This window comes from Strix aluco, chromosome 17, assembly GCF_031877795.1.
Source record: "Strix aluco isolate bStrAlu1 chromosome 17, bStrAlu1.hap1, whole genome shotgun sequence".
Classification (NCBI taxonomy): Eukaryota; Metazoa; Chordata; class Aves; order Strigiformes; family Strigidae; genus Strix; species Strix aluco.
In genome coordinates, this window is record NC_133947.1 from 18,998,509 (window position 1) to 19,138,383 (window position 139,875).

A 139,875-nucleotide genomic window follows, 5' to 3' on the forward strand; every position below is an offset into this window, starting at 1 on the left:
GGCACAGAGAAGGTGCTAGCAGGGAATTCTCTGCCTGCCTTTCCCCAGTGCTCTGCAAGCTCTCCAGGACAACATAAAATCTGGGGCTCTGTGCTTTCTTTCCTTCTGAACAAGTGTTACTGTTTTCTGCACAAATGCGATTCTGCGAAGCAATGTGAACACTTCTGCTTCCCAGGCACAGAGAAGGTGCTAGCAAGAAATTCTCTGCCTGCCTTTCCCCAGTGCTCTGCAAGCTCTCCAGGACAACATAGAATCTGGGGCTCTGTGCTTTCTTTCGTTCTGAACAAGTGTTACTGTTTTCTGCACAAAAGCGATTCTGCGAAACAATGTGAACAGGCACAGAGAAGGTGCTAGCAGGGAATTCTCTGCCTGCCTTTCCCCAGTGCTCTGCAAGCTCTCCAGGACAACATAGAATCTGGGGCTCTGTGCTTTCTTTCGTTCTGAACAAGTGTTACTGTTTTCTGCACAAAAGCGATTCTGCGAAACAATGTGAACAGGCACAGAGAAGGTGCTAGCAGGGAATTCTCTGCCTGCCTTTCCGCAGTGCTCTGCAAGCTCTCCAGGACAACATAGAATCTGGGGCTCTGTGCTTTCTTTCGTTCTGAACAACTGTTACTGTTTTCTGCACAAAAGCGATTCTTGCGAAGCAATGTGAACACTTCTGCTTCCCAGGCACAGAGAAGGTGCTAGCAGGGAATTCTCTGCCTGCCTTTCCCCAGTGCTCTGCAAGCTCTCCAGGACAACATAGAATCTGGGGCTCTGTGCTTTCTTTCCTTCTGAACAAGTGTTACTGTTTTCTGCACAAAAGCGATTCTGCGAAGCAATGTGAACAGGCACAGAGAAGGTGCTATCAGGGAATTCTCTGCCTGCCTTTCCCCAGTGCTCTGCAAGCTCTCCAGGACAACATAGAATCTGGGGCTCTGTGCTTTCTTTCGTTCTGAACAAGTGTTAGTGTTTTCTGCACAAAAGCGATTCTGCGAAGCAATGTGAACAGGCACAGAGAAGGTGCTAGAAGGGAATTCTCTGCCTGCCTTTCCCCAGTGCTCTGCAAGCTCTCCAGGACAACATAAAATCTGGGGCTCTGTGCTTTCTTTCGTTCTGAACAAGTATTACTGTTTTCTGCACAAAAGCGATTCTTGCGAAGCAATGTGAACACTTCTGCTTCCCAGGCACAGAGAAGGTGCTAGCAGGGAATTCTCTGCCTGCCTTTCCCCAGTGCTCTGCAAGCTCTCCAGGACAACATAGAATCTGGGGCTCTGTGCTTTCTTTCCTTCTGAACAAGTGTTACTGTTTTCTGCACAAAAGCGATTCTGCGAAGCAATGTGAACACTTCTGCTTCCCAGGCACAGAGAAGGTGCTATCAGGGAATTCTCTGCCTGCCTTTCCCCAGTGCTCTGCAAGCTCTCCAGGACAACATAAAATCTGGGGCTCTGTGCTTTCTTTCCTTCTGAACAAGTGTTACTGTTTTCTGCACAAAAGCGATTCTGCGAAGCAATGTGAACACTTCTGCTTCCCAGGCACAGAGAAGGTGCTAGCAGGGAATTCTCTGCCTGCCTTTCCCCAGTGCTCTGCAAGCTCTCCAGGACAACATAAAATCTGGGGCTCTGTGCTTTCTTTCCTTCTGAACAAGTGTTAGTGTTTTCTGCACAAAAGCGATTCTTGCGAAGCAATGTGAACACTTCTGCTTCCCAGGCACAGAGAAGGTGCTAGCAGGGAATTCTATGCCTGCCTTTCCCCAGTGCTCTGCAAGCTCTCCAGGACAACATAGAATCTGGGGCTCTGTGCTTTCTTTCGTTCTGAACAAGTGTTACTGTTTTCTGCACAAAAGCGATTCTGCGAAGCAATGTGAACAGGCACAGAGAAGGTGCTATCAGGGAATTCTCTGCCTGCCTTTCCCCAGTGCTCTGCAAGCTCTCCAGGACAACATAAAATCTGGGGCTCTGTGCTTTCTTTCCTTCTGAACAAGTGTTAGTGTTTTCTGCACAAAAGCGATTCTGCGAAGCAATGTGAACACTTCTGCTTCCCAGGCACAGAGAAGGTGCTAGCAGGGAATTCTCTGCCTGCCTTTCCCCAGTGCTCTGCAAGCTCTCCAGGACAACATAAAATCTGGGGCTCTGTGCTTTCTTTCCTTCTGAACAAGTGTTACTGTTTTCTGCACAAATGCGATTCTGCGAAGCAATGTGAACACTTCTGCTTCCCAGGCACAGAGAAGGTGCTAGCAAGGAATTCTCTGCCTGCCTTTCCCCAGTGCTCTGCAAGCTCTCCAGGACAACATAGAATCTGGGGCTCTGTGCTTTCTTTCGTTCTGAACAAGTGTTACTGTTTTCTGCACAAAAGCGATTCTGCGAAACAATGTGAACAGGCACAGAGAAGGTGCTAGCAGGGAATTCTCTGCCTGCCTTTCCCCAGTGCTCTGCAAGCTCTCCAGGACAACATAGAATCTGGGGCTCTGTGCTTTCTTTCGTTCTGAACAACTGTTACTGTTTTCTGCACAAAAGCGATTCTTGCGAAGCAATGTGAACACTTCTGCTTCCCAGGCACAGAGAAGGTGCTAGCAGGGAATTCTCTGCCTGCCTTTCCCCAGTGCTCTGCAAGCTCTCCAGGACAACATAGAATCTGGGGCTCTGTGCTTTCTTTCTTTCTGAACAAGTGTTACTGTTTTCTGCACAAAAGCGATTCTTGCGAAGCAATGTGAACACTTCTGCTTCCCAGGCACAGAGAAGGTGCTGGCAGGGAATTCTATGCCTGCCTTTCCCCAGTGCTCTGCAAGCTCTCCAGGACAACATAGAATCTGGGGCTCTGTGCTTTCTTTCGTTCTGAACAAGTGTTACTGTTTTCTGCACAAAAGCGATTCTGCGAAGCAATGTGAACAGGCACAGAGAAGGTGCTAGCAGGGAATTCTCTGCCTGCCTTTCCCCAGTGCTCTGCAAGCTCTCCAGGACAACATAGAATCTGGGGCTCTGTGCTTTCTTTCGTTCTGAACAAGTGTTAGTGTTTTCTGCACAAAAGCGATTCTGCGAAGCAATGTGAACACTTCTGCTTCCCAGGCACAGAGAAGGTGCTAGCAGGGAATTCTCTGCCTGCCTTTCCCCAGTGCTCTGCAAGCTCTCCAGGACAACATAGAATCTGGGGCTCTGTGCTTTCTTTCCTTCTGAACAAGTGTTAGTGTTTTCTGCACAAAAGCGATTCTGCGAAGCAATGTGAACAGGCACAGAGAAGGTGCTATCAGGGAATTCTCTGCCTGCCTTTCCCCAGTGCTCTGCAAGCTCTCCAGGACAACATAGAATCTGGGGCTCTGTGCTTTCTTTCCTTCTGAACAAGTGTTAGTGTTTTCTGCACAAAAGCGATTCTGCGAAGCAATGTGAACAGGCACAGAGAAGGTGCTAGCAGGGAATTCTCTGCCTGCCTTTCCCCAGTGCTCTGCAAGCTCTCCAGGACAACATAAAATCTGGGGCTCTGTGCTTTCTTTCGTTCTGAACAAGTGTTACTGTTTTCTGCACAAAAGCGATTCTGCGAAGCAATGTGAACACTTCTGCTTCCCAGGCACAGAGAAGGTGCTAGCAAGGAATTCTCTGCCTGCCTTTCCCCAGTGCTCTGCAAGCTCTCCAGGACAACATAAAGTCTGGGGCTCTGTGCTTTCTTTCGTTCTGAACAAGTGTTACTGTTTTCTGCACAAAAGCGATTCTGCGAAGCAATGTGAACAGGCACAGAGAAGGTGCTAGCAGGGAATTCTCTGCCTGCCTTTCCCCAGTGCTCTGCAAGCTCTCCAGGACAACATAGAATCTGGGGCTCTGTGCTTTCTTTCGTTCTGAACAACTGTTACTGTTTTCTGCACAAAAGCGATTCTTGCGAAGCAATGTGAACACTTCTGCTTCCCAGGCACAGAGAAGGTGCTAGCAGGGAATTCTCTGCCTGCCTTTCCCCAGTGCTCTGCAAGCTCTCCAGGACAACATAAAATCTGGGGCTCTGTGCTTTCTTTCGTTCTGAACAAGTGTTACTGTTTTCTGCACAAAAGCGATTCTGCGAAGCAATGTGAACACTTCTATTTCCCAGGCACAGAGAAGGTGCTATCAGGGAATTCTCTGCCTGCCTTTCCCCAGTGCTCTGCAAGCTCTCCAGGACAACATAAAATCTGGGGCTCTGTGCTTTCTTTCCTTCTGAACAAGTGTTACTGTTTTCTGCACAAAAGCGATTCTTGCGAAGCAATGTGAACACTTCTGCTTCCCAGGCACAGAGAAGGTGCTAGCAAGGAATTCTCTGCCTGCCTTTCCCCAGTGCTCTGCAAGCTCTCCAGGACAACATAAAATCTGGGGCTCTGTGCTTTCTTTCCTTCTGAACAAGTGTTACTGTTTTCTGCACAAAAGCGATTCTTGCGAAGCAATGTGAACAGGCACAGAGAAGGTGCTAGCAGGGAATTCTCTGCCTGCCTTTCCCCAGTGCTCTGCAAGCTCTCCAGGACAACATAAAATCTGGGGCTCTGTGCTTTCTTTCCTTCTGAACAAGTGTTACTGTTTTCTGCACAAAAGCGATTCTGCGAAGCAATGTGAACACTTCTGCTTCCCAGGCACAGAGAAGGTGCTAGCAGGGAATTCTCTGCCTGCCTTTCCCCAGTGCTCTGCAAGCTCTCCAGGACAACATAAAATCTGGGGCTCTGTGCTTTCTTTCCTTCTGAACAAGTGTTACTGTTTTCTGCACAAATGCGATTCTGCGAAGCAATGTGAACACTTCTGCTTCCCAGGCACAGAGAAGGTGCTAGCAAGGAATTCTCTGCCTGCCTTTCCCCAGTGCTCTGCAAGCTCTCCAGGACAACATAGAATCTGGGGCTCTGTGCTTTCTTTCGTTCTGAACAAGTGTTACTGTTTTCTGCACAAAAGCGATTCTGCGAAACAATGTGAACAGGCACAGAGAAGGTGCTAGCAGGGAATTCTCTGCCTGCCTTTCCCCAGTGCTCTGCAAGCTCTCCAGGACAACATAGAATCTGGGGCTCTGTGCTTTCTTTCGTTCTGAACAAGTGTTACTGTTTTCTGCACAAAAGCGATTCTGCGAAACAATGTGAACAGGCACAGAGAAGGTGCTAGCAGGGAATTCTCTGCCTGCCTTTCCGCAGTGCTCTGCAAGCTCTCCAGGACAACATAGAATCTGGGGCTCTGTGCTTTCTTTCGTTCTGAACAACTGTTACTGTTTTCTGCACAAAAGCGATTCTTGCGAAGCAATGTGAACACTTCTGCTTCCCAGGCACAGAGAAGGTGCTAGCAGGGAATTCTCTGCCTGCCTTTCCCCAGTGCTCTGCAAGCTCTCCAGGACAACATAGAATCTGGGGCTCTGTGCTTTCTTTCCTTCTGAACAAGTGTTACTGTTTTCTGCACAAAAGCGATTCTGCGAAGCAATGTGAACAGGCACAGAGAAGGTGCTATCAGGGAATTCTCTGCCTGCCTTTCCCCAGTGCTCTGCAAGCTCTCCAGGACAACATAGAATCTGGGGCTCTGTGCTTTCTTTCGTTCTGAACAAGTGTTAGTGTTTTCTGCACAAAAGCGATTCTGCGAAGCAATGTGAACAGGCACAGAGAAGGTGCTAGAAGGGAATTCTCTGCCTGCCTTTCCCCAGTGCTCTGCAAGCTCTCCAGGACAACATAAAATCTGGGGCTCTGTGCTTTCTTTCGTTCTGAACAAGCATTACTGTTTTCTGCACAAAAGCGATTCTTGCGAAGCAATGTGAACACTTCTGCTTCCCAGGCACAGAGAAGGTGCTAGCAGGGAATTCTCTGCCTGCCTTTCCCCAGTGCTCTGCAAGCTCTCCAGGACAACATAGAATCTGGGGCTCTGTGCTTTCTTTCCTTCTGAACAAGTGTTACTGTTTTCTGCACAAAAGCGATTCTGCGAAGCAATGTGAACAGGCACAGAGAAGGTGCTAGCAGGGAATTCTCTGCCTGCCTTTCCCCAGTGCTCTGCAAGCTCTCCAGGACAACATAAAATCTGGGGCTCTGTGCTTTCTTTCCTTCTGAACAAGTGTTACTGTTTTCTGCACAAATGCGATTCTGCGAAGCAATGTGAACACTTCTGCTTCCCAGGCACAGAGAAGGTGCTAGCAAGGAATTCTCTGCCTGCCTTTCCCCAGTGCTCTGCAAGCTCTCCAGGACAACATAGAATCTGGGGCTCTGTGCTTTCTTTCCTTCTGAACAAGTGTTACTGTTTTCTGCACAAAAGCGATTCTGCGAAACAATGTGAACAGGCACAGAGAAGGTGCTAGCAGGGAATTCTCTGCCTGCCTTTCCCCAGTGCTCTGCAAGCTCTCCAGGACAACATAGAATCTGGGGCTCTGTGCTTTCTTTCGTTCTGAACAAGTGTTACTGTTTTCTGCACAAAAGCGATTCTTGCGAAGCAATGTGAACACTTCTGCTTCCCAGGCACAGAGAAGGTGCTAGCAGGGAATTCTCTGCCTGCCTTTCCCCAGTGCTCTGCAAGCTCTCCAGGACAACATAGAATCTGGGGCTCTGTGCTTTCTTTCTTTCTGAACAAGTGTTACTGTTTTCTGCACAAAAGCGATTCTTGCGAAGCAATGTGAACACTTCTGCTTCCCAGGCACAGAGAAGGTGCTGGCAGGGAATTCTATGCCTGCCTTTCCCCAGTGCTCTGCAAGCTCTCCAGGACAACATAGAATCTGGGGCTCTGTGCTTTCTTTCCTTCTGAACAAGTGTTACTGTTTTCTGCACAAAAGCGATTCTGCGAAGCAATGTGAACAGGCACAGAGAAGGTGCTAGCAGGGAATTCTCTGCCTGCCTTTCCCCAGTGCTCTGCAAGCTCTCCAGGACAACATAGAATCTGGGGCTCTGTGCTTTCTTTCCTTCTGAACAAGTGTTACTGTTTTCTGCACAAAAGCGATTCTGCGAAGCAATGTGAACACTTCTGCTTCCCAGGCACAGAGAAGGTGCTAGCAGGGAATTCTCTGCCTGCCTTTCCCCAGTGCTCTGCAAGCTCTCCAGGACAACATAGAATCTGGGGCTCTGTGCTTTCTTTCCTTCTGAACAAGTGTTAGTGTTTTCTGCACAAAAGCGATTCTGCGAAGCAATGTGAACAGGCACAGAGAAGGTGCTATCAGGGAATTCTCTGCCTGCCTTTCCCCAGTGCTCTGCAAGCTCTCCAGGACAACATAGAATCTGGGGCTCTGTGCTTTCTTTCCTTCTGAACAAGTGTTAGTGTTTTCTGCACAAAAGCGATTCTGCGAAGCAATGTGAACAGGCACAGAGAAGGTGCTATCAGGGAATTCTCTGCCTGCCTTTCCCCAGTGCTCTGCAAGCTCTCCAGGACAACATAGAATCTGGGGCTCTGTGCTTTCTTTCCTTCTGAACAAGTGTTACTGTTTTCTGCACAAAAGCGATTCTGCGAAGCAATGTGAACACTTCTGCTTCCCAGGCACAGAGAAGGTGCTATCAGGGAATTCTCTGCCTGCCTTTCCCCAGTGCTCTGCAAGCTCTCCAGGACAACATAGAATCTGGGGCTCTGTGCTTTCTTTCCTTCTGAACAAGTGTTACTGTTTTCTGCACAAAAGCGATTCTGCGAAGCAATGTGAACACTTCTGCTTCCCAGGCACAGAGAAGGTGCTATCAGGGAATTCTCTGCCTGCCTTTCCCCAGTGCTCTGCAAGCTCTCCAGGACAACATAGAATCTGGGGCTCTGTGCTTTCTTTCCTTCTGAACAAGTGTTACTGTTTTCTGCACAAAAGCGATTCTGCGAAGCAATGTGAACACTTCTGCTTCCCAGGCACAGAGAAGGTGCTAGCAGGGAATTCTCTGCCTGCCTTTCCCCAGTGCTCTGCAAGCTCTCCAGGACAACATAAAATCTGGGGCTCTGTGCTTTCTTTCCTTCTGAACAAGTGTTAGTGTTTTCTGCACAAAAGCGATTCTTGCGAAGCAATGTGAACACATCTGCTTCCCAGGCACAGAGAAGGTGCTAGCAGGGAATTCTATGCCTGCCTTTCCCCAGTGCTCTGCAAGCTCTCCAGGACAACATAGAATCTGGGGCTCTGTGCTTTCTTTCGTTCTGAACAAGTGTTACTGTTTTCTGCACAAAAGCGATTCTGCGAAGCAATGTGAACAGGCACAGAGAAGGTGCTATCAGGGAATTCTCTGCCTGCCTTTCCCCAGTGCTCTGCAAGCTCTCCAGGACAACATAAAATCTGGGGCTCTGTGCTTTCTTTCCTTCTGAACAAGTGTTAGTGTTTTCTGCACAAAAGCGATTCTGCGAAGCAATGTGAACACTTCTGCTTCCCAGGCACAGAGAAGGTGCTAGCAGGGAATTCTCTGCCTGCCTTTCCCCAGTGCTCTGCAAGCTCTCCAGGACAACATAAAATCTGGGGCTCTGTGCTTTCTTTCCTTCTGAACAAGTGTTACTGTTTTCTGCACAAATGCGATTCTGCGAAGCAATGTGAACACTTCTGCTTCCCAGGCACAGAGAAGGTGCTAGCAAGGAATTCTCTGCCTGCCTTTCCCCAGTGCTCTGCAAGCTCTCCAGGACAACATAGAATCTGGGGCTCTGTGCTTTCTTTCCTTCTGAACAAGTGTTACTGTTTTCTGCACAAAAGCGATTCTGCGAAACAATGTGAACAGGCACAGAGAAGGTGCTAGCAGGGAATTCTCTGCCTGCCTTTCCCCAGTGCTCTGCAAGCTCTCCAGGACAACATAGAATCTGGGGCTCTGTGCTTTCTTTCGTTCTGAACAAGTGTTACTGTTTTCTGCACAAAAGCGATTCTGCGAAACAATGTGAACAGGCACAGAGAAGGTGCTAGCAGGGAATTCTCTGCCTGCCTTTCCCCAGTGCTCTGCAAGCTCTCCAGGACAACATAGAATCTGGGGCTCTGTGCTTTCTTTCGTTCTGAACAAGTGTTAGTGTTTTCTGCACAAAAGCGATTCTGCGAAGCAATGTGAACACTTCTGCTTCCCAGGCACAGAGAAGGTGCTAGCAAGGAATTCTCTGCCTGCCTTTCCCCAGTGCTCTGCAAGCTCTCCAGGACAACATAGAATCTGGGGCTCTGTGCTTCCTTTCCTTCTGAACAAGTGTTACCGTTTTCTGCACAAAAGCGATTCTTGCGAAGAATGTGAACACTTCTGCTTCCCAGGCACAGAGAAGGTGCTAGCAGGGAATTCTCTGCCTGCCTTTCCCCAGTGCTCTGCAAGCTCTCCAGGACAACATAGAATCTGGGGCTCTGTGCTTTCTTTCGTTCTGAACAAGTTTTACTGTTTTCTGCACAAAAGCGATTCTGCGAAGCAATGTGAACAGGCACAGAGAAGGTGCTATCAGGGAATTCTCTGCCTGCCTTTCCCCAGTGCTCTGCAAGCTCTCCAGGACAACATAGAATCTGGGGCTCTGTGCTTCCTTTCGTTCTGAACAAGTGTTACTGTTTTCTGCACAAAAGCGATTCTGCGAAAAAATGTGAACAGGCACAGAGAAGGTGCTATCAGGGAATTCTCTGCCTGCCTTTCCCCAGTGCTCTGCAAGCTCTCCAGGACAACATAGAATCTGGGGCTCTGTGCTTCCTTTCCTTCTGAACAAGTGTTACCGTTTTCTGCACAAAAGCGATTCTGCGAAGCAATGTGAACACTTCTGCTTCCCAGGCACAGAGAAGGTGCTAGCAAGGAATTCTCTGCCTGCCTTTCCCCAGTGCTCTGCAAGCTCTCCAGGACAACATAAAATCTGGGGCTCTGTGCTTTCTTTCCTTCTGAACAAGTGTTACTGTTTTCTGCACAAAAGCGATTCTGCGAAGCAATGTGAACAGGCACAGAGAAGGTGCTAGCAGGGAATTATCTGCCTGCCTTTCCCCAGTGCTCTGCAAGCTCTCCAGGACAACATAAAATCTGGGGCTCTGTGCTTTCTTTCGTTCTGAACAAGTGTTATGTTTTCTGCACAAAAGCGATTCTGCGAAGCAATGTGAACAGGCACAGAGAAGGTGCTATCAGGGAATTCTCTGCCTGCCTTTCCCCAGTGCTCTGCAAGCTCTCCAGGACAACATAGAATCTGGGGCTCTGTGCTTTCTTTCGTTCTGAACAAGTGTTACTGTTTTCTGCACAAAAGCGATTCTTGCGAAGCAATGTGAACACTTCTGCTTCCCAGGCACAGAGAAGGTGCTAGCAGGGAATTCTCTGCCTGCCTTTCCCCAGTGCTCTGCAAGCTCTCCAGGACAACATAGAATCTGGGGCTCTGTGCTTTCTTTCCTTCTGAACAAGTGTTACTGTTTTCTGCACAAAAGCGATTCTGCGAAGCAATGTGAACACTTCTGCTTCCCAGGCACAGAGAAGGTGCTAGCAGGGAATTCTCTGCCTGCCTTTCCCCAGTGCTCTGCAAGCTCTCCAGGACAACAGCAAATCTGGGGCTCTGTGCTTTCTTTCGTTCTGAACAAGTGTTAGTGTTTTCTGCACAAAAGCGATTCTTGCGAAGCAATGTGAACACTTCTGCTTCCCAGGCACAGAGAAGGTGCTATCAGGGAATTCTCTGCCTGCCTTTCCCCAGTGCTCTGCAAGCTCTCCAGGACAACATAAAATCTGGGGCTCTGTGCTTTCTTTCGTTCTGAACAAGTGTTACTGTTTTCTTCACAAAAGCGATTCTTGCGAAGCAATGTGAACACTTCTGCTTCCCAGGCACAGAGAAGGTGCTAGCAGGGAATTCTCTGCCTGCCTTTCCCCAGTGCTCTGCAAGCTCTCCAGGACAACATAGAATCTGGGGCTCTGTGCTTTCTTTCCTTCTGAACAAGTGTTGCTGTTTTCTGCACAAAAGCGATTCTGTGAGGCAATGTGAACACTTCTGCTTCCCAGGCACAGAGAAGGTGCTAGCAAGGAATTCTCTGCCTGCCTTTCCCCAGTGCTCTGCAAGCTCTCCAGGACAACATAAAATCTGGGGCTCTGTGCTTTCTTTCCTTCTGAACAAGTGTTAGTGTTTTCTGCACAAAAGCGATTCTGCGAAGCAATGTGAACACTTCTGCTTCCCAGGCACAGAGAAGGTGCTAGCAAGGAATTCTCTGCCTGCCTTTCCCCAGTGCTCTGCAAGCTCTCCAGGACAACATAAAATCTGGGGCTCTGTGCTTTCTTTCCTTCTGAACAAGTGTTAGTGTTTTCTGCACAAAAGCGATTCTGCGAAGCAATGTGAACACTTCTGCTTCCCAGGCACAGAGAAGGTGCTAGCAGGGAATTCTCTGCCTGCCTTTCCCCAGTGCTCTGCAAGCTCTCCAGGACTACATAGAATCTGGGGCTCTGTGCTTTCTTTCGTTCTGAACAAGTGTTACTGTTTTCTGCACAAAAGCGATTCTGCGAAACAATGTGAACAGGCACAGAGAAGGTGCTATCAGGGAATTCTCTGCCTGCCTTTCCCCAGTGCTCTGCAAGCTCTCCAGGACAACATAGAATCTGGGGCTCTGTGCTTTCTTTCGTTCTGAACAACTGTTGCTGTTTTATGCACAAAAGCGATTCTTGCGAAGAATGTGAACACTTCTGCTTCCCAGGCACAGAGAAGGTGCTATCAGGGAATTCTCTGCCTGCCTTTCCCCAGTGCTCTGCAAGCTCTCCAGGACAACATAGAATCTGGGGCTCTGTGCTTTCTTTCATTCTGAACAAGTGTTAGTGTTTTCTGCACAAAAGCGATTCTTGCGAAGCAATGTGAACACTTCTGCTTCCCAGGCACAGAGAAGGTGCTAGCAGGGAATTCTCTGCCTGCCTTTCCCCAGTGCTCTGCAAGCTCTCCAGGACAACAGCAAATCTGGGGCTCTGTGCTTTCTTTCGTTCTGAACAAGTGTTACTGTTTTCTGCACAAAAGCGATTCTGCGAAGCAATGTGAACAGGCACAGAGAAGGTGCTATCAGGGAATTCTCTGCCTGCCTTTCCCCAGTGCTCTGCAAGCTCTCCAGGACAACATAAAATCTGGGGCTCTGTGCTTTCTTTCGTTCTGAACAAGTGTTGCTGTTTTCTGCACAAAAGCGATTCTGTGAGGCAATGTGAACACTTCTGCTTCCCAGGCACAGAGAAGGTGCTAGCAAGGAATTCTCTGCCTGCCTTTCCCCAGTGCTCTGCAAGCTCTCCAGGACAACATAAAATCTGGAGCTCTGTGCTTTCTTTCCTTCTGAACAAGTGTTAGTGTTTTCTGCACAAAAGCGATTCTGCGAAGCAATGTGAACACTTCTGCTTCCCAGGCACAGAGAAGGTTCTAGCAGGGAATTCTCTGCCTGCCTTTCCCCAGTGCTCTGCAAGCTCTCCAGGACAACAGCAAATCTGGGGCTCTGTGCTTTCTTTCGTTCTGAACAAGTGTTACTGTTTTCTGCACAAAAGCGATTCTGCGAAGCAATGTGAACACTTCTGCTTCCCAGGCACAGAGAAGGTGCTAGCAGGGAATTCTCTGCCTGCCTTTCCCCAGTGCTCTGCAAGCTCTCCAGGACTACATAGAATCTGGGGCTCTGTGCTTTCTTTCGTTCTGAACAAGTGTTACTGTTTTCTGCACAAAAGAGATTGTTGCGAAGCAATGTGAACAGGCACAGAGAAGGTGCTATCAGGGAATTCTCTGCCTGCCTTTCCCCAGTGCTCTGCAAGCTCTCCAGGACAACATAAAATCTGGGGCTCTGTGCTTTATTTCCTTCTGAACAAGTGTTACTGTTTTCTGCACAAAAGCGATTCTTGCGAAGCAATGTGAACACTTCTGCTTCCCAGGCACAGAGAAGGTGCTAGCAGGGAATTCTCTGCCTGCCTTTCCCCAGTGCTCTGCAAGCTCTCCAGGACAACATAGAATCTGGGGCTCTGTGCTTTCTTTCATTCTGAACAAGTTTTACTGTTTTCTGAACAAAAGCGATTCTGCGAAGCAATGTGAACAGGCACAGAGAAGGTGCTAGCAGGGAATTCTCTGCCTGCCTTTCCCCAGTGCTCTGCAAGCTCTCCAGGACAACATAGAATCTGGGGCTCTGTGCTTTATTTCCTTCTGAACAAGTGTTACTGTTTTCTGCACAAAAGCGATTCTTGCGAAGCAATGTGAACACTTCTGCTTCCCAGGCACAGAGAAGGTGCTAGCAGGGAATTCTCTGCCTGCCTTTCCCCAGTGCTCTGCAAGCTCTCCAGGACAACATAGAATCTGGGGCTCTGTGCTTTCTTTCCTTCTGAACAAGTGTTACTGTTTTCTGCACAAAAGCGATTCTTGCGAAGCAATGTGAACACTTCTGCTTCCCAGGCACAGAGAAGGTGCTAGCAAGGAATTCTCTGCCTGCCTTTCCCCAGTGCTCTGCAAGCTCTCCAGGACAACATAAAATCTGGGGCTCTGTGCTTTCTTTCCTTCTGAACAAGTGTTACTGTTTTCTGCACAAAAGCGATTCTGCGAAGCAATGTGAACACTTCTGCTTCCCAGGCACAGAGAAGGTGCTATCAGGGAATTCTCTGCCTGCCTTTCCCCAGTGCTCTGCAAGCTCTCCAGGACAACATAGAATCTGGGGCTCTGTGCTTTCTTTCCTTCTGAACAAGTGTTACTGTTTTCTGCACAAAAGCGATTCTTGCGAAGAATGTGAACACTTCTGCTTCCCAGGCACAGAGAAGGTGCTAGCAGGGAATTCTCTGCCTGCCTTTCCCCAGTGCTCTGCAAGCTCTCCAGGACAACATAGAATCTGGGGCTCTGTGCTTTCTTTCCTTCTGAACAAGTGTTACTGTTTTCTGCACAAAAGCGATTCTTGCGAAGCAATGTGAACACTTCTGCTTCCCAGGCACAGAGAAGGTGCTAGCAGGGAATTCTCTGCCTGCCTTTCCCCAGTGCTCTGCAAGCTCTCCAGGACAACAGCAAATCTGGGGCTCTGTGCTTTCTTTCGTTCTGAACAAGTGTTACTGTTTTCTGCACAAAAGCGATTCTGCGAAGCAATGTGAACAGGCACAGAGAAGGTGCTATCAGGGAATTCTCTGCCTGCCTTTCCCCAGTGCTCTGCAAGCTCTCCAGGACAACATAAAATCTGGGGCTCTGTGCTTTCTTTCGTTCTGAACAAGTGTTGCTGTTTTCTGCACAAAAGCGATTCTGTGAGGCAATGTGAACACTTCTGCTTCCCAGGCACAGAGAAGGTGCTAGCAAGGAATTCTCTGCCTGCCTTTCCCCAGTGCTCTGCAAGCTCTCCAGGACAACATAAAATCTGGAGCTCTGTGCTTTCTTTCCTTCTGAACAAGTGTTAGTGTTTTCTGCACAAAAGCGATTCTGCGAAGCAATGTGAACACTTCTGCTTCCCAGGCACAGAGAAGGTTCTAGCAGGGAATTCTCTGCCTGCCTTTCCCCAGTGCTCTGCAAGCTCTCCAGGACAACAGCAAATCTGGGGCTCTGTGCTTTCTTTCGTTCTGAACAAGTGTTACTGTTTTCTGCACAAAAGCGATTCTGCGAAGCAATGTGAACACTTCTGCTTCCCAGGCACAGAGAAGGTGCTAGCAGGGAATTCTCTGCCTGCCTTTCCCCAGTGCTCTGCAAGCTCTCCAGGACTACATAGAATCTGGGGCTCTGTGCTTTCTTTCGTTCTGAACAAGTGTTACTGTTTTCTGCACAAAAGAGATTGTTGCGAAGCAATGTGAACAGGCACAGAGAAGGTGCTATCAGGGAATTCTCTGCCTGCCTTTCCCCAGTGCTCTGCAAGCTCTCCAGGACAACATAAAATCTGGGGCTCTGTGCTTTATTTCCTTCTGAACAAGTGTTACTGTTTTCTGCACAAAAGCGATTCTTGCGAAGCAATGTGAACACTTCTGCTTCCCAGGCACAGAGAAGGTGCTAGCAGGGAATTCTCTGCCTGCCTTTCCCCAGTGCTCTGCAAGCTCTCCAGGACAACATAGAATCTGGGGCTCTGTGCTTTCTTTCATTCTGAACAAGTTTTACTGTTTTCTGAACAAAAGCGATTCTGCGAAGCAATGTGAACAGGCACAGAGAAGGTGCTAGCAGGGAATTCTCTGCCTGCCTTTCCCCAGTGCTCTGCAAGCTCTCCAGGACAACATAGAATCTGGGGCTCTGTGCTTTATTTCCTTCTGAACAAGTGTTACTGTTTTCTGCACAAAAGCGATTCTTGCGAAGCAATGTGAACACTTCTGCTTCCCAGGCACAGAGAAGGTGCTAGCAGGGAATTCTCTGCCTGCCTTTCCCCAGTGCTCTGCAAGCTCTCCAGGACAACATAGAATCTGGGGCTCTGTGCTTTCTTTCCTTCTGAACAAGTGTTACTGTTTTCTGCACAAAAGCGATTCTTGCGAAGCAATGTGAACACTTCTGCTTCCCAGGCACAGAGAAGGTGCTAGCAAGGAATTCTCTGCCTGCCTTTCCCCAGTGCTCTGCAAGCTCTCCAGGACAACATAAAATCTGGGGCTCTGTGCTTTCTTTCCTTCTGAACAAGTGTTACTGTTTTCTGCACAAAAGCGATTCTGCGAAGCAATGTGAACACTTCTGCTTCCCAGGCACAGAGAAGGTGCTATCAGGGAATTCTCTGCCTGCCTTTCCCCAGTGCTCTGCAAGCTCTCCAGGACAACATAGAATCTGGGGCTCTGTGCTTTCTTTCCTTCTGAACAAGTGTTACTGTTTTCTGCACAAAAGCGATTCTTGCGAAGAATGTGAACACTTCTGCTTCCCAGGCACAGAGAAGGTGCTAGCAGGGAATTCTCTGCCTGCCTTTCCCCAGTGCTCTGCAAGCTCTCCAGGACAACATAGAATCTGGGGCTCTGTGCTTTCTTTCCTTCTGAACAAGTGTTACTGTTTTCTGCACAAAAGCGATTCTGCGAAAAAATGTGAACAGGCACAGAGAAGGTGCTAGCAGGGAATTCTCTGCCTGCCTTTCCCCAGTGCTCTGCAAGCTCTCCAGGACAACATAGAATCTGGGGCTCTGTGCTTCCTTTCCTTCTGAACAAGTGTTACCGTTTTCTGCACAAAAGCGATTCTGCGAAGCAATGTGAACACTTCTGCTTCCCAGGCACAGAGAAGGTGCTAGCAAGGAATTCTCTGCCTGCCTTTCCCTAGTGCTCTGCAAGCTCTCCAGGACAACATAGAATCTGGGGCTCTGTGCTTTCTTTCCTTCTGAACAAGTGTTACTGTTTTCTGCACAAAAGCGATTCTGCGAAGCAATGTGAACAGGCACAGAGAAGGTGCTAGCAGGGAATTCTCTGCCTGCCTTTCCCCAGTGCTCTGCAAGCTCTCCAGGACAACATAGAATCTGGGGCTCTGTGCTTTCTTTCCTTCTGAACAAGTGTTACTGTTTTCTGCACAAAAGCGATTCTGCGAAGCAATGTGAACACTACTGCTTCCCAGGCACAGAGAAGGTGCTAGCAGGGAATTCTCTGCCTGCCTTTCCCCAGTGCTCTGCAAGCTCTCCAGGACAACATAAAATCTGGGGCTCTGTGCTTTCTTTCGTTCTGAACAAGTGTTACTGTTTTCTGCACAAAAGCGATTCTGTGAGGCAATGTGAACACTTTCTGCTTCCCAGGCACAGAGAAGGTGCTAGCAAGGAATTCTCTGCCTGCCTTTCCCCAGTGCTCTGCAAGCTCTCCAGGACAACATAAAATCTGGGGCTCTGTGCTTTCTTTCCTTCTGAACAAGTGTTAGTGTTTTCTGCACAAAAGCGATTCTGCGAAGCAATGTGAACACTTCTGCTTCCCAGGCACAGAGAAGGTGCTAGCAGGGAATTCTCTGCCTGCCTTTCCCCAGTGCTCTGCAAGCTCTCCAGGACAACATAGAATCTGGGGCTCTGTGCTTTCTTTCGTTCTGAACAAGTGTTACTGTTTTCTGCACAAAAGCGATTCTGCGAAGCAATGTGAACAGGCACAGAGAAGGTGCTAGCAGGGAATTCTCTGCCTGCCTTTCCCCAGTGCTCTGCAAGCTCTCCAGGACAACATAGAATCTGGGGCTCTGTGCTTTCTTTCCTTCTGAACAAGTGTTACTGTTTTCTGCACAAAAGCGATTCTGCGAAAAAATGTGAACAGGCACAGAGAAGGTGCTAGCAGGGAATTCTCTGCCTGCCTTTCCCCAGTGCTCTGCAAGCTCTCCAGGACAACATAGAATCTGGGGCTCTGTGCTTCCTTTCCTTCTGAACAAGTGTTACCGTTTTCTGCACAAAAGCGATTCTGCGAAGCAATGTGAACACTTCTGCTTCCCAGGCACAGAGAAGGTGCTAGCAAGGAATTCTCTGCCTGCCTTTCCCCAGTGCTCTGCAAGCTCTCCAGGACAACATAAAATCTGGGGCTCTGTGCTTTCTTTCCTTCTGAACAAGTGTTACTGTTTTCTGCACAAAAGCGATTCTGCGAAGCAATGTGAACAGGCACAGAGAAGGTGCTAGCAGGGAATTCTCTGCCTGCCTTTCCCCAGTGCTCTGCAAGCTCTCCAGGACAACATAAAATCTGGGGCTCTGTGCTTTATTTCCTTCTGAACAAGTGTTACTGTTTTCTGCACAAAAGCGATTCTTGCGAAGCAATGTGAACACTTCTGCTTCCCAGGCACAGAGAAGGTGCTAGCAGGGAATTCTCTGCCTGCCTTTCCCCAGTGCTCTGCAAGCTCTCCAGGACAACATAGAATCTGGGGCTCTGTGCTTTCTTTCGTTCTGAACAAGTGTTAGTGTTTTCTGCACAAAAGCGATTCTGCGAAGCAATGTGAACACTTCTGCTTCCCAGGCACAGAGAAGGTGCTAGCAAGGAATTCTCTGCCTGCCTTTCCCCAGTGCTCTGCAAGCTCTCCAGGACAACATAGAATCTGGGGCTCTGTGCTTCCTTTCCTTCTGAACAAGTGTTACCGTTTTCTGCACAAAAGCGATTCTTGCGAAGAATGTGAACACTTCTGCTTCCCAGGCACAGAGAAGGTGCTAGCAGGGAATTCTCTGCCTGCCTTTCCCCAGTGCTCTGCAAGCTCTCCAGGACAACATAGAATCTGGGGCTCTGTGCTTTCTTTCGTTCTGAACAAGTTTTACTGTTTTCTGCACAAAAGCGATTCTGCGAAGCAATGTGAACAGGCACAGAGAAGGTGCTATCAGGGAATTCTCTGCCTGCCTTTCCCCAGTGCTCTGCAAGCTCTCCAGGACAACATAGAATCTGGGGCTCTGTGCTTCCTTTCGTTCTGAACAAGTGTTACTGTTTTCTGCACAAAAGCGATTCTGCGAAAAAATGTGAACAGGCACAGAGAAGGTGCTATCAGGGAATTCTCTGCCTGCCTTTCCCCAGTGCTCTGCAAGCTCTCCAGGACAACATAGAATCTGGGGCTCTGTGCTTCCTTTCCTTCTGAACAAGTGTTACCGTTTTCTGCACAAAAGCGATTCTGCGAAGCAATGTGAACACTTCTGCTTCCCAGGCACAGAGAAGGTGCTAGCAAGGAATTCTCTGCCTGCCTTTCCCCAGTGCTCTGCAAGCTCTCCAGGACAACATAAAATCTGGGGCTCTGTGCTTTCTTTCCTTCTGAACAAGTGTTACTGTTTTCTGCACAAAAGCGATTCTGCGAAGCAATGTGAACAGGCACAGAGAAGGTGCTAGCAGGGAATTATCTGCCTGCCTTTCCCCAGTGCTCTGCAAGCTCTCCAGGACAACATAAAATCTGGGGCTCTGTGCTTTCTTTCGTTCTGAACAAGTGTTATGTTTTCTGCACAAAAGCGATTCTGCGAAGCAATGTGAACAGGCACAGAGAAGGTGCTAGCAGGGAATTATCTGCCTGCCTTTCCCCAGTGCTCTGCAAGCTCTCCAGGACAACATAGAATCTGGGGCTCTGTGCTTTCTTTCGTTCTGAACAAGTGTTACTGTTTTCTGCACAAAAGCGATTCTTGCGAAGCAATGTGAACACTTCTGCTTCCCAGGCACAGAGAAGGTGCTAGCAGGGAATTCTCTGCCTGCCTTTCCCCAGTGCTCTGCAAGCTCTCCAGGACAACATAGAATCTGGGGCTCTGTGCTTTCTTTCCTTCTGAACAAGTGTTACTGTTTTCTGCACAAAAGCGATTCTGCGAAGCAATGTGAACACTTCTGCTTCCCAGGCACAGAGAAGGTGCTAGCAGGGAATTCTCTGCCTGCCTTTCCCCAGTGCTCTGCAAGCTCTCCAGGACAACATAGAATCTGGGGCTCTGTGCTTTCTTTCCTTCTGAACAAGTGTTACTGTTTTCTGCACAAAAGCGATTCTGCGAAGCAATGTGAACACTTCTGCTTCCCAGGCACAGAGAAGGTGCTATCAGGGAATTCTCTGCCTGCCTTTCCCCAGTGCTCTGCAAGCTCTCCAGGACAACATAGAATCTGGGGCTCTGTGCTTTCTTTCGTTCTGAACAAGTTTTACTGTTTTCTGCACAAAAGCGATTCTGCGAAGCAATGTGAACACTTCTGCTTCCCAGGCACAGAGAAGGTGCTAGCAGGGAATTCTCTGCCTGCCTTTCCCCAGTGCTCTGCAAGCTCTCCAGGACAACATAGAATCTGGGGCTCTGTGCTTTCTTTCCTTCTGAACAAGTGTTACTGTTTTCTGCACAAAAGCGATTCTGCGAAGCAATGTGAAAACTTCTGCTTCCCAGGCACAGAGAAGGTGCTAGCAGGGAATTCTCTGCCTGCCTTTCCCCAGTGCTCTGCAAGCTCTCCAGGACAACATAGAATCTGGGGCTCTGTGCTTTCTTTCCTTCTGAACAAGTGTTACTGTTTTCTGCACAAAAGCGATTCTGCGAAGCAATGTGAACAGGCACAGAGAAGGTGCTATCAGGGAATTCTCTGCCTGCCTTTCCCCAGTGCTCTGCAAGCTCTCCAGGACAACATAAAATCTGGGGCTCTGTGCTTTCTTTCGTTCTGAACAAGTGTTACTGTTTTCTTCACAAAAGCGATTCTTGCGAAGCAATGTGAACACTTCTGCTTCCCAGGCACAGAGAAGGTGCTATCAGGGAATTCTCTGCCTGCCTTTCCCCAGTGCTCTGCAAGCTCTCCAGGACAACATAGAATCTGGGGCTCTGTGCTTTCTTTCGTTCTGAACAAGTTTTACTGTTTTCTGCACAAAAGTGATTCTGCGAAGCAATGTGAACACTTCTGCTTCCCAGGCACAGAGAAGGTGCTAGCAAGGAATTCTCTGCCTGCCTTTCCCCAGTGCTCTGCAAGCTCTCCAGGACAACATAAAATCTGGGGCTCTGTGCTTTCTTTCCTTCTGAACAAGTGTTACTGTTTTCTGCACAAAAGCGATTCTGCGAAGCAATGTGAACACTACTGCTTCCCAGGCACAGAGAAGGTGCTAGCAGGGAATTCTCTGCCTGCCTTTCCCCAGTGCTCTGCAAGCTCTCCAGGACAACATAAAATCTGGGGCTCTGTGCTTTCTTTCGTTCTGAACAAGTGTTAGTGTTTTCTGCACAAAAGCGATTCTTGCGAAGCAATGTGAACACTTCTGCTTCCCAGGCACAGAGAAGGTGCTAGCAGGGAATTCTCTGCCTGCCTTTCCCCAGTGCTCTGCAAGCTCTCCAGGACAACAGCAAATCTGGGGCTCTGTGCTTTCTTTCGTTCTGAACAAGTGTTAGTGTTTTCTGCACAAAAGCGATTCTGCGAAGCAATGTGAACAGGCACAGAGAAGGTGCTATCAGGGAATTCTCTGCCTGCCTTTCCCCAGTGCTCTGCAAGCTCTCCAGGACAACATAAAATCTGGGGCTCTGTGCTTTCTTTCGTTCTGAACAAGTGTTACTGTTTTCTTCACAAAAGCGATTCTTGCGAAGCAATGTGAACACTTCTGCTTCCCAGGCACAGAGAAGGTGCTAGCAGGGAATTCTCTGCCTGCCTTTCCCCAGTGCTCTGCAAGCTCTCCAGGACAACATAGAATCTGGGGCTCTGTGCTTTCTTTCCTTCTGAACAAGTGTTGCTGTTTTCTGCACAAAAGCGATTCTGTGAGGCAATGTGAACACTTCTGCTTCCCAGGCACAGAGAAGGTGCTAGCAAGGAATTCTCTGCCTGCCTTTCCCCAGTGCTCTGCAAGCTCTCCAGGACAACATAGAATCTGGGGCTCTGTGCTTTCTTTCCTTCTGAACAAGTGTTAGTGTTTTCTGCACAAAAGCGATTCTGCGAAGCAATGTGAACACTACTGCTTCCCAGGCACAGAGAAGGTGCTAGCAGGGAATTCTCTGCCTGCCTTTCCCCAGTGCTCTGCAAGCTCTCCAGGACAACATAAAATCTGGGGCTCTGTGCTTTCTTTCGTTCTGAACAAGTGTTACTGTTTTCTGCACAAAAGCGATTCTGTGAGGCAATGTGAACACTTCTGCTTCCCAGGCACAGAGAAGGTGCTAGCAAGGAATTCTCTGCCTGCCTTTCCCCAGTGCTCTGCAAGCTCTCCAGGACAACATAAAATCTGGGGCTCTGTGCTTTCTTTCCTTCTGAACAAGTGTTAGTGTTTTCTGCACAAAAGCGATTCTGCGAAGCAATGTGAACACTTCTGCTTCCCAGGCACAGAGAAGGTGCTAGCAGGGAATTCTCTGCCTGCCTTTCCCCAGTGCTCTGCAAGCTCTCCAGGACAACATAGAATCTGGGGCTCTGTGCTTTCTTTCGTTCTGAACAAGTGTTACTGTTTTCTGCACAAAAGCGATTCTGCGAAGCAATGTGAACAGGCACAGAGAAGGTGCTAGCAGGGAATTCTCTGCCTGCCTTTCCCCAGTGCTCTGCAAGCTCTCCAGGACAACATAGAATCTGGGGCTCTGTGCTTTCTTTCCTTCTGAACAAGTGTTACTGTTTTCTGCACAAAAGCGATTCTGCGAAAAAATGTGAACAGGCACAGAGAAGGTGCTAGCAGGGAATTCTCTGCCTGCCTTTCCCCAGTGCTCTGCAAGCTCTCCAGGACAACTTAGAATCTGGGGCTCTGTGCTTCCTTTCCTTCTGAACAAGTGTTACCGTTTTCTGCACAAAAGCGATTCTGCGAAGCAATGTGAACACTTCTGCTTCCCAGGCACAGAGAAGGTGCTAGCAAGGAATTCTCTGCCTGCCTTTCCCCAGTGCTCTGCAAGCTCTCCAGGACAACATAAAATCTGGGGCTCTGTGCTTTCTTTCCTTCTGAACAAGTGTTACTGTTTTCTGCACAAAAGCGATTCTGCGAAGCAATGTGAACAGGCACAGAGAAGGTGCTAGCAGGGAATTCTCTGCCTGCCTTTCCCCAGTGCTCTGCAAGCTCTCCAGGACAACATAAAATCTGGGGCTCTGTGCTTTATTTCCTTCTGAACAAGTGTTACTGTTTTCTGCACAAAAGCGATTCTTGCGAAGCAATGTGAACACTTCTGCTTCCCAGGCACAGAGAAGGTGCTAGCAGGGAATTCTCTGCCTGCCTTTCCCCAGTGCTCTGCAAGCTCTCCAGGACAACATAGAATCTGGGGCTCTGTGCTTTCTTTCGTTCTGAACAAGTGTTAGTGTTTTCTGCACAAAAGCGATTCTGCGAAGCAATGTGAACACTTCTGCTTCCCAGGCACAGAGAAGGTGCTAGCAAGGAATTCTCTGCCTGCCTTTCCCCAGTGCTCTGCAAGCTCTCCAGGACAACATAGAATCTGGGGCTCTGTGCTTCCTTTCCTTCTGAACAAGTGTTACCGTTTTCTGCACAAAAGCGATTCTTGCGAAGAATGTGAACACTTCTGCTTCCCAGGCACAGAGAAGGTGCTAGCAGGGAATTCTCTGCCTGCCTTTCCCCAGTGCTCTGCAAGCTCTCCAGGACAACATAGAATCTGGGGCTCTGTGCTTTCTTTCGTTCTGAACAAGTTTTACTGTTTTCTGCACAAAAGCGATTCTGCGAAGCAATGTGAACAGGCACAGAGAAGGTGCTATCAGGGAATTCTCTGCCTGCCTTTCCCCAGTGCTCTGCAAGCTCTCCAGGACAACATAGAATCTGGGGCTCTGTGCTTCCTTTCGTTCTGAACAAGTGTTACTGTTTTCTGCACAAAAGCGATTCTGCGAAAAAATGTGAACAGGCACAGAGAAGGTGCTATCAGGGAATTCTCTGCCTGCCTTTCCCCAGTGCTCTGCAAGCTCTCCAGGACAACATAGAATCTGGGGCTCTGTGCTTCCTTTCCTTCTGAACAAGTGTTACCGTTTTCTGCACAAAAGCGATTCTGCGAAGCAATGTGAACACTTCTGCTTCCCAGGCACAGAGAAGGTGCTAGCAAGGAATTCTCTGCCTGCCTTTCCCCAGTGCTCTGCAAGCTCTCCAGGACAACATAAAATCTGGGGCTCTGTGCTTTCTTTCCTTCTGAACAAGTGTTACTGTTTTCTGCACAAAAGCGATTCTGCGAAGCAATGTGAACAGGCACAGAGAAGGTGCTAGCAGGGAATTATCTGCCTGCCTTTCCCCAGTGCTCTGCAAGCTCTCCAGGACAACATAAAATCTGGGGCTCTGTGCTTTCTTTCGTTCTGAACAAGTGTTATGTTTTCTGCACAAAAGCGATTCTGCGAAGCAATGTGAACAGGCACAGAGAAGGTGCTAGCAGGGAATTATCTGCCTGCCTTTCCCCAGTGCTCTGCAAGCTCTCCAGGACAACATAGAATCTGGGGCTCTGTGCTTTCTTTCGTTCTGAACAAGTGTTACTGTTTTCTGCACAAAAGCGATTCTTGCGAAGCAATGTGAACACTTCTGCTTCCCAGGCACAGAGAAGGTGCTAGCAGGGAATTCTCTGCCTGCCTTACCCCAGTGCTCTGCAAGCTCTCCAGGACAACATAGAATCTGGGGCTCTGTGCTTTCTTTCCTTCTGAACAAGTGTTACTGTTTTCTGCACAAAAGCGATTCTGCGAAGCAATGTGAACACTTCTGCTTCCCAGGCACAGAGAAGGTGCTAGCAGGGAATTCTCTGCCTGCCTTTCCCCAGTGCTCTGCAAGCTCTCCAGGACAACATAGAATCTGGGGCTCTGTGCTTTCTTTCCTTCTGAACAAGTGTTACTGTTTTCTGCACAAAAGCGATTCTGCGAAGCAATGTGAACACTTCTGCTTCCCAGGCACAGAGAAGGTGCTATCAGGGAATTCTCTGCCTGCCTTTCCCCAGTGCTCTGCAAGCTCTCCAGGACAACATAGAATCTGGGGCTCTGTGCTTTCTTTCGTTCTGAACAAGTTTTACTGTTTTCTGCACAAAAGCGATTCTGCGAAGCAATGTGAACACTTCTGCTTCCCAGGCACAGAGAAGGTGCTAGCAGGGAATTCTCTGCCTGCCTTTCCCCAGTGCTCTGCAAGCTCTCCAGGACAACATAGAATCTGGGGCTCTGTGCTTTCTTTCCTTCTGAACAAGTGTTACTGTTTTCTGCACAAAAGCGATTCTGCGAAGCAATGTGAAAACTTCTGCTTCCCAGGCACAGAGAAGGTGCTAGCAGGGAATTCTCTGCCTGCCTTTCCCCAGTGCTCTGCAAGCTCTCCAGGACAACATAGAATCTGGGGCTCTGTGCTTTCTTTCCTTCTGAACAAGTGTTACTGTTTTCTGCACAAAAGCGATTCTGCGAAGCAATGTGAACAGGCACAGAGAAGGTGCTATCAGGGAATTCTCTGCCTGCCTTTCCCCAGTGCTCTGCAAGCTCTCCAGGACAACATAAAATCTGGGGCTCTGTGCTTTCTTTCGTTCTGAAAAAGTGTTACTGTTTTCTTCACAAAAGCGATTCTTGCGAAGCAATGTGAACACTTCTGCTTCCCAGGCACAGAGAAGGTGCTATCAGGGAATTCTCTGCCTGCCTTTCCCCAGTGCTCTGCAAGCTCTCCAGGACAACATAGAATCTGGGGCTCTGTGCTTTCTTTCGTTCTGAACAAGTTTTACTGTTTTCTGCACAAAAGTGATTCTGCGAAGCAATGTGAACACTTCTGCTTCCCAGGCACAGAGAAGGTGCTAGCAAGGAATTCTCTGCCTGCCTTTCCCCAGTGCTCTGCAAGCTCTCCAGGACAACATAAAATCTGGGGCTCTGTGCTTTCTTTCCTTCTGAACAAGTGTTACTGTTTTCTGCACAAAAGCGATTCTGCGAAGCAATGTGAACACTACTGCTTCCCAGGCACAGAGAAGGTGCTAGCAGGGAATTCTCTGCCTGCCTTTCCCCAGTGCTCTGCAAGCTCTCCAGGACAACATAAAATCTGGGGCTCTGTGCTTTCTTTCGTTCTGAACAAGTGTTAGTGTTTTCTGCACAAAAGCGATTCTTGCGAAGCAATGTGAACACTTCTGCTTCCCAGGCACAGAGAAGGTGCTAGCAGGGAATTCTCTGCCTGCCTTTCCCCAGTGCTCTGCAAGCTCTCCAGGACAACAGCAAATCTGGGGCTCTGTGCTTTCTTTCGTTCTGAACAAGTGTTAGTGTTTTCTGCACAAAAGCGATTCTGCGAAGCAATGTGAACAGGCACAGAGAAGGTGCTATCAGGGAATTCTCTGCCTGCCTTTCCCCAGTGCTCTGCAAGCTCTCCAGGACAACATAAAATCTGGGGCTCTGTGCTTTCTTTCGTTCTGAACAAGTGTTACTGTTTTCTTCACAAAAGCGATTCTTGCGAAGCAATGTGAACACTTCTGCTTCCCAGGCACAGAGAAGGTGCTAGCAGGGAATTCTCTGCCTGCCTTTCCCCAGTGCTCTGCAAGCTCTCCAGGACAACATAGAATCTGGGGCTCTGTGCTTTCTTTCCTTCTGAACAAGTGTTGCTGTTTTCTGCACAAAAGCGATTCTGTGAGGCAATGTGAACACTTCTGCTTCCCAGGCACAGAGAAGGTGCTAGCAAGGAATTCTCTGCCTGCCTTTCCCCAGTGCTCTGCAAGCTCTCCAGGACAACAGCAAATCTGGGGCTCTGTGCTTTCTTTCCTTCTGAACAAGTGTTAGTGTTTTCTGCACAAAAGCGATTCTGCGAAGCAATGTGAACACTTCTGCTTCCCAGGCACAGAGAAGGTGCTAGCAGGGAATTCTCTGCCTGCCTTTCCCCAGTGCTCTGCAAGCTCTCCAGGACAACATAGAATCTGGGGCTCTGTGCTTTCTTTCGTTCTGAACAAGTGTTACTGTTTTCTGCACAAAAGCGATTCTGCGAAGCAATGTGAACAGGCACAGAGAAGGTGCTAGCAGGGAATTCTCTGCCTGCCTTTCCCCAGTGCTCTGCAAGCTCTCCAGGACAACATAGAATCTGGGGCTCTGTGCTTTCTTTCCTTCTGAACAAGTGTTACTGTTTTCTGCACAAAAGCGATTCTGCGAAGCAATGTGAACAGGCACAGAGAAGGTGCTAGCAGGGAATTCTCTGCCTGCCTTTCCCCAGTGCTCTGCAAGCTCTCCAGGACAACATAGAATCTGGGGCTCTGTGCTTCCTTTCCTTCTGAACAAGTGTTACCGTTTTCTGCACAAAAGCGATTCTGCGAAGCAATGTGAACACTTCTGCTTCCCAGGCACAGAGAAGGTGCTAGCAAGGAATTCTCTGCCTGCCTTTCCCCAGTGCTCTGCAAGCTCTCCAGGACAACATAAAATCTGGGGCTCTGTGCTTTCTTTCCTTCTGAACAAGTGTTACTGTTTTCTGCACAAAAGCGATTCTGCGAAGCAATGTGAACAGGCACAGAGAAGGTGCTAGCAGGGAATTCTCTGCCTGCCTTTCCCCAGTGCTCTGCAAGCTCTCCAGGACAACATAAAATCTGGGGCTCTGTGCTTTATTTCCTTCTGAACAAGTGTTACTGTTTTCTGCACAAAAGCGATTCTTGCGAAGCAATGTGAACACTTCTGCTTCCCAGGCACAGAGAAGGTGCTAGCAGGGAATTCTCTGCCTGCCTTTCCCCAGTGCTCTGCAAGCTCTCCAGGACAACATAGAATCTGGGGCTCTGTGCTTTCTTTCGTTCTGAACAAGTGTTAGTGTTTTCTGCACAAAAGCGATTCTGCGAAGCAATGTGAACACTTCTGCTTCCCAGGCACAGAGAAGGTGCTAGCAAGGAATTCTCTGCCTGCCTTTCCCCAGTGCTCTGCAAGCTCTCCAGGACAACATAAAATCTGGGGCTCTGTGCTTCCTTTCCTTCTGAACAAGTGTTACCGTTTTCTGCACAAAAGCGATTCTTGCGAAGAATGTGAACACTTCTGCTTCCCAGGCACAGAGAAGGTGCTAGCAGGGAATTCTCTGCCTGCCTTTCCCCAGTGCTCTGCAAGCTCTCCAGGACAACATAGAATCTGGGGCTCTGTGCTTTCTTTCGTTCTGAACAAGTTTTACTGTTTTCTGCACAAAAGCGATTCTGCGAAGCAATGTGAACAGGCACAGAGAAGGTGCTATCAGGGAATTCTCTGCCTGCCTTTCCCCAGTGCTCTGCAAGCTCTCCAGGACAACATAGAATCTGGGGCTCTGTGCTTTCTTTCCTTCTGAACAAGTGTTACTGTTTTCTGCACAAAAGCGATTCTGCGAAAAAATGTGAACAGGCACAGAGAAGGTGCTATCAGGGAATTCTCTGCCTGCCTTTCCCCAGTGCTCTGCAAGCTCTCCAGGACAACATAGAATCTGGGGCTCTGTGCTTCCTTTCCTTCTGAACAAGTGTTACCGTTTTCTGCACAAAAGCGATTCTGCGAAGCAATGTGAACACTTCTGCTTCCCAGGCACAGAGAAGGTGCTAGCAAGGAATTCTCTGCCTGCCTTTCCCCAGTGCTCTGCAAGCTCTCCAGGACAACATAAAATCTGGGGCTCTGTGCTTTCTTTCCTTCTGAACAAGTGTTACTGTTTTCTGCACAAAAGCGATTCTGCGAAGCAATGTGAACAGGCACAGAGAAGGTGCTAGCAGGGAATTCTCTGCCTGCCTTTCCCCAGTGCTCTGCAAGCTCTCCAGGACAACATAGAATCTGGGGCTCTGTGCTTTATTTCCTTCTGAACAAGTGTTACTGTTTTCTGCACAAAAGCGATTCTTGCGAAGCAATGTGAACACTTCTGCTTCCCAGGCACAGAGAAGGTGCTAGCAGGGAATTCTCTGCCTGCCTTTCCCCAGTGCTCTGCAAGCTCTCCAGGACAACATAGAATCTGGGGCTCTGTGCTTTCTTTCGTTCTGAACAAGTGTTACTGTTTTCTGCACAAAAGCGATTCTGCGAAGCAATGTGAACACTTCTGGTTCCCAGGCACAGAGAAGGTGCTAGCAGGGAATTCTCTGCCTGCCTTTCCCCAGTGCTCTGCAAGCTCTCCAGGACAACATAGAATCTGGGGCTCTGTGCTTTCTTTCCTTCTGAACAAGTGTTACTGTTTTCTGCACAAAAGCGATTCTGCGAAGCAATGTGAACACTTCTGCTTCCCAGGCACAGAGAAGGTGCTATCAGGGAATTCTCTGCCTGCCTTTCCCCAGTGCTCTGCAAGCTCTCCAGGACAACATAGAATCTGGGGCTCTGTGCTTTCTTTCGTTCTGAACAAGTTTTACTGTTTTCTGCACAAAAGCGATTCTGCGAAGCAATGTGAACACTTCTGCTTCCCAGGCACAGAGAAGGTGCTAGCAGGGAATTCTCTGCCTGCCTTTCCCCAGTGCTCTGCAAGCTCTCCAGGACAACATAGAATCTGGGGCTCTGTGCTTTCTTTCCTTCTGAACAAGTGTTACTGTTTTCTGCACAAAAGCGATTCTGCGAAGCAATGTGAAAACTTCTGCTTCCCAGGCACAGAGAAGGTGCTAGCAGGGAATTCTCTGCCTGCCTTTCCCCAGTGCTCTGCAAGCTCTCCAGGACAACATAGAATCTGGGGCTCTGTGCTTTCTTTCCTTCTGAACAAGTGTTACTGTTTTCTGCACAAAAGCGATTCTGCGAAGCAATGTGAACAGGCACAGAGAAGGTGCTATCAGGGAATTCTCTGCCTGCCTTTCCCCAGTGCTCTGCAAGCTCTCCAGGACAACATAAAATCTGGGGCTCTGTGCTTTCTTTCGTTCTGAACAAGTGTTACTGTTTTCTTCACAAAAGCGATTCTTGCGAAGCAATGTGAACACTTCTGCTTCCCAGGCACAGAGAAGGTGCTAGCAGGGAATTCTCTGCCTGCCTTTCCCCAGTGCTCTGCAAGCTCTCCAGGACAACATAGAATCTGGGGCTCTGTGCTTTCTTTCCTTCTGAACAAGTGTTACTGTTTTCTGCACAAAAGTGATTCTGCGAAGCAATGTGAACACTTCTGCTTCCCAGGCACAGAGAAGGTGCTAGCAAGGAATTCTCTGCCTGCCTTTCCCCAGTGCTCTGCAAGCTCTCCAGGACAACATAAAATCTGGGGCTCTGTGCTTTCTTTCCTTCTGAACAAGTGTTACTGTTTTCTGCACAAAAGTGATTCTGCGAAGCAATGTGAACACTTCTGCTTCCCAGGCACAGAGAAGGTGCTAGCAGGGAATTCTCTGCCTGCCTTTCCCCAGTGCTCTGCAAGCTCTCCAGGACAACAGCAAATCTGGGGCTCTGTGCTTTCTTTCGTTCTGAACAAGTGTTAGTGTTTTCTGCACAAAAGCGATTCTTGCGAAGCAATGTGAACACTTCTGCTTCCCAGGCACAGAGAAGGTGCTAGCAAGGAATTCTCTGCCTGCCTTTCCCCAGTGCTCTGCAAGCTCTCCAGGACAACATAAAATCTGGGGCTCTGTGCTTTCTTTCGTTCTGAACAAGTGTTACTGTTTTCTTCACAAAAGCGATTCTTGCGAAGCAATGTGAACAGTTCCGCTTCCCAGGCACAGAGAAGGTGCTAGCAGGGAATTCTCTGCCTGCCTTTCCCCAGTGCTCTGCAAGCTCTCCAGGACAACATAGAATCTGGGGCTCTGTGCTTTCTTTCGTTCTGAACAAGTGTTGCTGTTTTCTGCACAAAAGCGATTCTGTGAGGCAATGTGAACACTTCTGCTTCCCAGGCACAGAGAAGGTGCTAGCAAGGAATTCTCTGCCTGCCTTTCCCCAGTGCTCTGCAAGCTCTCCAGGACAACATAAAATCTGGGGCTCTGTGCTTTCTTTCCTTCTGAACAAGTGTTACTGTTTTCTGCACAAAAGCGATTCTGCGAAGCAATGTGAACACTTCTGCTTCCCAGGCACAGAGAAGGTGCTAGCAAGGAATTCTCTGCCTGCCTTTCCCCAGTGCTCTGCAAGCTCTCCAGGACAACATAGAATCTGGGGCTCTGTGCTTTCTTTCCTTCTGAACAAGTGTTACTGTTTTCTGCACAAAAGCGATTCTGCGAAGCAATGTGAACAGGCACAGAGAAGGTGCTATCAGGGAATTCTCTGCCTGCCTTTCCCCAGTGCTCTGCAAGCTCTCCAGGACAACATAAAATCTGGGGCTCTGTGCTTTCTTTCGTTCTGAACAAGTGTTACTGTTTTCTTCACAAAAGCGATTCTTGCGAAGCAATGTGAACACTTCTGCTTCCCAGGCACAGAGAAGGTGCTAGCAGGGAATTCTCTGCCTGCCTTTCCCCAGTGCTCTGCAAGCTCTCCAGGACAACATAGAATCTGGGGCTCTGTGCTTTCTTTCCTTCTGAACAAGTGTTACTGTTTTCTGCACAAAAGTGATTCTGCGAAGCAATGTGAACACTTCTGCTTCCCAGGCACAGAGAAGGTGCTAGCAAGGAATTCTCTGCCTGCCTTTCCCCAGTGCTCTGCAAGCTCTCCAGGACAACATAAAATCTGGGGCTCTGTGCTTTCTTTCCTTCTGAACAAGTGTTACTGTTTTCTGCACAAAAGCGATTCTGCGAAGCAATGTGAACACTACTGCTTCCCAGGCACAGAGAAGGTGCTAGCAGGGAATTCTCTGCCTGCCTTTCCCCAGTGCTCTGCAAGCTCTCCAGGACAACATAAAATCTGGGGCTCTGTGCTTTCTTTCGTTCTGAACAAGTGTTAGTGTTTTCTGCACAAAAGCGATTCTTGCGAAGCAATGTGAACACTTCTGCTTCCCAGGCACAGAGAAGGTGCTAGCAGGGAATTCTCTGCCTGCCTTTCCCCAGTGCTCTGCAAGCTCTCCAGGACAACATAAAATCTGGGGCTCTGTGCTTTCTTTCCTTCTGAACAAGTGTTACTGTTTTCTGCACAAAAGCGATTCTGCGAAGCAATGTGAACAGGCACAGAGAAGGTGCTATCAGGGAATTCTCTGCCTGCCTTTCCCCAGTGCTCTGCAAGCTCTCCAGGACAACATAAAATCTGGGGCTCTGTGCTTTCTTTCCTTCTGAACAAGTGTTACTGTTTTCTTCACAAAAGCGATTCTTGCGAAGCAATGTGAACACTTCTGCTTCCCAGGCACAGAGAAGGTGCTAGCAGGGAATTCTCTGCCTGCCTTTCCCCAGTGCTCTGCAAGCTCTCCAGGACAACATAGAATCTGGGGCTCTGTGCTTTCTTTCCTTCTGAACAAGTGTTGCTGTTTTCTGCACAAAAGCGATTCTGTGAGGCAATGTGAACACTTCTGCTTCCCAGGCACAGAGAAGGTGCTAGCAAGGAATTCTCTGCCTGCCTTTCCCCAGTGCTCTGCAAGCTCTCCAGGACAACATAAAATCTGGGGCTCTGTGCTTTCTTTCCTTCTGAACAAGTGTTAGTGTTTTCTGCACAAAAGCGATTCTGCGAAGCAATGTGAACACTTCTGCTTCCCAGGCACAGAGAAGGTGCTAGCAGGGAATTCTCTGCCTGCCTTTCCCCAGTGCTCTGCAAGCTCTCCAGGACTACATAGAATCTGGGGCTCTGTGCTTTCTTTCGTTCTGAACAAGTGTTACTGTTTTCTGCACAAAAGCGATTCTGCGAAACAATGTGAACAGGCACAGAGAAGGTGCTATCAGGGAATTCTCTGCCTGCCTTTCCCCAGTGCTCTGCAAGCTCTCCAGGACAACATAGAATCTGGGGCTCTGTGCTTTCTTTCGTTCTGAACAACTGTTGCTGTTTTATGCACAAAAGCGATTCTTGCGAAGAATGTGAACACTTCTGCTTCCCAGGCACAGAGAAGGTGCTAGCAGGGAATTCTCTGCCTGCCTTTCCCCAGTGCTCTGCAAGCTCTCCAGGACAACATAGAATCTGGGGCTCTGTGCTTTCTTTCATTCTGAACAAGTGTTAGTGTTTTCTGCACAAAAGCGATTCTTGCGAAGCAATGTGAACACTTCTGCTTCCCAGGCACAGAGAAGGTGCTAGCAGGGAATTCTCTGCCTGCCTTTCCCCAGTGCTCTGCAAGCTCTCCAGGACAACAGCAAATCTGGGGCTCTGTGCTTTCTTTCGTTCTGTACAAGTGTTACTGTTTTCTGCACAAAAGCGATTCTGCGAAGCAATGTGAACAGGCACAGAGAAGGTGCTATCAGGGAATTCTCTGCCTGCCTTTCCCCAGTGCTCTGCAAGCTCTCCAGGACAACATAGAATCTGGGGCTCTGTGCTTTCTTTCGTTCTGAACAAGTGTTGCTGTTTTCTGCACAAAAGCGATTCTGTGAGGCAATGTGAACACTTCTGCTTCCCAGGCACAGAGAAGGTGCTAGCAAGGAATTCTCTGCCTGCCTTTCCCCAGTGCTCTGCAAGCTCTCCAGGACAACATAAAATCTGGAGCTCTGTGCTTTCTTTCCTTCTGAACAAGTGTTAGTGTTTTCTGCACAAAAGCGATTCTGCGAAGCAATGTGAACACTTCTGCTTCCCAGGCACAGAGAAGGTTCTAGCAGGGAATTCTCTGCCTGCCTTTCCCCAGTGCTCTGCAAGCTCTCCAGGACAACAGCAAATCTGGGGCTCTGTGCTTTCTTTCGTTCTGAACAAGTGTTACTGTTTTCTGCACAAAAGCGATTCTGCGAAGCAATGTGAACACTTCTGCTTCCCAGGCACAGAGAAGGTGCTAGCAGGGAATTCTCTGCCTGCCTTTCCCCAGTGCTCTGCAAGCTCTCCAGGACAACATAGAATCTGGGGCTCTGTGCTTTCTTTCGTTCTGAACAAGTGTTACTGTTTTCTGCACAAAAGCGATTCTGCGAAGCAATGTGAACAGGCACAGAGAAGGTGCTATCAGGGAATTCTCTGCCTGCCTTTCCCCAGTGCTCTGCAAGCTCTCCAGGACAACATAAAATCTGGGGCTCTGTGCTTTATTTCCTTCTGAACAAGTGTTACTGTTTTCTGCACAAAAGCGATTCTTGCGAAGCAATGTGAACACTTCTGCTTCCCAGGCACAGAGAAGGTGCTAGCAGGCAATTCTCTGCCTGCCTTTCCCCAGTGCTCTGCAAGCTCTCCAGGACAACATAGAATCTGGGGCTCTGTGCTTTCTTTCATTCTCAACAAGTTTTACTGTTTTCTGCACAAAGGCGATTCTGCGAAGCAATATGAACAGGCACAGAGAAGGTGCTAGCAGGGAATTCTCTGCCTGCCTTTCCCCAGTGCTCTGCAAGCTCTCCAGGACAACATAAAATCTGGGGCTCTGTGCTTTATTTCCTTCTGAACAAGTGTTACTGTTTTCTGCACAAAAGCGATTCTTGCGAAGCAATGTGAACACTTCTGCTTCCCAGGCACAGAGAAGGTGCTAGCAGGGAATTCTCTGCCTGCCTTTCCCCAGTGCTCTGCAAGCTCTCCAGGGCAACATAGAATCTGGGGCTCTGTGCTTTCTTTCGTTCTGAACAAGTGTTACTGTTTTCTGCACAAAAGCGATTCTGCGAAGCAATGTGAACACTTCTGCTTCCCAGGCACAGAGAAGGTGCTAGCAGGGAATTCTCTGCCTGCCTTTCCCCAGTGCTCTGCAAGCTCTCCAGGACAACATAGAATCTGGGGCTCTGTGCTTTCTTTCCTTCTGAACAAGTGTTACTGTTTTCTGCACAAAAGCGATTCTGCGAAGCAATGTGAACAGGCACAGAGAAGGTGCTATCAGGGAATTCTCTGCCTGCCTTTCCCCAGTGCTCTGCAAGCTCTCCAGGACAACATAAAATCTGGGGCTCTGTGCTTTCTTTCCTTCTGAACAAGTGTTACTGTTTTCTGCACAAAAGCGATTCTTGCGAAGCAATGTGAACACTTCTGCTTCCCAGGCACAGAGAAGGTGCTAGCAGGGAATTCTCTGCCTGCCTTTCCCCAGTGCTCTGCAAGCTCTCCAGGACAACATAGAATCTGGGGCTCTGTGCTTTCTTTCCTTCTGAACAAGTGTTGCTGTTTTCTGCACAAAAGCGATTCTGCGAAGCAATGTGAACAGGCACAGAGAAGGTGCTATCAGGGAATTCTCTGCCTGCCTTTCCCCAGTGCTCTGCAAGCTCTCCAGGACAACATAAAATCTGGGGCTCTGTGCTTTCTTTCCTTCTGAACAAGTGTTACTGTTTTCTGCACAAAAGCGATTCTTGCGAAGCAATGTGAACACTTCTGCTTCCCAGGCACAGAGAAGGTGCTAGCAGGGAATTCTCTGCCTGCCTTTCCCCAGTGCTCTGCAAGCTCTCCAGGACATCATAGAATCTGGGGCTCTGTGCTTCCTTTCCTTCTGAACAAGTGTTACCGTTTTCTGCACAAAAGCGATTCTGCGAAGCAATGTGAACACTTCTGCTTCCCAGGCACAGAGAAGGTGCTAGCAAGGAATTCTCTGCCTGCCTTTCCCCAGTGCTCTGCAAGCTCTCCAGGACAACATAAAATCTGGGGCTCTGTGCTTTCTTTCCTTCTGAACAAGTGTTACTGTTTTCTGCACAAAAGCGATTCTTGCGAAGCACTGTGAACAGGCACAGAGATGGTGCTAGCAGGGAATTCTCTGCCTGCCTTTCCCCAGTGCTCTGCAAGCTCTCCAGGACAACATAAAATCTGGGGCTCTGTGCTTTATTTCCTTCTGAACAAGTGTTACTGTTTTCTGCACAAAAGCGATTCTGCGAAGCAATGTGAACACTTCTGCTTCCCAGGCACAGAGAAGGTGCTATCAGGGAATTCTCTGCCTGCCTTTCCCCAGTGCTCTGCAAGCTCTCCAGGACAACATAGAATCTGGGGCTCTGTGCTTTCTTTCGTTCTGAACAACTGTTACTGTTTTCTGCACAAAAGCGATTCTTGCGAAGAATGTGAACACTTCTGCTTCCCAGGCACAGAGAAGGTGCTAGCAGGGAATTCTCTGCCTGCCTTTCCCCAGTGCTGTGCAGGGTCTCCAGGACAACATAGAATCTGGGGCTCTGTGCTTTCTTTCGTTCTGAACAAGTTTTACTGTTTTCTGCACAAAAGCGATTCTGCGAAGCAATGTGAACAGGCACAGAGAAGGTGCTATCAGGGAATTCTCTGCCTGCCTTTCCCCAGTGCTCTGCAAGCTCTCCAGGACAACATAGAATCTGGGGCTCTGTGCTTTCTTTCCTTCTGAACAAGTGTTACTGTTTTCTGCACAAAAGCGATTCTGCGAAAAAATGTGAACAGGCACAGAGAAGGTGCTATCAGGGAATTCTCTGCCTGCCTTTCCCCAGTGCTCTGCAAGCTCTCCAGGACAACATAGAATCTGGGGCTCTGTGCTTCCTTTCCTTCTGAACAAGTGTTACCGTTTTCTGCACAAAAGCGATTCTGCGAAGCAATGTGAACACTTCTGCTTCCCAGGCACAGAGAAGGTGCTAGCAAGGAATTCTCTGCCTGCCTTTCCCCAGTGCTCTGCAAGCTCTCCAGGACAACATAAAATCTGGGGCTCTGTGCTTTCTTTCCTTCTGAACAAGTGTTAGTGTTTTCTGCACAAAAGCGATTCTGCGAAGCAATGTGAACAGGCACAGAGAAGGTGCTATCAGGGAATTCTCTGCCTGCCTTTCCCCAGTGCTCTGCAAGCTCTCCAGGACAACATAGAATCTGGGGCTCTGTGCTTTATTTCCTTCTGAACAAGTGTTACTGTTTTCTGCACAAAAGCGATTCTTGCGAAGCAATGTGAACACTTCTGCTTCCCAGGCACAGAGAAGGTGCTAGCAGGGAATTCTCTGCCTGCCTTTCCCCAGTGCTCTGCAAGCTCTCCAGGACAACATAGAATCTGGGGCTCTGTGCTTTCTTTCCTTCTGAACAAGTGTTACTGTTTTCTGCACAAAAGCGATTCTGCGAAGCAATGTGAACACTTCTGCTTCCCAGGCACAGAGAAGGTGCTAGCAGGGAATTCTCTGCCTGCCTTTCCCCAGTGCTCTGCAAGCTCTCCAGGACAACATAGAATCTGGGGCTCTGTGCTTTCTTTCCTTCTGAACAAGTGTTAGTGTTTTCTGCACAAAAGCGATTCTGCGAAGCAATGTGAACACTTCTGCTTCCCAGGCACAGAGAAGGTGCTATCAGGGAATTCTCTGCCTGCCTTTCCCCAGTGCTCTGCAAGCTCTCCAGGACAACATAGAATCTGGGGCTCTGTGCTTTCTTTCGTTCTGAACAACTGTTACTGTTTTCTGCACAAAAGCGATTCTGCGAAGCAATGTAAACAGGCACAGAGAAGGTGCTATCAGGGAATTCTCTGCCTGCCTTTCCCCAGTGCTCTGCAAGCTCTCCAGGACAACATAGAATCTGGGGCTCTGTGCTTTCTTTCCTTCTGAACAAGTGTTACTGTTTTCTGCAGAAAAGCGATTCTGCGAAGCAATGTGAAAACTTCTGCTTCCCAGGCACAGAGAAGGTGCTAGCAGGGAATTCTCTGCCTGCCTTTCCCCAGTGCTCTGCAAGCTCTCCAGGACAACATAGAATCTGGGGCTCTGTGCTTTCTTTCCTTCTGAACAAGTGTTACTGTTTTCTGCACAAAAGCGATTCTGCGAAGCAATGTGAACAGGCACAGAGAAGGTGCTATCAGGGAATTCTCTGCCTGCCTTTCCCCAGTGCTCTGCAAGCTCTCCAGGACAACATAAAATCTGGGGCTCTGTGCTTTCTTTCGTTCTGAACAAGTGTTACTGTTTTCTTCACAAAAGCGATTCTTGCGAAGCAATGTGAACACTTCTGCTTCCCAGGCACAGAGAAGGTGCTATCAGGGAATTCTCTGCCTGCCTTTCCCCAGTGCTCTGCAAGCTCTCCAGGACAACATAGAATCTGGGGCTCTGTGCTTTCTTTCCTTCTGAACAAGTGTTACTGTTTTCTGCACAAAAGCGATTCTGCGAAGCAATGTGAACACTTCTGCTTCCCAGGCACAGAGAAGGTGCTAGCAGGGAATTCTCTGCCTGCCTTTCCCCAGTGCTCTGCAAGCTCTCCAGGACAACATAGAATCTGGGGCTCTGTGCTTTCTTTCCTTCTGAACAAGTGTTACTGTTTTCTGCACAAAAGCGATTCTGCGAAGCAATGTGAACACTTCTGCTTCCCAGGCACAGAGAAGGTGCTATCAGGGAAATCTCTGCCTGCCTTTCCCCAGTGCTCTGCAAGCTCTCCAGGACAACATAGAATCTGGGGCTCTGTGCTTTCTTTCCTTCTGAACAAGTTTTACTGTTTTCTGCACAAAAGCGATTCTGCGAAGCAATGTAAACAGGCACAGAGAAGGTGCTATCAGGGAATTCTCTGCCTGCCTTTCCCCAGTGCTCTGCAAGCTCTCCAGGACAACATAGAATCTGGGGCTCTGTGCTTCCTTTCCTTCTGAACAAGTGTTACCGTTTTCTGCACAAAAGCGATTCTGCGAAGCAATGTGAACACTTCTGCTTCCCAGGCACAGAGAAGGTGCTAGCAGGGAATTCTCTGCCTGCCTTTCCCCAGTGCTCTGCAAGCTCTCCAGGACAACATAGAATCTGGGGATCTGTGCTTTCTTTCCTTCTGAACAAGTGTTACTGTTTTCTGCACAAAAGCGATTCTGCGAAGCAATGTGAAAACTTCTGCTTCCCAGGCACAGAGAAGGTGCTAGCAGGGAATTCTCTGCCTGCCTTTCCCCAGTGCTCTGCAAGCTCTCCAGGACAACATAGAATCTGGGGCTCTGTGCTTTCTTTCCTTCTGAACAAGTGTTACTGTTTTCTGCACAAAAGCGATTCTGCGAAGCAATGTGAACAGGCACAGAGAAGGTGCTATCAGGGAATTCTCTGCCTGCCTTTCCCCAGTGCTCTGCAAGCTCTCCAGGACAACATAAAATCTGGGGCTCTGTGCTTTCTTTCGTTCTGAACAAGTGTTACTGTTTTCTTCACAAAAGCGATTCTTGCGAAGCAATGTGAACACTTCTGCTTCCCAGGCACAGAGAAGGTGCTAGCAGGGAATTCTCTGCCTGCCTTTCCCCAGTGCTCTGCAAGCTCTCCAGGACAACATAGAATCTGGGGCTCTGTGCTTTCTTTCCTTCTGAACAAGTGTTACTGTTTTCTGCACAAAAGTGATTCTGCGAAGCAATGTGAACACTTCTGCTTCCCAGGCACAGAGAAGGTGCTAGCAAGGAATTCTCTGCCTGCCTTTCCCCAGTGCTCTGCAAGCTCTCCAGGACAACATAAAATCTGGGGCTCTGTGCTTTCTTTCCTTCTGAACAAGTGTTACTGTTTTCTGCACAAAAGCGATTCTGCGAAGCAATGTGAACACTACTGCTTCCCAGGCACAGAGAAGGTGCTAGCAGGGAATTCTCTGCCTGCCTTTCCCCAGTGCTCTGCAAGCTCTCCAGGACAACATAAAATCTGGGGCTCTGTGCTTTCTTTCGTTCTGAACAAGTGTTAGTGTTTTCTGCACAAAAGCGATTCTTGCGAAGCAATGTGAACACTTCTGCTTCCCAGGCACAGAGAAGGTGCTAGCAGGGAATTCTCTGCCTGCCTTTCCCCAGTGCTCTGCAAGCTCTCCAGGACAACATAAAATCTGGGGCTCTGTGCTTTCTTTCCTTCTGAACAAGTGTTACTGTTTTCTGCACAAAAGCGATTCTGCGAAGCAATGTGAACAGGCACAGAGAAGGTGCTATCAGGGAATTCTCTGCCTGCCTTTCCCCAGTGCTCTGCAAGCTCTCCAGGACAACATAAAATCTGGGGCTCTGTGCTTTCTTTCCTTCTGAACAAGTGTTACTGTTTTCTTCACAAAAGCGATTCTTGCGAAGCAATGTGAACACTTCTGCTTCCCAGGCACAGAGAAGGTGCTAGCAGGGAATTCTCTGCCTGCCTTTCCCCAGTGCTCTGCAAGCTCTCCAGGACAACATAGAATCTGGGGCTCTGTGCTTTCTTTCCTTCTGAACAAGTGTTGCTGTTTTCTGCACAAAAGCGATTCTGTGAGGCAATGTGAACACTTCTGCTTCCCAGGCACAGAGAAGGTGCTAGCAAGGAATTCTCTGCCTGCCTTTCCCCAGTGCTCTGCAAGCTCTCCAGGACAACATAAAATCTGGGGCTCTGTGCTTTCTTTCCTTCTGAACAAGTGTTAGTGTTTTCTGCACAAAAGCGATTCTGCGAAGCAATGTGAACACTTCTGCTTCCCAGGCACAGAGAAGGTGCTAGCAGGGAATTCTCTGCCTGCCTTTCCCCAGTGCTCTGCAAGCTCTCCAGGACTACATAGAATCTGGGGCTCTGTGCTTTCTTTCGTTCTGAACAAGTGTTACTGTTTTCTGCACAAAAGCGATTCTGCGAAACAATGTGAACAGGCACAGAGAAGGTGCTATCAGGGAATTCTCTGCCTGCCTTTCCCCAGTGCTCTGCAAGCTCTCCAGGACAACATAGAATCTGGGGCTCTGTGCTTTCTTTCGTTCTGAACAACTGTTGCTGTTTTATGCACAAAAGCGATTCTTGCGAAGAATGTGAACACTTCTGCTTCCCAGGCACAGAGAAGGTGCTAGCAGGGAATTCTCTGCCTGCCTTTCCCCAGTGCTCTGCAAGCTCTCCAGGACAACATAGAATCTGGGGCTCTGTGCTTTCTTTCATTCTGAACAAGTGTTAGTGTTTTCTGCACAAAAGCGATTCTTGCGAAGCAATGTGAACACTTCTGCTTCCCAGGCACAGAGAAGGTGCTAGCAGGGAATTCTCTGCCTGCCTTTCCCCAGTGCTCTGCAAGCTCTCCAGGACAACAGCAAATCTGGGGCTCTGTGCTTTCTTTCGTTCTGTACAAGTGTTACTGTTTTCTGCACAAAAGCGATTCTGCGAAGCAATGTGAACAGGCACAGAGAAGGTGCTATCAGGGAATTCTCTGCCTGCCTTTCCCCAGTGCTCTGCAAGCTCTCCAGGACAACATAGAATCTGGGGCTCTGTGCTTTCTTTCGTTCTGAACAAGTGTTGCTGTTTTCTGCACAAAAGCGATTCTGTGAGGCAATGTGAACACTTCTGCTTCCCAGGCACAGAGAAGGTGCTAGCAAGGAATTCTCTGCCTGCCTTTCCCCAGTGCTCTGCAAGCTCTCCAGGACAACATAAAATCTGGAGCTCTGTGCTTTCTTTCCTTCTGAACAAGTGTTAGTGTTTTCTGCACAAAAGCGATTCTGCGAAGCAATGTGAACACTTCTGCTTCCCAGGCACAGAGAAGGTGCTAGCAGGGAATTCTCTGCCTGCCTTTCCCCAGTGCTCTGCAAGCTCTCCAGGACAACATAGAATCTGGGGCTCTGTGCTTTCTTTCGTTCTGAACAAGTGTTACTGTTTTCTGCACAAAAGCGATTCTGCGAAGCAATGTGAACACTTCTGCTTCCCAGGCACAGAGAAGGTGCTAGCAGGGAATTCTCTGCCTGCCTTTCCCCAGTGCTCTGCAAGCTCTCCAGGACAACATAGAATCTGGGGCTCTGTGCTTTCTTTCGTTCTGAACAAGTGTTACTGTTTTCTGCACAAAAGCGATTCTGCGAAGCAATGTGAACAGGCACAGAGAAGGTGCTATCAGGGAATTCTCTGCCTGCCTTTCCCCAGTGCTCTGCAAGCTCTCCAGGACAACATAAAATCTGGGGCTCTGTGCTTTATTTCCTTCTGAACAAGTGTTACTGTTTTCTGCACAAAAGCGATTCTTGCGAAGCAATGTGAACACTTCTGCTTCCCAGGCACAGAGAAGGTGCTAGCAGGCAATTCTCTGCCTGCCTTTCCCCAGTGCTCTGCAAGCTCTCCAGGACAACATAGAATCTGGGGCTCTGTGCTTTCTTTCATTCTCAACAAGTTTTACTGTTTTCTGCACAAAGGCGATTCTGCGAAGCAATATGAACAGGCACAGAGAAGGTGCTAGCAGGGAATTCTCTGCCTGCCTTTCCCCAGTGCTCTGCAAGCTCTCCAGGACAACATAAAATCTGGGGCTCTGTGCTTTATTTCCTTCTGAACAAGTGTTACTGTTTTCTGCACAAAAGCGATTCTTGCGAAGCAATGTGAACACTTCTGCTTCCCAGGCACAGAGAAGGTGCTAGCAGGGAATTCTCTGCCTGCCTTTCCCCAGTGCTCTGCAAGCTCTCCAGGGCAACATAGAATCTGGGGCTCTGTGCTTTCTTTCGTTCTGAACAAGTGTTACTGTTTTCTGCACAAAAGCGATTCTGCGAAGCAATGTGAACACTTCTGCTTCCCAGGCACAGAGAAGGTGCTAGCAGGGAATTCTCTGCCTGCCTTTCCCCAGTGCTCTGCAAGCTCTCCAGGACAACATAGAATCTGGGGCTCTGTGCTTTCTTTCCTTCTGAACAAGTGTTACTGTTTTCTGCACAAAAGCGATTCTGCGAAGCAATGTGAACAGGCACAGAGAAGGTGCTATCAGGGAATTCTCTGCCTGCCTTTCCCCAGTGCTCTGCAAGCTCTCCAGGACAACATAAAATCTGGGGCTCTGTGCTTTCTTTCCTTCTGAACAAGTGTTACTGTTTTCTGCACAAAAGCGATTCTTGCGAAGCAATGTGAACACTTCTGCTTCCCAGGCACAGAGAAGGTGCTAGCAGGGAATTCTCTGCCTGCCTTTCCCCAGTGCTCTGCAAGCTCTCCAGGACAACATAGAATCTGGGGCTCTGTGCTTTCTTTCCTTCTGAACAAGTGTTGCTGTTTTCTGCACAAAAGCGATTCTGCGAAGCAATGTGAACAGGCACAGAGAAGGTGCTATCAGGGAATTCTCTGCCTGCCTTTCCCCAGTGCTCTGCAAGCTCTCCAGGACAACATAAAATCTGGGGCTCTGTGCTTTCTTTCCTTCTGAACAAGTGTTACTGTTTTCTGCACAAAAGCGATTCTTGCGAAGCAATGTGAACACTTCTGCTTCCCAGGCACAGAGAAGGTGCTAGCAGGGAATTCTCTGCCTGCCTTTCCCCAGTGCTCTGCAAGCTCTCCAGGACATCATAGAATCTGGGGCTCTGTGCTTCCTTTCCTTCTGAACAAGTGTTACCGTTTTCTGCACAAAAGCGATTCTGCGAAGCAATGTGAACACTTCTGCTTCCCAGGCACAGAGAAGGTGCTAGCAAGGAATTCTCTGCCTGCCTTTCCCCAGTGCTCTGCAAGCTCTCCAGGACAACATAAAATCTGGGGCTCTGTGCTTTCTTTCCTTCTGAACAAGTGTTACTGTTTTCTGCACAAAAGCGATTCTTGCGAAGCACTGTGAACAGGCACAGAGATGGTGCTAGCAGGGAATTCTCTGCCTGCCTTTCCCCAGTGCTCTGCAAGCTCTCCAGGACAACATAAAATCTGGGGCTCTGTGCTTTATTTCCTTCTGAACAAGTGTTACTGTTTTCTGCACAAAAGCGATTCTGCGAAGCAATGTGAACACTTCTGCTTCCCAGGCACAGAGAAGGTGCTATCAGGGAATTCTCTGCCTGCCTTTCCCCAGTGCTCTGCAAGCTCTCCAGGACAACATAGAATCTGGGGCTCTGTGCTTTCTTTCGTTCTGAACAACTGTTACTGTTTTCTGCACAAAAGCGATTCTTGCGAAGAATGTGAACACTTCTGCTTCCCAGGCACAGAGAAGGTGCTAGCAGGGAATTCTCTGCCTGCCTTTCCCCAGTGCTGTGCAGGGTCTCCAGGACAACATAGAATCTGGGGCTCTGTGCTTTCTTTCGTTCTGAACAAGTTTTACTGTTTTCTGCACAAAAGCGATTCTGCGAAGCAATGTGAACAGGCACAGAGAAGGTGCTATCAGGGAATTCTCTGCCTGCCTTTCCCCAGTGCTCTGCAAGCTCTCCAGGACAACATAGAATCTGGGGCTCTGTGCTTTCTTTCCTTCTGAACAAGTGTTACTGTTTTCTGCACAAAAGCGATTCTGCGAAAAAATGTGAACAGGCACAGAGAAGGTGCTATCAGGGAATTCTCTGCCTGCCTTTCCCCAGTGCTCTGCAAGCTCTCCAGGACAACATAGAATCTGGGGCTCTGTGCTTCCTTTCCTTCTGAACAAGTGTTACCGTTTTCTGCACAAAAGCGATTCTGCGAAGCAATGTGAACACTTCTGCTTCCCAGGCACAGAGAAGGTGCTAGCAAGGAATTCTCTGCCTGCCTTTCCCCAGTGCTCTGCAAGCTCTCCAGGACAACATAAAATCTGGGGCTCTGTGCTTTCTTTCCTTCTGAACAAGTGTTAGTGTTTTCTGCACAAAAGCGATTCTGCGAAGCAATGTGAACAGGCACAGAGAAGGTGCTATCAGGGAATTCTCTGCCTGCCTTTCCCCAGTGCTCTGCAAGCTCTCCAGGACAACATAGAATCTGGGGCTCTGTGCTTTATTTCCTTCTGAACAAGTGTTACTGTTTTCTGCACAAAAGCGATTCTTGCGAAGCAATGTGAACACTTCTGCTTCCCAGGCACAGAGAAGGTGCTAGCAGGGAATTCTCTGCCTGCCTTTCCCCAGTGCTCTGCAAGCTCTCCAGGACAACATAGAATCTGGGGCTCTGTGCTTTCTTTCCTTCTGAACAAGTGTTACTGTTTTCTGCACAAAAGCGATTCTGCGAAGCAATGTGAACACTTCTGCTTCCCAGGCACAGAGAAGGTGCTAGCAGGGAATTCTCTGCCTGCCTTTCCCCAGTGCTCTGCAAGCTCTCCAGGACAACATAGAATCTGGGGCTCTGTGCTTTCTTTCCTTCTGAACAAGTGTTAGTGTTTTCTGCACAAAAGCGATTCTGCGAAGCAATGTGAACACTTCTGCTTCCCAGGCACAGAGAAGGTGCTATCAGGGAATTCTCTGCCTGCCTTTCCCCAGTGCTCTGCAAGCTCTCCAGGACAACATAGAATCTGGGGCTCTGTGCTTTCTTTCGTTCTGAACAAGTTTTACTGTTTTCTGCACAAAAGCGATTCTGCGAAGCAATGTAAACAGGCACAGAGAAGGTGCTATCAGGGAATTCTCTGCCTGCCTTTCCCCAGTGCTCTGCAAGCTCTCCAGGACAACATAGAATCTGGGGCTCTGTGCTTTCTTTCCTTCTGAACAAGTGTTACTGTTTTCTGCACAAAAGCGATTCTGCGAAGCAATGTGAAAACTTCTGCTTCCCAGGCACAGAGAAGGTGCTAGCAGGGAATTCTCTGCCTGCCTTTCCCCAGTGCTCTGCAAGCTCTCCAGGACAACATAGAATCTGGGGCTCTGTGCTTTCTTTCCTTCTGAACAAGTGTTACTGTTTTCTGCACAAAAGCGATTCTGCGAAGCAATGTGAACAGGCACAGAGAAGGTGCTATCAGGGAATTCTCTGCCTGCCTTTCCCCAGTGCTCTGCAAGCTCTCCAGGACAACATAAAATCTGGGGCTCTGTGCTTTCTTTCGTTCTGAACAAGTGTTACTGTTTTCTTCACAAAAGCGATTCTTGCGAAGCAATGTGAACACTTCTGCTTCCCAGGCACAGAGAAGGTGCTATCAGGGAATTCTCTGCCTGCCTTTCCCCAGTGCTCTGCAAGCTCTCCAGGACAACATAGAATCTGGGGCTCTGTGCTTTCTTTCCTTCTGAACAAGTGTTACTGTTTTCTGCACAAAAGCGATTCTGCGAAGCAATGTGAACACTTCTGCTTCCCAGGCACAGAGAAGGTGCTAGCAAGGAATTCTCTGCCTGCCTTTCCCCAGTGCTCTGCAAGCTCTCCAGGACAACATAAAATCTGGGGCTCTGTGCTTTCTTTCCTTCTGAACAAGTGTTACTGTTTTCTGCACAAAAGTGATTCTGCGAAGCAATGTGAACACTTCTGCTTCCCAGGCACAGAGAAGGCGCTAGCAGGGAATTCTCTGCCTGCCTTTCCCCAGTGCTCTGCAAGCTCTCCAGGACAACAGCAAATCTGGGGCTCTGTGCTTTCTTTCGTTCTGAACAAGTGTTACTGTTTTCTGCACAAAAGCGATTCTGCGAAGCAATGTGAACAGGCACAGAGAAGGTGCTATCAGGGAATTCTCTGCCTGCCTTTCCCCAGTGCTCTGCAAGCTCTCCAGGACAACATAGAATCTGGGGCTCTGTGCTTTCTTTCGTTCTGAACAAGTGTTGCTGTTTTCTGCACAAAAGCGATTCTGTGAGGCAATGTGAACACTTCTGCTTCCCAGGCACAGAGAAGGTGCTAGCAAGGAATTCTCTGCCTGCCTTTCCCCAGTGCTCTGCAAGCTCTCCAGGACAACATAAAATCTGGAGCTCTGTGCTTTCTTTCCTTCTGAACAAGTGTTAGTGTTTTCTGCACAAAAGCGATTCTGCGAAGCAATGTGAACACTTCTGCTTCCCAGGCACAGAGAAGGTTCTAGCAGGGAATTCTCTGCCTGCCTTTCCCCAGTGCTCTGCAAGCTCTCCAGGACAACAGCAAATCTGGGGCTCTGTGCTTTCTTTCGTTCTGAACAAGTGTTACTGTTTTCTGCACAAAAGCGATTCTGCGAAGCAATGTGAACACTTCTGCTTCCCAGGCACAGAGAAGGTGCTAGCAGGGAATTCTCTGCCTGCCTTTCCCCAGTGCTCTGCAAGCTCTCCAGGACTACATAGAATCTGGGGCTCTGTGCTTTCTTTCGTTCTGAACAAGTGTTACTGTTTTCTGCACAAAAGCGATTCTGCGAAGCAATGTGAACAGGCACAGAGAAGGTGCTATCAGGGAATTCTCTGCCTGCCTTTCCCCAGTGCTCTGCAAGCTCTCCAGGACAACACAAATTCTGGGGCTCTGTGCTTTATTTCCTTCTGAACAAGTGTTACTGTTTTCTGCACAAAAGCGATTCTTGCGAAGCAATGTGAACACTTCTGCTTCCCAGGCACAGAGAAGGTGCTAGCAGGGAATTCTCTGCCTGCCTTTCCCCAGTGCTCTGCAAGCTCTCCAGGACAACAGCAAATCTGGGGCTCTGTGCTTTCTTTCGTTCTGAACAAGTGTTACTGTTTTCTGCACAAAAGCGATTCTGCGAAGCAATGTGAACAGGCACAGAGAAGGTGCTAGCAGGGAATTCTCTGCCTGCCTTTCCCCAGTGCTCTGCAAGCTCTCCAGGACAACATCAAATCTGGGGCTCTGTGCTTTATTTCCTTCTGAACAAGTGTTACTGTTTTCTGCACAAAAGCGATTCTTGCGAAGCAATGTGAACACTTCTGCTTCCCAGGCACAGAGAAGGTGCTAGCAGGGAATTCTCTGCCTGCCTTTCCCCAGTGCTCTGCAAGCTCTCCAGGACAACATAGAATCTGGGGCTCTGTGCTTTCTTTCCTTCTGAACAAGTGTTGCTGTTTTCTGCACAAAAGCGATTCTGCGAAGCAATGTGAACACTTCTGCTTCCCAGGCACAGAGAAGGTGCTAGCAAGGAATTCTCTGCCTGCCTTTCCCCAGTGCTCTGCAAGCTCTCCAGGACAACATAAAATCTGGGGCTCTGTGCTTTCTTTCCTTCTGAACAAGTGTTACTGTTTTCTGCACAAAAGCGATTCTGCGAAGCAATGTGAACACTTCTGCTTCCCAGGCACAGAGAAGGTGCTAGCAGGAAATTCTCTGCCTGCCTTTCCCCAGTGCTCTGCAAGCTCTCCAGGACAACATCAAATCTGGGGCTCTGTGCTTTCTTTCGTTCTGAACAAGTGTTAGTGTTTTCTGCACAAAAGCGATTCTTGCGAAGCAATGTGAACACTTCTGCTTCCCAGGCACAGAGAAGGTGCTAGCAGGGAATTCTCTGCCTGCCTTTCCCCAGTGCTCTGCAAGCTCTCCAGGACAACATAAAATCTGGGGCTCTGTGCTTCCTTTCGTTCTGAACAAGTGTTACTGTTTTCTGCACAAAAGCGATTCTGCGAAGCAATGTGAACAGGCACAGAGAAGGTGCTATCAGGGAATTCTCTGCCTGCCTTTCCCCAGTGCTCTGCAAGCTCTCCAGGACAACATAGAATCTGGGGCTCTGTGCTTTCTTTCCTTCTGAACAAGTGTTGCTGTTTTCTGCACAAAAGCGATTCTGTGAGGCAATGTGAACACTTCTGCTTCCCAGGCACAGAGAAGGTGCTAGCAAGGAATTCTCTGCCTGCCTTTCCCCAGTGCTCTGCAAGCTCTCCAGGACAACATAAAATCTGGAGCTCTGTGCTTTCTTTCCTTCTGAACAAGTGTTAGTGTTTTCTGCACAAAAGCGATTCTGCGAAGCAATGTGAACACTTCTGCTTCCCAGGCACAGAGAAGGTGCTAGCAGGGAATTCTCTGCCTGCCTTTCCCCAGTGCTCTGCAAGCTCTCCAGGACAACAGCAAATCTGGGGCTCTGTGCTTTCTTTCGTTCTGAACAAGTGTTACTGTTTTCTGCACAAAAGCGATTCTGCGAAGCAATGTGAACACTTCTGCTTCCCAGGCACAGAGAAGGTGCTAGCAGGGAATTCTCTGCCTGCCTTTCCCCAGTGCTCTGCAAGCTCTCCAGGACAACATAAAATCTGGGGCTCTGTGCTTTATTTCCTTCTGAACAAGTGTTACTGTTTTCTGCACAAAAGCGATTCTTGCGAAGCAATGTGAACACTTCTGCTTCCCAGGCACAGAGAAGGTGCTAGCAGGGAATTCTCTGCCTGCCTTTCCCCAGTGCTCTGCAAGCTCTCCAGGACAACATAGAATCTGGGGCTCTGTGCTTTCTTTCGTTCTGAACAAGTGTTACTGTTTTCTGCACAAAAGCGATTCTGCGAAGCAATGTGAACAGGCACAGAGAAGGTGCTATCAGGGAATTCTCTGCCTGCCTTTCCCCAGTGCTCTGCAAGCTCTCCAGGACAACATAAAATCTGGGGCTCTGTGCTTTCTTTCGTTCTGAACAAGTGTTACTATTTTCTTCACAAAAGCGATTCTTGCGAAGCAATGTGAACACTTCTGCTTCCCAGGCACAGAGAAGGTGCTAGCAGGGAATTCTCTGCCTGCCTTTCCCCAGTGCTCTGCAAGCTCTCCAGGACAACATCAAATCTGGGGCTCTGTGCTTTCTTTCGTTCTGAACAACTGTTAGTGTTTTCTGCACAAAAGCGATTCTTGCGAAGCAATGTGAACACTTCTGCTTCCCAGGCACAGAGAAGGTGCTAGCAGGGAATTCTCTGCCTGCCTTTCCCCAGTGCTCTGCAAGCTCTCCAGGACAACATAAAATCTGGGGCTCTGTGCTTCCTTTCGTTCTGAACAAGTGTTACTGTTTTCTGCACAAAAGCGATTCTGCGAAGCAATGTGAACACTTCTGCTTCCCAGGCACAGAGAAGGTGCTATCAGGGAATTCTCTGCCTGCCTTTCCCCAGTGCTCTGCAAGGTCTCCAGGACAACATAAAATCTGGGGCTCTGTGCTTTCTTTCCTTTTGAACAAGTGTTACTGTTTTCTGCACAAAAGCGATTCTGCGAAGCAATGTGAACACTTCTGCTTCCCAGGCACAGAGAAGGTGCTATCAGGGAATTCTCTGCCTGCCTTTCCCCAGTGCTCTGCAAGCTCTCCAGGACAACATAGAAGCTGGGGCTCTGTGCTTTCTTTCGTTCTGAACAACTGTTACTGTTTTCTGCACAAAAGCGATTCTTGCGAAGAATGTGAACAATTCTGCTTCCCAGGCACAGAGAAGGTGCTAGCAGGGAATTCTCTGCCTGCCTTTCCCCAGTGCTCTGCAAGCTCTCCAGGACAACATAGAATCTGGGGCTCTGTGCTTTCTTTCGTTCTGAACAAGTTTTACTGTTTTCTGCACAAAAGCGATTCTGCGAAGCAATGTGAACAGGCACAGAGAAGGTGCTAGCAGGGAATTCTCTGCCTGCCTTTCCCCAGTGCTCTGCAAGCTCTCCAGGACAACATAGAATCTGGGGCTCTGTGCTTTCTTTCCTTCTGAACAAGTGTTACTGTTTTCTGCACAAAAGTGATTCTGCGAAGCAATGTGAACAGGCACAGAGAAGGTGCTAGCAGGGAATTCTCTGCCTGCCTTTCCCCAGTGCTCTGCAAGCTCTCCAGGACAACATAGAATCTGGGGCTCTGTGCTTCCTTTCCTTCTGAACAAGTGTTACCGTTTTCTGCACAAAAGCGATTCTGCGAAGCAATGTGAACACTTCTGCTTCCCAGGCACAGAGAAGGTGCTAGCAAGGAATTCTCTGCCTGCCTTTCCCCAGTGCTCTGCAAGCTCTCCAGGACAACATAAAATCTGGGGCTCTGTGCTTTCTTTCCTTCTGAACAAGTGTTACTGTTTTCTGCACAAAAGCGATTCTGCGAAGCAATGTGAACAGGCACAGAGAAGGTGCTAGCAGGGAATTCTCTGCCTGCCTTTCCCCAGTGCTCTGCAAGCTCTCCAGGACAACATCAAATCTGGGGCTCTGTGCTTTATTTCCTTCTGAACAAGTGTTACTGTTTTCTGCACAAAAGCGATTCTTGCGAAGCAATGTGAACACTTCTGCTTCCCAGGCACAGAGAAGGTGCTAGCAGGGAATTCTCTGCCTGCCTTTCCCCAGTGCTCTGCAAGCTCTCCAGGACTACATAGAATCTGGGGCTCTGTGCTTTCTTTCCTTCTGAACAAGTGTTACTGTTTTCTGCACAAAAGCGATTCTGCGAAGCAATGGGAACACTTCTGCTTCCCAGGCACAGAGAAGGTGCTAGCAAGGAATTCTCTGCCTGCCTTTCCCCAGTGCTTTGCAAGCTCTCCAGGACAACATAGAATCTGGGGCTCTGTGCTTTCTTTCGTTCTGAACAAGTTTTACTGTTTTCTGCACAAAAGCGATTCTGCGAAGCAATGTAAACAGGCACAGAGAAGGTGCTAGCAGGGAATTCTCTGCCTGCCTTTCCCCAGTGCTCTGCAAGCTCTCCAGGACAACATAAAATCTGGGGCTCTGTGCTTTCTTTCCTTCTGAACAAGTGTTACTGTTTTCTGCACAAAAGCGATTCTTGCGAAGCAATGTGAACACTTCTGCTTCCCAGGCACAGAGAAGGTGCTAGCAGGGAATTCTCTGCCTGCCTTTCCCCAGTGCTCTGCAAGCTCTCCAGGACAACATAGAATCTGGGGCTCTGTGCTTTCTTTCGTTCTGAACAAGTGTTACTGTTTTCTGCACAAAAGCGATTCTGCGAAGCAATGTGAACACTTCTGCTTCCCAGGCACAGAGAAGGTGCTAGCAGGGAATTCTCTGCCTGCCTTTCCCCAGTGCTCTGCAAGCTCTCCAGGACAACATAGAATCTGGGGCTCTGTGCTTTCTTTCGTTCTGAACAAGTGTTACTGTTTTCTGCACAAAAGCGATTCTGCGAAGCAATGTGAACAGGCACAGAGAAGGTGCTATCAGGGAATTCTCTGCCTGCCTTTCCCCAGTGCTCTGCAAGCTCTCCAGGACAACATAGAATCTGGGGCTCTGTGCTTTCTTTCGTTCTGAACAAGTTTTACTGTTTTCTGCACAAAAGCGATTCTGCGAAGCAATGTGAACAGGCACAGAGAAGGTGCTAGCAGGGAATTCTCTGCCTGCCTTTCCCCAGTGCTCTGCAAGCTCTCCAGGACAACATAGAATCTGGGGCTCTGTGCTTTCTTTCCTTCTGAACAAGTGTTACCGTTTTCTGCACAAAAGCGATTCTGCGAAGCAATGTGAACACTTCTGCTTCCCAGGCACAGAGAAGGTGCTAGCAAGGAATTCTCTGCCTGCCTTTCCCCAGTGCTCTGCAAGCTCTCCAGGACAACATAGAATCTGGGGCTCTGTGCTTTCTTTCGTTCTGAACAAGTGTTACTGTTTTCTGCACAAAAGCGATTCTGCGAAGCAATGTGAACACTTCTGCTTCCCAGGCACAGAGAAGGTGCTAGCAGGGAATTCTCTGCCTGCCTTTCCCCAGTGCTCTGCAAGCTCTCCAGGACAACATAGAATCTGGGGCTCTGTGCTTTCTTTCCTTCTGAACAAGTGTTACTGTTTTCTGCACAAAAGCGATTCTGCGAAGCAATGTGAACAGGCACAGAGAAGGTGCTAGCAGGGAATTCTCTGCCTGCCTTTCCCCAGTGCTCTGCAAGCTCTCCAGGACAACATAGAATCTGGGGCTCTGTGCTTTCTTTCGTTCTGAACAAGTTTTACTGTTTTCTGCACAAAAGCGATTCTGCGAAGCAATGTGAACAGGCACAGAGAAGGTGCTAGCAGGGAATTCTCTGCCTGCCTTTCCCCAGTGCTCTGCAAGCTCTCCAGGACAACATAGAATCTGGGGCTCTGTGCTTTCTTTCCTTCTGAACAAGTGTTACTGTTTTCTGCACAAAAGCGATTCTGCGAAAAAATGTGAACAGGCACAGAGAAGGTGCTAGCAGGGAATTCTCTGCCTGCCTTTCCCCAGTGCTCTGCAAGCTCTCCAGGACAACATAGAATCTGGGGCTCTGTGCTTCCTTTCCTTCTGAACAAGTGTTACCGTTTTCTGCACAAAAGCGATTCTGCGAAGCAATGTGAACACTTCTGCTTCCCAGGCACAGAGAAGGTGCTAGCAAGGAATTCTCTGCCTGCCTTTCCCCAGTGCTCTGCAAGCTCTCCAGGACAACATAAAATCTGGGGCTCTGTGCTTTCTTTCCTTCTGAACAAGTGTTACTGTTTTCTGCACAAAAGCGATTCTGCGAAGCAATGTGAACAGGCACAGAGAAGGTGCTAGCAGGGAATTCTCTGCCTGCCTTTCCCCAGTGCTCTGCACGCTCTCCAGGACAACATCAAATCTGGGGCTCTGTGCTTTATTTCCTTCTGAACAAGTGTTACTGTTTTCTGCACAAAAGCGATTCTTGCGAAGCAATGTGAACACTTCTGCTTCCCAGGCACAGAGAAGGTGCTAGCAGGGAATTCTCTGCCTGCCTTTCCCCAGTGCTCTGCAAGCTCTCCAGGACTACATAGAATCTGGGGCTCTGTGCTTTCTTTCCTTCTGAACAAGTGTTACTGTTTTCTGCACAAAAGCGATTCTGCGAAGCAATGGGAACACTTCTGCTTCCCAGGCACAGAGAAGGTGCTAGCAGGGAATTCTCTGCCTGCCTTTCCCCAGTGCTCTGCAAGCTCTCCAGGACAACATAGAATCTGGGGCTCTGTGCTTTCTTTCCTAATGAACAAGTGTTACTGTTTTCTGCACAAAAGCGATTCTGCGAAGCAATGTGAACACTTTTGCTTCCCAGGCACAGAGAAGGTGCTAGCAAGGAATTCTCTGCCTGCCTTTCCCCAGTGCTCTGCAAGCTCTCCAGGACAACATAGAATCTGGGGCTCTGTGCTTTCTTTCGTTCTGAACAAGTTTTACTGTTTTCTGCACAAAAGCGATTCTGCGAAGCAATGTAAACAGGCACAGAGAAGGTGCTAGCAGGGAATTCTCTGCCTGCCTTTCCCCAGTGCTCTGCAAGCTCTCCAGGACAACATAAAATCTGGGGCTCTGTGCTTTATTTCCTTCTGAACAAGTGTTACTGTTTTCTGCACAAAAGCGATTCTTGCGAAGCAATGTGAACACTTCTGCTTCCCAGGCACAGAGAAGGTGCTAGCAGGGAATTCTCTGCCTGCCTTTCCCCAGTGCTCTGCAAGCTCTCCAGGACAACATAGAATCTGGGGCTCTGTGCTTTCTTTCGTTCTGAACAAGTGTTACTGTTTTCTGCACAAAAGCGATTCTGCGAAGCAATGTGAACACTTCTGCTTCCCAGGCACAGAGAAGGTGCTAGCAGGGAATTCTCTGCCTGCCTTTCCCCAGTGCTCTGCAAGCTCTCCAGGACAACATAGAATCTGGGGCTCTGTGCTTTCTTTCCTTCTGAACAAGTGTTACTGTTTTCTGCACAAAAGCGATTCTGCGAAGCAATGTGAACACTTCTGCTTCCCAGGCACAGAGAAGGTGCTAGCAGGGAATTCTCTGCCTGCCTTTCCCCAGTGCTCTGCAAGCTCTCCAGGACAACATAGAATCTGGGGCTCTGTGCTTTCTTTCCTTCTGAACAAGTGTTACTGTTTTCTGCACAAAAGCGATTCTGCGAAGCAATATGAACAGGCACAGAGAAGGTGCTATCAGGGAATTCTCTGCCTGCCTTTCCCCAGTGCTCTGCAAGCTCTCCAGGACAACATAAAATCTGGGGCTCTGTGCTTTCTTTCGTTCTGAACAAGTGTTACTGTTTTCTTCACAAAAGCGATTCTTGCGAAGCAATGTGAACACTTCTGCTTCCCAGGCACAGAGAAGGTGCTAGCAGGGAATTCTCTGCCTGCCTTTCCCCAGTGCTCTGCAAGCTCTCCAGGACAACATAGAATCTGGGGCTCTGTGCTTTCTTTCCTTCTGAACAAGTGTTAGTGTTTTCTGCACAAAAGCGATTCTGCGAAGCAATGTGAACACTTCTGCTTCCCAGGCACAGAGAAGGTGCTAGCAGGAAATTCTCTGCCTGCCTTTCCCCAGTGCTCTGCAAGCTCTCCAGGACAACATAAAATCTGGGGCTCTGTGCTTTCTTTCCTTCTGAACAAGTGTTAGTGTTTTCTGCACAAAAGCGATTCTGCGAAGCAATGTGAACACTTCTGCTTCCCAGGCACAGAGAAGGTGCTAGCAGGGAATTCTCTGCCTGCCTTTCCCCAGTGCTCTGCAAGCTCTCCAGGACAACATAGAATCTGGGGCTCTGTGCTTTCTTTCGTTCTGAACAAGTGTTAGTGTTTTCTGCACAAAAGCGATTCTGCGAAGCAATGTGAACACTTCTGCTTCCCAGGCACAGAGAAGGTGCTAGCAGGGAATTCTCTGCCTGCCTTTCCCCAGTGCTCTGCAAGCTCTCCAGGACAACATAGAATCTGGGGCTCTGTGCTTTCTTTCCTTCTGAACAAGTGTTACTGTTTTCTGCACAAAAGCGATTCTGCGAAGCAATGTGAACAGGCACAGAGAAGGTGCTAGCAGGGAATTCTCTGCCTGCCTTTCCCCAGTGCTCTGCAAGCTCTCCAGGACAACATAAAATCTGGGGCTCTGTGCTTTCTTTCGTTCTGAACAAGTGTTACTGTTTTCTTCACAAAAGCGATTCTTGCGAAGCAATGTGAACACTTCTGCTTCCCAGGCACAGAGAAGGTGCTAGCAGGGAATTCTCTGCCTGCCTTTCCCCAGTGCTCTGCAAGCTCTCCAGGACAACATAGAATCTGGGGCTCTGTGCTTTCTTTCCTTCTGAACAAGTGTTACTGTTTTCTGCACAAAAGCGATTCTGCGAAGCAATGTGAACACTTCTGCTTCCCAGGCACAGAGAAGGTGCTAGCAGGAAATTCTCTGCCTGCCTTTCCCCAGTGCTCTGCAAGCTCTCCAGGACAACATAGAATCTGGGGCTCTGTGCTTTCTTTCCTTCTGAACAAGTGTTAGTGTTTTCTGCACAAAAGCGATTCTGCGAAGCAATGTGAACAGGCACAGAGAAGGTGCTATCAGGGAATTCTCTGCCTGCCTTTCCCCAGTGCTCTGCAAGCTCTCCAGGACAACATAAAATCTGGGGCTCTGTGCTTTCTTTCCTTCTGAACAAGTGTTACTGTTTTCTGCACAAAAGCGATTCTGCGAAACAATGTGAACAGGCACAGAGAAGGTGCTAGCAGGGAATTCTCTGCCTGCCTTTCCCCAGTGCTCTGCAAGCTCTCCAGGACAACATAGAATCTGGGGCTCTGTGCTTTCTTTCGTTCTGAACAACTGTTGCTGTTTTATGCACAAAAGCGCTTCTGTGAGGCAATGTGAACACTTCTGCTTCCCAGGCACAGAGAAGGTGCTAGCAGGGAATTCTCTGCCTGCCTTTCCCCAGTGCTCTGCAAGCTCTCCAGGACAACATAGAATCTGGGGGTCTGTGCTTTCTTTCGTTCTGAACAAGTGTTACTGTTTTCTGCACAAAAGCGATTCTGCGAAGCAATGGGAACACTTCTGCTTCCCAGGCACAGAGAAGGTGCTAGCAGGGAATTCTCTGCCTGCCTTTCCCCAGTGCTCTGCAAGCTCTCCAGGACAACATAGAATCTGGGGCTCTGTGCTTTCTTTCCTTCTGAACAAGTGTTGCTGTTTTCTGCACAAAAGCGATTCTGTGAGGCAATGTGAACACTTCTGCTTCCCAGGCACAGAGAAGGTGCTAGCAAGGAATTCTCTGCCTGCCTTTCCCCAGTGCTCTGCAAGCTCTCCAGGACAACATAAAATCTGGGGCTCTGTGCTTTCTTTCCTTCTGAACAAGTGTTAGTGTTTTCTGCACAAAAGCGATTCTGCGAAGCAATGTGAACACTTCTGCTTCCCAGGCACAGAGAAGGTGCTAGCAAGGAATTCTCTGCCTGCCTTTCCCCAGTGCTCTGCAAGCTCTCCAGGACAACATAGAATCTGGGGCTCTGTGCTTTCTTTCGTTCTGAACAAGTGTTACTGTTTTCTGCACAAAAGCAATTCTGCGAAGCAATGTGAACACTTCTGCTTCCCAGGCACAGAGAAGGTGCTAGCAAGGAATTCTCTGCCTGCCTTTCCCCAGTGCTCTGCAAGCTCTCCAGGACTACATAGAATCTGGGGCTCTGTGCTTTCTTTCGTTCTGAACAAGTGTTACTGTTTTCTGCACAAAAGCGATTCTGCGAAACAATGTGAACAGGCACAGAGAAGGTGCTAGCAGGGAATTCTCTGCCTGCCTTTCCCCAGTGCTCTGCAAGCTCTCCAGGACAACATAGAATCTGGGGCTCTGTGCTTTCTTTCGTTCTGAACAACTGTTGCTGTTTTATGCACAAAAGCGCTTCTGTGAGGCAATGTGAACACTTCTGCTTCCCAGGCACAGAGAAGGTGCTAGCAGGGAATTCTCTGCCTGCCTTTCCCCAGTGCTCTGCAAGCTCTCCAGGACAACATAGAATCTGGGGGTCTGTGCTTTCTTTCGTTCTGAACAAGTGTTAGTGTTTTCTGCACAAAAGCGATTCTTGCGAAGCAATGTGAACACTTCTGCTTCCCAGGCACAGAGAAGGTGCTAGCAGGGAATTCTCTGCCTGCCTTTCCCCAGTGCTCTGCAAGCTCTCCAGGACAACATAGAATCTGGGGCTCTGTGCTTTCTTTCGTTCTGAACAAGTGTTACTGTTTTCTGCACAAAAGCGATTCTGCGAAGCAATGTGAACAGGCACAGAGAAGGTGCTAGCAGGGAATTCTCTGCCTGCCTTTCCCCAGTGCTCTGCAAGCTCTCCAGGACAACATAGAATCTGGGGCTCTGTGCTTCCTTTCCTTCTGAACAAGTGTTACCGTTTTCTGCACAAAAGCGATTCTGCGAAGCAATGTGAACACTTCTGCTTCCCAGGCACAGAGAAGGTGCTAGCAAGGAATTCTCTGCCTGCCTTTCCCCAGTGCTCTGCAAGCTCTCCAGGACAACATAAAATCTGGGGCTCTGTGCTTTCTTTCCTTCTGAACAAGTGTTACTGTTTTCTGCACAAAAGCGATTCTGCGAAGCAATGTGAACAGGCACAGAGAAGGTGCTAGCAGGGAATTCTCTGCCTGCCTTTCCCCAGTGCTCTGCAAGCTCTCCAGGACAACATCAAATCTGGGGCTCTGTGCTTTATTTCCTTCTGAACAAGTGTTACTGTTTTCTGCACAAAAGCGATTCTTGCGAAGCAATGTGAACACTTCTGCTTCCCAGGCACAGAGAAGGTGCTAGCAGGGAATTCTCTGCCTGCCTTTCCCCAGTGCTCTGCAAGCTCTCCAGGACTACATAGAATCTGGGGCTCTGTGTTTTCTTTCCTTCTGAACAAGTGTTACTGTTTTCTGCACAAAAGCGATTCTGCGAAGCAATGGGAACACTTCTGCTTCCCAGGCACAGAGAAGGTGCTAGCAGGGAATTCTCTGCCTGCCTTTCCCCAGTGCTCTGCAAGCTCTCCAGGACAACATAGAATCTGGGGCTCTGTGCTTTCTTTCCTAATGAACAAGTGTTACTGTTTTCTGCACAAAAGCGATTCTGCGAAGCAATGTGAACACTTCTGCTTCCCAGGCACAGAGAAGGTGCTAGCAAGGAATTCTCTGCCTGCCTTTCCCCAGTGCTTTGCAAGCTCTCCAGGACAACATAGAATCTGGGGCTCTGTGCTTTCTTTCGTTCTGAACAAGTTTTACTGTTTTCTGCACAAAAGCGATTCTGCGAAGCAATGTAAACAGGCACAGAGAAGGTGCTAGCAGGGAATTCTCTGCCTGCCTTTCCCCAGTGCTCTGCAAGCTCTCCAGGACAACATAAAATCTGGGGCTCTGTGCTTTATTTCCTTCTGAACAAGTGTTACTGTTTTCTGCACAAAAGCGATTCTTGCGAAGCAATGTGAACACTTCTGCTTCCCAGGCACAGAGAAGGTGCTAGCAGGGAATTCTCTGCCTGCCTTTCCCCAGTGCTCTGCAAGCTCTCCAGGACAACATAGAATCTGGGGCTCTGTGCTTTCTTTCGTTCTGAACAAGTGTTACTGTTTTCTGCACAAAAGCGATTCTGCGAAGCAATGTGAACACTTCTGCTTCCCAGGCACAGAGAAGGTGCTAGCAGGGAATTCTCTGCCTGCCTTTCCCCAGTGCTCTGCAAGCTCTCCAGGACAACATAGAATCTGGGGCTCTGTGCTTTCTTTCGTTCTGAACAAGTGTTACTGTTTTCTGCACAAAAGCGATTCTGCGAAGCAATGTGAACAGGCACAGAGAAGGTGCTATCAGGGAATTCTCTGCCTGCCTTTCCCCAGTGCTCTGCAAGCTCTCCAGGACAACATAGAATCTGGGGCTCTGTGCTTTCTTTCGTTCTGAACAAGTTTTACTGTTTTCTGCACAAAAGCGATTCTGCGAAGCAATGTGAACAGGCACAGAGAAGGTGCTAGCAGGGAATTCTCTGCCTGCCTTTCCCCAGTGCTCTGCAAGCTCTCCAGGACAACATAGAATCTGGGGCTCTGTGCTTTCTTTCCTTCTGAACAAGTGTTACCGTTTTCTGCACAAAAGCGATTCTGCGAAGCAATGTGAACACTTCTGCTTCCCAGGCACAGAGAAGGTGCTAGCAAGGAATTCTCTGCCTGCCTTTCCCCAGTGCTCTGCAAGCTCTCCAGGACAACATAGAATCTGGGGCTCTGTGCTTTCTTTCGTTCTGAACAAGTGTTACTGTTTTCTGCACAAAAGCGATTCTGCGAAGCAATGTGAACACTTCTGCTTCCCAGGCACAGAGAAGGTGCTAGCAGGGAATTCTCTGCCTGCCTTTCCCCAGTGCTCTGCAAGCTCTCCAGGACAACATAGAATCTGGGGCTCTGTGCTTTCTTTCCTTCTGAACAAGTGTTACTGTTTTCTGCACAAAAGCGATTCTGCGAAGCAATGTGAACAGGCACAGAGAAGGTGCTAGCAGGGAATTCTCTGCCTGCCTTTCCCCAGTGCTCTGCAAGCTCTCCAGGACAACATAGAATCTGGGGCTCTGTGCTTTCTTTCGTTCTGAACAAGTGTTACTGTTTTCTGCACAAAAGCGATTCTGCGAAGCAATGTGAACAGGCACAGAGAAGGTGCTAGCAGGGAATTCTCTGCCTGCCTTTCCCCAGTGCTCTGCAAGCTCTCCAGGACAACATAGAATCTGGGGCTCTGTGCTTTCTTTCCTTCTGAACAAGTGTTACTGTTTTCTGCACAAAAGCGATTCTGCGAAAAAATGTGAACAGGCACAGAGAAGGTGCTAGCAGGGAATTCTCTGCCTGCCTTTCCCCAGTGCTCTGCAAGCTCTCCAGGACAACATAGAATCTGGGGCTCTGTGCTTCCTTTCCTTCTGAACAAGTGTTACCGTTTTCTGCACAAAAGCGATTCTGCGAAGCAATGTGAACACTTCTGCTTCCCAGGCACAGAGAAGGTGCTAGCAAGGAATTCTCTGCCTGCCTTTCCCCAGTGCTCTGCAAGCTCTCCAGGACAACATAAAATCTGGGGCTCTGTGCTTTCTTTCCTTCTGAACAAGTGTTACTGTTTTCTGCACAAAAGCGATTCTGCGAAGCAATGTGAACAGGCACAGAGAAGGTGCTAGCAGGGAATTCTCTGCCTGCCTTTCCCCAGTGCTCTGCACGCTCTCCAGGACAACATCAAATCTGGGGCTCTGTGCTTTATTTCCTTCTGAACAAGTGTTACTGTTTTCTGCACAAAAGCGATTCTTGCGAAGCAATGTGAACACTTCTGCTTCCCAGGCACAGAGAAGGTGCTAGCAGGGAATTCTCTGCCTGCCTTTCCCCAGTGCTCTGCAAGCTCTCCAGGACTACATAGAATCTGGGGCTCTGTGCTTTCTTTCCTTCTGAACAAGTGTTACTGTTTTCTGCACAAAAGCGATTCTGCGAAGCAATGGGAACACTTCTGCTTCCCAGGCACAGAGAAGGTGCTAGCAGGGAATTCTCTGCCTGCCTTTCCCCAGTGCTCTGCAAGCTCTCCAGGACAACATAGAATCTGGGGCTCTGTGCTTTCTTTCCTAATGAACAAGTGTTACTGTTTTCTGCACAAAAGCGATTCTGCGAAGCAATGTGAACACTTTTGCTTCCCAGGCACAGAGAAGGTGCTAGCAAGGAATTCTCTGCCTGCCTTTCCCCAGTGCTCTGCAAGCTCTCCAGGACAACATAGAATCTGGGGCTCTGTGCTTTCTTTCGTTCTGAACAAGTTTTACTGTTTTCTGCACAAAAGCGATTCTGCGAAGCAATGTAAACAGGCACAGAGAAGGTGCTAGCAGGGAATTCTCTGCCTGCCTTTCCCCAGTGCTCTGCAAGCTCTCCAGGACAACATAAAATCTGGGGCTCTGTGCTTTATTTCCTTCTGAACAAGTGTTACTGTTTTCTGCACAAAAGCGATTCTTGCGAAGCAATGTGAACACTTCTGCTTCCCAGGCACAGAGAAGGTGCTATCAGGGAATTCTCTGCCTGCCTTTCCCCAGTGCTCTGCAAGCTCTCCAGGACAACATAGAATCTGGGGCTCTGTGCTTTCTTTCGTTCTGAACAAGTGTTACTGTTTTCTGCACAAAAGCGATTCTGCGAAGCAATGTGAACACTTCTGCTTCCCAGGCACAGAGAAGGTGCTAGCAGGGAATTCTCTGCCTGCCTTTCCCCAGTGCTCTGCAAGCTCTCCAGGACAACATAGAATCTGGGGCTCTGTGCTTTCTTTCCTTCTGAACAAGTGTTACTGTTTTCTGCACAAAAGCGATTCTGCGAAGCAATGTGAACACTTCTGCTTCCCAGGCACAGAGAAGGTGCTAGCAGGGAATTCTCTGCCTGCCTTTCCCCAGTGCTCTGCAAGCTCTCCAGGACAACATAGAATCTGGGGCTCTGTGCTTTCTTTCCTTCTGAACAAGTGTTACTGTTTTCTGCACAAAAGCGATTCTGCGAAGCAATATGAACAGGCACAGAGAAGGTGCTATCAGGGAATTCTCTGCCTGCCTTTCCCCAGTGCTCTGCAAGCTCTCCAGGACAACATAAAATCTGGGGCTCTGTGCTTTCTTTCGTTCTGAACAAGTGTTACTGTTTTCTTCACAAAAGCGATTCTTGCGAAGCAATGTGAACACTTCTGCTTCCCAGGCACAGAGAAGGTGCTAGCAGGGAATTCTCTGCCTGCCTTTCCCCAGTGCTCTGCAAGCTCTCCAGGACAACATAGAATCTGGGGCTCTGTGCTTTCTTTCCTTCTGAACAAGTGTTAGTGTTTTCTGCACAAAAGCGATTCTGCGAAGCAATGTGAACACTTCTGCTTCCCAGGCACAGAGAAGGTGCTAGCAGGAAATTCTCTGCCTGCCTTTCCCCAGTGCTCTGCAAGCTCTCCAGGACAACATAAAATCTGGGGCTCTGTGCTTTCTTTCCTTCTGAACAAGTGTTAGTGTTTTCTGCACAAAAGCGATTCTGCGAAGCAATGTGAACACTTCTGCTTCCCAGGCACAGAGAAGGTGCTAGCAGGGAATTCTCTGCCTGCCTTTCCCCAGTGCTCTGCAAGCTCTCCAGGACAACATAGAATCTGGGGCTCTGTGCTTTCTTTCGTTCTGAACAAGTGTTAGTGTTTTCTGCACAAAAGCGATTCTGCGAAGCAATGTGAACACTTCTGCTTCCCAGGCACAGAGAAGGTGCTAGCAGGGAATTCTCTGCCTGCCTTTCCCCAGTGCTCTGCAAGCTCTCCAGGACAACATAGAATCTGGGGCTCTGTGCTTTCTTTCCTTCTGAACAAGTGTTACTGTTTTCTGCACAAAAGCGATTCTGCGAAGCAATGTGAACAGGCACAGAGAAGGTGCTAGCAGGGAATTCTCTGCCTGCCTTTCCCCAGTGCTCTGCAAGCTCTCCAGGACAACATAAAATCTGGGGCTCTGTGCTTTCTTTCGTTCTGAACAAGTGTTACTGTTTTCTTCACAAAAGCGATTCTTGCGAAGCAATGTGAACACTTCTGCTTCCCAGGCACAGAGAAGGTGCTAGCAGGGAATTCTCTGCCTGCCTTTCCCCAGTGCTCTGCAAGCTCTCCAGGACAACATAGAATCTGGGGCTCTGTGCTTTCTTTCCTTCTGAACAAGTGTTACTGTTTTCTGCACAAAAGCGATTCTGCGAAGCAATGTGAACACTTCTGCTTCCCAGGCACAGAGAAGGTGCTAGCAGGAAATTCTCTGCCTGCCTTTCCCCAGTGCTCTGCAAGCTCTCCAGGACAACATAGAATCTGGGGCTCTGTGCTTTCTTTCCTTCTGAACAAGTGTTAGTGTTTTCTGCACAAAAGCGATTCTGCGAAGCAATGTGAACAGGCACAGAGAAGGTGCTATCAGGGAATTCTCTGCCTGCCTTTCCCCAGTGCTCTGCAAGCTCTCCAGGACAACATAAAATCTGGGGCTCTGTGCTTTCTTTCCTTCTGAACAAGTGTTACTGTTTTCTGCACAAAAGCGATTCTGCGAAGCAATGTGAACACTTCTGCTTCCCAGGCACAGAGAAGGTGCTATCAGGGAATTCTCTGCCTGCCTTTCCCCAGTGCTCTGCAAGCTCTCCAGGACAACATAAAATCTGGGGCTCTGTGCTTTCTTTCCTTCTGAACAAGTGTTACTGTTTTCTGCACAAAAGCGATTCTGCGAAGCAATGTGAACACTTCTGCTTCCCAGGCACAGAGAAGGTGCTAGCAAGGAATTCTCTGCCTGCCTTTCCCCAGTGCTCTGCAAGCTCTCCAGGACAACATAAAATCTGGGGCTCTGTGCTTTCTTTCGTTCTGAACAAGTGTTACTGTTTTCTGCACAAAAGCGATTCTGCGAAGCAATGGGAACACTTCTGCTTCCCAGGCACAGAGAAGGTGCTAGCAGGGAATTCTCTGCCTGCCTTTCCCCAGTGCTCTGCAAGCTCTCCAGGACAACATAGAATCTGGGGCTCTGTGCTTTCTTTCCTTCTGAACAAGTGTTGCTGTTTTCTGCACAAAAGCGATTCTGTGAGGCAATGTGAACACTTCTGCTTCCCAGGCACAGAGAAGGTGCTAGCAAGGAATTCTCTGCCTGCCTTTCCCCAGTGCTCTGCAAGCTCTCCAGGACAACATAAAATCTGGGGCTCTGTGCTTTCTTTCCTTCTGAACAAGTGTTAGTGTTTTCTGCACAAAAGCGATTCTGCGAAGCAATGTGAACACTTCTGCTTCCCAGGCACAGAGAAGGTGCTAGCAAGGAATTCTCTGCCTGCCTTTCCCCAGTGCTCTGCAAGCTCTCCAGGACAACATAGAATCTGGGGCTCTGTGCTTTCTTTCGTTCTGAACAAGTGTTACTGTTTTCTGCACAAAAGCAATTCTGCGAAGCAATGTGAACACTTCTGCTTCCCAGGCACAGAGAAGGTGCTAGCAAGGAATTCTCTGCCTGCCTTTCCCCAGTGCTCTGCAAGCTCTCCAGGACTACATAGAATCTGGGGCTCTGTGCTTTCTTTCGTTCTGAACAAGTGTTACTGTTTTCTGCACAAAAGCGATTCTGCGAAACAATGTGAACAGGCACAGAGAAGGTGCTAGCAGGGAATTCTCTGCCTGCCTTTCCCCAGTGCTCTGCAAGCTCTCCAGGACAACATAGAATCTGGGGCTCTGTGCTTTCTTTCGTTCTGAACAACTGTTGCTGTTTTATGCACAAAAGCGCTTCTGTGAGGCAATGTGAACACTTCTGCTTCCCAGGCACAGAGAAGGTGCTAGCAGGGAATTCTCTGCCTGCCTTTCCCCAGTGCTCTGCAAGCTCTCCAGGACAACATAGAATCTGGGGGTCTGTGCTTTCTTTCGTTCTGAACAAGTGTTAGTGTTTTCTGCACAAAAGCGATTCTTGCGAAGCAATGTGAACACTTCTGCTTCCCAGGCACAGAGAAGGTGCTAGCAGGGAATTCTCTGCCTGCCTTTCCCCAGTGCTCTGCAAGCTCTCCAGGACAACATAGAATCTGGGGCTCTGTGCTTTCTTTCGTTCTGAACAAGTGTTACTGTTTTCTGCACAAAAGCGATTCTGCGAAGCAATGTGAACAGGCACAGAGAAGGTGCTAGCAGGGAATTCTCTGCCTGCCTTTCCCCAGTGCTCTGCAAGCTCTCCAGGACAACATAAAATCTGGGGCTCTGTGCTTTCTTTCCTTCTGAACAAGTGTTACTGTGTTCTTCACAAAAGCGATTCTGCGAAGCAATGTGAACACTTCTGCTTCCCAGGCACAGAGAAGGTGCTAGCAGGGAATTCTCTGCCTGCCTTTCCCCAGTGCTCTGCAAGCTCTCCAGGACAACATAGAATCTGGGGTCTGTGCTTTCTTTCCTTCTGAACAAGTGTTGCTGTTTTCTGCACAAAAGCGATTCTGTGAGGCAATGTGAACACTTCTGCTTCCCAGGCACAGAGAAGGTGCTAGCAGGGAATTCTCTGCCTGCCTTTCCCCAGTGCTCTGCAAGCTCTCCAGGACAACATAAAATCTGGGGCTCTGTGCTTTCTTTCCTTCTGAACAAGTGTTACTGTTTTCAGCACAAAAGCGATTCTGCGAAGCAATGTGAACACTTCTGCTTCCCAGGCACAGAGAAGGTTCTAGCAGGGAATTCTCTGCCTGCCTTTCCCCAGTGCTCTGCAAGCTCTCCAGGACAACATAGAATCTGGGGCTCTGTGCTTTCTTTCCTTCTGAACAAGTGTTACTGTTTTCTGCACAAAAGCGATTCTGCGAAGCAATGTGAACACTTCTGCTTCCCAGGCACAGAGAAGGTGCTAGCAGGGAATTCTCTGCCTGCCTTTCCCCAGTGCTCTGCAAGCTCTCCAGGACTACATAGAATCTGGGGCTCTGTGCTTCCTTTCGTTCTGAACAAGTGTTACTGTTTTCTGCACAAAAGCGATTCTGCGAAGGAATGTGAACAGGCACAGAGAAGGTGCTATCAGGGAATTCTCTGCCTGCCTTTCCCCAGTGCTCTGCAAGCTCTCCAGGACAACATCAAATCTGGGGCTCTGTGCTTTCTTTCGTTCTGAACAACTGTTGCTGTTTTATGCACAAAAGCGATTCTTGCGAAGAATGTGAACACTTCTGCTTCCCAGGCACAGAGAAGGTGCTATCAGGGAATTCTCTGCCTGCCTTTCCCCAGTGCTCTGCAAGCTCTCCAGGACAACATAGAATCTGGGGCTCTGTGCTTTCTTTCGTTCTGAACAAGTTTTACTGTTTTCTGCACAAAAGCGATTCTGCGAAGCAATGTGAACAGGCACAGAGAAGGTGCTAGCAGGGAATTCTCTGCCTGCCTTTCCCCAGTGCTCTGCAAGCTCTCCAGGACAACATAAAATCTGGGGCTCTGTGCTTTATTTCCTTCTGAACAAGTGTTAGTGTTTTCTGCACAAAAGCGATTCTTGCGAAGCAATGTGAACACTTCTGCTTCCCAGGCACAGAGAAGGTGCTAGCTGGGAATTCTCTGCCTGCCTTTCCCCAGTGCTCTGCAAGCTCTCCAGGACAACATAGAATCTGGGGCTCTGTGCTTTCTTTCCTTCTGAACAAGTGTTACTGTTTTCTGCACAAAAGCGATTCTTGCGAAGCAATGTGAACACTTCTGCTTCCCAGGCACAGAGAAGGTGCTAGGAGGGAATTCTCTGCCTGCCTTTCCCCAGTGCTCTGCAAGCTCTCCAGGACAACATAGAATCTGGGGCTCTGTGCTTTCTTTCCTTCTGAACAAGTGTTACTGTTTTCTGCACAAAAGCGATTCTGCGAAGCAATGTGAACACTTCTGCTTCCCAGGCACAGAGAAGGTGCTAGCAAGGAATTCTCTGCCTGCCTTTCCCCAGTGCTCTGCAAGCTCTCCAGGACAACATAAAATCTGGGGCTCTGTGCTTTCTTTCCTTCTGAACAAGTGTTACTGTTTTCTGCACAAAAGTGATTCTGCGAAGCAATGTGAACACTTCTGCTTCCCAGGCACAGAGAAGGTGCTAGCAGGGAATTCTCTGCCTGCCTTTCCCCAGTGCTCTGCAAGCTCTCCAGGACAACATAGAATCTGGGGCTCTGTGCTTTCTTTCGTTCTGAACAAGTGTTAGTGTTTTCTGCACAAAAGCGATTCTTGCGAAGCAATGTGGACACTTCTGCTTCCCAGGCACAGAGAAGGTGCTATCAGGGAATTCTCTGCCTGCCTTTCCCCAGTGCTCTGCAAGCTCTCCAGGACAACATAAAGTCTGGGGCTCTGTGCTTTCTTTCGTTCTGAACAAGTGTTACTGTTTTCTGCACAAAAGCGATTCTGCGAAGCAATGTGAACAGGCACAGAGAAGGTGCTAGCAAGGAATTCTCTGCCTGCCTTTCCCCAGTGCTCTGCAAGCTCTCCAGGACAACATAAAATCTGGGGCTCTGTGCTTTCTTTCCTTCTGAACAAGTGTTAGTGTTTTCTGCACAAAAGCGATTCTGCGAAGCAATGTGAACACTTCTGCTTCCCAGGCACAGAGAAGGTGCTAGCAAGGAATTCTCTGCCTGCCTTTCCCCAGTGCTCTGCAAGCTCTCCAGGACAACATAAAATCTGGGGCTCTGTGCTTTCTTTCCTTCTGAACAAGTGTTAGTGTTTTCTGCACAAAAGCAATTCTGCGAAGCAATGTGAACACTTCTGCTTCCCAGGCACAGAGAAGGTGCTAGCAAGGAATTCTCTGCCTGCCTTTCCCCAGTGCTCTGCAAGCTCTCCAGGACTACATAGAATCTGGGGCTCTGTGCTTTCTTTCGTTCTGAACAAGTGTTACTGTTTTCTGCACAAAAGCGATTCTGCGAAACAATGTGAACAGGCACAGAGAAGGTGCTAGCAGGGAATTCTCTGCCTGCCTTTCCCCAGTGCTCTGCAAGCTCTCCAGGACAACATAGAATCTGGGGCTCTGTGCTTTCTTTCGTTCTGAACAACTGTTGCTGTTTTATGCACAAAAGCGCTTCTGTGAGGCAATGTGAACACTTCTGCTTCCCAGGCACAGAGAAGGTGCTAGCAGGGAATTCTCTGCCTGCCTTTCCCCAGTGCTCTGCAAGCTCTCCAGGACAACATAGAATCTGGGGGTCTGTGCTTTCTTCCGTTATGAACAAGTGTTAGTGTTTTCTGCACAAAAGCGATTCTTGCGAAGCAATGTGAACACTTCTGCTTCCCAGGCACAGAGAAGGTGCTAGCAGGGAATTCTCTGCCTGCCTTTCCCCAGTGCTCTGCAAGCTCTCCAGGACAACATAGAATCTGGGGCTCTGTGCTTTCTTTCGTTCTGAACAAGTGTTACTGTTTTCTGCACAAAAGCGATTCTGCGAAGCAATGTGAACAGGCACAGAGAAGGTGCTAGCAGGGAATTCTCTGCCTGCCTTTCCCCAGTGCTCTGCAAGCTCTCCAGGACAACATAGAATCTGGGGGTCTGTGCTTTCTTCCGTTATGAACAAGTGTTAGTGTTTTCTGCACAAAAGCGATTCTTGCGAAGCAATGTGAACACTTCTGCTTCCCAGGCACAGAGAAGGTGCTAGCAGGGAATTCTCTGCCTGCCTTTCCCCAGTGCTCTGCAAGCTCTCCAGGACAACATAAAATCTGGGGCTCTGTGCTTTCTTTCCTTCTGAACAAGTGTTGCTGTTTTCTGCACAAAAGCGATTCTGTGAGGCAATGTGAACACTTCTGCTTCCCAGGCACAGAGAAGGTGCTAGCAGGGAATTCTCTGCCTGCCTTTCCCCAGTGCTCTGCAAGCTCTCCAGGACAACATAAAATCTGGGGCTCTGTGCTTTCTTTCCTTCTGAACAAGTGTTACTGTTTTCAGCACAAAAGCGATTCTGCGAAGCAATGTGAACACTTCTGCTTCCCAGGCACAGAGAAGGTTCTAGCAGGGAATTCTCTGCCTGCCTTTCCCCAGTGCTCTGCAAGCTCTCCAGGACAACATAGAATCTGGGGCTCTGTGCTTTCTTTCCTTCTGAACAAGTGTTACTGTTTTCTGCACAAAAGCGATTCTGCGAAGCAATGTGAACACTTCTGCTTCCCAGGCACAGAGAAGGTGCTAGCAGGGAATTCTCTGCCTGCCTTTCCCCAGTGCTCTGCAAGCTCTCCAGGACTACATAGAATCTGGGGCTCTGTGCTTCCTTTCGTTCTGAACAAGTGTTACTGTTTTCTGCACAAAAGCGATTCTGCGAAACAATGTGAACAGGCACAGAGAAGGTGCTATCAGGGAATTCTCTGCCTGCCTTTCCCCAGTGCTCTGCAAGCTCTCCAGGACAACATCAAATCTGGGGCTTTGTGCTTTCTTTCGTTCTGAACAACTGTTGCTGTTTTATGCACAAAAGCGATTCTTGCGAAGAATGTGAACACTTCTGCTTCCCAGGCACAGAGAAGGTGCTATCAGGGAATTCTCTGCCTGCCTTTCCCCAGTGCTCTGCAAGCTCTCCAGGACAACATAGAATCTGGGGCTCTGTGCTTTATTTCCTTCTGAACAAGTGTTACTGTTTTCTGCACAAAAGCGATTCTGCGAAGCAATGTGAACAGGCACAGAGAAGGTGCTATCAGGGAATTCTCTGCCTGCCTTTCCCCAGTGCTCTGCAAGCTCTCCAGGACAACATAAAATCTGGGGCTCTGTGCTTTATTTCCTTCTGAACAAGTGTTAGTGTTTTCTGCACAAAAGCGATTCTTGCGAAGCAATGTGAACACTTCTGCTTCCCAGGCACAGAGAAGGTGCTAGCAGGGAATTCTCTGCCTGCCTTTCCCCAGTGCTCTGCAAGCTCTCCAGGACAACATAGAATCTGGGGCTCTGTGCTTTCTTAGGTTCTGAACAAGTGTTACTGTTTTCTGCACAAAAGCGATTCTGCGAAGCAATGTGAACACTTCTGCTTCCCAGGCACAGAGAAGGTGCTAGCAGGGAATTCTCTGCCTGCCTTCCCCAGTGCTCTGCAAGCTCTCCAGGACAACATAGAATCTGGGGCTCTGTGCTTTCTTTCCTTCTGAACAAGTGTTACTGTTTTCTGCACAAAAGCGATTCTGCGAAGCAATGTGAACACTTCTGCTTCCCAGGCACAGAGAAGGTGCTAGCAGGGAATTCTCTGCCTGCCTTTCCCCAGTGCTCTGCAAGCTCTCCAGGACAACATAGAATCTGGGGCTCTGTGCTTTCTTTCCTTCTGAACAAGTGTTACTGTTTTCTGCACAAAAGCGATTCTGCGAAGCAATGTGAACACTTCTGCCTCCCAGGCACAGAGAAGGTGCTAGCAGGGAATTCTCTGCCTGCCTTTCCCCAGTGCTCTGCAAGCTCTCCAGGACAACATAGAATCTGGGGCTCTGTGCTTTCTTTCCTTCTGAACAAGTGTTACTGTTTTCTGCACAAAAGCGATTCTGCGAAGCAATGTGAACAGGCACAGAGAAGGTGCTATCAGGGAATTCTCTGCCTGCCTTTCCCCAGTGCTCTGCAAGCTCTCCAGGACAACATAGAATCTGGGGCTCTGTGCTTTCTTTCGTTCTGAACAACTGTTGCTGTTTTATGCACAAAAGCGCTTCTGTGAGGCAATGTGAACACTTCGGCTTCCCAGGCACAGAGAAGGTGCTAGCAGGGAATTCTCTGCCTGCCTTTCCCCAGTGCTCTGCAAGCTCTCCAGGACAACATAGAATCTGGGGGTCTGTGCTTTCTTCCGTTCTGAACAAGTGTTAGTGTTTTCTGCACAAAAGCGATTCTTGCGAAGCAATGTGAACACTTCTGCTTCCCAGGCACAGAGAAGGTGCTAGCAGGGAATTCTCTGCCTGCCTTTCCCCAGTGCTCTGCAAGCTCTCCAGGACAACATAGAATCTGGGGCTCTGTGCTTTCTTTCGTTCTGAACAAGTGTTACTGTTTTCTGCACAAAAGCGATTCTGCGAAGCAATGTGAACAGGCACAGAGAAGGTGCTATCAGGGAATTCTCTGCCTGCCTTTCCCCAGTGCTCTGCAAGCTCTCCAGGACAACATAAAATCTGGGGCTCTGTGCTTTCTTTCGTTCTGAACAAGTGTTACTGTTTTCTTCACAAAAGCGATTCTTGCGAAGCAATGTGAACACTTCTGCTTCCCAGGCACAGAGAAGGTGCTAGCAGGGAATTCTCTGCCTGCCTTTCCCCAGTGCTCTGCAAGCTCTCCAGGACAACATAAAATCTGGGGCTCTGTGCTTTCTTTCCTTCTGAACAAGTGTTGCTGTTTTCTGCACAAAAGCGATTCTGTGAGGCAATGTGAACACTTCTGCTTCCCAGGCACAGAGAAGGTGCTAGCAGGGAATTCTCTGCCTGCCTTTCCCCAGTGCTCTGCAAGCTCTCCAGGACAACATAAAATCTGGGGCTCTGTGCTTTCTTTCCTTCTGAACAAGTGTTACTGTTTTCAGCACAAAAGCGATTCTGCGAAGCAATGTGAACACTTCTGCTTCCCAGGCACAGAGAAGGTTCTAGCAGGGAATTCTCTGCCTGCCTTTCCCCAGTGCTCTGCAAGCTCTCCAGGACAACATAGAATCTGGGGCTCTGTGCTTTCTTTCCTTCTGAACAAGTGTTACTGTTTTCTGCACAAAAGCGATTCTGCGAAGCAATGTGAACACTTCTGCTTCCCAGGCACAGAGAAGGTGCTAGCAGGGAATTCTCTGCCTGCCTTTCCCCAGTGCTCTGCAAGCTCTCCAGGACAACAGCAAATCTGGGGCTCTGTGCTTTCTTTCGTTCTGAACAAGTGTTACTGTTTTCTGCACAAAAGCGATTCTGCGAAGCAATGTGAACAGGCACAGAGAAGGTGCTATCAGGGAATTCTCTGCCTGCCTTTCCCCAGTGCTCTGCAAGCTCTCCAGGACAACATAAAATCTGGGGCTCTGTGCTTTCTTTCGTTCTGAACAAGTGTTACTGTTTTCTTCACAAAAGCGATTCTTGCGAAGCAATGTGAACACTTCTGCTTCCCAGGCACAGAGAAGGTGCTAGCAGGGAATTCTCTGCCTGCCTTTCCCCAGTGCTCTGCAAGCTCTCCAGGACAACATAGAATCTGGGGCTCTGTGCTTTCTTTCCTTCTGAACAAGTGTTGCTGTTTTCTGCACAAAAGCGATTCTGTGAGGCAATGTGAACACTTCTGCTTCCCAGGCACAGAGAAGGTGCTAGCAGGGAATTCTCTGCCTGCCTTTCCCCAGTGCTCTGCAAGCTCTCCAGGACAACATAAAATCTGGGGCTCTGTGCTTTCTTTCCTTCTGAACAAGTGTTACTGTTTTCAGCACAAAAGCGATTCTGCGAAGCAATGTGAACACTTCTGCTTCCCAGGCACAGAGAAGGTTCTAGCAGGGAATTCTCTGCCTGCCTTTCCCCAGTGCTCTGCAAGCTCTCCGGGACTACATAGAATCTGGGGCTCTGTGCTTTCTTTCGTTCTGAACAAGTGTTACTGTTTTCTGCACAAAAGCGATTCTGCGAAACAATGTGAACAGGCACAGAGAAGGTGCTATCAGGGAATTCTCTGCCTGCCTTTCCCCAGTGCTCTGCAAGCTCTCCAGGACAACATAGAATCTGGGGCTCTGTGCTTTCTTTCGTTCTGAACAACTGTTGCTCTTTTAATCACAAAAGCGATTCTTGCGAAGAATGTGAACACTTCTGCTTCCCAGGCACAGAGAAGGTGCTAGCAGGGAATTATCTGCCTGCCTTTCCCCAGTGCTCTGCAAGCTCTCTAGGACAACATAGAATCTGGGGCTCTGTGCTTTATTTCCTTCTGAACAAGTGTTACTGTTTTCTGCACAAAAGCGATTCTTGCGAAGCAATGTGAACACTTCTGCTTCCCAGGCACAGAGAAGGTGCTAGCAGGGAATTCTCTGCCTGCCTTTCCCCAGTGCTCTGCAAGCTCTCCAGGACAACATAGAATCTGGGGCTCTGTGCTTTCTTTCGTTCAGAACAAGTTTTACTGTTTTCTGCACAAAAGCGATTCTGCGAAGCAATGTGAACAGGCACAGAGAAGGTGCTATCAGGGAATTCTCTGCCTGCCTTTCCCCAGTGCTCTGCAAGCTCTCCAGGACAACATAAAATCTGGGGCTCTGTGCTTTATTTCCTTCTGAACAAGTGTTACTGTTTTCTGCACAAAAGCGATTCTTGCGAAGCAATGTGAACACTTCTGCTTCCCAGGCACAGAGAAGGTGCTAGCAGGGAATTCTCTGCCTGCCTTTCCCCAGTGCTCTGCAAGCTCTCCAGGACAACATAGAATCTGGGGCTCTGTGCTTTCTTTCCTTCTGAACAAGTGTTACTGTTTTCTGCACAAAAGCGATTCTGCGAAGCAATGTGAACACTTCTGCTTCCCAGGCACAGAGAAGGTGCTAGCAGGGAATTCTCTGCCTGCCTTTCCCCAGTGCTCTGCAAGCTCTCCAGGACAACAGCAAATCTGGGGCTCTGTGCTTTCTTTCGTTCTGAACAAGTGTTACTGTTTTCTGCACAAAAGCGATTCTGCGAAGCAATGTGAACAGGCACAGAGAAGGTGCTAGCAGGGAATTCTCTGCCTGCCTTTCCCCAGTGCTCTGCAAGCTCTCCAGGACAACATAGAATCTGGGGCTCTGTGCTTTCTTTCCTTCTGAACAAGTGTTACTGTTTTCTGCACAAAAGCGATTCTTGCGAAGCAATGTGAACACTTCTGCTTCCCAGGCACAGAGAAGGTGCTAGCAGGGAATTCTCTGCCTGCCTTTCCCCAGTGCTCTGCAAGCTCTCCAGGACTACATAGAATCTGGGGCTCTGTGCTTTCTTTCGTTCTGAACAACTGTTGCTGTTTTATGCACAAAAGCGATTCTGCGAAACAATGTGAACAGGCACAGAGAAGGTGCTATCAGGGAATTCTCTGCCTGCCTTTCCCCAGTGCTCTGCAAGCTCTCCAGGACAACATAGAATCTGGGGCTCTGTGCTTTCTTTCGTTCTGAACAACTGTTGCTGTTTTATGCACAAAAGCGATTCTTGCGAAGAATGTGAACACTTCTGCTTCCCAGGCACAGAGAAGGTGCTAGCAGGGAATTCTCTGCCTGCCTTTCCCCAGTGCTCTGCAAGCTCTCCAGGACAACATAGAATCTGGGGCTCTGTGCTTTCTTTCGTTCTGAACAAGTTTTACTGTTTTCTGCACAAAAGCGATTCTGCGAAGCAATGTGAACAGGCACAGAGAAGGTGCTATCAGGGAATTCTCTGCCTGCCTTTCCCCAGTGCTCTGCAAGCTCTCCAGGACAACATAAAATCTGGGGCTCTGTGCTTTATTTCCTTCTGAACAAGTGTTAGTGTTGTCTGCACAAAAGCGATTCTTGCGAAGCAATGTGAACACTTCTGCTTCCCAGGCACAGAGAAGGTGCTATCAGGGAATTCTCTGCCTGCCTTTCCCCAGTGCTCTGCAAGCTCTCCAGGACAACATAGAATCTGGGGCTCTGTGCTTTCTTTCCTTCTGAACAAGTGTTACTGTTTTCTGCACAAAAGCGATTCTGCGAAGCAATGTGAACACTTCTGCTTCCCAGGCACAGAGAAGGTGCTAGCAAGGAATTCTCTGCCTGCCTTTCCCCAGTGCTCTGCAAGCTCTCCAGGACAACATAGAATCTGGGGCTCTGTGCTTTCTTTCCTTCTGAACAAGTGTTACTGTTTTCTGCACAAAAGCGATTCTGCGAAGCAATGTGAAAACTTCTGCTTCCCAGGCACAGAGAAGGTGCTAGCAGGGAATTCTCTGCCTGCCTTTCCCCAGTGCTCTGCAAGCTCTCCAGGACAACATAGAATCTGGGGCTCTGTGCTTTCTTTCCTTCTGAACAAGTGTTACTGTTTTCTGCACAAAAGCGATTCTGCGAAGCAATGTGAACAGGCACAGAGAAGGTGCTATCAGGGAATTCTCTGCCTGCCTTTCCCCAGTGCTCTGCAAGCTCTCCAGGACAACATAAAATCTGGGGCTCTGTGCTTTCTTTCGTTCTGAACAAGTGTTACTGTTTTCTTCACAAAAGCGATTCTTGCGAAGCAATGTGAACACTTCTGCTTCCCAGGCACAGAGAAGGTGCTAGCAGGGAATTCTCTGCCTGCCTTTCCCCAGTGCTCTGCAAGCTCTCCAGGACAACATAGAATCTGGGGCTCTGTGCTTTCTTTCCTTCTGAACAAGTGTTGCTGTTTTCTGCACAAAAGCGATTCTGTGAGGCAATGTGAACACTTCTGCTTCCCAGGCACAGAGAAGGTGCTAGCAGGGAATTCTCTGCCTGCCTTTCCCCAGTGCTCTGCAAGCTCTCCAGGACAACATAAAATCTGGGGCTCTGTGCTTTCTTTCCTTCTGAACAAGTGTTACTGTTTTCAGCACAAAAGCGATTCTGCGAAGCAATGTGAACACTTCTGCTTCCCAGGCACAGAGAAGGTTCTAGCAGGGAATTCTCTGCCTGCCTTTCCCCAGTGCTCTGCAAGCTCTCCGGGACTACATAGAATCTGGGGCTCTGTGCTTTCTTTCGTTCTGAACAAGTGTTACTGTTTTCTGCACAAAAGCGATTCTGCGAAACAATGTGAACAGGCACAGAGAAGGTGCTATCAGGGAATTCTCTGCCTGCCTTTCCCCAGTGCTCTGCAAGCTCTCCAGGACAACATAGAATCTGGGGCTCTGTGCTTTCTTTCGTTCTGAACAACTGTTGCTCTTTTAATCACAAAAGCGATTCTTGCGAAGAATGTGAACACTTCTGCTTCCCAGGCACAGAGAAGGTGCTAGCAGGGAATTCTCTGCCTGCCTTTCCCCAGTGCTCTGCAAGCTCTCTAGGACAACATAGAATCTGGGGCTCTGTGCTTTATTTCCTTCTGAACAAGTGTTACTGTTTTCTGCACAAAAGCGATTCTTGCGAAGCAATGTGAACACTTCTGCTTCCCAGGCACAGAGAAGGTGCTAGCAGGGAATTCTCTGCCTGCCTTTCCCCAGTGCTCTGCAAGCTCTCCAGGACAACATAGAATCTGGGGCTCTGTGCTTTCTTTCGTTCAGAACAAGTTTTACTGTTTTCTGCACAAAAGCGATTCTGCGAAGCAATGTGAACAGGCACAGAGAAGGTGCTATCAGGGAATTCTCTGCCTGCCTTTCCCCAGTGCTCTGCAAGCTCTCCAGGACAACATAAAATCTGGGGCTCTGTGCTTTATTTCCTTCTGAACAAGTGTTACTGTTTTCTGCACAAAAGCGATTCTTGCGAAGCAATGTGAACACTTCTGCTTCCCAGGCACAGAGAAGGTGCTAGCAGGGAATTCTCTGCCTGCCTTTCCCCAGTGCTCTGCAAGCTCTCCAGGACAACATAGAATCTGGGGCTCTGTGCTTTCTTTCCTTCTGAACAAGTGTTACTGTTTTCTGCACAAAAGCGATTCTGCGAAGCAATGTGAACACTTCTGCTTCCCAGGCACAGAGAAGGTGCTAGCAGGGAATTCTCTGCCTGCCTTTCCCCAGTGCTCTGCAAGCTCTCCAGGACAACAGCAAATCTGGGGCTCTGTGCTTTCTTTCGTTCTGAACAAGTGTTACTGTTTTCTGCACAAAAGCGATTCTGCGAAGCAATGTGAACAGGCACAGAGAAGGTGCTAGCAGGGAATTCTCTGCCTGCCTTTCCCCAGTGCTCTGCAAGCTCTCCAGGACAACATAGAATCTGGGGCTCTGTGCTTTCTTTCCTTCTGAACAAGTGTTACTGTTTTCTGCACAAAAGCGATTCTTGCGAAGCAATGTGAACACTTCTGCTTCCCAGGCACAGAGAAGGTGCTAGCAGGGAATTCTCTGCCTGCCTTTCCCCAGTGCTCTGCAAGCTCTCCAGGACTACATAGAATCTGGGGCTCTGTGCTTTCTTTCGTTCTGAACAACTGTTGCTGTTTTATGCACAAAAGCGATTCTGCGAAACAATGTGAACAGGCACAGAGAAGGTGCTATCAGGGAATTCTCTGCCTGCCTTTCCCCAGTGCTCTGCAAGCTCTCCAGGACAACATAGAATCTGGGGCTCTGTGCTTTCTTTCGTTCTGAACAACTGTTGCTGTTTTATGCACAAAAGCGATTCTTGCGAAGAATGTGAACACTTCTGCTTCCCAGGCACAGAGAAGGTGCTAGCAGGGAATTCTCTGCCTGCCTTTCCCCAGTGCTCTGCAAGCTCTCCAGGACAACATAGAATCTGGGGCTCTGTGCTTTCTTTCCTTCTGAACAAGTGTTACTGTTTTCTGCACAAAAGCGATTCTGCGAAGCAATGTGAACACTTCTGCTTCCCAGGCACAGAGAAGGTGCTAGCAAGGAATTCTCTGCCTGCCTTTCCCCAGTGCTCTGCAAGCTCTCCAGGACAACATAGAATCTGGGGCTCTGTGCTTTCTTTCGTTCTGAACAAGTGTTACTGTTTTCTGCACAAAAGCGATTCTGCGAAGCAATGTGAAAACTTCTGCTTCCCAGGCACAGAGAAGGTGCTAGCAGGGAATTCTCTGCCTGCCTTTCCCCAGTGCTCTGCAAGCTCTCCAGGACAACATAGAATCTGGGGCTCTGTGCTTTCTTTCCTTCTGAACAAGTGTTACTGTTTTCTGCACAAAAGCGATTCTGCGAAGCAATGTGAACAGGCACAGAGAAGGTGCTATCAGGGAATTCTCTGCCTGCCTTTCCCCAGTGCTCTGCAAGCTCTCCAGGACAACATAGAATCTGGGGCTCTGTGCTTTCTTTCGTTCTGAACAAGTGTTACTGTTTTCTGCACAAAAGCGATTCTTGCGAAGCAATGTGAACACTTCTGCTTCCCAGGCACAGAGAAGGTGCTAGGAGGGAATTCTCTGCCTGCCTTTCCCCAGTGCTCTGCAAGCTCTCCAGGACAACATAGAATCTGGGGCTCTGTGCTTTCTTTCCTTCTGAACAAGTGTTACTGTTTTCTGCACAAAAGCGATTCTGCGAAGCAACGTGAACACTTCTGCTTCCCAGGCACAGAGAAGGTGCTAGCAAGGAATTCTCTGCCTGCCTTTCCCCAGTGCTCTGCAAGCTCTCCAGGACAACATAAAATCTGGGGCTCTGTGCTTTCTTTCCTTCTGAACAAGTGTTACTGTTTTCTGCACAAAAGTGATTCTGCGAAGCAATGTGAACACTTCTGCTTCCCAGGCACAGAGAAGGTGCTAGCAGGGAATTCTCTGCCTGCCTTTCCCCAGTGCTCTGCAAGCTCTCCAGGACAACATAAAATCTGGGGCTCTGTGCTTTCTTTCCTTCTGAACAAGTGTTACTGTTTTCTGCACAAAAGCGATTCTTGCGAAGCAATGTGAACAGGCACAGAGAAGGTGCTAGCAGGGAATTCTCTGCCTGCCTTTCCCCAGTGCTCTGCAAGCTCTCCAGGACAACATAGAATCTGGGGCTCTGTGCTTTCTTAGGTTCTGAACAAGTGTTACTGTTTTCTGCACAAAAGCGATTCTGCGAAGCAATGTGAACACTTCTGCTTCCCAGGCACAGAGAAGGTGCTAGCAGGGAATTCTCTGCCTGCCTTTCCCCAGTGCTCTGCAAGCTCTCCAGGACAACATAGAATCTGGGGCTCTGTGCTTTCTTTCGTTCTGAACAAGTGTTACTGTTTTCTGCACAAAAGCGATTCTGCGAAACAATGTGAACAGGCACAGAGAAGGTGCTATCAGGGAATTCTCTGCCTGCCTTTCCCCAGTGCTCTGCAAGCTCTCCAGGACAACATAGAATCTGGGGCTCTGTGCTTTCTTTCGTTCTGAACAACTGTTGCTGTTTTATGCACAAAAGCGCTTCTGTGAGGCAATGTGAACACTTCTGCTTCCCAGGCACAGAGAAGGTGCTAGCAGGGAATTCTCTGCCTGCCTTTCCCCAGTGCTCTGCAAGCTCTCCAGGACAACATAGAATCTGGGGGTCTGTGCTTTCTTTCGTTCTGAACAAGTGTTAGTGTTTTCTGCACAAAAGCGATTCTTGCGAAGCAATGTGAACACTTCTGCTTCCCAGGCACAGAGAAGGTGCTAGCAGGGAATTCTCTGCCTGCCTTTCCCCAGTGCTCTGCAAGCTCTCCAGGACAACATAGAATCTGGGGCTCTGTGCTTTCTTTCGTTCTGAACAAGTGTTACTGTTTTCTGCACAAAAGCGATTCTGCGAAGCAATGTGAACAGGCACAGAGAAGGTGCTATCAGGGAATTCTCTGCCTGCCTTTCCCCAGTGCTCTGCAAGCTCTCCAGGACAACATAAAATCTGGGGCTCTGTGCTTTCTTTCGTTCTGAACAAGTGTTACTGTGTTCTTCACAAAAGCGATTCTTGCGAAGCAATGTGAACACTTCTGCTTCCCAGGCACAGAGAAGGTGCTAGCAGGGAATTCTCTGCCTGCCTTTCCCCAGTGCTCTGCAAGCTCTCCAGGACAACATAGAATCTGGGGCTCTGTGCTTTCTTTCCTTCTGAACAAGTGTTGCTGTTTTCTGCACAAAAGCGATTCTGTGAGGCAATGTGAACACTTCTGCTTCCCAGGCACAGAGAAGGTGCTAGCAGGGAATTCTCTGCCTGCCTTTCCCCAGTGCTCTGCAAGCTCTCCAGGACAACATAAAATCTGGGGCTCTGTGCTTTCTTTCCTTCTGAACAAGTGTTACTGTTTTCAGCACAAAAGCGATTCTGCGAAGCAATGTGAACACTTCTGCTTCCCAGGCACAGAGAAGGTTCTAGCAGGGAATTCTCTGCCTGCCTTTCCCCAGTGCTCTGCAAGCTCTCCAGGACAACATAGAATCTGGGGCTCTGTGCTTTCTTTCGTTCAGAACAAGTTTTACTGTTTTCTGCACAAAAGCGATTCTGCGAAGCAATGTGAACAGGCACAGAGAAGGTGCTATCAGGGAATTCTCTGCCTGCCTTTCCCCAGTGCTCTGCAAGCTCTCCAGGACAACATAAAATCTGGGGCTCTGTGCTTTATTTCCTTCTGAACAAGTGTTACTGTTTTCTGCACAAAAGCGATTCTTGCGAAGCAATGTGAACACTTCTGCTTCCCAGGCACAGAGAAGGTGCTAGCAGGGAATTCTCTGCCTGCCTTTCCCCAGTGCTCTGCAAGCTCTCCAGGACAACATAGAATCTGGGGCTCTGTGCTTTCTTTCCTTCTGAACAAGTGTTACTGTTTTCTGCACAAAAGCGATTCTGCGAAGCAATGTGAACACTTCTGCTTCCCAGGCACAGAGAAGGTGCTAGCAGGGAATTCTCTGCCTGCCTTTCCCCAGTGCTCTGCAAGCTCTCCAGGACAACAGCAAATCTGGGGCTCTGTGCTTTCTTTCGTTCTGAACAAGTGTTACTGTTTTCTGCACAAAAGCGATTCTGCGAAGCAATGTGAACAGGCACAGAGAAGGTGCTAGCAGGGAATTCTCTGCCTGCCTTTCCCCAGTGCTCTGCAAGCTCTCCAGGACAACATAGAATCTGGGGCTCTGTGCTTTCTTTCCTTCTGAACAAGTGTTACTGTTTTCTGCACAAAAGCGATTCTTGCGAAGCAATGTGAACACTTCTGCTTCCCAGGCACAGAGAAGGTGCTAGCAGGGAATTCTCTGCCTGCCTTTCCCCAGTGCTCTGCAAGCTCTCCAGGACTACATAGAATCTGGGGCTCTGTGCTTTCTTTCGTTCTGAACAACTGTTGCTGTTTTATGCACAAAAGCGATTCTGCGAAACAATGTGAACAGGCACAGAGAAGGTGCTATCAGGGAATTCTCTGCCTGCCTTTCCCCAGTGCTCTGCAAGCTCTCCAGGACAACATAGAATCTGGGGCTCTGTGCTTTCTTTCGTTCTGAACAACTGTTGCTGTTTTATGCACAAAAGCGATTCTTGCGAAGAATGTGAACACTTCTGCTTCCCAGGCACAGAGAAGGTGCTAGCAGGGAATTCTCTGCCTGCCTTTCCCCAGTGCTCTGCAAGCTCTCCAGGACAACATAGAATCTGGGGCTCTGTGCTTTCTTTCGTTCTGAACAAGTTTTACTGTTTTCTGCACAAAAGCGATTCTGCGAAGCAATGTGAACAGGCACAGAGAAGGTGCTATCAGGGAATTCTCTGCCTGCCTTTCCCCAGTGCTCTGCAAGCTCTCCAGGACAACATAAAATCTGGGGCTCTGTGCTTTATTTCCTTCTGAACAAGTGTTAGTGTTGTCTGCACAAAAGCGATTCTTGCGAAGCAATGTGAACACTTCTGCTTCCCAGGCACAGAGAAGGTGCTATCAGGGAATTCTCTGCCTGCCTTTCCCCAGTGCTCTGCAAGCTCTCCAGGACAACATAGAATCTGGGGCTCTGTGCTTTCTTTCCTTCTGAACAAGTGTTACTGTTTTCTGCACAAAAGCGATTCTGCGAAGCAATGTGAACACTTCTGCTTCCCAGGCACAGAGAAGGTGCTAGCAAGGAATTCTCTGCCTGCCTTTCCCCAGTGCTCTGCAAGCTCTCCAGGACAACATAGAATCTGGGGCTCTGTGCTTTCTTTCCTTCTGAACAAGTGTTACTGTTTTCTGCACAAAAGCGATTCTGCGAAGCAATGTGAAAACTTCTGCTTCCCAGGCACAGAGAAGGTGCTAGCAGGGAATTCTCTGCCTGCCTTTCCCCAGTGCTCTGCAAGCTCTCCAGGACAACATAGAATCTGGGGCTCTGTGCTTTCTTTCCTTCTGAACAAGTGTTACTGTTTTCTGCACAAAAGCGATTCTGCGAAGCAATGTGAACAGGCACAGAGAAGGTGCTATCAGGGAATTCTCTGCCTGCCTTTCCCCAGTGCTCTGCAAGCTCTCCAGGACAACATAAAATCTGGGGCTCTGTGCTTTCTTTCGTTCTGAACAAGTGTTACTGTTTTCTTCACAAAAGCGATTCTTGCGAAGCAATGTGAACACTTCTGCTTCCCAGGCACAGAGAAGGTGCTAGCAGGGAATTCTCTGCCTGCCTTTCCCCAGTGCTCTGCAAGCTCTCCAGGACAACATAGAATCTGGGGCTCTGTGCTTTCTTTCCTTCTGAACAAGTGTTGCTGTTTTCTGCACAAAAGCGATTCTGTGAGGCAATGTGAACACTTCTGCTTCCCAGGCACAGAGAAGGTGCTAGCAGGGAATTCTCTGCCTGCCTTTCCCCAGTGCTCTGCAAGCTCTCCAGGACAACATAAAATCTGGGGCTCTGTGCTTTCTTTCCTTCTGAACAAGTGTTACTGTTTTCAGCACAAAAGCGATTCTGCGAAGCAATGTGAACACTTCTGCTTCCCAGGCACAGAGAAGGTTCTAGCAGGGAATTCTCTGCCTGCCTTTCCCCAGTGCTCTGCAAGCTCTCCGGGACTACATAGAATCTGGGGCTCTGTGCTTTCTTTCGTTCTGAACAAGTGTTACTGTTTTCTGCACAAAAGCGATTCTGCGAAACAATGTGAACAGGCACAGAGAAGGTGCTATCAGGGAATTCTCTGCCTGCCTTTCCCCAGTGCTCTGCAAGCTCTCCAGGACAACATAGAATCTGGGGCTCTGTGCTTTCTTTCGTTCTGAACAACTGTTGCTCTTTTAATCACAAAAGCGATTCTTGCGAAGAATGTGAACACTTCTGCTTCCCAGGCACAGAGAAGGTGCTAGCAGGGAATTCTCTGCCTGCCTTTCCCCAGTGCTCTGCAAGCTCTCTAGGACAACATAGAATCTGGGGCTCTGTGCTTTATTTCCTTCTGAACAAGTGTTACTGTTTTCTGCACAAAAGCGATTCTTGCGAAGCAATGTGAACACTTCTGCTTCCCAGGCACAGAGAAGGTGCTAGCAGGGAATTCTCTGCCTGCCTTTCCCCAGTGCTCTGCAAGCTCTCCAGGACAACATAGAATCTGGGGCTCTGTGCTTTCTTTCGTTCAGAACAAGTTTTACTGTTTTCTGCACAAAAGCGATTCTGCGAAGCAATGTGAACAGGCACAGAGAAGGTGCTATCAGGGAATTCTCTGCCTGCCTTTCCCCAGTGCTCTGCAAGCTCTCCAGGACAACATAAAATCTGGGGCTCTGTGCTTTATTTCCTTCTGAACAAGTGTTACTGTTTTCTGCACAAAAGCGATTCTTGCGAAGCAATGTGAACACTTCTGCTTCCCAGGCACAGAGAAGGTGCTAGCAGGGAATTCTCTGCCTGCCTTTCCCCAGTGCTCTGCAAGCTCTCCAGGACAACATAGAATCTGGGGCTCTGTGCTTTCTTTCCTTCTGAACAAGTGTTACTGTTTTCTGCACAAAAGCGATTCTGCGAAGCAATGTGAACACTTCTGCTTCCCAGGCACAGAGAAGGTGCTAGCAGGGAATTCTCTGCCTGCCTTTCCCCAGTGCTCTGCAAGCTCTCCAGGACAACAGCAAATCTGGGGCTCTGTGCTTTCTTTCGTTCTGAACAAGTGTTACTGTTTTCTGCACAAAAGCGATTCTGCGAAGCAATGTGAACAGGCACAGAGAAGGTGCTAGCAGGGAATTCTCTGCCTGCCTTTCCCCAGTGCTCTGCAAGCTCTCCAGGACAACATAGAATCTGGGGCTCTGTGCTTTCTTTCCTTCTGAACAAGTGTTACTGTTTTCTGCACAAAAGCGATTCTTGCGAAGCAATGTGAACACTTCTGCTTCCCAGGCACAGAGAAGGTGCTAGCAGGGAATTCTCTGCCTGCCTTTCCCCAGTGCTCTGCAAGCTCTCCAGGACTACATAGAATCTGGGGCTCTGTGCTTTCTTTCGTTCTGAACAACTGTTGCTGTTTTATGCACAAAAGCGATTCTGCGAAACAATGTGAACAGGCACAGAGAAGGTGCTATCAGGGAATTCTCTGCCTGCCTTTCCCCAGTGCTCTGCAAGCTCTCCAGGACAACATAGAATCTGGGGCTCTGTGCTTTCTTTCGTTCTGAACAACTGTTGCTGTTTTATGCACAAAAGCGATTCTTGCGAAGAATGTGAACACTTCTGCTTCCCAGGCACAGAGAAGGTGCTAGCAGGGAATTCTCTGCCTGCCTTTCCCCAGTGCTCTGCAAGCTCTCCAGGACAACATAGAATCTGGGGCTCTGTGCTTTCTTTCCTTCTGAACAAGTGTTACTGTTTTCTGCACAAAAGCGATTCTGCGAAGCAATGTGAACACTTCTGCTTCCCAGGCACAGAGAAGGTGCTAGCAAGGAATTCTCTGCCTGCCTTTCCCCAGTGCTCTGCAAGCTCTCCAGGACAACATAGAATCTGGGGCTCTGTGCTTTCTTTCGTTCTGAACAAGTGTTACTGTTTTCTGCACAAAAGCGATTCTGCGAAGCAATGTGAACACTTCTGCTTCCCAGGCACAGAGAAGGTGCTAGCAGGGAATTCTCTGCCTGCCTTTCCCCAGTGCTCTGCAAGCTCTCCAGGACAACATAGAATCTGGGGCTCTGTGCTTTCTTTCCTTCTGAACAAGTGTTACTGTTTTCTGCACAAAAGCGATTCTGCGAAGCAATGTGAACAGGCACAGAGAAGGTGCTATCAGGGAATTCTCTGCCTGCCTTTCCCCAGTGCTCTGCAAGCTCTCCAGGACAACATAGAATCTGGGGCTCTGTGCTTTCTTTCGTTCTGAACAAGTGTTACTGTTTTCTGCACAAAAGCGATTCTTGCGAAGCAATGTGAACACTTCTGCTTCCCAGGCACAGAGAAGGTGCTAGGAGGGAATTCTCTGCCTGCCTTTCCCCAGTGCTCTGCAAGCTCTCCAGGACAACATAGAATCTGGGGCTCTGTGCTTTCTTTCCTTCTGAACAAGTGTTACTGTTTTCTGCACAAAAGCGATTCTGCGAAGCAACGTGAACACTTCTGCTTCCCAGGCACAGAGAAGGTGCTAGCAAGGAATTCTCTGCCTGCCTTTCCCCAGTGCTCTGCAAGCTCTCCAGGACAACATAAAATCTGGGGCTCTGTGCTTTCTTTCCTTCTGAACAAGTGTTACTGTTTTCTGCACAAAAGTGATTCTGCGAAGCAATGTGAACACTTCTGCTTCCCAGGCACAGAGAAGGTGCTAGCAGGGAATTCTCTGCCTGCCTTTCCCCAGTGCTCTGCAAGCTCTCCAGGACAACATAAAATCTGGGGCTCTGTGCTTTCTTTCCTTCTGAACAAGTGTTACTGTTTTCTGCACAAAAGCGATTCTTGCGAAGCAATGTGAACAGGCACAGAGAAGGTGCTAGCAGGGAATTCTCTGCCTGCCTTTCCCCAGTGCTCTGCAAGCTCTCCAGGACAACATAGAATCTGGGGCTCTGTGCTTTCTTAGGTTCTGAACAAGTGTTACTGTTTTCTGCACAAAAGCGATTCTGCGAAGCAATGTGAACACTTCTGCTTCCCAGGCACAGAGAAGGTGCTAGCAGGGAATTCTCTGCCTGCCTTTCCCCAGTGCTCTGCAAGCTCTCCAGGACAACATAGAATCTGGGGCTCTGTGCTTTCTTTCGTTCTGAACAAGTGTTACTGTTTTCTGCACAAAAGCGATTCTGCGAAACAATGTGAACAGGCACAGAGAAGGTGCTATCAGGGAATTCTCTGCCTGCCTTTCCCCAGTGCTCTGCAAGCTCTCCAGGACAACATAGAATCTGGGGCTCTGTGCTTTCTTTCGTTCTGAACAACTGTTGCTGTTTTATGCACAAAAGCGCTTCTGTGAGGCAATGTGAACACTTCTGCTTCCCAGGCACAGAGAAGGTGCTAGCAGGGAATTCTCTGCCTGCCTTTCCCCAGTGCTCTGCAAGCTCTCCAGGACAACATAGAATCTGGGGGTCTGTGCTTTCTTTCGTTCTGAACAAGTGTTAGTGTTTTCTGCACAAAAGCGATTCTTGCGAAGCAATGTGAACACTTCTGCTTCCCAGGCACAGAGAAGGTGCTAGCAGGGAATTCTCTGCCTGCCTTTCCCCAGTGCTCTGCAAGCTCTCCAGGACAACATAGAATCTGGGGCTCTGTGCTTTCTTTCGTTCTGAACAAGTGTTACTGTTTTCTGCACAAAAGCGATTCTGCGAAGCAATGTGAACAGGCACAGAGAAGGTGCTATCAGGGAATTCTCTGCCTGCCTTTCCCCAGTGCTCTGCAAGCTCTCCAGGACAACATAAAATCTGGGGCTCTGTGCTTTCTTTCGTTCTGAACAAGTGTTACTGTGTTCTTCACAAAAGCGATTCTTGCGAAGCAATGTGAACACTTCTGCTTCCCAGGCACAGAGAAGGTGCTAGCAGGGAATTCTCTGCCTGCCTTTCCCCAGTGCTCTGCAAGCTCTCCAGGACAACATAGAATCTGGGGCTCTGTGCTTTCTTTCCTTCTGAACAAGTGTTGCTGTTTTCTGCACAAAAGCGATTCTGTGAGGCAATGTGAACACTTCTGCTTCCCAGGCACAGAGAAGGTGCTAGCAGGGAATTCTCTGCCTGCCTTTCCCCAGTGCTCTGCAAGCTCTCCAGGACAACATAAAATCTGGGGCTCTGTGCTTTCTTTCCTTCTGAACAAGTGTTACTGTTTTCAGCACAAAAGCGATTCTGCGAAGCAATGTGAACACTTCTGCTTCCCAGGCACAGAGAAGGTTCTAGCAGGGAATTCTCTGCCTGCCTTTCCCCAGTGCTCTGCAAGCTCTCCAGGACAACATAGAATCTGGGGCTCTGTGCTTTCTTTCCTTCTGAACAAGTGTTACTGTTTTCTGCACAAAAGCGATTCTGCGAAGCAATGTGAACACTTCTGCTTCCCAGGCACAGAGAAGGTGCTAGCAGGGAATTCTCTGCCTGCCTTTCCCCAGTGCTCTGCAAGCTCTCCAGGACTACATAGAATCTGGGGCTCTGTGCTTCCTTTCGTTCTGAACAAGTGTTACTGTTTTCTGCACAAAAGCGATTCTGCGAAACAATGTGAACAGGCACAGAGAAGGTGCTATCAGGGAATTCTCTGCCTGCCTTTCCCCAGTGCTCTGCAAGCTCTCCAGGACAACATCAAATCTGGGGCTCTGTGCTTTCTTTCGTTCTGAACAACTGTTGCTGTTTTATGCACAAAAGCGATTCTTGCGAAGAATGTGAACACTTCTGCTTCCCAGGCACAGAGAAGGTGCTATCAGGGAATTCTCTGCCTGCCTTTCCCCAGTGCTCTGCAAGCTCTCCAGGACAACATAGAATCTGGGGCTCTGTGCTTTCTTTCGTTCTGAACAAGTTTTACTGTTTTCTGCACAAAAGCGATTCTGCGAAGCAATGTGAACAGGCACAGAGAAGGTGCTAGCAGGGAATTCTCTGCCTGCCTTTCCCCAGTGCTCTGCAAGCTCTCCAGGACAACATAAAATCTGGGGCTCTGTGCTTTATTTCCTTCTGAACAAGTGTTAGTGTTTTCTGCACAAAAGCGATTCTTGCGAAGCAATGTGAACACTTCTGCTTCCCAGGCACAGAGAAGGTGCTAGCAGGGAATTCTCTGCCTGCCTTTCCCCAGTGCTCTGCAAGCTCTCCAGGACAACATAGAATCTGGGGCTCTGTGCTTTCTTTCCTTCTGAACAAGTGTTACTGTTTTCTGCACAAAAGCGATTCTTGCGAAGCAATGTGAACACTTCTGCTTCCCAGGCACAGAGAAGGTGCTAGCAAGGAATTCTCTGCCTGCCTTTCCCCAGTGCTCTGCAAGCTCTCCAGGACAACATAGAATCTGGGGCTCTGTGCTTTCTTTCCTTCTGAACAAGTGTTACTGTTTTCTGCACAAAAGCGATTCTGCGAAGCAATGTGAACACTTCTGCTTCCCAGGCACAGAGAAGGTGCTAGCAAGGAATTCTCTGCCTGCCTTTCCCCAGTGCTCTGCAAGCTCTCCAGGACAACATAAAATCTGGGGCTCTGTGCTTTCTTTCCTTCTGAACAAGTGTTACTGTTTTCTGCACAAAAGTGATTCTGCGAAGCAATGTGAACACTTCTGCTTCCCAGGCACAGAGAAGGTGCTAGCAGGGAATTCTCTGCCTGCCTTTCCCCAGTGCTCTGCAAGCTCTCCAGGACAACATAGAATCTGGGGCTCTGTGCTTTCTTTCGTTCTGAACAAGTGTTAGTGTTTTCTGCACAAAAGCGATTCTTGCGAAGCAATGTGGACACTTCTGCTTCCCAGGCACAGAGAAGGTGCTATCAGGGAATTCTCTGCCTGCCTTTCCCCAGTGCTCTGCAAGCTCTCCAGGACAACAGCAAATCTGGGGCTCTGTGCTTTCTTTCGTTCTGAACAAGTGTTACTGTTTTCTGCACAAAAGCGATTCTGCGAAGCAATGTGAACAGGCACAGAGAAGGTGCTAGCAAGGAATTCTCTGCCTGCCTTTCCCCAGTGCTCTGCAAGCTCTCCAGGACAACATAAAATCTGGGGCTCTGTGCTTTCTTTCCTTCTGAACAAGTGTTAGTGTTTTCTGCACAAAAGCGATTCTGCGAAGCAATGTGAACACTTCTGCTTCCCAGGCACAGAGAAGGTGCTAGCAAGGAATTCTCTGCCTGCCTTTCCCCAGTGCTCTGCAAGCTCTCCAGGACAACATAAAATCTGGGGCTCTGTGCTTTCTTTCCTTCTGTACAAGTGTTAGTGTTTTCTGCACAAAAGCAATTCTGCGAAGCAATGTGAACACTTCTGCTTCCCAGGCACAGAGAAGGTGCTAGCAAGGAATTCTCTGCCTGCCTTTCCCCAGTGCTCTGCAAGCTCTCCAGGACTACATAGAATCTGGGGCTCTGTGCTTTCTTTCGTTCTGAACAAGTGTTACTGTTTTCTGCACAAAAGCGATTCTGCGAAACAATGTGAACAGGCACAGAGAAGGTGCTAGCAGGGAATTCTCTGCCTGCCTTTCCCCAGTGCTCTGCAAGCTCTCCAGGACAACATAGAATCTGGGGCTCTGTGCTTTCTTTCGTTCTGAACAACTGTTGCTGTTTTATGCACAAAAGCGCTTCTGTGAGGCAATGTGAACACTTCTGCTTCCCAGGCACAGAGAAGGTGCTAGCAGGGAATTCTCTGCCTGCCTTTCCCCAGTGCTCTGCAAGCTCTCCAGGACAACATAGAATCTGGGGGTCTGTGCTTTCTTCCGTTCTGAACAAGTGTTAGTGTTTTCTGCACAAAAGCGATTCTGCGAAGCAATGTGAAAACTTCTGCTTCCCAGGCACAGAGAAGGTGCTAGCAGGGAATTCTCTGCCTGCCTTTCCCCAGTGCTCTGCAAGCTCTCCAGGACAACATAGAATCTGGGGCTCTGTGCTTTCTTTCGTTCTGAACAAGTGTTACTGTTTTCTGCACAAAAGCGATTCTGCGAAGCAATGTGAACAGGCACAGAGAAGGTGCTATCAGGGAATTCTCTGCCTGCCTTTCCCCAGTGCTCTGCAAGCTCTCCAGGACAACATAAAATCTGGGGCTCTGTGCTTTCTTTCGTTCTGAACAAGTGTTACTGTTTTCTTCACAAAAGCGATTCTTGCGAAGCAATGTGAACACTTCTGCTTCCCAGGCACAGAGAAGGTGCTAGCAGGGAATTCTCTGCCTGCCTTTCCCCAGTGCTCTGCAAGCTCTCCAGGACAACATAGAATCTGGGGCTCTGTGCTTTCTTTCCTTCTGAACAAGTGTTGCTGTTTTCTGCACAAAAGCGATTCTGTGAGGCAATGTGAACACTTCTGCTTCCCAGGCACAGAGAAGGTGCTAGCAGGGAATTCTCTGCCTGCCTTTCCCCAGTGCTCTGCAAGCTCTCCAGGACAACATAAAATCTGGGGCTCTGTGCTTTCTTTCCTTCTGAACAAGTGTTACTGTTTTCAGCACAAAAGCGATTCTGCGAAGCAATGTGAACACTTCTGCTTCCCAGGCACAGAGAAGGTTCTAGCAGGGAATTCTCTGCCTGCCTTTCCCCAGTGCTCTGCAAGCTCTCCAGGACAACATAGAATCTGGGGCTCTGTGCTTTCTTTCCTTCTGAACAAGTGTTACTGTTTTCTGCACAAAAGCGATTCTGCGAAGCAATGTGAACACTTCTGCTTCCCAGGCACAGAGAAGGTGCTAGCAGGGAATTCTCTGCCTGCCTTTCCCCAGTGCTCTGCAAGCTCTCCAGGACTACATAGAATCTGGGGCTCTGTGCTTCCTTTCGTTCTGAACAAGTGTTACTGTTTTCTGCACAAAAGCGATTCTGCGAAACAATGTGAACAGGCACAGAGAAGGTGCTATCAGGGAATTCTCTGCCTGCCTTTCCCCAGTGCTCTGCAAGCTCTCCAGGACAACATCAAATCTGGGGCTCTGTGCTTTCTTTCGTTCTGAACAACTGTTGCTGTTTTATGCACAAAAGCGATTCTTGCGAAGAATGTGAACACTTCTGCTTCCCAGGCACAGAGAAGGTGCTATCAGGGAATTCTCTGCCTGCCTTTCCCCAGTGCTCTGCAAGCTCTCCAGGACAACATAGAATCTGGGGCTCTGTGCTTTCTTTCGTTCTGAACAAGTTTTACTGTTTTCTGCACAAAAGCGATTCTGCGAAGCAATGTGAACAGGCACAGAGAAGGTGCTAGCAGGGAATTCTCTGCCTGCCTTTCCCCAGTGCTCTGCAAGCTCTCCAGGACAACATAAAATCTGGGGCTCTGTGCTTTATTTCCTTCTGAAAAAGTGTTACTGTTTTCTGCACAAAAGCGATTCTTGCGAAGCAATGTGAACACTTCTGCTTCCCAGGCACAGAGAAGGTGCTAGCAGGGAATTCTCTGCCTGACTTTCCGCAGTGCTCTGCAAGCTCTCCAGGACAACATAGAATCTGGGGCTCTGTGCTTTCTTTCCTTCTGAACAAGTTTTACTGTTTTCTGCACAAAAGCGATTCTGCGAAGCAATGTGAACAGGCACAGAGAAGGTGCTATCAGGGAATTCTCTGCCTGCCTTTCCCCAGTGCTCTGCAAGCTCTCCAGGACAACATAAAATCTGGGGCTCTGTGCTTTATTTCCTTCTGAACAAGTGTTAGTGTTTTCTGCACAAAAGCGATTCTTGCGAAGCAATGTGAACACTTCTGCTTCCCAGGCACAGAGAAGGTGCTAGCAGGGAATTCTCTGCCTGCCTTTCCCCAGTGCTCTGCAAGCTCTCCAGGACAACATAGAATCTGGGGGTCTGTGCTTTCTTTCGTTCTGAACAAGTGTTAGTGTTTTCTGCACAAAAGCGATTCTGCGAAGCAATGTGAACACTTCTGCTTCCCAGGCACAGAGAAGGTGCTAGCAGGGAATTCTCTGCCTGCCTTTCCCCAGTGCTCTGCAAGCTCTCCAGGACAACATAGAATCTGGGGCTCTGTGCTTTCTTTCCTTCTGAACAAGTGTTACTGTTTTCTGCACAAAAGCGATTCTGCGAAGCAATGTGAACACTTCTGCTTCCCAGGCACAGAGAAGGTGCTAGCAGGGAATTCTCTGCCTGCCTTTCCCCAGTGCTCTGCAAGCTCTCCAGGACAACATAGAATCTGGGGCTCTGTGCTTTCTTTCCTTCTGAACAAGTGTTACTGTTTTCTGCACAAAAGCGATTCTGCGAAGCAATGTGAACACTTCTGCCTCCCAGGCACAGAGAAGGTGCTAGCAGGGAATTCTCTGCCTGCCTTTCCCCAGTGCTCTGCAAGCTCTCCAGGACAACATAGAATCTGGGGCTCTGTGCTTTCTTTCCTTCTGAACAAGTGTTACTGTTTTCTGCACAAAAGCGATTCTGCGAAGCAATGTGAACAGGCACAGAGAAGGTGCTATCAGGGAATTCTCTGCCTGCCTTTCCCCAGTGCTCTGCAAGCTCTCCAGGACAACATAGAATCTGGGGCTCTGTGCTTTCTTTCGTTCTGAACAAGTGTTAGTGTTTTCTGCACAAAAGCGATTCTTGCGAAGCAATGTGAACACTTCTGCTTCCCAGGCACAGAGAAGGTGCTAGGAGGGAATTCTCTGCCTGCCTTTCCCCAGTGCTCTGCAAGCTCTCCAGGACAACATAGAATCTGGGGCTCTGTGCTTTCTTTCCTTCTGAACAAGTGTTACTGTTTTCTGCACAAAAGCGATTCTGCGAAGCAATGTGAACACTTCTGCTTCCCAGGCACAGAGAAGGTGCTAGCAAGGAATTCTCTGCCTGCCTTTCCCCAGTGCTCTGCAAGCTCTCCAGGACAACATAAAATCTGGGGCTCTGTGCTTTCTTTCCTTCTGAACAAGTGTTACTGTTTTCTGCACAAAAGTGATTCTGCGAAGCAATGTGAACACTTCTGCTTCCCAGGCACAGAGAAGGTGCTAGCAGGGAATTCTCTGCCTGCCTTTCCCCAGTGCTCTGCAAGCTCTCCAGGACAACATAGAATCTGGGGCTCTGTGCTTTCTTTCCTTCTGAACAAGTGTTACTGTTTTCTGCACAAAAGCGATTCTGCGAAGCAATGTGAACAGGCACAGAGAAGGTGCTATCAGGGAATTCTCTGCCTGCCTTTCCCCAGTGCTCTGCAAGCTCTCCAGGACAACAGCAAATCTGGGGCTCTGTGCTTTCTTTCGTTCTGAACAAGTGTTACTGTTTTCTGCACAAAAGCGATTCTGCGAAGCAATGTGAACAGGCACAGAGAAGGTGCTATCAGGGAATTCTCTGCCTGCCTTTCCCCAGTGCTCTGCAAGCTCTCCAGGACAACATAAAATCTGGGGCTCTGTGCTTTCTTTCGTTCTGAACAAGTGTTACTGTTTTCTTCACAAAAGCGATTCTTGCGAAGCAATGTGAACACTTCTGCTTCCCAGGCACAGAGAAGGTGCTAGCAGGGAATTCTCTGCCTGCCTTTCCCCAGTGCTCTGCAAGCTCTCCAGGACAACATAGAATCTGGGGCTCTGTGCTTTCTTTCCTTCTGAACAAGTGTTGCTGTTTTCTGCACAAAAGCGATTCTGTGAGGCAATGTGAACACTTCTGCTTCCCAGGCACAGAGAAGGTGCTAGCAGGGAATTCTCTGCCTGCCTTTCCCCAGTGCTCTGCAAGCTCTCCAGGACAACATAGAATCTGGGGCTCTGTGCTTTATTTCCTTCTGAACAAGTGTTACTGTTTTCTGCACAAAAGCGATTCTGCGAAGCAATGTGAACACTTCTGCTTCCCAGGCACAGAGAAGGTGCTAGCAAGGAATTCTCTGCCTGCCTTTCCCCAGTGCTCTGCAAGCTCTCCAGGACAACATAAAATCTGGGGCTCTGTGCTTTCTTTCCTTCTGAACAAGTGTTACTGTTTTCTGCACAAAAGTGATTCTGCGAAGCAATGTGAACACTTCTGCTTCCCAGGCACAGAGAAGGTGCTAGCAGGGAATTCTCTGCCTGCCTTTCCCCAGTGCTCTGCAAGCTCTCCAGGACAACATAAAATCTGGGGCTCTGTGCTTTCTTTCCTTCTGAACAAGTGTTACTGTTTTCTGCACAAAAGTGATTCTGCGAAGCAATGTGAACACTTCTGCTTCCCAGGCACAGAGAAGGTGCTAGCAGGGAATTCTCTGCCTGCCTTTCCCCAGTGCTCTGCAAGCTCTCCAGGACAACATAAAATCTGGGGCTCTGTGCTTTCTTTCCTTCTGAACAAGTGTTACTGTTTTCTGCACAAAAGCGATTCTGCGAAGCAATGTGAACACTTCTGCTTCCCAGGCACAGAGAAGGTGCTAGCAGGGAATTCTCTGCCTGCCTTTCCCCAGTGCTCTGCAAGCTCTCCAGGACAACAGCAAATCTGGGGCTCTGTGCTTTCTTTCGTTCTGAACAAGTGTTACTGTTTTCTGCACAAAAGCGATTCTGCGAAGCAATGTGAACAGGCACAGAGAAGGTGCTAGCAGGGAATTCTCTGCCTGCCTTTCCCCAGTGCTCTGCAAGCTCTCCAGGACAACATAGAATCTGGGGCTCTGTGCTTTCTTTCCTTCTGAACAAGTGTTACTGTTTTCTGCACAAAAGCGATTCTTGCGAAGCAATGTGAACACTTCTGCTTCCCAGGCACAGAGAAGGTGCTAGCAGGGAATTCTCTGCCTGCCTTTCCCCAGTGCTCTGCAAGCTCTCCAGGACTACATAGAATCTGGGGCTCTGTGCTTTCTTTCGTTCTGAACAACTGTTGCTGTTTTATGCACAAAAGCGATTCTGCGAAACAATGTGAACAGGCACAGAGAAGGTGCTATCAGGGAATTCTCTGCCTGCCTTTCCCCAGTGCTCTGCAAGCTCTCCAGGACAACATAGAATCTGGGGCTCTGTGCTTTCTTTCGTTCTGAACAACTGTTGCTGTTTTATGCACAAAAGCGATTCTTGCGAAGAATGTGAACACTTCTGCTTCCCAGGCACAGAGAAGGTGCTAGCAGGGAATTCTCTGCCTGCCTTTCCCCAGTGCTCTGCAAGCTCTCCAGGACAACATAGAATCTGGGGCTCTGTGCTTTCTTTCGTTCTGAACAATTTTTACTGTTTTCTGCACAAAAGCGATTCTGCGAAGCAATGTGAACAGGCACAGAGAAGGTGCTAGCAGGGAATTCTCTGCCTGCCTTTCCCCAGTGCTCTGCAAGCTCTCCAGGACAACATAGAATCTGGGGCTCTGTGCTTTATTTCCTTCTGAACAAGTGTTACTGTTTTCTGCACAAAAGCGATTCTGCGAAGCAATGTGAACAGGCACAGAGAAGGTGCTATCAGGGAATTCTCTGCCTGCCTTTCCCCAGTGCTCTGCAAGCTCTCCAGGACAACATAGAATCTGGGGCTCTGTGCTTTCTTTCCTTCTGAACAAGTGTTACTGTTTTCTGCACAAAAGCGATTCTTGCGAAGCAATGTGAACACTTCTGCTTCCCAGGCACAGAGAAGGTGCTAGGAGGGAATTCTCTGCCTGCCTTTCCCCAGTGCTCTGCAAGCTCTCCAGGACAACATAGAATCTGGGGCTCTGTGCTTTATTTCCTTCTGAACAAGTGTTACTGTTTTCTGCACAAAAGCGATTCTGCGAAGCAATGTGAACACTTCTGCTTCCCAGGCACAGAGAAGGTGCTAGCAAGGAATTCTCTGCCTGCCTTTCCCCAGTGCTCTGCAAGCTCTCCAGGACAACATAAAATCTGGGGCTCTGTGCTTTCTTTCCTTCTGAACAAGTGTTACTGTTTTCTGCACAAAAGTGATTCTGCGAAGCAATGTGAACACTTCTGCTTCCCAGGCACAGAGAAGGTGCTAGCAGGGAATTCTCTGCCTGCCTTTCCCCAGTGCTCTGCAAGCTCTCCAGGACAACATAAAATCTGGGGCTCTGTGCTTTCTTTCCTTCTGAACAAGTGTTACTGTTTTCTGCACAAAAGCGATTCTTGCGAAGCAATGTGAACACTTCTGCTTCCCAGGCACAGAGAAGGTGCTAGCAGGGAATTCTCTGCCTGCCTTTCCCCAGTGCTCTGCAAGCTCTCCAGGACAACAGCAAATCTGGGGGTCTGTGCTTTCTTTCGTTCTGAACAAGTGTTACTGTTTTCTGCACAAAAGCGATTCTGCGAAGCAATGTGAACAGGCACAGAGAAGGTGCTAGCAGGGAATTCTCTGCCTGCCTTTCCCCAGTGCTCTGCAAGCTCTCCAGGACAACATAGAATCTGGGGCTCTGTGCTTTCTTAGGTTCTGAACAAGTGTTACTGTTTTCTGCACAAAAGCGATTCTGCGAAGCAATGTGAACACTTCTGCTTCCCAGGCACAGAGAAGGTGCTAGCAGGGAATTCTCTGCCTGCCTTTCCCCAGTGCTCTGCAAGCTCTCCAGGACAACATAGAATCTGGGGCTCTGTGCTTTCTTTCCTTCTGAACAAGTGTTACTGTTTTCTGCACAAAAGCGATTCTGCGAAGCAATGTGAACACTTCTGCTTCCCAGGCACAGAGAAGGTGCTAGCAGGGAATTCTCTGCCTGCCTTTCCCCAGTGCTCTGCAAGCTCTCCAGGACAACATAGAATCTGGGGCTCTGTGCTTTCTTTCCTTCTGAACAAGTGTTACTGTTTTCTGCACAAAAGCGATTCTGCGAAGCAATGTGAACACTTCTGCTTCCCAGGCACAGAGAAGGTGCTAGCAGGGAATTCTCTGCCTGCCTTTCCCCAGTGCTCTGCAAGCTCTCCAGGACAACATAGAATCTGGGGCTCTGTGCTTTCTTTCCTTCTGAACAAGTGTTACTGTTTTCTGCACAAAAGCGATTCTGCGAAGCAATGTGAACACTTCTGCCTCCCAGGCACAGAGAAGGTGCTAGCAGGGAATTCTCTGCCTGCCTTTCCCCAGTGCTCTGCAAGCTCTCCAGGACAACAGCAAATCTGGGGCTCTGTGCTTTCTTTCCTTCTGAACAAGTGTTACTGTTTTCTGCACAAAAGCGATTCTGCGAAGCAATGTGAACAGGCACAGAGAAGGTGCTATCAGGGAATTCTCTGCCTGCCTTTCCCCAGTGCTCTGCAAGCTCTCCAGGACAACATAGAATCTGGGGCTCTGTGCTTTCTTTCGTTCTGAACAAGTGTTACTGTTTTCTGCACAAAAGCGATTCTTGCGAAGCAATGTGAACACTTCTGCTTCCCAGGCACAGAGAAGGTGCTAGGAGGGAAATCTCTGCCTGCCTTTCCCCAGTGCTCTGCAAGCTCTCCAGGACAACATAGAATCTGGGGCTCTGTGCTTTCTTTCCTTCTGAACAAGTGTTACTGTTTTCTGCACAAAAGCGATTCTGCGAAGCAATGTGAACACTTCTGCTTCCCAGGCACAGAGAAGGTGCTAGCAAGGAATTCTCTGCCTGCCTTTCCCCAGTGCTCTGCAAGCTCTCCAGGACAACATAAAATCTGGGGCTCTGTGCTTTCTTTCCTTCTGAACAAGTGTTACTGTTTTCTGCACAAAAGTGATTCTGCGAAGCAATGTGAACACTTCTGCTTCCCAGGCACAGAGAAGGTGCTAGCAGGGAATTCTCTGCCTGCCTTTCCCCAGTGCTCTGCAAGCTCTCCAGGACAACATAGAATCTGGGGCTCTGTGCTTTCTTTCGTTCTGAACAAGTGTTAGTGTTTTCTGCACAAAAGCGATTCTTGCGAAGCAATGTGGACACTTCTGCTTCCCAGGCACAGAGAAGGTGCTATCAGGGAATTCTCTGCCTGCCTTTCCCCAGTGCTCTGCAAGCTCTCCAGGACAACAGCAAATCTGGGGCTCTGTGCTTTCTTTCGTTCTGAACAAGTGTTACTGTTTTCTGCACAAAAGCGATTCTGCGAAGCAATGTGAACAGGCACAGAGAAGGTGCTATTAGGGAATTCTCTGCCTGCCTTTCCCCAGTGCTCTGCAAGCTCTCCAGGACAACATAAAATCTGGGGCTCTGTGCTTTCTTTCGTTCTGAACAAGTGTTACTGTTTTCTTCACAAAAGCGATTCTTGCGAAGCAATGTGAACACTTCTGCTTCCCAGGCACAGAGAAGGTGCTAGCAGGGAATTCTCTGCCTGCCTTTCCCCAGTGCTCTGCAAGCTCTCCAGGACAACATAGAATCTGGGGCTCTGTGCTTTCTTTCCTTCTGAACAAGTGTTGCTGTTTTCTGCACAAAAGCGATTCTGTGAGGCAATGTGAACACTTCTGCTTCCCAGGCACAGAGAAGGTGCTAGCAGGGAATTCTCTGCCTGCCTTTCCCCAGTGCTCTGCAAGCTCTCCAGGACAACATAAAATCTGGGGCTCTGTGCTTTCTTTCCTTCTGAACAAGTGTTACTGTTTTCAGCACAAAAGCGATTCTGCGAAGCAATGTGAACACTTCTGCTTCCCAGGCACAGAGAAGGTTCTAGCAGGGAATTCTCTGCCTGCCTTTCCCCAGTGCTCTGCAAGCTCTCCGGGACTACATAGAATCTGGGGCTCTGTGCTTTCTTTCGTTCTGAACAAGTGTTACTGTTTTCTGCACAAAAGCGATTCTGCGAAACAATGTGAACAGGCACAGAGAAGGTGCTATCAGGGAATTCTCTGCCTGCCTTTCCCCAGTGCTCTGCAAGCTCTCCAGGACAACATAGAATCTGGGGCTCTGTGCTTTCTTTCGTTCTGAACAACTGTTGCTCTTTTAATCACAAAAGCGATTCTTGCGAAGAATGTGAACACTTCTGCTTCCCAGGCACAGAGAAGGTGCTAGCAGGGAATTCTCTGCCTGCCTTTCCCCAGTGCTCTGCAAGCTCTCTAGGACAACATAGAATCTGGGGCTCTGTGCTTTATTTCCTTCTGAACAAGTGTTACTGTTTTCTGCACAAAAGCGATTCTTGCGAAGCAATGTGAACACTTCTGCTTCCCAGGCACAGAGAAGGTGCTAGCAGGGAATTCTCTGCCTGCCTTTCCCCAGTGCTCTGCAAGCTCTCCAGGACAACATAGAATCTGGGGCTCTGTGCTTTCTTTCGTTCAGAACAAGTTTTACTGTTTTCTGCACAAAAGCGATTCTGCGAAGCAATGTGAACAGGCACAGAGAAGGTGCTATCAGGGAATTCTCTGCCTGCCTTTCCCCAGTGCTCTGCAAGCTCTCCAGGACAACATAAAATCTGGGGCTCTGTGCTTTATTTCCTTCTGAACAAGTGTTACCGTTTTCTGCACAAAAGCGATTCTTGCGAAGCAATGTGAACACTTCTGCTTCCCAGGCACAGAGAAGGTGCTAGCAGGGAATTCTCTGCCTGCCTTTCCCCAGTGCTCTGCAAGCTCTCCAGGACAACATAGAATCTGGGGCTCTGTGCTTTCTTTCCTTCTGAACAAGTGTTACTGTTTTCTGCACAAAAGCGATTCTGCGAAGCAATGTGAACACTTCTGCTTCCCAGGCACAGAGAAGGTGCTAGCAGGGAATTCTCTGCCTGCCTTTCCCCAGTGCTCTGCAAGCTCTCCAGGACAACAGCAAATCTGGGGCTCTGTGCTTTCTTTCGTTCTGAACAAGTGTTACTGTTTTCTGCACAAAAGCGATTCTGCGAAGCAATGTGAACAGGCACAGAGAAGGTGCTAGCAGGGAATTCTCTGCCTGCCTTTCCCCAGTGCTCTGCAAGCTCTCCAGGACAACATAGAATCTGGGGCTCTGTGCTTTCTTTCCTTCTGAACAAGTGTTACTGTTTTCTGCACAAAAGCGATTCTTGCGAAGCAATGTGAACACTTCTGCTTCCCAGGCACAGAGAAGGTGCTAGCAGGGAATTCTCTGCCTGCCTTTCCCCAGTGCTCTGCAAGCTCTCCAGGACTACATAGAATCTGGGGCTCTGTGCTTTCTTTCGTTCTGAACAACTGTTGCTGTTTTATGCACAAAAGCGATTCTGCGAAACAATGTGAACAGGCACAGAGAAGGTGCTATCAGGGAATTCTCTGCCTGCCTTTCCCCAGTGCTCTGCAAGCTCTCCAGGACAACATAGAATCTGGGGCTCTGTGCTTTCTTTCGTTCTGAACAACTGTTGCTGTTTTATGCACAAAAGCGATTCTTGCGAAGAATGTGAACACTTCTGCTTCCCAGGCACAGAGAAGGTGCTAGCAGGGAATTCTCTGCCTGCCTTTCCCCAGTGCTCTGCAAGCTCTCCAGGACAACATAGAATCTGGGGCTCTGTGCTTTCTTTCGTTCTGAACAATTTTTACTGTTTTCTGCACAAAAGCGATTCTGCGAAGCAATGTGAACAGGCACAGAGAAGGTGCTAGCAGGGAATTCTCTGCCTGCCTTTCCCCAGTGCTCTGCAAGCTCTCCAGGACAACATAGAATCTGGGGCTCTGTGCTTTCTTTCCTTCTGAACAAGTGTTACTGTTTTCTGCACAAAAGCGATTCTGCGAAGCAATGTGAACACTTCTGCTTCCCAGGCACAGAGAAGGTGCTAGCAGGGAATTCTCTGCCTGCCTTTCCCCAGTGCTCTGCAAGCTCTCCAGGACAACATAGAATCTGGGGCTCTGTGCTTTCTTTCCTTCTGAACAAGTGTTACTGTTTTCTGCACAAAAGCGATTCTGCGAAGCAATGTGAAAACTTCTGCTTCCCAGGCACAGAGAAGGTGCTAGCAGGGAATTCTCTGCCTGCCTTTCCCCAGTGCTCTGCAAGCTCTCCAGGACAACATAGAATCTGGGGCTCTGTGCTTTCTTTCCTTCTGAACAAGTGTTACTGTTTTCTGCACAAAAGCGATTCTGCGAAGCAATGTGAACAGGCACAGAGAAGGTGCTATCAGGGAATTCTCTGCCTGCCTTTCCCCAGTGCTCTGCAAGCTCTCCAGGACAACATAGAATCTGGGGCTCTGTGCTTTCTTTCCTTCTGAACAAGTGTTACTGTTTTCTGCACAAAAGCGATTCTTGCGAAGCAATGTGAACACTTCTGCTTCCCAGGCACAGAGAAGGTGCTAGGAGGGAATTCTCTGCCTGCCTTTCCCCAGTGCTCTGCAAGCTCTCCAGGACAACATAGAATCTGGGGCTCTGTGCTTTCTTTCCTTCTGAACAAGTGTTACTGTTTTCTGCACAAAAGCGATTCTGCGAAGCAATGTGAACACTTCTGCTTCCCAGGCACAGAGAAGGTGCTAGCAAGGAATTCTCTGCCTGCCTTTCCCCAGTGCTCTGCAAGCTCTCCAGGACAACATAAAATCTGGGGCTCTGTGCTTTCTTTCCTTCTGAACAAGTGTTACTGTTTTCTGCACAAAAGTGATTCTGCGAAGCAATGTGAACACTTCTGCTTCCCAGGCACAGAGAAGGTGCTAGCAGGGAATTCTCTGCCTGCCTTTCCCCAGTGCTCTGCAAGCTCTCCAGGACAACATAAAATCTGGGGCTCTGTGCTTTCTTTCCTTCTGAACAAGTGTTACTGTTTTCTGCACAAAAGCGATTCTTGCGAAGCAATGTGAACACTTCTGCTTCCCAGGCACAGAGAAGGTGCTAGCAGGGAATTCTCTGCCTGCCTTTCCCCAGTGCTCTGCAAGCTCTCCAGGACAACAGCAAATCTGGGGCTCTGTGCTTTCTTTCGTTCTGAACAAGTGTTACTGTTTTCTGCACAAAAGCGATTCTGCGAAGCAATGTGAACAGGCACAGAGAAGGTGCTAGCAGGGAATTCTCTGCCTGCCTTTCCCCAGTGCTCTGCAAGCTCTCCAGGACAACATAGAATCTGGGGCTCTGTGCTTTCTTAGGTTCTGAACAAGTGTTACTGTTTTCTGCACAAAAGCGATTCTGCGAAGCAATGTGAACACTTCTGCTTCCCAGGCACAGAGAAGGTGCTAGCAGGGAATTCTCTGCCTGCCTTTCCCCAGTGCTCTGCAAGCTCTCCAGGACAACATAGAATCTGGGGCTCTGTGCTTTCTTTCCTTCTGAACAAGTGTTACTGTTTTCTGCACAAAAGCGATTCTGCGAAGCAATGTGAACACTTCTGCTTCCCAGGCACAGAGAAGGTGCTAGCAGGGAATTCTCTGCCTGCCTTTCCCCAGTGCTCTAAAAGCTCTCCAGGACTACATAGAATCTGGGGCTCTGTGCTTTCTTTCGTTCTGAACAAGTGTTACTGTTTTCTGCACAAAAGCGATTCTGCGAAACAATGTGAACAGGCACAGAGAAGGTGCTATCAGGGAATTCTCTGCCTGCCTTTCCCCAGTGCTCTGCAAGCTCTCCAGGACAACATAGAATCTGGGGCTCTGTGCTTTCTTTCGTTCTGAACAACTGTTGCTGTTTTATGCACAAAAGCGATTCTTGCGAAGAATGTGAACACTTCTGCTTCCCAGGCACAGAGAAGGTGCTAGCAGGGAATTCTCTGCCTGCCTTTCCCCAGTGCTCTGCAAGCTCTCCAGGACAACATAAAATCTGGGGCTCTGTGCTTTATTTCCTTCTGAACAAGTGTTACTGTTTTCTGCACAAAAGCGATTCTTGCGAAGCAATGTGAACACTTCTGCTTCCCAGGCACAGAGAAGGTGCTAGCAGGGAATTCTCTGCCTGCCTTTCCCCAGTGCTCTGCAAGCTCTCCAGGACAACATAGAATCTGGGGCTCTGTGCTTTCTTTCGTTCAGAACAAGTTTTACTGTTTTCTGCACAAAAGCGATTCTGCGAAGCAATGTGAACAGGCACAGAGAAGGTGCTATCAGGGAATTCTCTGCCTGCCTTTCCCCAGTGCTCTGCAAGCTCTCCAGGACAACATAAAATCTGGGGCTCTGTGCTTTATTTCCTTCTGAACAAGTGTTACTGTTTTCTGCACAAAAGCGATTCTTGCGAAGCAATGTGAACACTTCTGCTTCCCAGGCACAGAGAAGGTGCTAGCAGGGAATTCTCTGCCTGCCTTTCCCCAGTGCTCTGCAAGCTCTCCAGGACAACATAGAATCTGGGGCTCTGTGCTTTCTTTCCTTCTGAACAAGTGTTACTGTTTTCTGCACAAAAGCGATTCTGCGAAGCAATGTGAACACTTCTGCTTCCCAGGCACAGAGAAGGTGCTAGCAGGGAATTCTCTGCCTGCCTTTCCCCAGTGCTCTGCAAGCTCTCCAGGACAACAGCAAATCTGGGGCTCTGTGCTTTCTTTCGTTCTGAACAAGTGTTACTGTTTTCTGCACAAAAGCGATTCTGCGAAGCAATGTGAACAGGCACAGAGAAGGTGCTAGCAGGGAATTCTCTGCCTGCCTTTCCCCAGTGCTCTGCAAGCTCTCCAGGACAACATAGAATCTGGGGCTCTGTGCTTTCTTTCCTTCTGAACAAGTGTTACTGTTTTCTGCACAAAAGCGATTCTTGCGAAGCAATGTGAACACTTCTGCTTCCCAGGCACAGAGAAGGTGCTAGCAGGGAATTCTCTGCCTGCCTTTCCCCAGTGCTCTGCAAGCTCTCCAGGACTACATAGAATCTGGGGCTCTGTGCTTTCTTTCGTTCTGAACAACTGTTGCTGTTTTATGCACAAAAGCGATTCTGCGAAACAATGTGAACAGGCACAGAGAAGGTGCTATCAGGGAATTCTCTGCCTGCCTTTCCCCAGTGCTCTGCAAGCTCTCCAGGACAACATAGAATCTGGGGCTCTGTGCTTTCTTTCGTTCTGAACAACTGTTGCTGTTTTATGCACAAAAGCGATTCTTGCGAAGAATGTGAACACTTCTGCTTCCCAGGCACAGAGAAGGTGCTAGCAGGGAATTCTCTGCCTGCCTTTCCCCAGTGCTCTGCAAGCTCTCCAGGACAACATAGAATCTGGGGCTCTGTGCTTTCTTTCGTTCTGAACAAGTTTTACTGTTTTCTGCACAAAAGCGATTCTGCGAAGCAATGTGAACAGGCACAGAGAAGGTGCTAGCAGGGAATTCTCTGCCTGCCTTTCCCCAGTGCTCTGCAAGCTCTCCAGGACAACATAAAATCTGGGGCTCTGTGCTTTATTTCCTTCTGAACAAGTGTTAGTGTTGTCTGCACAAAAGCGATTCTTGCGAAGCAATGTGAACACTTCTGCTTCCCAGGCACAGAGAAGGTGCTATCAGGGAATTCTCTGCCTGCCTTTCCCCAGTGCTCTGCAAGCTCTCCAGGACAACATAGAATCTGGGGCTCTGTGCTTTCTTTCCTTCTGAACAAGTGTTACTGTTTTCTGCACAAAAGCGATTCTGCGAAGCAATGTGAACACTTCTGCTTCCCAGGCACATAGAAGGTGCTAGCAGGGAATTCTCTGCCTGCCTTTCCCCAGTGCTCTGCAAGCTCTCCAGGACAACATAGAATCTGGGGCTCTGTGCTTTCTTTCCTTCTGAACAAGTGTTACTGTTTTCTGCACAAAAGCGATTCTGCGAAGCAATGTGAAAACTTCTGCTTCCCAGGCACAGAGAAGGTGCTAGCAGGGAATTCTCTGCCTGCCTTTCCCCAGTGCTCTGCAAGCTCTCCAGGACAACATAGAATCTGGGGCTCTGTGCTTTCTTTCCTTCTGAACAAGTGTTACTGTTTTCTGCACAAAAGCGATTCTGCGAAGCAATGTGAACAGGCACAGAGAAGGTGCTATCAGGGAATTCTCTGCCTGCCTTTCCCCAGTGCTCTGCAAGCTCTCCAGGACAACATAGAATCTGGGGCTCTGTGCTTTCTTTCCTTCTGAACAAGTGTTACTGTTTTCTGCACAAAAGCGATTCTGCGAAGCAATGTGAACACTTCTGCTTCCCAGGCACAGAGAAGGTGCTAGCAAGGAATTCTCTGCCTGCCTTTCCCCAGTGCTCTGCAAGCTCTCCAGGACAACATAAAATCTGGGGCTCTGTGCTTTCTTTCCTTCTGAACAAGTGTTACTGTTTTCTGCACAAAAGTGATTCTGCGAAGCAATGTGAACACTTCTGCTTCCCAGGCACAGAGAAGGTGCTAGCAGGGAATTCTCTGCCTGCCTTTCCCCAGTGCTCTGCAAGCTCTCCAGGACAACATAAAATCTGGGGCTCTGTGCTTTCTTTCCTTCTGAACAAGTGTTACTGTTTTCTGCACAAAAGCGATTCTTGCGAAGCAATGTGAACACTTCTGCTTCCCAGGCACAGAGAAGGTGCTAGCAGGGAATTCTCTGCCTGCCTTTCCCCAGTGCTCTGCAAGCTCTCCAGGACAACAGCAAATCTGGGGCTCTGTGCTTTCTTTCGTTCTGAACAAGTGTTACTGTTTTCTGCACAAAAGCGATTCTGCGAAGCAATGTGAACAGGCACAGAGAAGGTGCTAGCAGGGAATTCTCTGCCTGCCTTTCCCCAGTGCTCTGCAAGCTCTCCAGGACAACATAGAATCTGGGGCTCTGTGCTTTCTTTCCTTCTGAACAAGTGTTACTGTTTTCTGCACAAAAGCGATTCTGCGAAGCAATGTGAACACTTCTGCTTCCCAGGCACAGAGAAGGTGCTAGCAGGGAATTCTCTGCCTGCCTTTCCCCAGTGCTCTGCAAGCTCTCCAGGACTACATAGAATCTGGGGCTCTGTGCTTTCTTTCGTTCTGAACAAGTGTTACTGTTTTCTGCACAAAAGCGATTCTGCGAAACAATGTGAACAGGCACAGAGAAGGTGCTATCAGGGAATTCTCTGCCTGCCTTTCCCCAGTGCTCTGCAAGCTCTCCAGGACAACATAGAATCTGGGGCTCTGTGCTTTCTTTCGTTCTGAACAACTGTTGCTGTTTTATGCACAAAAGCGATTCTTGCGAAGAATGTGAACACTTCTGCTTCCCAGGCACAGAGAAGGTGCTAGCAGGGAATTCTCTGCCTGCCTTTCCCCAGTGCTCTGCAAGCTCTCCAGGACAACATAGAATCTGGGGCTCTGTGCTTTCTTTCGTTCTGAACAACTGTTGCTGTTTTATGCACAAAAGCGATTCTTGCGAAGAATGTGAACACTTCTGCTTCCCAGGCACAGAGAAGGTGCTAGCAGGGAATTCTCTGCCTGCCTTTCCCCAGTGCTCTGCAAGCTCTCCAGGACAACAAAGAATCTGGGGCTCTGTGCTTTCTTTCGTTCTGAACAAGTGTTACTGTTTTCTGCACAAAAGCGATTCTGCGAAACAATGTGAACAGGCACAGAGAAGGTGCTATCAGGGAATTCTCTGCCTGCCTTTCCCCAGTGCTCTGCAAGCTCTCCAGGACAACATAGAATCTGGGGCTCTGTGCTTTCTTTCGTTCTGAACAACTGTTGCTCTTTTAATCACAAAAGCGATTCTTGCGAAGAATGTGAACACTTCTGCTTCCCAGGCACAGAGAAGGTGCTAGCAGGGAATTCTCTGCCTGCCTTTCCCCAGTGCTCTGCAAGCTCTCCAGGACAACATAGAATCTGGGGCTCTGTGCTTTCTTTCCTTCTGAACAAGTGTTGCTGTTTTCTGCACAAAAGCGATTCTGTGAGGCAATGTGAACACTTCTGCTTCCCAGGCACAGAGAAGGTGCTAGCAGGGAATTCTCTGCCTGCCTTTCCCCAGTGCTCTGCAAGCTCTCCAGGACAACATAAAATCTGGGGCTCTGTGCTTTCTTTCCTTCTGAACAAGTGTTACTGTTTTCAGCACAAAAGCGATTCTGCGAAGCAATGTGAACACTTCTGCTTCCCAGGCACAGAGAAGGTTCTAGCAGGGAATTCTCTGCCTGCCTTTCCCCAGTGCTCTGCAAGCTCTCCAGGACAACATAGAATCTGGGGCTCTGTGCTTTCTTTCCTTCTGAACAAGTGTTACTGTTTTCTGCACAAAAGCGATTCTGCGAAGCAATGTGAACACTTCTGCTTCCCAGGCACAGAGAAGGTGCTAGCAGGGAATTCTCTGCCTGCCTTTCCCCAGTGCTCTGCAAGCTCTCCAGGACTACATAGAATCTGGGGCTCTGTGCTTCCTTTCGTTCTGAACAAGTGTTACTGTTTTCTGCACAAAAGCGATTCTGCGAAGGAATGTGAACAGGCACAGAGAAGGTGCTATCAGGGAATTCTCTGCCTGCCTTTCCCCAGTGCTCTGCAAGCTCTCCAGGACAACATCAAATCTGGGGCTCTGTGCTTTCTTTCGTTCTGAACAACTGTTGCTGTTTTATGCACAAAAGCGATTCTTGCGAAGAATGTGAACACTTCTGCTTCCCAGGCACAGAGAAGGTGCTATCAGGGAATTCTCTGCCTGCCTTTCCCCAGTGCTCTGCAAGCTCTCCAGGACAACATAGAATCTGGGGCTCTGTGCTTTCTTTCCTTCTGAACAAGTTTTACTGTTTTCTGCACAAAAGCGATTCTGCGAAGCAATGTGAACAGGCACAGAGAAGGTGCTAGCAGGGAATTCTCTGCCTGCCTTTCCCCAGTGCTCTGCAAGCTCTCCAGGACAACATAAAATCTGGGGCTCTGTGCTTTATTTCCTTCTGAACAAGTGTTAGTGTTTTCTGCACAAAAGCGATTCTTGCGAAGCAATGTGAACACTTCTGCTTCCCAGGCACAGAGAAGGTGCTAGCAGGGAATTCTCTGCCTGCCTTTCCCCAGTGCTCTGCAAGCTCTCCAGGACAACATAGAATCTGGGGCTCTGTGCTTTCTTTCCTTCTGAACAAGTGTTACTGTTTTCTGCACAAAAGCGATTCTTGCGAAGCAATGTGAACACTTCTGCTTCCCAGGCACAGAGAAGGTGCTAGGAGGGAATTCTCTGCCTGCCTTTCCCCAGTGCTCTGCAAGCTCTCCAGGACAACATAGAATCTGGGGCTCTGTGCTTTCTTTCCTTCTGAACAAGTGTTACTGTTTTCTGCACAAAAGCGATTCTGCGAAGCAATGTGAACACTTCTGCTTCCCAGGCACAGAGAAGGTGCTAGCAAGGAATTCTCTGCCTGCCTTTCCCCAGTGCTCTGCAAGCTCTCCAGGACAACATAAAATCTGGGGCTCTGTGCTTTCTTTCCTTCTGAACAAGTGTTACTGTTTTCTGCACAAAAGTGATTCTGCGAAGCAATGTGAACACTTCTGCTTCCCAGGCACAGAGAAGGTGCTAGCAGGGAATTCTCTGCCTGCCTTTCCCCAGTGCTCTGCAAGCTCTCCAGGACAACATAGAATCTGGGGCTCTGTGCTTTCTTTCGTTCTGAACAAGTGTTAGTGTTTTCTGCACAAAAGCGATTCTTGCGAAGCAATGTGGACACTTCTGCTTCCCAGGCACAGAGAAGGTGCTATCAGGGAATTCTCTGCCTGCCTTTCCCCAGTGCTCTGCAAGCTCTCCAGGACAACAGCAAATCTGGGGCTCTGTGCTTTCTTTCGTTCTGAACAAGTGTTACTGTTTTCTGCACAAAAGCGATTCTGCGAAGCAATGTGAACAGGCACAGAGAAGGTGCTAGCAAGGAATTCTCTGCCTGCCTTTCCCCAGTGCTCTGCAAGCTCTCCAGGACAACATAAAATCTGGGGCTCTGTGCTTTCTTTCCTTCTGAACAAGTGTTAGTGTTTTCTGCACAAAAGCGATTCTGCGAAGCAATGTGAACACTTCTGCTTCCCAGGCACAGAGAAGGTGCTAGCAAGGAATTCTCTGCCTGCCTTTCCCCAGTGCTCTGCAAGCTCTCCAGGACAACATAAAATCTGGGGCTCTGTGCTTTCTTTCCTTCTGAACAAGTGTTAGTGTTTTCTGCACAAAAGCAATTCTGCGAAGCAATGTGAACACTTCTGCTTCCCAGGCACAGAGAAGGTGCTAGCAAGGAATTCTCTGCCTGCCTTTCCCCAGTGCTCTGCAAGCTCTCCAGGACTACATAGAATCTGGGGCTCTGTGCTTTCTTTCGTTCTGAACAAGTGTTACTGTTTTCTGCACAAAAGCGATTCTGCGAAACAATGTGAACAGGCACAGAGAAGGTGCTAGCAGGGAATTCTCTGCCTGCCTTTCCCCAGTGCTCTGCAAGCTCTCCAGGACAACATAGAATCTGGGGCTCTGTGCTTTCTTTCGTTCTGAACAACTGTTGCTGTTTTATGCACAAAAGCGCTTCTGTGAGGCAATGTGAACACTTCTGCTTCCCAGGCACAGAGAAGGTGCTAGCAGGGAATTCTCTGCCTGCCTTTCCCCAGTGCTCTGCAAGCTCTCCAGGACAACATAGAATCTGGGGGTCTGTGCTTTCTTCCGTTCTGAACAAGTGTTAGTGTTTTCTGCACAAAAGCGATTCTTGCGAAGCAATGTGAACACTTCTGCTTCCCAGGCACAGAGAAGGTGCTAGCAGGGAATTCTCTGCCTGCCTTTCCCCAGTGCTCTGCAAGCTCTCCAGGACAACATAGAATCTGGGGCTCTGTGCTTTCTTTCGTTCTGAACAAGTGTTACTGTTTTCTGCACAAAAGCGATTCTGCGAAGCAATGTGAACAGGCACAGAGAAGGTGCTATCAGGGAATTCTCTGCCTGCCTTTCCCCAGTGCTCTGCAAGCTCTCCAGGACAACATAAAATCTGGGGCTCTGTGCTTTCTTTCGTTCTGAACAAGTGTTACTGTTTTCTTCACAAAAGCGATTCTTGCGAAGCAATGTGAACACTTCTGCTTCCCAGGCACAGAGAAGGTGCTAGCAGGGAATTCTCTGCCTGCCTTTCCCCAGTGCTCTGCAAGCTCTCCAGGACAACATAAAATCTGGGGCTCTGTGCTTTCTTTTCTTCTGAACAAGTGTTGCTGTTTTCTGCACAAAAGCGATTCTGTGAGGCAATGTGAACACTTCTGCTTCCCAGGCACAGAGAAGGTGCTAGCAGGGAATTCTCTGCCTGCCTTTCCCCAGTGCTCTGCAAGCTCTCCAGGACAACATAAAATCTGGGGCTCTGTGCTTTCTTTCCTTCTGAACAAGTGTTACTGTTTTCAGCACAAAAGCGATTCTGCGAAGCAATGTGAACACTTCTGCTTCCCAGGCACAGAGAAGGTTCTAGCAGGGAATTCTCTGCCTGCCTTTCCCCAGTGCTCTGCAAGCTCTCCAGGACAACATAGAATCTGGGGCTCTGTGCTTTCTTTCCTTCTGAACAAGTGTTACTGTTTTCTGCACAAAAGCGATTCTGCGAAGCAATGTGAACACTTCTGCTTCCCAGGCACAGAGAAGGTGCTAGCAGGGAATTCTCTGCCTGCCTTTCCCCAGTGCTCTGCAAGCTCTCCAGGACTACATAGAATCTGGGGCTCTGTGCTTCCTTTCGTTCTGAACAAGTGTTACTGTTTTCTGCACAAAAGCGATTCTGCGAAACAATGTGAACAGGCACAGAGAAGGTGCTATCAGGGAATTCTCTGCCTGCCTTTCCCCAGTGCTCTGCAAGCTCTCCAGGACAACATCAAATCTGGGGCTTTGTGCTTTCTTTCGTTCTGAACAACTGTTGCTGTTTTATGCACAAAAGCGATTCTTGCGAAGAATGTGAACACTTCTGCTTCCCAGGCACAGAGAAGGTGCTATCAGGGAATTCTCTGCCTGCCTTTCCCCAGTGCTCTGCAAGCTCTCCAGGACAACATAGAATCTGGGGCTCTGTGCTTTATTTCCTTCTGAACAAGTGTTACTGTTTTCTGCACAAAAGCGATTCTGCGAAGCAATGTGAACAGGCACAGAGAAGGTGCTATCAGGGAATTCTCTGCCTGCCTTTCCCCAGTGCTCTGCAAGCTCTCCAGGACAACATAAAATCTGGGGCTCTGTGCTTTATTTCCTTCTGAACAAGTGTTAGTGTTTTCTGCACAAAAGCGATTCTTGCGAAGCAATGTGAACACTTCTGCTTCCCAGGCACAGAGAAGGTGCTAGCAGGGAATTCTCTGCCTGCCTTTCCCCAGTGCTCTGCAAGCTCTCCAGGACAACATAGAATCTGGGGCTCTGTGCTTTCTTTCCTTCTGAACAAGTGTTACTGTTTTCTGCACAAAAGCGATTCTGCGAAGCAATGTGAACACTTCTGCCTCCCAGGCACAGAGAAGGTGCTAGCAGGGAATTCTCTGCCTGCCTTTCCCCAGTGCTCTGCAAGCTCTCCAGGACAACATAGAATCTGGGGCTCTGTGCTTTCTTTCCTTCTGAACAAGTGTTACTGTTTTCTGCACAAAAGCGATTCTGCGAAGCAATGTGAACAGGCACAGAGAAGGTGCTATCAGGGAATTCTCTGCCTGCCTTTCCCCAGTGCTCTGCAAGCTCTCCAGGACAACATAGAATCTGGGGCTCTGTGCTTTCTTTCGTTCTGAACAAGTGTTACTGTTTTCTGCACAAAAGCGATTCTTGCGAAGCAATGTGAACACTTCTGCTTCCCAGGCACAGAGAAGGTGCTAGGAGGGAATTCTCTGCCTGCCTTTCCCCAGTGCTCTGCAAGCTCTCCAGGACAACATAGAATCTGGGGCTCTGTGCTTTCTTTCCTTCTGAACAAGTGTTACTGTTTTCTGCACAAAAGCGATTCTGCGAAGCAATGTGAACACTTCTGCTTCCCAGGCACAGAGAAGGTGCTAGCAAGGAATTCTCTGCCTGCCTTTCCCCAGTGCTCTGCAAGCTCTCCAGGACAACATAAAATCTGGGGCTCTGTGCTTTCTTTCCTTCTGAACAAGTGTTACTGTTTTCTGCACAAAAGTGATTCTGCGAAGCAATGTGAACACTTCTGCTTCCCAGGCACAGAGAAGGTGCTAGCAGGGAATTCTCTGCCTGCCTTTCCCCAGTGCTCTGCAAGCTCTCCAGGACAACAGCAAATCTGGGGCTCTGTGCTTTCTTTCGTTCTGAACAAGTGTTAGTGTTTTCTGCACAAAAGCGATTCTTGCGAAGCAATGTGGACACTTCTGCTTCCCAGGCACAGAGAAGGTGCTATCAGGGAATTCTCTGCCTGCCTTTCCCCAGTGCTCTGCAAGCTCTCCAGGACAACAGCAAATCTGGGGCTCTGTGCTTTCTTTCGTTCTGAACAAGTGTTACTGTTTTCTGCACAAAAGCGATTCTGCGAAGCAATGTGAACAGGCACAGAGAAGGTGCTATCAGGGAATTCTCTGCCTGCCTTTCCCCAGTGCTCTGCAAGCTCTCCAGGACAACATAAAATCTGGGGCTCTGTGCTTTCTTTCGTTCTGAACAAGTGTTACTGTTTTCTTCACAAAAGCGATTCTTGCGAAGCAATGTGAACACTTCTGCTTCCCAGGCACAGAGAAGGTGCTAGCAGGGAATTCTCTGCCTGCCTTTCCCCAGTGCTCTGCAAGCTCTCCAGGACAACATAGAATCTGGGGCTCTGTGCTTTCTTTCCTTCTGAACAAGTGTTGCTGTTTTCTGCACAAAAGCGATTCTGTGAGGCAATGTGAACACTTCTGCTTCCCAGGCACAGAGAAGGTGCTAGCAGGGAATTCTCTGCCTGCCTTTCCCCAGTGCTCTGCAAGCTCTCCAGGACAACATAAAATCTGGGGCTCTGTGCTTTCTTTCCTTCTGAACAAGTGTTACTGTTTTCAGCACAAAAGCGATTCTGCGAAGCAATGTGAACACTTCTGCTTCCCAGGCACAGAGAAGGTTCTAGCAGGGAATTCTCTGCCTGCCTTTCCCCAGTGCTCTGCAAGCTCTCCGGGACTACATAGAATCTGGGGCTCTGTGCTTTCTTTCGTTCTGAACAAGTGTTACTGTTTTCTGCACAAAAGCGATTCTGCGAAACAATGTGAACAGGCACAGAGAAGGTGCTATCAGGGAATTCTCTGCCTGCCTTTCCCCAGTGCTCTGCAAGCTCTCCAGGACAACATAGAATCTGGGGCTCTGTGCTTTCTTTCGTTCTGAACAACTGTTGCTCTTTTAATCACAAAAGCGATTCTTGCGAAGAATGTGAACACTTCTGCTTCCCAGGCACAGAGAAGGTGCTAGCAGGGAATTCTCTGCCTGCCTTTCCCCAGTGCTCTGCAAGCTCTCTAGGACAACATAGAATCTGGGGCTCTGTGCTTTATTTCCTTCTGAACAAGTGTTACTGTTTTCTGCACAAAAGCGATTCTTGCGAAGCAATGTGAACACTTCTGCTTCCCAGGCACAGAGAAGGTGCTAGCAGGGAATTCTCTGCCTGCCTTTCCCCAGTGCTCTGCAAGCTCTCCAGGACAACATAGAATCTGGGGCTCTGTGCTTTCTTTCGTTCAGAACAAGTTTTACTGTTTTCTGCACAAAAGCGATTCTGCGAAGCAATGTGAACAGGCACAGAGAAGGTGCTATCAGGGAATTCTCTGCCTGCCTTTCCCCAGTGCTCTGCAAGCTCTCCAGGACAACATAAAATCTGGGGCTCTGTGCTTTATTTCCTTCTGAACAAGTGTTACTGTTTTCTGCACAAAAGCGATTCTTGCGAAGCAATGTGAACACTTCTGCTTCCCAGGCACAGAGAAGGTGCTAGCAGGGAATTCTCTGCCTGCCTTTCCCCAGTGCTCTGCAAGCTCTCCAGGACAACATAGAATCTGGGGCTCTGTGCTTTCTTTCCTTCTGAACAAGTGTTACTGTTTTCTGCACAAAAGCGATTCTGCGAAGCAATGTGAACACTTCTGCTTCCCAGGCACAGAGAAGGTGCTAGCAGGGAATTCTCTGCCTGCCTTTCCCCAGTGCTCTGCAAGCTCTCCAGGACAACAGCAAATCTGGGGCTCTGTGCTTTCTTTCGTTCTGAACAAGTGTTACTGTTTTCTGCACAAAAGCGATTCTGCGAAGCAATGTGAACAGGCACAGAGAAGGTGCTAGCAGGGAATTCTCTGCCTGCCTTTCCCCAGTGCTCTGCAAGCTCTCCAGGACAACATAGAATCTGGGGCTCTGTGCTTTCTTTCGTTCTGAACAAGTGTTACTGTTTTCTGCACAAAAGCGATTCTTGCGAAGCAATGTGAACACTTCTGCTTCCCAGGCACAGAGAAGGTGCTAGCAGGGAATTCTCTGCCTGCCTTTCCCCAGTGCTCTGCAAGCTCTCCAGGACTACATAGAATCTGGGGCTCTGTGCTTTCTTTCGTTCTGAACAACTGTTGCTGTTTTATGCACAAAAGCGATTCTGCGAAACAATGTGAACAGGCACAGAGAAGGTGCTATCAGGGAATTCTCTGCCTGCCTTTCCCCAGTGCTCTGCAAGCTCTCCAGGACAACATAGAATCTGGGGCTCTGTGCTTTCTTTCGTTCTGAACAACTGTTGCTGTTTTATGCACAAAAGCGATTCTTGCGAAGAATGTGAACACTTCTGCTTCCCAGGCACAGAGAAGGTGCTAGCAGGGAATTCTCTGCCTGCCTTTCCCCAGTGCTCTGCAAGCTCTCCAGGACAACATAGAATCTGGGGCTCTGTGCTTTCTTTCGTTCTGAACAAGTTTTACTGTTTTCTGCACAAAAGCGATTCTGCGAAGCAATGTGAACAGGCACAGAGAAGGTGCTAGCAGGGAATTCTCTGCCTGCCTTTCCCCAGTGCTCTGCAAGCTCTCCAGGACAACATAAAATCTGGGGCTCTGTGCTTTATTTCCTTCTGAACAAGTGTTAGTGTTGTCTGCACAAAAGCGATTCTTGCGAAGCAATGTGAACACTTCTGCTTCCCAGGCACAGAGAAGGTGCTATCAGGGAATTCTCTGCCTGCCTTTCCCCAGTGCTCTGCAAGCTCTCCAGGACAACATAGAATCTGGGGCTCTGTGCTTTCTTTCCTTCTGAACAAGTGTTACTGTTTTCTGCACAAAAGCGATTCTGCGAAGCAATGTGAACACTTCTGCTTCCCAGGCACAGAGAAGGTGCTAGCAGGGAATTCTCTGCCTGCCTTTCCCCAGTGCTCTGCAAGCTCTCCAGGACAACATAGAATCTGGGGCTCTGTGCTTTCTTTCCTTCTGAACAAGTGTTACTGTTTTCTGCACAAAAGCGATTCTGCGAAGCAATGTGAAAACTTCTGCTTCCCAGGCACAGAGAAGGTGCTAGCAGGGAATTCTCTGCCTGCCTTTCCCCAGTGCTCTGCAAGCTCTCCAGGACAACATAGAATCTGGGGCTCTGTGCTTTCTTTCCTTCTGAACAAGTGTTACTGTTTTCTGCACAAAAGCGATTCTGCGAAGCAATGTGAACAGGCACAGAGAAGGTGCTATCAGGGAATTCTCTGCCTGCCTTTCCCCAGTGCTCTGCAAGCTCTCCAGGACAACATAGAATCTGGGGCTCTGTGCTTTCTTTCGTTCTGAACAAGTGTTACTGTTTTCTGCACAAAAGCGATTCTTGCGAAGCAATGTGAACACTTCTGCTTCCCAGGCACAGAGAAGGTGCTAGCAGGGAATTCTCTGCCTGCCTTTCCCCAGTGCTCTGCAAGCTCTCCAGGACTACATAGAATCTGGGGCTCTGTGCTTTCTTTCCTTCTGAACAAGTGTTACTGTTTTCTGCACAAAAGCGATTCTGCGAAGCAATGTGAACACTTCTGCTTCCCAGGCACAGAGAAGGTGCTAGCAAGGAATTCTCTGCCTGCCTTTCCCCAGTGCTCTGCAAGCTCTCCAGGACAACATAAAATCTGGGGCTCTGTGCTTTCTTTCCTTCTGAACAAGTGTTACTGTTTTCTGCACAAAAGTGATTCTGCGAAGCAATGTGAACACTTCTGCTTCCCAGGCACAGAGAAGGTGCTAGCAGGGAATTCTCTGCCTGCCTTTCCCCAGTGCTCTGCAAGCTCTCCAGGACAACATAAAATCTGGGGCTTTGTGCTTTCTTTCCTTCTGAACAAGTGTTACTGTTTTCTGCACAAAAGCGATTCTTGCGAAGCAATGTGAACAGGCACAGAGAAGGTGCTAGCAGGGAATTCTCTGCCTGCCTTTCCCCAGTGCTCTGCAAGCTCTCCAGGACAACATAGAATCTGGGGCTCTGTGCTTTCTTAGGTTCTGAACAAGTGTTACTGTTTTCTGCACAAAAGCGATTCTGCGAAGCAATGTGAACACTTCTGCTTCCCAGGCACAGAGAAGGTGCTAGCAGGGAATTCTCTGCCTGCCTTTCCCCAGTGCTCTGCAAGCTCTCCAGGACAACATAGAATCTGGGGCTCTGTGCTTTCTTTCGTTCTGAACAAGTGTTACTGTTTTCTGCACAAAAGCGATTCTGCGAAACAATGTGAACAGGCACAGAGAAGGTGCTATCAGGGAATTCTCTGCCTGCCTTTCCCCAGTGCTCTGCAAGCTCTCCAGGACTACATAGAATCTGGGGCTCTGTGCTTTCTTTCGTTCTGAACAACTGTTGCTGTTTTATGCACAAAAGCGCTTCTGTGAGGCAATGTGAACACTTCTGCTTCCCAGGCACAGAGAAGGTGCTAGCAGGGAATTCTCTGCCTGCCTTTCCCCAGTGCTCTGCAAGCTCTCCAGGACAACATAGAATCTGGGGGTCTGTGCTTTCTTTCGTTCTGAACAAGTGTTAGTGTTTTCTGCACAAAAGCGATTCTTGCGAAGCAATGTGAACACTTCTGCTTCCCAGGCACAGAGAAGGTGCTAGCAGGGAATTCTCTGCCTGCCTTTCCCCAGTGCTCTGCAAGCTCTCCAGGACAACATAGAATCTGGGGCTCTGTGCTTTCTTTCGTTCTGAACAAGTGTTACTGTTTTCTGCACAAAAGCGATTCTGCGAAGCAATGTGAACAGGCACAGAGAAGGTGCTATCAGGGAATTCTCTGCCTGCCTTTCCCCAGTGCTCTGCAAGCTCTCCAGGACAACATAAAATCTGGGGCTCTGTGCTTTCTTTCGTTCTGAACAAGTGTTACTGTGTTCTTCACAAAAGCGATTCTTGCGAAGCAATGTGAACACTTCTGCTTCCCAGGCACAGAGAAGGTGCTAGCAGGGAATTCTCTGCCTGCCTTTCCCCAGTGCTCTGCAAGCTCTCCAGGACAACATAGAATCTGGGGCTCTGTGCTTTCTTTCCTTCTGAACAAGTGTTGCTGTTTTCTGCACAAAAGCGATTCTGTGAGGCAATGTGAACACTTCTGCTTCCCAGGCACAGAGAAGGTGCTAGCAGGGAATTCTCTGCCTGCCTTTCCCCAGTGCTCTGCAAGCTCTCCAGGACAACATAAAATCTGGGGCTCTGTGCTTTCTTTCCTTCTGAACAAGTGTTACTGTTTTCAGCACAAAAGCGATTCTGCGAAGCAATGTGAACACTTCTGCTTCCCAGGCACAGAGAAGGTTCTAGCAGGGAATTCTCTGCCTGCCTTTCCCCAGTGCTCTGCAAGCTCTCCAGGACAACATAGAATCTGGGGCTCTGTGCTTTCTTTCCTTCTGAACAAGTGTTACTGTTTTCTGCACAAAAGCGATTCTGCGAAGCAATGTGAACACTTCTGCTTCCCAGGCACAGAGAAGGTGCTAGCAGGGAATTCTCTGCCTGCCTTTCCCCAGTGCTCTGCAAGCTCTCCAGGACTACATAGAATCTGGGGCTCTGTGCTTCCTTTCGTTCTGAACAAGTGTTACTGTTTTCTGCACAAAAGCGATTCTGCGAAACAATGTGAACAGGCACAGAGAAGGTGCTATCAGGGAATTCTCTGCCTGCCTTTCCCCAGTGCTCTGCAAGCTCTCCAGGACAACATCAAATCTGGGGCTCTGTGCTTTCTTTCGTTCTGAACAACTGTTGCTGTTTTATGCACAAAAGCGATTCTTGCGAAGAATGTGAACACTTCTGCTTCCCAGGCACAGAGAAGGTGCTATCAGGGAATTCTCTGCCTGCCTTTCCCCAGTGCTCTGCAAGCTCTCCAGGACAACATAGAATCTGGGGCTCTGTGCTTTCTTTCGTTCTGAACAAGTTTTACTGTTTTCTGCACAAAAGCGATTCTGCGAAGCAATGTGAACAGGCACAGAGAAGGTGCTAGCAGGGAATTCTCTGCCTGCCTTTCCCCAGTGCTCTGCAAGCTCTCCAGGACAACATAGAATCTGGGGCTCTGTGCTTTATTTCCTTCTGAACAAGTGTTAGTGTTTTCTGCACAAAAGCGATTCTTGCGAAGCAATGTGAACACTTCTGCTTCCCAGGCACAGAGAAGGTGCTAGCAGGGAATTCTCTGCCTGCCTTTCCCCAGTGCTCTGCAAGCTCTCCAGGACAACATAGAATCTGGGGCTCTGTGCTTTCTTTCCTTCTGAACAAGTGTTACTGTTTTCTGCACAAAAGCGATTCTTGCGAAGCAATGTGAACACTTCTGCTTCCCAGGCACAGAGAAGGTGCTAGCAAGGAATTCTCTGCCTGCCTTTCCCCAGTGCTCTGCAAGCTCTCCAGGACAACATAGAATCTGGGGCTCTGTGCTTTCTTTCCTTCTGAACAAGTGTTACTGTTTTCTGCACAAAAGCGATTCTGCGAAGCAATGTGAACACTTCTGCTTCCCAGGCACAGAGAAGGTGCTAGCAAGGAATTCTCTGCCTGCCTTTCCCCAGTGCTCTGCAAGCTCTCCAGGACAACATAAAATCTGGGGCTCTGTGCTTTCTTTCCTTCTGAACAAGTGTTACTGTTTTCTGCACAAAAGTGATTCTGCGAAGCAATGTGAACACTTCTGCTTCCCAGGCACAGAGAAGGTGCTAGCAGGGAATTCTCTGCCTGCCTTTCCCCAGTGCTCTGCAAGCTCTCCAGGACAACATAGAATCTGGGGCTCTGTGCTTTCTTTCGTTCTGAACAAGTGTTACTGTTTTCTGCACAAAAGCGATTCTTGCGAAGCAATGTGGACACTTCTGCTTCCCAGGCACAGAGAAGGTGCTATCAGGGAATTCTCTGCCTGCCTTTCCCCAGTGCTCTGCAAGCTCTCCAGGACAACAGCAAATCTGGGGCTCTGTGCTTTCTTTCGTTCTGAACAAGTGTTACTGTTTTCTGCACAAAAGCGATTCTGCGAAGCAATGTGAACAGGCACAGAGAAGGTGCTAGCAAGGAATTCTCTGCCTGCCTTTCCCCAGTGCTCTGCAAGCTCTCCAGGACAACATAAAATCTGGGGCTCTGTGCTTTCTTTCCTTCTGAACAAGTGTTAGTGTTTTCTGCACAAAAGCGATTCTGCGAAGCAATGTGAACACTTCTGCTTCCCAGGCACAGAGAAGGTGCTAGCAAGGAATTCTCTGCCTGCCTTTCCCCAGTGCTCTGCAAGCTCTCCAGGACAACATAAAATCTGGGGCTCTGTGCTTTCTTTCCTTCTGAACAAGTGTTACTGTTTTCAGCACAAAAGCAATTCTGCGAAGCAATGTGAACACTTCTGCTTCCCAGGCACAGAGAAGGTGCTAGCAAGGAATTCTCTGCCTGCCTTTCCCCAGTGCTCTGCAAGCTCTCCAGGACTACATAGAATCTGGGGCTCTGTGCTTTCTTTCATTCTGAACAAGTGTTACTGTTTTCTGCACAAAAGCGATTCTGCGAAACAATGTGAACAGGCACAGAGAAGGTGCTAGCAGGGAATTCTCTGCCTGCCTTTCCCCAGTGCTCTGCAAGCTCTCCAGGACAACATAGAATCTGGGGCTCTGTGCTTTCTTTCGTTCTGAACAACTGTTGCTGTTTTATGCACAAAAGCGATTCTTGCGAAGCAATGTGAACACTTCTGCTTCCCAGGCACAGAGAAGGTGCTATCAGGGAATTCTCTGCCTGCCTTTCCCCAGTGCTCTGCAAGCTCTCCAGGACAACATAGAATCTGGGGCTCTGTGCTTTCTTTCCTTCTGAACAAGTGTTACTGTTTTCTGCACAAAAGCGATTCTGCGAAGCAATGTGAACACTTCTGCTTCCCAGGCACAGAGAAGGTGCTAGCAGGGAATTCTCTGCCTGCCTTTCCCCAGTGCTCTGCAAGCTCTCCAGGACAACATAGAATCTGGGGCTCTGTGCTTTCTTTCCTTCTGAACAAGTGTTACTGTTTTCTGCACAAAAGCGATTCTGCGAAGCAATGTGAAAACTTCTGCTTCCCAGGCACAGAGAAGGTGCTAGCAGGGAATTCTCTGCCTGCCTTTCCCCAGTGCTCTGCAAGCTCTCCAGGACAACATAGAATCTGGGGCTCTGTGCTTTCTTTCCTTCTGAACAAGTGTTACTGTTTTCTGCACAAAAGCGATTCTGCGAAGCAATGTGAACAGGCACAGAGAAGGTGCTATCAGGGAATTCTCTGCCTGCCTTTCCCCAGTGCTCTGCAAGCTCTCCAGGACAACATAGAATCTGGGGCTCTGTGCTTTCTTTCGTTCTGAACAAGTGTTACTGTTTTCTGCACAAAAGCGATTCTTGCGAAGCAATGTGAACACTTCTGCTTCCCAGGCACAGAGAAGGTGCTAGGAGGGAATTCTCTGCCTGCCTTTCCCCAGTGCTCTGCAAGCTCTCCAGGACAACATAGAATCTGGGGCTCTGTGCTTTCTTTCCTTCTGAACAAGTGTTACTGTTTTCTGCACAAAAGCGATTCTGCGAAGCAATGTGAACACTTCTGCTTCCCAGGCACAGAGAAGGTGCTAGCAAGGAATTCTCTGCCTGCCTTTCCCCAGTGCTCTGCAAGCTCTCCAGGACAACATAAAATCTGGGGCTCTGTGCTTTCTTTCCTTCTGAACAAGTGTTAGTGTTTTCTGCACAAAAGTGATTCTGCGAAGCAATGTGAACACTTCTGCTTCCCAGGCACAGAGAAGGTGCTAGCAGGGAATTCTCTGCCTGCCTTTCCCCAGTGCTCTGCAAGCTCTCCAGGACAACATAAAATCTGGGGCTCTGTGCTTTCTTTCCTTCTGAACAAGTGTTACTGTTTTCTGCACAAAAGCGATTCTTGCGAAGCAATGTGAACAGGCACAGAGAAGGTGCTAGCAGGGAATTCTCTGCCTGCCTTTCCCCAGTGCTCTGCAAGCTCTCCAGGACAACATAGAATCTGGGGCTCTGTGCTTTCTTAGGTTCTGAACAAGTGTTACTGTTTTCTGCACAAAAGCGATTCTGCGAAGCAATGTGAACACTTCTGCTTCCCAGGCACAGAGAAGGTGCTAGCAGGGAATTCTCTGCCTGCCTTTCCCCAGTGCTCTGCAAGCTCTCCAGGACAACATAGAATCTGGGGCTCTGTGCTTTCTTTCGTTCTGAACAAGTGTTACTGTTTTCTGCACAAAAGCGATTCTGCGAAACAATGTGAACAGGCACAGAGAAGGTGCTATCAGGGAATTCTCTGCCTGCCTTTCCCCAGTGCTCTGCAAGCTCTCCAGGACAACATAGAATCTGGGGCTCTGTGCTTTCTTTCGTTCTGAACAACTGTTGCTGTTTTATGCACAAAAGCGCTTCTGTGAGGCAATGTGAACACTTCTGCTTCCCAGGCACAGAGAAGGTGCTAGCAGGGAATTCTCTGCCTGCCTTTCCCCAGTGCTCTGCAAGCTCTCCAGGACAACATAGAATCTGGGGGTCTGTGCTTTCTTTCGTTCTGAACAAGTGTTAGTGTTTTCTGCACAAAAGCGATTCTTGCGAAGCAATGTGAACACTTCTGCTTCCCAGGCACAGAGAAGGTGCTAGCAGGGAATTCTCTGCCTGCCTTTCCCCAGTGCTCTGCAAGCTCTCCAGGACAACATAGAATCTGGGGCTCTGTGCTTTCTTTCGTTCTGAACAAGTGTTACTGTTTTCTGCACAAAAGCGATTCTGCGAAGCAATGTGAACAGGCACAGAGAAGGTGCTATCAGGGAATTCTCTGCCTGCCTTTCCCCAGTGCTCTGCAAGCTCTCCAGGACAACATAAAATCTGGGGCTCTGTGCTTTCTTTCGTTCTGAACAAGTGTTACTGTGTTCTTCACAAAAGCGATTCTTGCGAAGCAATGTGAACACTTCTGCTTCCCAGGCACAGAGAAGGTGCTAGCAGGGAATTCTCTGCCTGCCTTTCCCCAGTGCTCTGCAAGCTCTCCAGGACAACATAGAATCTGGGGCTCTGTGCTTTCTTTCCTTCTGAACAAGTGTTGCTGTTTTCTGCACAAAAGCGATTCTGTGAGGCAATGTGAACACTTCTGCTTCCCAGGCACAGAGAAGGTGCTAGCAGGGAATTCTCTGCCTGCCTTTCCCCAGTGCTCTGCAAGCTCTCCAGGACAACATAAAATCTGGGGCTCTGTGCTTTCTTTCCTTCTGAACAAGTGTTACTGTTTTCAGCACAAAAGCGATTCTGCGAAGCAATGTGAACACTTCTGCTTCCCAGGCACAGAGAAGGTTCTAGCAGGGAATTCTCTGCCTGCCTTTCCCCAGTGCTCTGCAAGCTCTCCAGGACAACATAGAATCTGGGGCTCTGTGCTTTCTTTCCTTCTGAACAAGTGTTACTGTTTTCTGCACAAAAGCGATTCTGCGAAGCAATGTGAACACTTCTGCTTCCCAGGCACAGAGAAGGTGCTAGCAGGGAATTCTCTGCCTGCCTTTCCCCAGTGCTCTGCAAGCTCTCCAGGACTACATAGAATCTGGGGCTCTGTGCTTCCTTTCGTTCTGAACAAGTGTTACTGTTTTCTGCACAAAAGCGATTCTGCGAAACAATGTGAACAGGCACAGAGAAGGTGCTATCAGGGAATTCTCTGCCTGCCTTTCCCCAGTGCTCTGCAAGCTCTCCAGGACAACATCAAATCTGGGGCTCTGTGCTTTCTTTCGTTCTGAACAACTGTTGCTGTTTTATGCACAAAAGCGATTCTTGCGAAGAATGTGAACACTTCTGCTTCCCAGGCACAGAGAAGGTGCTATCAGGGAATTCTCTGCCTGCCTTTCCCCAGTGCTCTGCAAGCTCTCCAGGACAACATAGAATCTGGGGCTCTGTGCTTTCTTTCGTTCTGAACAAGTTTTACTGTTTTCTGCACAAAAGCGATTCTGCGAAGCAATGTGAACAGGCACAGAGAAGGTGCTAGCAGGGAATTCTCTGCCTGCCTTTCCCCAGTGCTCTGCAAGCTCTCCAGGACAACATAAAATCTGGGGCTCTGTGCTTTATTTCCTTCTGAACAAGTGTTAGTGTTTTCTGCACAAAAGCGATTCTTGCGAAGCAATGTGAACACTTCTGCTTCCCAGGCACAGAGAAGGTGCTAGCAGGGAATTCTCTGCCTGCCTTTCCCCAGTGCTCTGCAAGCTCTCCAGGACAACATAGAATCTGGGGCTCTGTGCTTTCTTTCCTTCTGAACAAGTGTTACTGTTTTCTGCACAAAAGCGATTCTTGCGAAGCAATGTGAACACTTCTGCTTCCCAGGCACAGAGAAGGTGCTAGCAAGGAATTCTCTGCCTGCCTTTCCCCAGTGCTCTGCAAGCTCTCCAGGACAACATAGAATCTGGGGCTCTGTGCTTTCTTTCCTTCTGAACAAGTGTTACTGTTTTCTGCACAAAAGCGATTCTGCGAAGCAATGTGAACACTTCTGCTTCCCAGGCACAGAGAAGGTGCTAGCAAGGAATTCTCTGCCTGCCTTTCCCCAGTGCTCTGCAAGCTCTCCAGGACAACATAAAATCTGGGGCTCTGTGCTTTCTTTCCTTCTGAACAAGTGTTACTGTTTTCTGCACAAAAGTGATTCTGCGAAGCAATGTGAACACTTCTGCTTCCCAGGCACAGAGAAGGTGCTAGCAGGGAATTCTCTGCCTGCCTTTCCCCAGTGCTCTGCAAGCTCTCCAGGACAACATAGAATCTGGGGCTCTGTGCTTTCTTTCGTTCTGAACAAGTGTTAGTGTTTTCTGCACAAAAGCGATTCTTGCGAAGCAATGTGGACACTTCTGCTTCCAAGGCACAGAGAAGGTGCTATCAGGGAATTCTCTGCCTGCCTTTCCCCAGTGCTCTGCAAGCTCTCCAGGACAACAGCAAATCTGGGGCTCTGTGCTTTCTTTCGTTCTGAACAAGTGTTACTGTTTTCTGCACAAAAGCGATTCTGCGAAGCAATGTGAACAGGCACAGAGAAGGTGCTAGCAAGGAATTCTCTGCCTGCCTTTCCCCAGTGCTCTGCAAGCTCTCCAGGACAACATAAAATCTGGGGCTCTGTGCTTTCTTTCCTTCTGAACAAGTGTTAGTGTTTTCTGCACAAAAGCGATTCTGCGAAGCAATGTGAACACTTCTGCTTCCCAGGCACAGAGAAGGTGCTAGCAAGGAATTCTCTGCCTGCCTTTCCCCAGTGCTCTGCAAGCTCTCCAGGACAACATAAAATCTGGGGCTCTGTGCTTTCTTTCCTTCTGAACAAGTGTTACTGTTTTCAGCACAAAAGCAATTCTGCGAAGCAATGTGAACACTTCTGCTTCCCAGGCACAGAGAAGGTGCTAGCAAGGAATTCTCTGCCTGCCTTTCCCCAGTGCTCTGCAAGCTCTCCAGGACTACATAGAATCTGGGGCTCTGTGCTTTCTTTCGTTCTGAACAAGTGTTACTGTTTTCTGCACAAAAGCGATTCTGCGAAACAATGTGAACAGGCACAGAGAAGGTGCTAGCAGGGAATTCTCTGCCTGCCTTTCCCCAGTGCTCTGCAAGCTCTCCAGGACAACATAGAATCTGGGGCTCTGTGCTTTCTTTCGTTCTGAACAACTGTTGCTGTTTTATGCACAAAAGCGCTTCTGTGAGGCAATGTGAACACTTCTGCTTCCCAGGCACAGAGAAGGTGCTAGCAGGGAATTCTCTGCCTGCCTTTCCCCAGTGCTCTGCAAGCTCTCCAGGACAACATAGAATCTGGGGGTCTGTGCTTTCTTCCGTTCTGAACAAGTGTTAGTGTTTTCTGCACAAAAGCGATTCTGCGAAGCAATGTGAAAACTTCTGCTTCCCAGGCACAGAGAAGGTGCTAGCAGGGAATTCTCTGCCTGCCTTTCCCCAGTGCTCTGCAAGCTCTCCAGGACAACATAGAATCTGGGGCTCTGTGCTTTCTTTCGTTCTGAACAAGTGTTACTGTTTTCTGCACAAAAGCGATTCTGCGAAGCAATGTGAACAGGCACAGAGAAGGTGCTATCAGGGAATTCTCTGCCTGCCTTTCCCCAGTGCTCTGCAAGCTCTCCAGGACAACATAAAATCTGGGGCTCTGTGCTTTCTTTCGTTCTGAACAAGTGTTACTGTTTTCTTCACAAAAGCGATTCTTGCGAAGCAATGTGAACACTTCTGCTTCCCAGGCACAGAGAAGGTGCTAGCAGGGAATTCTCTGCCTGCCTTTCCCCAGTGCTCTGCAAGCTCTCCAGGACAACATAGAATCTGGGGCTCTGTGCTTTCTTTCCTTCTGAACAAGTGTTGCTGTTTTCTGCACAAAAGCGATTCTGTGAGGCAATGTGAACACTTCTGCTTCCCAGGCACAGAGAAGGTGCTAGCAGGGAATTCTCTGCCTGCCTTTCCCCAGTGCTCTGCAAGCTCTCCAGGACAACATAAAATCTGGGGCTCTGTGCTTTCTTTCCTTCTGAACAAGTGTTACTGTTTTCAGCACAAAAGCGATTCTGCGAAGCAATGTGAACACTTCTGCTTCCCAGGCACAGAGAAGGTTCTAGCAGGGAATTCTCTGCCTGCCTTTCCCCAGTGCTCTGCAAGCTCTCCAGGACAACATAGAATCTGGGGCTCTGTGCTTTCTTTCCTTCTGAACAAGTGTTACTGTTTTCTGCACAAAAGCGATTCTGCGAAGCAATGTGAACACTTCTGCTTCCCAGGCACAGAGAAGGTGCTAGCAGGGAATTCTCTGCCTGCCTTTCCCCAGTGCTCTGCAAGCTCTCCAGGACTACATAGAATCTGGGGCTCTGTGCTTCCTTTCGTTCTCAACAAGTGTTACTGTTTTCTGCACAAAAGCGATTCTGCGAAACAATGTGAACAGGCACAGAGAAGGTGCTATCAGGGAATTCTCTGCCTGCCTTTCCCCAGTGCTCTGCAAGCTCTCCAGGACAACATCAAATCTGGGGCTCTGTGCTTTCTTTCGTTCTGAACAACTGTTGCTGTTTTATGCACAAAAGCGATTCTTGCGAAGAATGTGAACACTTCTGCTTCCCAGGCACAGAGAAGGTGCTATCAGGGAATTCTCTGCCTGCCTTTCCCCAGTGCTCTGCAAGCTCTCCAGGACAACATAGAATCTGGGGCTCTGTGCTTTCTTTCGTTCTGAACAAGTTTTACTGTTTTCTGCACAAAAGCGATTCTGCGAAGCAATGTGAACAGGCACAGAGAAGGTGCTAGCAGGGAATTCTCTGCCTGCCTTTCCCCAGTGCTCTGCAAGCTCTCCAGGACAACATAAAATCTGGGGCTCTGTGCTTTATTTCCTTCTGAAAAAGTGTTACTGTTTTCTGCACAAAAGCGATTCTTGCGAAGCAATGTGAACACTTCTGCTTCCCAGGCACAGAGAAGGTGCTAGCAGGGAATTCTCTGCCTGCCTTTCCCCAGTGCTCTGCAAGCTCTCCAGGACAACATAGAATCTGGGGCTCTGTGCTTTCTTTCCTTCTGAACAAGTTTTACTGTTTTCTGCACAAAAGCGATTCTGCGAAGCAATGTGAACAGGCACAGAGAAGGTGCTATCAGGGAATTCTCTGCCTGCCTTTCCCCAGTGCTCTGCAAGCTCTCCAGGACAACATAAAATCTGGGGCTCTGTGCTTTATTTCCTTCTGAACAAGTGTTAGTGTTTTCTGCACAAAAGCGATTCTTGCGAAGCAATGTGAACACTTCTGCTTCCCAGGCACAGAGAAGGTGCTAGCAGGGAATTCTCTGCCTGCCTTTCCCCAGTGCTCTGCAAGCTCTCCAGGACAACATAGAATCTGGGGGTCTGTGCTTTCTTTCGTTCTGAACAAGTGTTACTGTTTTCTGCACAAAAGCGATTCTGCGAAGCAATGTGAACACTTCTGCTTCCCAGGCACAGAGAAGGTGCTAGCAGGGAATTCTCTGCCTGCCTTTCCCCAGTGCTCTGCAAGCTCTCCAGGACAACATAGAATCTGGGGCTCTGTGCTTTCTTTCCTTCTGAACAAGTGTTACTGTTTTCTGCACAAAAGCGATTCTGCGAAGCAATGTGAACACTTCTGCTTCCCAGGCACAGAGAAGGTGCTAGCAGGGAATTCTCTGCCTGCCTTTCCCCAGTGCTCTGCAAGCTCTCCAGGACAACATAGAATCTGGGGCTCTGTGCTTTCTTTCCTTCTGAACAAGTGTTACTGTTTTCTGCACAAAAGCGATTCTGCGAAGCAATGTGAACACTTCTGCCTCCCAGGCACAGAGAAGGTGCTAGCAGGGAATTCTCTGCCTGCCTTTCCCCAGTGCTCTGCAAGCTCTCCAGGACAACATAGAATCTGGGGCTCTGTGCTTTCTTTCCTTCTGAACAAGTGTTACTGTTTTCTGCACAAAAGCGATTCTGCGAAGCAATGTGAACAGGCACAGAGAAGGTGCTATCAGGGAATTCTCTACCTGCCTTTCCCCAGTGCTCTGCAAGCTCTCCAGGACAACATAGAATCTGGGGCTCTGTGCTTTCTTTCGTTCTGAACAAGTGTTACTGTTTTCTGCACAAAAGCGATTCTTGCGAAGCAATGTGAACACTTCTGCTTCCCAGGCACAGAGAAGGTGCTAGGAGGGAATTCTCTGCCTGCCTTTCCCCAGTGCTCTGCAAGCTCTCCAGGACAACATAGAATCTGGGGCTCTGTGCTTTCTTTCCTTCTGAACAAGTGTTACTGTTTTCTGCACAAAAGCGATTCTGCGAAGCAATGTGAACACTTCTGCTTCCCAGGCACAGAGAAGGTGCTAGCAAGGAATTCTCTGCCTGCCTTTCCCCAGTGCTCTGCAAGCTCTCCAGGACAACATAAAATCTGGGGCTCTGTGCTTTCTTTCCTTCTGAACAAGTGTTACTGTTTTCTGCACAAAAGTGATTCTGCGAAGCAATGTGAACACTTCTGCTTCCCAGGCACAGAGAAGGTGCTAGCAGGGAATTCTCTGCCTGCCTTTCCCCAGTGCTCTGCAAGCTCTCCAGGACAACATAGAATCTGGGGCTCTGTGCTTTCTTTCGTTCTGAACAAGTGTTAGTGTTTTCTGCACAAAAGCGATTCTTGCGAAGCAATGTGGACACTTCTGCTTCCCAGGCACAGAGAAGGTGCTATCAGGGAATTCTCTGCCTGCCTTTCCCCAGTGCTCTGCAAGCTCTCCAGGACAACAGCAAATCTGGGGCTCTGTGCTTTCTTTCGTTCTGAACAAGTGTTACTGTTTTCTGCACAAAAGCGATTCTGCGAAGCAATGTGAACAGGCACAGAGAAGGTGCTATCAGGGAATTCTCTGCCTGCCTTTCCCCAGTGCTCTGCAAGCTCTCCAGGACAACATAAAATCTGGGGCTCTGTGCTTTCTTTCGTTCTGAACAAGTGTTACTGTTTTCTTCACAAAAGCGATTCTTGCGAAGCAATGTGAACACTTCTGCTTCCCAGGCACAGAGAAGGTGCTAGCAGGGAATTCTCTGCCTGCCTTTCCCCAGTGCTCTGCAAGCTCTCCAGGACAACATAGAATCTGGGGCTCTGTGCTTTCTTTCCTTCTGAACAAGTGTTGCTGTTTTCTGCACAAAAGCGATTCTGTGAGGCAATGTGAACACTTCTGCTTCCCAGGCACAGAGAAGGTGCTAGCAGGGAATTCTCTGCCTGCCTTTCCCCAGTGCTCTGCAAGCTCTCCAGGACAACATAAAATCTGGGGCTCTGTGCTTTCTTTCCTTCTGAACAAGTGTTACTGTTTTCAGCACAAAAGCGATTCTGCGAAGCAATGTGAACACTTCTGCTTCCCAGGCACAGAGAAGGTGCTAGCAGGGAATTCTCTGCCTGCCTTTCCCCAGTGCTCTGCAAGCTCTCCGGGACTACATAGAATCTGGGGCTCTGTGCTTTCTTTCGTTCTGAACAAGTGTTACTGTTTTCTGCACAAAAGCGATTCTGCGAAACAATGTGAACAGGCACAGAGAAGGTGCTATCAGGGAATTCTCTGCCTGCCTTTCCCCAGTGCTCTGCAAGCTCTCCAGGACAACATAGAATCTGGGGCTCTGTGCTTTCTTTCGTTCTGAACAACTGTTGCTCTTTTAATCACAAAAGCGATTCTTGCGAAGAATGTGAACACTTCTGCTTCCCAGGCACAGAGAAGGTGCTAGCAGGGAATTCTCTGCCTGCCTTTCCCCAGTGCTCTGCAAGCTCTCTAGGACAACATAGAATCTGGGGCTCTGTGCTTTATTTCCTTCTGAACAAGTGTTACTGTTTTCTGCACAAAAGCGATTCTTGCGAAGCAATGTGAACACTTCTGCTTCCCAGGCACAGAGAAGGTGCTAGCAGGGAATTCTCTGCCTGCCTTTCCCCAGTGCTCTGCAAGCTCTCCAGGACAACATAGAATCTGGGGCTCTGTGCTTTCTTTCGTTCAGAACAAGTTTTACTGTTTTCTGCACAAAAGCGATTCTGCGAAGCAATGTGAACAGGCACAGAGAAGGTGCTATCAGGGAATTCTCTGCCTGCCTTTCCCCAGTGCTCTGCAAGCTCTCCAGGACAACATAGAATCTGGGGCTCTGTGCTTTCTTTCCTTCTGAACAAGTGTTACTGTTTTCTGCACAAAAGCGATTCTGCGAAGCAATGTGAACACTTCTGCTTCCCAGGCACAGAGAAGGTGCTAGCAGGGAATTCTCTGCCTGCCTTTCCCCAGTGCTCTGCAAGCTCTCCAGGACAACATAGAATCTGGGGCTCTGTGCTTTCTTTCCTTCTGAACAAGTGTTACTGTTTTCTGCACAAAAGCGATTCTGCGAAGCAATGTGAACACTTCTGCCTCCCAGGCACAGAGAAGGTGCTAGCAGGGAATTCTCTGCCTGCCTTTCCCCAGTGCTCTGCAAGCTCTCCAGGACAACATAGAATCTGGGGCTCTGTGCTTTCTTTCCTTCTGAACAAGTGTTACTGTTTTCTGCACAAAAGCGATTCTGCGAAGCAATGTGAACAGGCACAGAGAAGGTGCTATCAGGGAATTCTCTACCTGCCTTTCCCCAGTGCTCTGCAAGCTCTCCAGGACAACATAGAATCTGGGGCTCTGTGCTTTCTTTCGTTCTGAACAAGTGTTACTGTTTTCTGCACAAAAGCGATTCTTGCGAAGCAATGTGAACACTTCTGCTTCCCAGGCACAGAGAAGGTGCTAGGAGGGAATTCTCTGCCTGCCTTTCCCCAGTGCTCTGCAAGCTCTCCAGGACAACATAGAATCTGGGGCTCTGTGCTTTCTTTCCTTCTGAACAAGTGTTACTGTTTTCTGCACAAAAGCGATTCTGCGAAGCAATGTGAACACTTCTGCTTCCCAGGCACAGAGAAGGTGCTAGCAAGGAATTCTCTGCCTGCCTTTCCCCAGTGCTCTGCAAGCTCTCCAGGACAACATAAAATCTGGGGCTCTGTGCTTTCTTTCCTTCTGAACAAGTGTTACTGTTTTCTGCACAAAAGTGATTCTGCGAAGCAATGTGAACACTTCTGCTTCCCAGGCACAGAGAAGGTGCTAGCAGGGAATTCTCTGCCTGCCTTTCCCCAGTGCTCTGCAAGCTCTCCAGGACAACATAGAATCTGGGGCTCTGTGCTTTCTTTCGTTCTGAACAAGTGTTAGTGTTTTCTGCACAAAAGCGATTCTTGCGAAGCAATGTGGACACTTCTGCTTCCCAGGCACAGAGAAGGTGCTATCAGGGAATTCTCTGCCTGCCTTTCCCCAGTGCTCTGCAAGCTCTCCAGGACAACAGCAAATCTGGGGCTCTGTGCTTTCTTTCGTTCTGAACAAGTGTTACTGTTTTCTGCACAAAAGCGATTCTGCGAAGCAATGTGAACAGGCACAGAGAAGGTGCTATCAGGGAATTCTCTGCCTGCCTTTCCCCAGTGCTCTGCAAGCTCTCCAGGACAACATAAAATCTGGGGCTCTGTGCTTTCTTTCGTTCTGAACAAGTGTTACTGTTTTCTTCACAAAAGCGATTCTTGCGAAGCAATGTGAACACTTCTGCTTCCCAGGCACAGAGAAGGTGCTAGCAGGGAATTCTCTGCCTGCCTTTCCCCAGTGCTCTGCAAGCTCTCCAGGACAACATAGAATCTGGGGCTCTGTGCTTTCTTTCCTTCTGAACAAGTGTTGCTGTTTTCTGCACAAAAGCGATTCTGTGAGGCAATGTGAACACTTCTGCTTCCCAGGCACAGAGAAGGTGCTAGCAGGGAATTCTCTGCCTGCCTTTCCCCAGTGCTCTGCAAGCTCTCCAGGACAACATAAAATCTGGGGCTCTGTGCTTTCTTTCCTTCTGAACAAGTGTTACTGTTTTCAGCACAAAAGCGATTCTGCGAAGCAATGTGAACACTTCTGCTTCCCAGGCACAGAGAAGGTTCTAGCAGGGAATTCTCTGCCTGCCTTTCCCCAGTGCTCTGCAAGCTCTCCGGGACTACATAGAATCTGGGGCTCTGTGCTTTCTTTCGTTCTGAACAAGTGTTACTGTTTTCTGCACAAAAGCGATTCTGCGAAACAATGTGAACAGGCACAGAGAAGGTGCTATCAGGGAATTCTCTGCCTGCCTTTCCCCAGTGCTCTGCAAGCTCTCCAGGACAACATAGAATCTGGGGCTCTGTGCTTTCTTTCGTTCTGAACAACTGTTGCTCTTTTAATCACAAAAGCGATTCTTGCGAAGAATGTGAACACTTCTGCTTCCCAGGCACAGAGAAGGTGCTAGCAGGGAATTCTCTGCCTGCCTTTCCCCAGTGCTCTGCAAGCTCTCTAGGACAACATAGAATCTGGGGCTCTGTGCTTTATTTCCTTCTGAACAAGTGTTACTGTTTTCTGCACAAAAGCGATTCTTGCGAAGCAATGTGAACACTTCTGCTTCCCAGGCACAGAGAAGGTGCTAGCAGGGAATTCTCTGCCTGCCTTTCCCCAGTGCTCTGCAAGCTCTCCAGGACAACATAGAATCTGGGGCTCTGTGCTTTCTTTCGTTCAGAACAAGTTTTACTGTTTTCTGCACAAAAGCGATTCTGCGAAGCAATGTGAACAGGCACAGAGAAGGTGCTATCAGGGAATTCTCTGCCTGCCTTTCCCCAGTGCTCTGCAAGCTCTCCAGGACAACATAAAATCTGGGGCTCTGTGCTTTATTTCCTTCTGAACAAGTGTTACCGTTTTCTGCACAAAAGCGATTCTTGCGAAGCAATGTGAACACTTCTGCTTCCCAGGCACAGAGAAGGTGCTAGCAGGGAATTCTCTGCCTGCCTTTCCCCAGTGCTCTGCAAGCTCTCCAGGACAACATAAAATCTGGGGCTCTGTGCTTTCTTTCGTTCTGAACAAGTGTTACTGTGTTCTTCACAAAAGCGATTCTTGCGAAGCAATGTGAACACTTCTGCTTCCCAGGCACAGAGAAGGTGCTAGCAGGGAATTCTCTGCCTGCCTTTCCCCAGTGCTCTGCAAGCTCTCCAGGACACATAGAATCTGGGGCTCTGTGCTTTCTTTCCTTCTGAACAAGTGTTGCTGTTTTCTGCACAAAAGCGATTCTGTGAGGCAATGTGAACACTTCTGCTTCCCAGGCACAGAGAAGGTGCTAGCAGGGAATTCTCTGCCTGCCTTTCCCCAGTGCTCTGCAAGCTCTCCAGGACAACATAAAATCTGGGGCTCTGTGCTTTCTTTCCTTCTGAACAAGTGTTACTGTTTTCAGCACAAAAGCGATTCTGCGAAACAATGTGAACACTTCTGCTTCCCAGGCACAGAGAAGGTTCTAGCAGGGAATTCTCTGCCTGCCTTTCCCCAGTGCTCTGCAAGCTCTCCAGGACAACATAGAATCTGGGGCTCTGTGCTTTCTTTCCTTCTGAACAAGTGTTACTGTTTTCTGCACAAAAGCGATTCTGCGAAGCAATGTGAACACTTCTGCTTCCCAGGCACAGAGAAGGTGCTAGCAGGGAATTCTCTGCCTGCCTTTCCCCAGTGCTCTGCAAGCTCTCCAGGACTACATAGAATCTGGGGCTCTGTGCTTCCTTTCGTTCTGAACAAGTGTTACTGTTTTCTGCACAAAAGCGATTCTGCGAAACAATGTGAACAGGCACAGAGAAGGTGCTATCAGGGAATTCTCTGCCTGCCTTTCCCCAGTGCTCTGCAAGCTCTCCAGGACAACATCAAATCTGGGGCTCTGTGCTTTCTTTCGTTCTGAACAACTGTTGCTGTTTTATGCACAAAAGCGATTCTTGCGAAGAATGTGAACACTTCTGCTTCCCAGGCACAGAGAAGGTGCTATCAGGGAATTCTCTGCCTGCCTTTCCCCAGTGCTCTGCAAGCTCTCCAGGACAACATAGAATCTGGGGCTCTGTGCTTTCTTTCGTTCTGAACAAGTTTTACTGTTTTCTGCACAAAAGCGATTCTGCGAAGCAATGTGAACAGGCACAGAGAAGGTGCTAGCAGGGAATTCTCTGCCTGCCTTTCCCCAGTGCTCTGCAAGCTCTCCAGGACAACATAAAATCTGGGGCTCTGTGCTTTATTTCCTTCTGAACAAGTGTTAGTGTTTTCTGCACAAAAGCGATTCTTGCGAAGCAATGTGAACACTTCTGCTTCCCAGGCACAGAGAAGGTGCTAGCAGGGAATTCTCTGCCTGCCTTTCCCCAGTGCTCTGCAAGCTCTCCAGGACAACATAGAATCTGGGGCTCTGTGCTTTCTTTCCTTCTGAACAAGTGTTACTGTTTTCTGCACAAAAGCGATTCTTGCGAAGCAATGTGAACACTTCTGCTTCCCAGGCACAGAGAAGGTGCTAGCAAGGAATTCTCTGCCTGCCTTTCCCCAGTGCTCTGCAAGCTCTCCAGGACAACATAGAATCTGGGGCTCTGTGCTTTCTTTCCTTCTGAACAAGTGTTACTGTTTTCTGCACAAAAGCGATTCTGCGAAGCAATGTGAACACTTCTGCTTCCCAGGCACAGAGAAGGTGCTAGCAAGGAATTCTCTGCCTGCCTTTCCCCAGTGCTCTGCAAGCTCTCCAGGACAACATAAAATCTGGGGCTCTGTGCTTTCTTTCCTTCTGAACAAGTGTTACTGTTTTCTGCACAAAAGTGATTCTGCGAAGCAATGTGAACACTTCTGCTTCCCAGGCACAGAGAAGGTGCTAGCAGGGAATTCTCTGCCTGCCTTTCCCCAGTGCTCTGCAAGCTCTCCAGGACAACATAGAATCTGGGGCTCTGTGCTTTCTTTCGTTCTGAACAAGTGTTAGTGTTTTCTGCACAAAAGCGATTCTTGCGAAGCAATGTGGACACTTCTGCTTCCAAGGCACAGAGAAGGTGCTATCAGGGAATTCTCTGCCTGCCTTTCCCCAGTGCTCTGCAAGCTCTCCAGGACAACAGCAAATCTGGGGCTCTGTGCTTTCTTTCGTTCTGAACAAGTGTTACTGTTTTCTGCACAAAAGCGATTCTGCGAAGCAATGTGAACAGGCACAGAGAAGGTGCTAGCAAGGAATTCTCTGCCTGCCTTTCCCCAGTGCTCTGCAAGCTCTCCAGGACAACATAAAATCTGGGGCTCTGTGCTTTCTTTCCTTCTGAACAAGTGTTAGTGTTTTCTGCACAAAAGCGATTCTGCGAAGCAATGTGAACACTTCTGCTTCCCAGGCACAGAGAAGGTGCTAGCAAGGAATTCTCTGCCTGCCTTTCCCCAGTGCTCTGCAAGCTCTCCAGGACAACATAAAATCTGGGGCTCTGTGCTTTCTTTCCTTCTGAACAAGTGTTACTGTTTTCAGCACAAAAGCAATTCTGCGAAGCAATGTGAACACTTCTGCTTCCCAGGCACAGAGAAGGTGCTAGCAAGGAATTCTCTGCCTGCCTTTCCCCAGTGCTCTGCAAGCTCTCCAGGACTACATAGAATCTGGGGCTCTGTGCTTTCTTTCGTTCTGAACAAGTGTTACTGTTTTCTGCACAAAAGCGATTCTGCGAAACAATGTGAACAGGCACAGAGAAGGTGCTAGCAGGGAATTCTCTGCCTGCCTTTCCCCAGTGCTCTGCAAGCTCTCCAGGACAACATAGAATCTGGGGCTCTGTGCTTTCTTTCGTTCTGAACAACTGTTGCTGTTTTATGCACAAAAGCGCTTCTGTGAGGCAATGTGAACACTTCTGCTTCCCAGGCACAGAGAAGGTGCTAGCAGGGAATTCTCTGCCTGCCTTTCCCCAGTGCTCTGCAAGCTCTCCAGGACAACATAGAATCTGGGGGTCTGTGCTTTCTTCCGTTCTGAACAAGTGTTAGTGTTTTCTGCACAAAAGCGATTCTGCGAAGCAATGTGAAAACTTCTGCTTCCCAGGCACAGAGAAGGTGCTAGCAGGGAATTCTCTGCCTGCCTTTCCCCAGTGCTCTGCAAGCTCTCCAGGACAACATAGAATCTGGGGCTCTGTGCTTTCTTTCGTTCTGAACAAGTGTTACTGTTTTCTGCACAAAAGCGATTCTGCGAAGCAATGTGAACAGGCACAGAGAAGGTGCTATCAGGGAATTCTCTGCCTGCCTTTCCCCAGTGCTCTGCAAGCTCTCCAGGACAACATAAAATCTGGGGCTCTGTGCTTTCTTTCGTTCTGAACAAGTGTTACTGTTTTCTTCACAAAAGCGATTCTTGCGAAGCAATGTGAACACTTCTGCTTCCCAGGCACAGAGAAGGTGCTAGCAGGGAATTCTCTGCCTGCCTTTCCCCAGTGCTCTGCAAGCTCTCCAGGACAACATAGAATCTGGGGCTCTGTGCTTTCTTTCCTTCTGAACAAGTGTTGCTGTTTTCTGCACAAAAGCGATTCTGTGAGGCAATGTGAACACTTCTGCTTCCCAGGCACAGAGAAGGTGCTAGCAGGGAATTCTCTGCCTGCCTTTCCCCAGTGCTCTGCAAGCTCTCCAGGACAACATAAAATCTGGGGCTCTGTGCTTTCTTTCCTTCTGAACAAGTGTTACTGTTTTCAGCACAAAAGCGATTCTGCGAAGCAATGTGAACACTTCTGCTTCCCAGGCACAGAGAAGGTTCTAGCAGGGAATTCTCTGCCTGCCTTTCCCCAGTGCTCTGCAAGCTCTCCAGGACAACATAGAATCTGGGGCTCTGTGCTTTCTTTCCTTCTGAACAAGTGTTACTGTTTTCTGCACAAAAGCGATTCTGCGAAGCAATGTGAACACTTCTGCTTCCCAGGCACAGAGAAGGTGCTAGCAGGGAATTCTCTGCCTGCCTTTCCCCAGTGCTCTGCAAGCTCTCCAGGACTACATAGAATCTGGGGCTCTGTGCTTCCTTTCGTTCTCAACAAGTGTTACTGTTTTCTGCACAAAAGCGATTCTGCGAAACAATGTGAACAGGCACAGAGAAGGTGCTATCAGGGAATTCTCTGCCTGCCTTTCCCCAGTGCTCTGCAAGCTCTCCAGGACAACATCAAATCTGGGGCTCTGTGCTTTCTTTCGTTCTGAACAACTGTTGCTGTTTTATGCACAAAAGCGATTCTTGCGAAGAATGTGAACACTTCTGCTTCCCAGGCACAGAGAAGGTGCTATCAGGGAATTCTCTGCCTGCCTTTCCCCAGTGCTCTGCAAGCTCTCCAGGACAACATAGAATCTGGGGCTCTGTGCTTTCTTTCGTTCTGAACAAGTTTTACTGTTTTCTGCACAAAAGCGATTCTGCGAAGCAATGTGAACAGGCACAGAGAAGGTGCTAGCAGGGAATTCTCTGCCTGCCTTTCCCCAGTGCTCTGCAAGCTCTCCAGGACAACATAAAATCTGGGGCTCTGTGCTTTATTTCCTTCTGAAAAAGTGTTACTGTTTTCTGCACAAAAGCGATTCTTGCGAAGCAATGTGAACACTTCTGCTTCCCAGGCACAGAGAAGGTGCTAGCAGGGAATTCTCTGCCTGCCTTTCCGCAGTGCTCTGCAAGCTCTCCAGGACAACATAGAATCTGGGGCTCTGTGCTTTCTTTCCTTCTGAACAAGTTTTACTGTTTTCTGCACAAAAGCGATTCTGCGAAGCAATGTGAACAGGCACAGAGAAGGTGCTATCAGGGAATTCTCTGCCTGCCTTTCCCCAGTGCTCTGCAAGCTCTCCAGGACAACATAAAATCTGGGGCTCTGTGCTTTATTTCCTTCTGAACAAGTGTTAGTGTTTTCTGCACAAAAGCGATTCTTGCGAAGCAATGTGAACACTTCTGCTTCCCAGGCACAGAGAAGGTGCTAGCAGGGAATTCTCTGCCTGCCTTTCCCCAGTGCTCTGCAAGCTCTCCAGGACAACATAGAATCTGGGGGTCTGTGCTTTCTTTCGTTCTGAACAAGTGTTACTGTTTTCTGCACAAAAGCGATTCTGCGAAGCAATGTGAACACTTCTGCTTCCCAGGCACAGAGAAGGTGCTAGCAGGGAATTCTCTGCCTGCCTTTCCCCAGTGCTCTGCAAGCTCTCCAGGACAACATAGAATCTGGGGCTCTGTGCTTTCTTTCCTTCTGAACAAGTGTTACTGTTTTCTGCACAAAAGCGATTCTGCGAAGCAATGTGAACACTTCTGCTTCCCAGGCACAGAGAAGGTGCTAGCAGGGAATTCTCTGCCTGCCTTTCCCCAGTGCTCTGCAAGCTCTCCAGGACAACATAGAATCTGGGGCTCTGTGCTTTCTTTCCTTCTGAACAAGTGTTACTGTTTTCTGCACAAAAGCGATTCTGCGAAGCAATGTGAACACTTCTGCCTCCCAGGCACAGAGAAGGTGCTAGCAGGGAATTCTCTGCCTGCCTTTCCCCAGTGCTCTGCAAGCTCTCCAGGACAACATAGAATCTGGGGCTCTGTGCTTTCTTTCCTTCTGAACAAGTGTTACTGTTTTCTGCACAAAAGCGATTCTGCGAAGCAATGTGAACAGGCACAGAGAAGGTGCTATCAGGGAATTCTCTACCTGCCTTTCCCCAGTGCTCTGCAAGCTCTCCAGGACAACATAGAATCTGGGGCTCTGTGCTTTCTTTCGTTCTGAACAAGTGTTACTGTTTTCTGCACAAAAGCGATTCTTGCGAAGCAATGTGAACACTTCTGCTTCCCAGGCACAGAGAAGGTGCTAGGAGGGAATTCTCTGCCTGCCTTTCCCCAGTGCTCTGCAAGCTCTCCAGGACAACATAGAATCTGGGGCTCTGTGCTTTCTTTCCTTCTGAACAAGTGTTACTGTTTTCTGCACAAAAGCGATTCTGCGAAGCAATGTGAACACTTCTGCTTCCCAGGCACAGAGAAGGTGCTAGCAAGGAATTCTCTGCCTGCCTTTCCCCAGTGCTCTGCAAGCTCTCCAGGACAACATAAAATCTGGGGCTCTGTGCTTTCTTTCCTTCTGAACAAGTGTTACTGTTTTCTGCACAAAAGTGATTCTGCGAAGCAATGTGAACACTTCTGCTTCCCAGGCACAGAGAAGGTGCTAGCAGGGAATTCTCTGCCTGCCTTTCCCCAGTGCTCTGCAAGCTCTCCAGGACAACATAGAATCTGGGGCTCTGTGCTTTCTTTCGTTCTGAACAAGTGTTAGTGTTTTCTGCACAAAAGCGATTCTTGCGAAGCAATGTGGACACTTCTGCTTCCCAGGCACAGAGAAGGTGCTATCAGGGAATTCTCTGCCTGCCTTTCCCCAGTGCTCTGCAAGCTCTCCAGGACAACAGCAAATCTGGGGCTCTGTGCTTTCTTTCGTTCTGAACAAGTGTTACTGTTTTCTGCACAAAAGCGATTCTGCGAAGCAATGTGAACAGGCACAGAGAAGGTGCTATCAGGGAATTCTCTGCCTGCCTTTCCCCAGTGCTCTGCAAGCTCTCCAGGACAACATAAAATCTGGGGCTCTGTGCTTTCTTTCGTTCTGAACAAGTGTTACTGTTTTCTTCACAAAAGCGATTCTTGCGAAGCAATGTGAACACTTCTGCTTCCCAGGCACAGAGAAGGTGCTAGCAGGGAATTCTCTGCCTGCCTTTCCCCAGTGCTCTGCAAGCTCTCCAGGACAACATAGAATCTGGGGCTCTGTGCTTTCTTTCCTTCTGAACAAGTGTTGCTGTTTTCTGCACAAAAGCGATTCTGTGAGGCAATGTGAACACTTCTGCTTCCCAGGCACAGAGAAGGTGCTAGCAGGGAATTCTCTGCCTGCCTTTCCCCAGTGCTCTGCAAGCTCTCCAGGACAACATAAAATCTGGGGCTCTGTGCTTTCTTTCCTTCTGAACAAGTGTTACTGTTTTCAGCACAAAAGCGATTCTGCGAAGCAATGTGAACACTTCTGCTTCCCAGGCACAGAGAAGGTTCTAGCAGGGAATTCTCTGCCTGCCTTTCCCCAGTGCTCTGCAAGCTCTCCGGGACTACATAGAATCTGGGGCTCTGTGCTTTCTTTCGTTCTGAACAAGTGTTACTGTTTTCTGCACAAAAGCGATTCTGCGAAACAATGTGAACAGGCACAGAGAAGGTGCTATCAGGGAATTCTCTGCCTGCCTTTCCCCAGTGCTCTGCAAGCTCTCCAGGACAACATAGAATCTGGGGCTCTGTGCTTTCTTTCGTTCTGAACAACTGTTGCTCTTTTAATCACAAAAGCGATTCTTGCGAAGAATGTGAACACTTCTGCTTCCCAGGCACAGAGAAGGTGCTAGCAGGGAATTCTCTGCCTGCCTTTCCCCAGTGCTCTGCAAGCTCTCCAGGACAACATAGAATCTGGGGCTCTGTGCTTTCTTTCGTTCAGAACAAGTTTTACTGTTTTCTGCACAAAAGCGATTCTGCGAAGCAATGTGAACAGGCACAGAGAAGGTGCTATCAGGGAATTCTCTGCCTGCCTTTCCCCAGTGCTCTGCAAGCTCTCCAGGACAACATAAAATCTGGGGCTCTGTGCTTTATTTCCTTCTGAACAAGTGTTACCGTTTTCTGCACAAAAGCGATTCTTGCGAAGCAATGTGAACACTTCTGCTTCCCAGGCACAGAGAAGGTGCTAGCAGGGAATTCTCTGCCTGCCTTTCCCCAGTGCTCTGCAAGCTCTCCAGGACAACATAGAATCTGGGGCTCTGTGCTTTCTTTCCTTCTGAACAAGTGTTACTGTTTTCTGCACAAAAGCGATTCTGCGAAGCAATGTGAACACTTCTGCTTCCCAGGCACAGAGAAGGTGCTAGCAGGGAATTCTCTGCCTGCCTTTCCCCAGTGCTCTGCAAGCTCTCCAGGACAACAGCAAATCTGGGGCTCTGTGCTTTCTTTCGTTCTGAACAAGTGTTACTGTTTTCTGCACAAAAGCGATTCTGCGAAGCAATGTGAACAGGCACAGAGAAGGTGCTAGCAGGGAATTCTCTGCCTGCCTTTCCCCAGTGCTCTGCAAGCTCTCCAGGACAACATAGAATCTGGGGCTCTGTGCTTTCTTTCCTTCTGAACAAGTGTTACTGTTTTCTGCACAAAAGCGATTCTTGCGAAGCAATGTGAACACTTCTGCTTCCCAGGCACAGAGAAGGTGCTAGCAGGGAATTCTCTGCCTGCCTTTCCCCAGTGCTCTGCAAGCTCTCCAGGACTACATAGAATCTGGGGCTCTGTGCTTTCTTTCGTTCTGAACAACTGTTGCTGTTTTATGCACAAAAGCGATTCTGCGAAACAATGTGAACAGGCACAGAGAAGGTGCTATCAGGGAATTCTCTGCCTGCCTTTCCCCAGTGCTCTGCAAGCTCTCCAGGACAACATAGAATCTGGGGCTCTGTGCTTTCTTTCGTTCTGAACAACTGTTGCTGTTTTATGCACAAAAGCGATTCTTGCGAAGAATGTGAACACTTCTGCTTCCCAGGCACAGAGAAGGTGCTAGCAGGGAATTCTCTGCCTGCCTTTCCCCAGTGCTCTGCAAGCTCTCCAGGACAACATAGAATCTGGGGCTCTGTGCTTTCTTTCGTTCTGAACAATTTTTACTGTTTTCTGCACAAAAGCGATTCTGCGAAGCAATGTGAACAGGCACAGAGAAGGTGCTAGCAGGGAATTCTCTGCCTGCCTTTCCCCAGTGCTCTGCAAGCTCTCCAGGACAACATAAAATCTGGGGCTCTGTGCTTTATTTCCTTCTGAACAAGTGTTAGTGTTGTCTGCACAAAAGCGATTCTTGCGAAGCAATGTGAACACTTCTGCTTCCCAGGCACAGAGAAGGTGCTATCAGGGAATTCTCTGCCTGCCTTTCCCCAGTGCTCTGCAAGCTCTCCAGGACAACATAGAATCTGGGGCTCTGTGCTTTCTTTCCTTCTGAACAAGTGTTACTGTTTCCTGCACAAAAGCGATTCTGCGAAGCAATGTGAACACTTCTGCTTCCCAGGCACAGAGAAGGTGCTAGCAGGGAATTCTCTGCCTGCCTTTCCCCAGTGCTCTGCAAGCTCTCCAGGACAACATAGAATCTGGGGCTCTGTGCTTTCTTTCCTTCTGAACAAGTGTTACTGTTTTCTGCACAAAAGCGATTCTGCGAAGCAATGTGAAAACTTCTGCTTCCCAGGCACAGAGAAGGTGCTAGCAGGGAATTCTCTGCCTGCCTTTCCCCAGTGCTCTGCAAGCTCTCCAGGACAACATAGAATCTGGGGCTCTGTGCTTTCTTTCCTTCTGAACAAGTGTTACTGTTTTCTGCACAAAAGCGATTCTGCGAAGCAATGTGAACAGGCACAGAGAAGGTGCTATCAGGGAATTCTCTGCCTGCCTTTCCCCAGTGCTCTGCAAGCTCTCCAGGACAACATAGAATCTGGGGCTCTGTGCTTTCTTTCCTTCTGAACAAGTGTTACTGTTTTCTGCACAAAAGCGATTCTTGCGAAGCAATGTGAACACTTCTGCTTCCCAGGCACAGAGAAGGTGCTAGGAGGGAATTCTCTGCCTGCCTTTCCCCAGTGCTCTGCAAGCTCTCCAGGACAACATAGAATCTGGGGCTCTGTGCTTTATTTCCTTCTGAACAAGTGTTACTGTTTTCTGCACAAAAGCGATTCTGCGAAGCAATGTGAACACTTCTGCTTCCCAGGCACAGAGAAGGTGCTAGCAAGGAATTCTCTGCCTGCCTTTCCCCAGTGCTCTGCAAGCTCTCCAGGACAACATAAAATCTGGGGCTCTGTGCTTTCTTTCCTTCTGAACAAGTGTTACTGTTTTCTGCACAAAAGTGATTCTGCGAAGCAATGTGAACACTTCTGCTTCCCAGGCACAGAGAAGGTGCTAGCAGGGAATTCTCTGCCTGCCTTTCCCCAGTGCTCTGCAAGCTCTCCAGGACAACATAAAATCTGGGGCTCTGTGCTTTCTTTCCTTCTGAACAAGTGTTACTGTTTTCTGCACAAAAGCGATTCTTGCGAAGCAATGTGAACACTTCTGCTTCCCAGGCACAGAGAAGGTGCTAGCAGGGAATTCTCTGCCTGCCTTTCCCCAGTGCTCTGCAAGCTCTCCAGGACAACAGCAAATCTGGGGCTCTGTGCTTTCTTTCGTTCTGAACAAGTGTTACTGTTTTCTGCACAAAAGCGATTCTGCGAAGCAATGTGAACAGGCACAGAGAAGGTGCTAGCAGGGAATTCTCTGCCTGCCTTTCCCCAGTGCTCTGCAAGCTCTCCAGGACAACATAGAATCTGGGGCTCTGTGCTTTCTTTCCTTCTGAACAAGTGTTACTGTTTTCTGCACAAAAGCGATTCTGCGAAGCAATGTGAACACTTCTGCTTCCCAGGCACAGAGAAGGTGCTAGCAGGGAATTCTCTGCCTGCCTTTCCCCAGTGCTCTGCAAGCTCTCCAGGACAACATAGAATCTGGGGCTCTGTGCTTTCTTTCCTTCTGAACAAGTGTTACTGTTTTCTGCACAAAAGCGATTCTGCGAAGCAATGTGAACACTTCTGCTTCCCAGGCACAGAGAAGGTGCTAGCAGGGAATTCTCTGCCTGCCTTTCCCCAGTGCTCTGCAAGCTCTCCAGGACAACATAGAATCTGGGGCTCTGTGCTTTCTTTCCTTCTGAACAAGTGTTACTGTTTTCTGCACAAAAGCGATTCTGCGAAGCAATGTGAACACTTCTGCTTCCCAGGCACAGAGAAGGTGCTAGCAGGGAATTCTCTGCCTGCCTTTCCCCAGTGCTCTGCAAGCTCTCCAGGACAACATAGAATCTGGGGCTCTGTGCTTTCTTTCCTTCTGAACAAGTGTTACTGTTTTCTGCACAAAAGCGATTCTGCGAAGCAATGTGAAC